This window comes from Pinus tabuliformis, chromosome 7 (genome assembly GCF_031772625.1).
Source record: "Pinus tabuliformis cultivar Carrire ecotype Pingquan chromosome 7, CPIR1, whole genome shotgun sequence".
Classification (NCBI taxonomy): domain Eukaryota; kingdom Viridiplantae; phylum Streptophyta; class Pinopsida; order Pinales; family Pinaceae; genus Pinus; species Pinus tabuliformis.
The window spans coordinates 1557195480-1557339658 of record NC_142293.1 but is presented as its reverse complement, the minus strand read 5'-3'; the positions used below and the strand labels follow the sequence as shown (position 1 = coordinate 1557339658).

At 37.8% G+C, this 144179-nt stretch overlaps 3 pseudogenes; 2 read left to right on the top strand and 1 right to left on the bottom strand.

The window, feature by feature from the left end:
• The first annotated feature begins 39321 nt into the window (after positions 1-39321).
• On the top strand, positions 39322-40480 carry LOC149253912 (13-hydroxylupanine O-tigloyltransferase pseudogene; annotated as a pseudogene).
• Positions 40481-41052: 572 nt separating this feature from the next.
• Positions 41053-41442, top strand: LOC149253911 (benzyl alcohol O-benzoyltransferase pseudogene; annotated as a pseudogene).
• Positions 41443-64724: 23282 nt separating this feature from the next.
• LOC149253910 (glucan endo-1,3-beta-glucosidase 14 pseudogene) lies at positions 64725-86320 on the bottom strand (annotated as a pseudogene).
• Positions 86321-144179: the final 57859 nt, after the last annotated feature.

Below are 144179 nucleotides of genomic sequence, written 5' to 3'. Positions count from 1 at the left end.
GGAAATTAAATACTAAGATATTGAAGAAAATAATTAAGATAATTTAAATTAGGGAAACAAAATAAATTTATGGTATTTTTATTTTTAAAAAATCAATTAATACTACTATATTATTATTAATTTTGTATTTTGTATTTTAAACTGTATATAAAATATACATAGTAACAAGGGGTTTACCATATGAAATCAATTTTTTTCTTTTAATTTAAAAATAAAATTAGATTATTATTAATAAATTATTTAGGAGATATAAAACTCAAGGTAGAAAACAATACTATAACAATTTATAGTCTATAATCCAAACACAATTCATCAATAGAAAATAACAAGATAGAAAGAAATACAACTAACAAAAAGAATAGAGACTAGTGGAAGATGATTTTTGTTCGAGCGCAATATCTAGAGTTACATCCTTTGTTGTTGATGTTTGCATGTTTGCAATGGAGATTCTCAAATTTTAAATAGGATTTGTTACAATATCATGGGCTAATAATATGGCTTATTAATACTAGATGCCCAAAAAACCCATAACTCACTTGTTTATATGTCATTTTTTAATTAATAAATTTAATTAAAAGGGAAAAAAATAACACAACTATTTTGGAGATAAATATCAAGATTTGATTTGTGTATATTATTATCAATATTCTAGAATATTCCTTGGAGGTTAAATCCTTCCACCTAACACAACCATATAAATTAAGTGGTTGGTAAATTCCCATATACATTACTCTGTAATAGGTAACAAAAAACTTATTACATGACACATCTCACATTGCTAAAATTAAAAAATCATAAAACTAATTAAATTATAACTTTATTATTATACAACTTGAGTGGCCTAATGGTTAATAGCATGTGTTTCCTAGTAAGAGATCACAACCAGAGGGGGGTAGAGTATGTATGCCTTCGAAGGCTTTAGTAGGTAAGGGAGGTGCATCCCTTATCCCACAAACAAGGGGATCTCATACACCAATTTGCTCTCTGGCCGTGACTTTAAAATCAAATATATTATTACTAACAATTGCACCAGATGTTGCAAAGGAAACATCGTAAGGCATAAATTCGAGAAGAATAACATGAGCTTGAACACCTACTAATTCTACACCTTAAATGCCCACTATGTGGCAAGAATGAAACCTTGAAGCACTTGTTCTAGTTTTGAAAATATGCTCATTTTAAGGTTTGTCCCTCCTTGCTCTCATCTAATATTCCCTCAAAGATTTCTGTATTGGGAGATTCTCTACCCCGGGCCATATATATTCACACAACACAACACTAGATTAGAATTGGTATCTTATATCTTTGGAACACAACAAACATATGTGTATCAAGTGATTTTTAGCATACTGTTGATGTAATTTACAAGAAGGGTCTCTCATTTGTGCATATTTGAGTCTGCATATCCAAGTGCAAATGTGGAGGGGGGGATGGAAATAATCCACCTACATTAGTTAATGGGCTACTAGATAATGCACAATGAACAAAGTGCCCCCTCGAGGATATTCTCTAGCACACTACACACTCTCAACCTTCAAGCAACAACATTAACATAAAGGAAGTCAAGTTGTAAGAGAGTGTCAAGAGAAGAAAAGGCATTGACCCACAACAAGAACCCTAAAGTGGTCTCTCACTTTGACAAATTTCCTACTATTCCTCTGTCCATCATGACGAACCCACACATGACAATTATGGATAGCTGATACTAAGCCCACAACTGAAGGTTTAGGGCCTCCTCCCAAGGATGAAGACTCTCCTCCTTGAATGGGTTTAATTCTTGTAACATCATGGTCTATCCACTGAGTTTGACCATCTGCATCAGTTGAGAATATATGACTCTTATTCATTGGGATTGTTATATTTCTTCTTATTAACCTTGTGAAAACCCCCTCGCGTTTCTAATCCAAGAGAAAGTAGAGTCACGTCTAGTAAAATAAGTTCCCTTAAATTAGCCCGCAAAATTCCACTTTGGATAGCAAAACCCATTGTTATAGCCTCATCTAGATTAACACATTTACTTGGCGCATTTCCAAAAGTCTCAACAACAATCTCTTGAACCCTTGGCATCCGGTACATTCCTCCCATAAGAATAACTTCATCCACTTCCAATGTGCTAATCGTTGTTTTTTATGGACAATTCTTGGAAGGGATTCTTGTTCTCTCAATTAAGTGATTTGCTAAGAATTTTGAAGCAACCACCCATTGAAGAAGTAGACTATTACATCATTGCACATTAGTTCAAAAGTTGGTGAAATAATGTTTTGTTCAGTGATTCAACAATGGCCCATAAAATTTGACATCCCTACCAGATTTCATCAACACAACATGTCACCCATGATTGAATTGGATTCATATCAATTAAGTCATATCACAAAAACCTAGTTTTGATTCAATGTCTTCATATTAGTAAAGTCATGTTAGTATGAACTAATTTTTATTGGATGGTTTAAATTGATAACAAATTTAACTAAACATTTGGAATTTACATAAAAAAGAATCTCCACAAATTTCAATCAAACATACTAAACAATCTTCTTCATGGGACCTTATTATTGTGGATAGGGTGACAATAAAAAAAATGAACTAGCTGATGAATTCAAGCACTCTTTCAGGGTATATCCACTCATTTGATAAAAAACATGGATAATACACAAGAAGTTCAAGTATAAACCATGTTTAACAAAGTGAAACTAAATAGTTAGTTTCCCATAAATATGGAAGTCCTGATCTATATTAAGGTTACAATTCTATATAGGCAGTGTACTACCCATTTGGAGAATGTGTCAAACATTAGCCAGTACAATAAATATATCTTGCAATTACAGACATCACATATATATCAATTCATTTACTGTCTAAAATAGACAAAGTTGACACCACATCAAAATTTCCTTCTCATTCCTCACTAAATATAAGCATTCTACTCCATACGTTCAAAACAATACAAAATTATCCAATCCACTGGGTTGCGATAGCCTGTGCTTAGCCTATAGTGCATGAAAAACATAAACACAAAGCTTCACTGGAGAAGCAGAATAAGTTGCCTGAATTTCATATCTAGGCAGTGGTACTATAAATAAATATATTGAATAAGCTCCCAATGGTTCTATTAATGCATGTGTCGATTAATTTAAATCACATTTTGGATAACGTGCTAAAATTCCTCAGGCTGCCAAAATAATTTGTAAGTACACCATCACAATGAGCAACTGATTCAGATAATGAGTATTACAATCAGTCCATTGTTCTAGCAAAAGGATTGGCTTTTACAATCTTTGATATCCAAGAGGAAGGGATGAGATTGAGTTACTGAAAGCACCTTGGCAATTTGATTGGATGTTCATTCTTGAGGATAGTGACAAGATCCATAGCCTGAACCAAAACAACACATGATCTAACAAGTCATACCCTCATTTTAATAGTTTATATTGAAAATTTTAGTGACCTGCAAACTAGTATCTTCATGGCAATTTTGGTTTAAAATTTTGAACTATACATTATCAGAGTAATTATAGTGCATAAATTAGAATATAGAAGAATAATTCCATGTCCAATTCCCAATCTATGAAAATTTAATGTATGGAATCATATTAAATATGAAGCATAGAAATAAATAATGCATCATACTTTTCAAGTAGCCAAAAAAAAGGAAAAATTAAAGGAAGACATTCCCTAGAAGAGAAAATGAGTGGAATAATCCTTACTTGGATCGGTAAATGTGACCATATTGGTGCCTTTGAAATCACAATTCTAGTAGTTTCTACTGTGAATCTGATAGTAACTATTTATTGTATATGAAGCACGAACATGAACACTATTTGGATTATAGTAATGTACACCTTGACGAATTGAAGCACGATTTGCACCACCCATCCCACAAGAAAAATCAAAAGAATCTTGAAGAATAGATGGATCAGAACTTGGTTTGGCAATCCAATAAAAAACATTGCCAAGGCCTCCCCTTAAACCTTTTGGTCGTCCTGAGAATAAATAAATCGTGTTAGGTGGTGGGCTTGCAGGAGGAAAATATGGTGGAGGAGGAGATGCACACCAACCACAACTCAAATCTACATCATATACTTTTGAACCATCCAGGTTTAGAAGCTCAAAGTTCCTCTCAGTGGTTGGCCCTAGTTTATGGTTCTCATTAAAAAGTGCAAAAATAAAGGTCTCTATGACTCTATAGGCCTCATTGGAGTTCCTTCATTGGAAGTAACATGTTTGATGACTCTGGAGTTATAATTTCTATAATTCTTAGGATTCAATCCTATATCATCCGGGTATCCTTTGGAAAGCCAACCAGTTACAAGGATAGTGTCATTTTGACCCAAAGTAGCCATAACAAAGTAAATGGAATGAATTTGAGCATCTAGCATATTGTTATAGGTGAACCCTTTTGGATCTGAAACCCCTAGAGACTACCCAAACATCAAATAGTCCATTGAAACTTCTTTGGGGTTGTCTCCATTTGCAAAATAAGGATATGCATTCAACATGAATAGAACACCTGTATCATCCAAGAATTAGAGGGGAGGATTCATAATTGGTAGGAAACTAGTAGAAAATGTGGAGGTCGAAGGAGGAAAGGAACTTGAAAGGATAGCCATATGGTGTGGAGTAGATACCTTAATATTGTCATCCAAGCCTAAAGAAACCAAACTAGAATGAATGTTCTATATTGCAAGCACTAGTTTAGTGTCTAATGACCCATAATTATTTGTAAGGACCTCATTCCCTATGGTTATCATAAATATTAAGGTTGAACGGTAGTAAGTAGAAATCCTGTAAGCCACCCAAGCTTGGATTGTAGTTGGACTTTCACTTATCCTCTGGACTTTCTCATTCTCAAGACCCACAACAACTGCAATGGATGTGTTGGAAAATGCTTATAATATAGAGGAGTCTGAGTTGTGGATCTTGACTCTATTGACAATGATGTTTCCAAGCATCTTGGCTACCTGCTTCGGTGATGGCAAATTATTCCTTTTTGTTCCATAGTTTACACCAATTCTAGGGTTTGGTTGTGGTGATTCCTCTGGCTCGTTTTCCCATGCAATGTGCAATACCAAAAGACATACAACCATAATCCACATTAACCCAAATTTTGGCCTTAATACGAACCCTTCAAAATTTGAAAAACCCACATTAACACAACATGCAGCCACTGATGCTTCAAAACACAGAGTCTGTATATATATTCAATGGATAATGAAGTTCTTAGATTGATTTCTTACCTGTTGAAATCAAAATAATCGAAATATAGACAACAACTATTAGAGTTTTATATGAATGCAGTCTCTGACAATCCATCTTGAACAAAGATACAATCGTGATACCTTCAATGCACCTTTAGACTACTACCCTTATTGGCTTAGAATGATCATTTCTTGAATTATTTGTGCATTACACCATACCAACTTCTTTTTCTAAAATTTGCTTCTAAATCCGAGACCAAGATATTGTCTAATCCACCCCATACACCTTCTTCTAGAACAAGCCTCTTGTTTGAATTAATCAGGTGTATACTATCTTATAACATGAACCCTAAAAAGTTTCTACAAATATGGTACAACACCATACACACCACATCACTATCTACCATGAAAGCATGTCACAATAGAACCTAGCCATTATAGATAATTAATTAAAATATATTGATATTAAGCATGGTTTATTTATCAACTCAGGAGGGAGGGAGGCAGGTAAAATAATTTTGTTTTGGGGGAATTTCAAGCCTCGCTTTGATCAGTGGTCACAGAGAGAGTGGTTATTTATGTCACTAGATTTTGTAACTAACATTAACACTATTAAAAATAATTAATTTTGTAAATTAAATCTCTATCACCCACTTAATTATTTGCACAATTATATAAATTAAATGGTTGGAAAATATGATAGGAATCAATCCATAATAAGCATCAAAACACTTACCTCACTTTACAATGGAAATTCCTAATTTCTAAATAGACTTATTACAATACGATGAGCTAATACCATGGGTTATCAATACCACATGCCCAAAAAAATATAACACACATTCATATAAGCTTTTTATTTATTTATCAATTTAATTAAAATGACAAAAAATAATAATTACTTTGAACATAAATCTCAATTTTTTTTTTTGTAAGGTTAGGCATTCTTCATTTCATATGACAAAACAAAATTACAGCAAATTAAAGTTCAGGCGGCAGGTCTGCCCGTAGGAAACCAGACCGCCACCTTTCGGCCTTGAAACCTGACCAAAATTTGAAAATGTTTTGCTCCTTTTTTCTGTCATAACCTTGCTTTTGCCTATTACTGACTAAGCTAACGACATGAGCATGACTTAACAACCAGACACAGTTTTGTTTAATCAACATTTAAAACAAAAAGAAAAGACTCAGCTCAGTTAGTCCTCGTCCGACAAGTTGACCGGGGCAGGCGTTGAGGCGCTGGTGCCAGGCTTCAGCGGCTTCTGCTCCATAGCCCATTTTAGGTCCAGCACCATTTGTTCCATGTTCTTCAGCAACAGGTGGTTTCTTGCTACCTGGACTTGAACAGCCGCGACCTCATTCAGGAGAGTGTTCTTGAGACTATCCGCTTCTTTCGCCAGCTGGCTTTTGAGTTGCTCCTCAGCCTGCTTGCATTCCTCGTCCTCCTCTTCAAGGACAGCCTGATTCACCTCCATAGCCCGGCCAAGCACATGTTTCATAATCCAGTACTACTGAAGCGTTTTATTGAAGAGGGAGTTTCTGCCTCTTGAGGTTCTTGGGTCTGGGATCAGATCCTCCCAGTCTTCGTGGGGGATTTCTTTATTAGCACTGATATCTCACAGCTCTCGCTTCCATCCATTGATTTGGGTGCGGATCTCCAGAGGGATCCTGGCCATGTACGCGTTTATCGTATGCATGGTCTTTTCACAGTCTGATTTCCTGCACCTTTTTCTCGGTTGGCTGTTGGTGCCCTCGTCCTAATTCTTTGCAGGTTTAGCCTTCCTTGGGGCCATCTTGCCACGGGCCTGGGACTTAGAGATTGTATGTGCTTGTCTACCTAACACAACAGAAAACCACAAGTCAGTGCTAGTGAGGTGAGACGTTGTCATAATCCACTTGCTGGTCAGCCCGACTTTAGCATCGCTGGTGATCTGCACCCTTAAAACAGCGCTTCTAGTGAAGCGGCTTAAGACCCTCCTCCCTTTCTCATTAGTCCAAGGAAAGCCGCAAGTCGCAGCAAACCGAGCCATCTGGTGAGGATAGCTTCCGTGATGAGAGCCATGGAGGGAATCCAGGGAATAAAGAAGGTCGGGGCTGCGGTACCAAACTTGGTGCACGACGAGACCCAACAAAGCCCCCCTCGCCTCCCCTCTCTCAGAATAAGGACCAGAACTATTGCCATGCAAGGGCTCCCCTGCTTTGGAGAGAAAGAGGAGATTCGACCGAGTGCCGGGAAGGACACTATTAGTTCTACTACTGGTAGTCTGCTCACAGGGTCAGAACATTTCAAGCCGAACAAGGATAATGTAATTGCTGGCTAGCATAACGCCTGGAGGACAGGGATGATAGAAAAAATACCACCTTTTCTTGCCAGAGTCGGGGAAGGGGCCAGGTCACAGGGTCTCGCTGTCACCTTTCTGCTTTTTTTCATAGTTATTACTTAATTGAATGAACATTCCCTCTGCCCCCTCAGGCATATGTTTATTATCAACCCGCTATCCTGCCAACCGGGCCTCCACTTGGCCATTTAATTTTCTGAATGACAGCACTGGATCCCTATCTCGGGATGGGGCGTGACTTGACTGCCCTGATTTATGCGTCATTATACCAAATGCTCCCGGCTGCTCTTGCCGTAACTGTTCAGTACTTCTTGTGCCACCTGTCGTCCTACCTCTGTCATTTATCCCAACTTCCCAAGCTAACTCCAGATCCTTCCTTGGTGTTATATCGTGGCTCGCTTCTTCTCTGTTTCCGCGACCTGTCCTGCCTTGCCCCATCATCTGCCCGATTCTATCATTTTGGTGACTGCTGTCCTTTCCCACAGATGTGCTAGTTGTGCCCATCCACTGAGATCTTTCCCCACTGCTGCTGCGTGCCTCCTGATCCTGGTCGTTCACCTCAGGCCTGGCTTTACCACCTTTTTCGACGTCTAGCAATTGTTGAAGGCGGGCTCGCTCATCCGGGATTAGTTGAGTTAGACATTCACTGTCGATTTCTTTGCCGCGATTCCAACTGCCCCAGTTCGTGAGCCAGTCCGCCGATTTGTTTCCGAAACGTCTAATGTGAGACGGAATTAGGTAGTCGATTCTAGGCAGGAGCTTTCCGATTTCTCCCACAAGCCATGTCGTTCTCCAGCTGCTACTGATTTTGTCCGCTGGTTGTTGCTGCTGTAGCTTCCGAACCATGTCTACGACCAACTTCGAGTCCCCCTCGATTTGGAGTCTCTTGAAATTAGCCTGTAGAGAAATTTCCAGGCCTCGTTTCAAGGCATGCAGTTCAACTTCTTTATTTGAGGCTTCCCTGCAGTCCATCGCGAAGGTTCATAGAGTTGTGCCCCCGGTGTCTTTGAAAACTCCCACTATACTAGCCTCTCCCGAGTTATGTTTTGCGGCGCCGTCGAAATTTAGCTTAATGAATCCCTGCGGGGGGTGGCGATACTGGTTGTTTTCTGCCATTTCTCTAGGCTGGTCAGATCTTTTGACACATCCATTTAGCATGCTCTGTTTTACCTCAAGTCTTTTTAGGATTTCCTCCTCCATTTGCGATGCCTGCTATTGTTCGTCCTTCCAGCTTTCCGTTAGGATTGTTTCACGTATGTTCCTGGTGGTTTTTTCCCATATGGCAGCTGGGGATCTGGATTCCACTTTGAATATTGCCTCATTTCGTGCTTTCCAGATGTTCTAAAGCAGTAATCCAGTAGAAAGGAGCCATGCACGATTGACCACCAGATTATGGTAATGCTTTCGCGGCCAGTTTTTTATGGTGTTTACTATGTTCCTGTAATTTCTGTGGCGGCACTCAAACAATCTGAAGTGACTTTCCCACAGGGAATTGCTGACGGTGCACCTGTTCATCAGATGTTCCATAGTCTCTTCTTGGGAATTGCAAAGAGCGCAACGGGATGGCCCTTGGCGCCCTTTCCTCTGCGTCTGGTCCCAGGTAAGCTCTCTGCCATGGAGTAAAGTCCAAACAAAGAATGAAACTTTCGGTCAGTGTTTGATGTTCCAAATATTTTTCCATTGTTTGGTTTCCGGCTGTTGATTTTGATTTACTTTTTGGTAGTAGGCTTCTGCAATTGAGAAGTTACCTTGAATGCGTTTACCCCATCTAAGAATGTCGGGTCCTGCTTTCCTTGCTACCTTACGAGATGCCATCTCTGTGTAATACTTGCTCCATCTGTCAGTTTTTGGGGCCCCTTCCCAATCCTCTTTCTGTTTCCAATTGTGCCAGTATCCTTCTTCGTCCAATTTCCAAAAATTGCCGACGGTTGTTGCCTCAGCCTGGGACGTGAAATCGTGGATGATGTGAAGGTTGTCCTTCTAGATGAGTCTTTCGCGTTGCGGCCATGATTCCTCCCAGAATCTGGCCTTGTCTCCGGTTCAGATTTCCCAGAAGCTGTGATTTTTTATCAGGTCTCTGTTGCCTCTCGCCAGGTTCCAAATTGCAGAACCTCTAATCTCCGTCTCACTTCTCAGCCTTTCTTCCGGTTCCCCTGCCGCATCGTATTTTCTTTTCCATATCTCCTTCCACAGGTCAGGGCCTCCTTGAGTCCACCTCCACCAGTGCTTAGCGCCCATGACTTGGTTGAGGACGAAGGGGTCTCGAAGCCCTAACCCGCCATCTTTGGGGAGGCGACTGAGCCACTCCCAAGAAATTAAGGCCCACTTTCTGGATTTGCTGGTGCCTTGCCATAGGAATCTATTGAACATAGCGACCAGCTTTTGGCTTGTCGTCTTTGGGATAGCTTGGCATGAGATTTGGTAAGTTGGCATAGCCTGCAGAACATCTTTCAGAAGGATTAGCTGGCTTGGGGCATTCAACGAGCGAAAGGTCCAGTTTTCCATCTTATTTCTGATTTTTTTGATTAGGGGTTCCCAGTTGGCCATCCCATATTGATGCTCATGTAGCATAATGCCCAGGTATTTTGACGGGAAGGTACCTATGTTGAAGCCCAGAGTGTGCGCTAAGAACCTTTAGGCTGCCTGCGGGGTGTTGAAGAAAAACATTTTCGATTTGTCCTTATTAATCTCCGTTCCAGAAGCTTTGTTGAAATCAGATAAGGTTTTGATGACACATTGGGCCTCTCTCAGCGTGGCTTGACCATAGAGCATCACATCGTCTATGAATTGCTGGTACGAAACCGGTGTATCATTCCCGCAGATTCGAATGCCCTTTAGCTGATCCCTGGAGACTTGAGCCTTAACCAACCGACCCAGGCCTTCCGCGGCTAGGATGAAAAGAAAAGGAGACAGGGGGTCTCCCTGCCTGAGCCCGCGGGAGGGAGTGAAGGCTGTGGAGGGTGTGCCATTTAACAGAATTGACATCACGGGAGTGCCAACCATGGATAAGATCCAGTTTATCCATCTTTGGTCAAAACCATAGGCTTTTAGAATGCCTTCCAGGTATCCCCAGCTAAGACGATCAAAAGCCTTCACTAAATCAAGTTTAATAAGCATACCTGGGGTGCGAGAGTTTTTAAAGGAGTGTATCACTTCCTGGGCCATGATGATACCATCAGTGATCTGTCGCCCTTTGACAAAGCCTGATTGCTCTGAGGCAATGAGATCCAGTAGGATCGGCTTTAGCCTATTTACCATGACCGATGCTAAAATTTTATAAACAACATTGCATAGGGATATGGGTCTAAAGCCCTGCGGTTCCTCCGAGCAGCCATTCTTCGAGATTAGAGCCAGGAATGTGGCATTAAGGCCCTGGTGCATGCGCTTGGAATGCTTGGATTCCTCCACTATGTCGAGCAGGTCATTCCCCATAAAACTCCAGGCCACCTGGTAAAACTCAATGGTGAAGCCATCAGGGCCCAGGGCCTTATTTTTCGGCATTTTGTTAACTACCTATTCAAGTTATTCCTTGGTAATTACCCTGAGCAGTGTCAGATTTTGATCTCTGGAGACTTTCTTATGGATATGATGGCAAACCTTGTCTATGTCCTCAGATCTGTTGACATTTGGTTCAGTGAGAATGCCTTTGAAGTGATCCACCAAGAGTTGTTCCATTTCTGTGTGCTACGTCACTCTGTTTCCTTGGCTGTCTTTCAAGGAGAAGATTCTGTTGTGCTGGCAATGGCTCAACATTGCTTTATGGAAGAATTTGGGGTTTTTTCCCCCTCCTTTAACCATTGGACCCTAGATTTCTGCTTCCACAGAATTTCCTCTTGCTTTCACCTTTCTTCCATTTGAATGATTACCCTGCCTTCCTCTTCGGCTAGCTCTTCATTTCGACCTTCCGAGATGATTTGCTGTTGTATTCTTTCCAATCTGGTCTAGCATTTTCCATGCTCCTGCTAAATATTTATGAATTCTTCCCTGTTCCACTTCTTGATTTTGCTCTTGATTTCTTTGAGTCTGAGCTAAAAAGAGTGTATTTTGTTGCGGCCTTTCGTTCCACTCTTGATATCTTTCCGCCAACTCCTTACTTTGTCGATGAAATCAGGGGCTCTAAGCTAGAAGGACTCGAACCGGAAGGGCCTCTTTCTATTCGGGTTGTTCAAGGCTATTTCAAGCTTTATTGGCCAGTGGTTGGACCTATTGAGGGTAGGATAGAGGCTTCATAGAAGATGTCCAACCCAATTATGTGTTCTGAGATTAAAAATTTGTCTAATCTTGAAGCAATTTGTTTGGTCCCGCCTCTTCTATTGTTCCAGGTGAATTTCCCGTTTATAGTTGGGATATCAACCACCCTTAATTCTGTTTGACCGTCTCTGAATCTTTCCATCTCCGGGTCTTCTCTGTTGATGCCACCTTTTTTCTCTTCTCTAGAAGTGATTAAGTTAAAGTCGCCAGCCAGGATCCATCTCTGCTCCTGGTGCATATTCCTGAGCTTTTCCAACTGGTTGAGAAACAGGCCTCTATCAGCACAGGTATGGGGCCCATAGATAGCCGAGATTGCCACCCATTTGCTTTGCCCTATGAGCCTGAATCACCCTGTCAGGATTCTTGGCATTCCTATCCACCAGTCAATTAGGACTTCTGCTAGATTCCAAATAATTGCTATCCCTCCTGCGCTCCCTTTGGCATCTATTGTTACGTGTTCATATCTCGGTGTTATTTTATTGAGAATTTCCTCCATCTTTTGGCCTGAGATTTTAGTTTCTTGGATGAGCATAATTTGGGGTTTGTCCTTCTTCAGTCTTGCCGCCAGATGTCTTTGTTTTCCTTTGCTATTTAAGCCTCTAATATTCCAAGATGTCAAAATCATTGGTTAACTTTGGATAGGTTTTGGAATACTGCTGAAAGCGGGACTACTCTCCCTGTGTTGACTAACATTTCTCCCATGAGTTGGATAGAGTCCTTAAGGTTTTTTCTTCCTCTTTTTTTTTTCCGCACTTTACCTTGTCCTTGCTGATCAGGTCTGCTTTCATGTTGGGTCTCTTGGAGTTCTTCAGGGGAGGCTTTTCCTTTTCCAAGTTTTGCTTTGTATTGCTAGAAGGTTTCCGCGTACAGCCTCTTTTGTTCTTCCGAGATAAACCTCTCATCCAGGTTCTTCCATTCGTTCAGTAGTTTTCTCAAGACTACTTCCTCTTGACTTAGTTCTTCTCTGCTATTCTCTTGGTCTGTTTCCATCTGTTCGGCTTGTTCTTCTTGTTCTTTACCTTTCTCTGTTGACTCGCTTGGGGCTTTCCTTTTTCAGTGGTTTCTTTTGCTGCTCTCACTACTATCCGACCCCTTATCCTCTTGATTTTCCATGGGTTGGTCTTCCTCTTCATCCTCTACCTGCAGAACTGCAAAGCTGTTTGGTTTCTCTGGGGCTGGTTGTTTTTCCTTCCTTCCTTTCGGGGGGGTTTCCTTGTTTACTCTCCTTTTGTTTTTCACCTCTTGGTATTCCTCCTGATCTGTTGGCTCTCTTTTTTTTTTGCAGGGAGCTTCTACTTTCTTCTTCCTCCCGTGTTATCGGGCATTCCTTTGCCAGATGTCCGTGGACATGGCACCTGCGGCACCTAAACGGGATGTGTTCATAGTCTATGTTCTACTGCCAGACATCTTCATGATATTCAAGTTCTATGGAATCAGGGATAGGGTTTGCTAGGTTCATATAAACACATATCCTAGCGTACGAGGTGTATCTTCCTTTCTTCGTGGTTTCTGCTATTTTCACGAAACTGCCTATTGAGTTTCCTATCCCCTCCAAGATTTCCGGGTCCCAGAAATCTATGGGGAGCCCGAATAAGCGAACCCAGACAGGCGCAGCTAGAAAGGTTTCTTTATCAGGGTTGTAACATTCTTCCCAGAAACGCATGAACAAACTAGCATTGTAATAAAAATATGGGCCATTTTCAAAGACCTTTTCCTTATCTTGTAGGTTAAAGAAGATTACCGTGAAGAAGCCTTTTTCTCCCAGCTTGAGCTCAATGTGGCCTTGGGGCTACCATTTTTGTTGGATCCACTTGGTAAGATCTCTTTCCGACGGCCAAACTCCTATGAACTTGCAGATAAGGGCATGGTCCCTCATATAGCTTCTATACTTTTCGAGTTTATTTGTTGGAATCACGAATCTGGGTCTCTCCGCTGCACATGGCAGGCACTTTCCTCTGCGCCCTGTTTGCCAGGAGGTTCCTAGCACTGGTTTTGTGTTCTTCCGTTCCTCTATTTCCTGGCTACTCTGTCTCTCTCCTGCCACCATATCTTGATAGGAGGGGATCTCTCCCCTCCTGACATCTTCTGTCATACCGTTTTTGCCCGGTTCGCTGCCGATTTCAGCTGGTCTGGGTTGCTGATGACCTTCTGGCCCTTCCTTAGCGCCGCCCCTAGGGTTTCACCTCCTTGCCTCCATTAGGTTTTTTGTTGCAGAGCTCTCTCCCATTCTCCAGCCTTCATAAATCTCAAATTTTGACTTATATATCACTTTGAATATTCTAGAAAATTTGACTTGTTTATATTATTACAAATATTCTAAAACCATTAATAAAAATTATATCCCTACTTAATAAATATTATTTAAATTAAAATTTTAAAATCTCTATTATAAAACAAAAAACAACCCTATTAATAAACTTATTAATAATTAAATTACAATTTTAAAAACCCCGTTCCAAAATAATAAACATATGAGCCCACGTTGTACGGGTCACATCACCTGAGAAAAGGCTTCAATTTATATATATATCTCACCAAATGCTTGCTTCGTCGTCTTCCCCATCTCGAAACAAGTCTGCAACGCACTACATCCTTCTCTGCTGATCTTTGATTGCGTGCTTGTGTCATGGTTTTTCAGTGATTCTCAATACCTTTGTTTTCATGGCTGCTCTGAATATGAAGGTCACCAGAAAGTCGGTTTTCCTCATCGCTCCTTCCCTGCCTACTCCCAAAGGGTTGCTATACCTTTCCAATCTAGATGATCAACTATCTTTCAGATTTAATATTCCCGTCGTCCAATTCGATCGCTTCAATCTGTTGAAAAAAAGTGAGGATACCGCCAAAGCTATCAGAGAAGTGATGGTGAAGGTTTTGGTATTCTACTATCATTTTGCCAGAAGATTGAGAGAAGTGCCCTTCGGTAATCTCCTCGTGGACTGCACAAGCGAAGGTGTGTTGTTTTTAGAAGCTGATGTCGATCTTTCCATGGAGGAATTTGGAGACATGCACCCACCATTCCCCTACTTGGAACAAAAATTGAACAGCAATCGGTCCCACGTTGACTTCCCACGTTGACTTTCCCTTTTTGCACAGGCACTTCACTCTACGCCATTGATCAAAGCGTGTTGGATCCAATGGTTCACAACGATATCGGCCAGGGAACTTGTGCAACACTTAACCGCCCTTACGGAGCCGATATGGTTTATAAACTCTTGGTCTATAAGAGTTTGGGTCTGGATTTGAGATTATCGTCCGATCATCTTAAAACCCGATATCCATTAGATAACGGAGTCCATCAAATCCTACGGCTAGCGGTTCTTCAACTAACACACGGGTTAAAAACAGGCCTAACCCCGTCGTTGACTATGACGTAAGCAGTTGAAATTTAGATCGATGGTTAGGATGGAGTACGCGCCTTCAACCACGATCAAGCCTTTATGTGTTCTTCTACCCACGCCATTAATACTAATGACCATGATTAACACATAAACGCTGAGATTTACAATTAAAGTGTGAAAATAGGGAAAATACCCGATTTAGTTTCAGAATGAAAATACACAGAGGTAAATGAGAGTTTTTACCAGGATTAACACACAGATGCACACTAAATCAAATTCTTTCAATATAATAATAATTACAGAGTCATGGCCCTCTCAACTCAATTACAACAATTTAACAAACCTCTGTTTCAATCTCAAAACCCTCTCTATCACTCAACTCTTGCCTCTCACTCAAATCTCAATCATCTCAGCTAATCCCTCTTCATTACATTTTCTTCTCTTTATGAGTCGAATCCTATTCTAACTGTACTAACAACTCGATCTATATTTTAATCATTCTAACAATCAAATATCTATTTTCAAGCTCCATTACACACCTATGCTAACAACTTATCCCTTAATCTAAAATAAGACAATTTCCTAACTATTACAATAATGAAGTACAGATCATTTTCGAGAGATCCAACCCTCTCGACTAAAACTGACTTTTGACCACTCAAGTCAACGAAATTCAACTCATTTAGCCACAACATGTTAACAAACCATCACATTGTTGGCTATGCTCAGATGCTCCTGCATCAGACTCTCGGGAAAGAAAAGAATCACCCCTCAGACTTTCAGGGTTTACTCCATACTTTTGCAACTTTGTTGTTGTCAACCAACTAGCATCCTCCACTGGCTGTCCTTTCCATTTGACTAGATATTGAAAATAAATCTGTCATGTGGTTCTTTTGGATATTTTTTTCTCCATAACATCTTCCACCTCTTTCTTAACTGTCTTTGGCATTTGTTCTTCCCAGTTCAAAGTTTGAACTTCATCTTTTGTAGTTTCCTTCTGTAGCTCTATCTCTGTCTCTTTGTATGGATACAAATCTGCAACATTGAAGATAGGTGATATTCCAATCCCTTCTGGAAATTCAATTTCATAAGCATTAGTTGAAAACTTTCTTACAATTCTACATGGTCCTATCTTTTTCATTTTTAGTTTATTGTAAGTCTTAGGAGGAAATCTTTCTTTTCTCAAATATACCATCAGTAAATCTCTCACTTGGAATTCCTTCTCTCTTCTTTTCATATCTACTCTCTGTTTGTATTTTCTACTACTTTCCTGCAATCTGCCTTTGACATCTTCTTGTAGTCTCTGCATCTGCTCTGCAAACTCTTCAGCTTTTGCACCTCTTATCTCCTGTTTATCCAATTTTCTGAGCACATACACCCCTCTTGGGTTCATCCCAAAAACAATTTGAAATGGACTCATTCCAGTCTTCAGTTTGGAGTGTCATTATAAGAAAACTTAGCCTGAGCTAGTGCTAAATCCCACTGCTTAGGATTTTGATACACTAAACTTCTCAATATGTTTCCCAAGTTTCTATTTACTACTTCGGTCTGTCCATCTGTTTGAGGATGGTATGCTGAACTGAAACTAAGGTTAGCTCCTAATTTCTTCCAAAGAGTTCTCCAGAAATTCCCTACAAACTTTGTATCTCTATCAGACATAATACTTACAGGCAATCCATGTAATCTTACAATTTCTGAAAAAAAAAATAGATTAGCAATATGTGTTGCATCACTAGTCTTTTTACATGCAATGAAATGTGCCATCTTGGAAAATCTATCTACAACAACATAAACGAAATCATTCCCCCTTTGAGTTTTAGGTAACCCCAAAACAAAATCCATGCTAACTACATCCCATGGTTGGTTTGGTATTGGCAATGGTTGGTACAATCCTGCATTTTGGCTTCTCCCTTTAGCATGTTGACATATCCTACACTTCTCAACAAATCTCTTAACATCAGTCTACATCTTTGGCCAATAATAAAAATTATTTACCTGAGCAAAGGTTTTGTCTTGTCCAAAGTGACCAGATAATCCTCCACTATGTTTCTCCTTTATTATGTTTTCCCTCATAGAACATTTGGGAATGCACAACTTGTTGCCTTTAAACAATAAACCTCCTTGGATAAGATAATCTAACCACTGACTTCGGTTACGAACTATTGGATTTTGTACTGCTGTATAAATATCTTTGAAATCTGCATCGTCTTTATACATTTCAACCATTTCTTCAAATCCTACAACACCAACTTTTAATTCTTGAAATATGAAATTTACCCTGCTTAAAGCATCAACGACTTTGTTCACTTACCACTTGTGTGCTTTATCACAAAAGTAAAGCTTTGCAAAAACTCTACCCACTTGGCATGTTTTTGGTTCAATTTTGGTTGGTTGTTTATGAACTACAATGCATGATTGTCATAATACAATATGAACTCCTTTGGTAGCAAATAATGTCTCCATTTTTATAAGGCTTGTACAATAGCATAAAATTCTTTATGATAAGAAGAATACTTCTTCTTCGCTTCATTTAATGTCTCACTGTATTATCCTATTGGTCTCTGTTCCTGACTCATAACTGCTCCAATCGCAACTCCACTAGCATCAGTTTCAACTTGGAATACTTTTCCAAAATCAGGTAAAGCTAAAATTGGTTTCTCTGTGATTTTCCTCTTCAGCAACTTAAAATTCTTGTCCGCTACTTCTGTCCACTTGAACGGCTGATTAGTCTCCTTGATTGTTTCAAGAATTGGTGCACAAATCTGACTAAACCCTCTGATAAATTTCCTATAAAAACTTGCAAGACCATGAAAACTTCTTACCTAAAATATATTCCTTGGAATAGGCCAGTTCCAAATTGCTTGGACTTTCTTTGGATCCATTTTCAACCCTTCTTTAGAAACTAAAAATCCCAAGTAAATTAATTCTTCTTTCATGAAACTACATTTCTTCAAATTTATCAGTAGTTTCTCTTCCTGCAGAGTTCTTAAAACCAATTTAAGATGCTCTAGATGTTCTTCTTTACTTCTACTAAAAACTAGAATATCATCAAGATAAACAATAACAAAATTGCCTACATATTCCTTCAATACTTCATTCATCAATCTCATGAACGTGATAGGTGCATTAGTGAGTCCAAAAGGCATCACTAACCACTCATACAGCCCAATGTCTGTTGTAAATGCAGTATTCCATTCATCTCCTTCTCTAATTCTTATTTGATGATATCCACTCTTCAAATCTATTTTAGTAAAATACTTTGACCCACTCAAACAATCCATCAAATCATCCATGCATGGTAAAGGAAATCTATACCTGATTGTGATCTTATTTATGGCTTTGGAATCTGTGCACATATGCCATTCACCTCCTTTCTTTGGATTGAGTACTGTTGGTACAACACATGGACTAAGACTCTCTCTGATTAGTCCCTTATCCATCAGTTCTTGCACTTGTCTTCCAACTTCTGCATTCTCTTGAGGAGTTAATCTGTACGCTACTTTGTTTGGAAAACTTGCTCCTGGTATTAGATCAATATGATGACTAATACTCCTGATTGGTGGCAATGCATTTGGCAACTCATCCACAATAATGTCAGCAAAATCATTTAACAGAGTTTTGATTTCTTCAGGTAAATCATCTAAGTTTGTGGAAGTTAAAATTACCTTAGGTCTCCCTACGACAGCAAAATGCATTTCTTCACCTTTTCCTACCTCTTGCAATAGCTCCTTTCCACTCATCAACATAACATTGTTTCCAGGTGCTCCTTTGTTAGTGTCATCCTTCAATGGCAGCAGTGTATGTTTATTTCCATCCTTCTCCAGAGTATAAGTATTTTTCCTCCCATCATGAATAGCTTTCCGATCAAACTACCACGGTCTTCCTAGCAATACATGGCATACATCCATTGGCATTACATCACACAATATCACATCCTTATATGTACCAATATGTATCTCTACCTTGCATTGTTCTGTCACAATAATTTGATGTCCTTTCTGCAACCATGACACTTTGTAAGGAGTAGGGTGTACTGTCTTCACTAATCCTAGCTTGTCCACCATCTCTGTAGAAACAAGGTTATCAATGCTTCCACTGTCAATTATCACTTTACAACATTTACCTTTGGATTTGCATGTAGTTTTGAATAAACTCTTCCTCTGGGCTAGTTCTTTAGTCTCTTTCTCTACCTTAAGCAATGCCCTTTTCAACAACAAGGATTCTCCTACTTCAGGGGATTCTTCCTTTTCTATAATTTGAGGTGTTTCTTGCTTTGCCTCAGCCACATTCACATTCCTTTGACTTGTTGTTCTATTATGAGGACAGTCCCATGATCCATGTCCCCATTCTCCACATGTGTAACACCGAATATCTCTTCCTCGACCTCTTCCTTTGGGTGCAAATATTCCTCTATTAAAATCTCCCCTCTATGGTGGTCTACTACTTGAACTTCCTGCTTCGTTCTGATGTTGTTGAAACCTTGGTCTGGTAGTTCCTCTACCTCTTACTGAACTTTTCCCTCTATTCCTCTGATTTTGTTTTCTCAACATCTTCTCTTCTACCTTCAAACCTGCTTGATAGGCATCTTCAATGGTCTTTAGACTCAACAAGCTGATCTCATCCTGTATGTCATATCTTAAGACATTGATATGTCTGGCTACCTTCTTCATATCATCCTCTGCATGTCCTACTCTAATACTCAATCTATAAAACTTTTTTGTATATTCTTTAATATACATTCCTTTTTGCCTTAAATTCTGTCACTGTTTGAAAAGATTTAACTGATAATCTTTTGGCATAAATTTAGCTTTCATTTTACTCACCATTTTGTCCCATTGCTTGATCTTGGACTTTCCTTTTCTTATTCTGGATGTTTGTAGTTCATCCCACCAAATAGTTGCATGACCCTTCAATTTGGTAACTGCAAATTTCACCTTCTTTCTGTCATCAACCTCTTCATAGTCAAAATATTTGTCCAGTGAACTGATCCAATCCATTAGCTCTTTTGCATTGAGACTCCCTTCATACACAGGAATTTCCACCTTTGGTTTTCCACCTACTTTAGCCAACATCTTGATAACTTTGGTAGTTTCATTTTCCTCCTCTTCTTCTTCCTCAGAAGATTCTTCTGTAGCACTGGCAACTCCTTCATCAGGTGTTCTTCTCTGAGCAGTCTCCATTGTGTCCATCCTTGTACACAAAATTTGGATCTCCTCCAGCAGAATTGAATTTGCTTCAAGTCTTCCTCGACCTATGCCAGCTCCTCTCCTTGGCGGCATATTTACTGCAGTCAAACTCAATTTTTGTGCCCTGATACCAAAAATGACGTAGGAGGTCAATTGAATAGCAATTGAACAACAATCGGTCCCACGTTGACTTTCCCTTTTTTCACAGGTGCTTCACTCTACGCCGTTGATCAAAGCGTGCTAGATCCAATGGTTCACAATGATATCGGCTAGGGAACTTGCGCGACACTTAACCGCCCTTATGGAGCTGATATGGTTTATAAACTCTTGGTCTATAAGAGTTCGGGTCTGGATTTGAGATTATTGTCCGATCATCTTAAAACCCGATATCCATTGGATAACGGACTCCATCAAATCCTACGACTAGTGGTTCTTCAACTAACACACGGGTTAAAAACAGGCCTAACCCCGTCGTTGACTATGACGTAAGCAGTTGGAATTTAGATCGATGGTTAGGATGGAGTACGGGCCTTCAACCACGATCAAGCCTTTTTGTGCTCTTCTACCCCCTCCATTACTACTAATGATCGCGATTAACATATAAACACTGAGATTTACAATTAAAGTGTGAAAACAGGGAAAATACCCGATTTAGTTTCAGAGTGCAAATACACAGAGGTAAACGAGAGTTTTTACTATGATTAACACACAGATGCACACTAAATCAAATTCCTTCAATATAATAATAGTTACAGAGTCGTGGCCCTCTTGGCTCAATTACAACAATTTAACAGACCTCTGTTTCAATCTCAAAACCCTCTCTATCACTCAACTCTCACCTCTCACTCAAATCTCAATCATCTCAGCTAATCCCTCTTCATTACATTTTCTTCTCTTTATGACTCGAATCCTATTCTAACTATACTAACAACTCGATCTCTATTTTAATCATTCTAACAATCACACACCTATGCTAACAACTTATCTCTTAATCTAAAATAAGACAATTTCCTAACTGTTACAATAATGAAGTACAAATCATTTTCGAGAGATCTAACCCTCTCGACTAAAACTGACTTTTGACCACTCAGGTTAACGAAATTCAACTCATTTAGCCACAACATGTGAACAAACCATCACATTGATGGCTAAGTCCAGATGCTCCTGCATCACTTATCAATACCACATACCTAAAAGAAACCATAAATAACTTTATATGATACTCTTTCACATGAGAATTTTTTAATTAATAAATTTAATTAAAAAGACAAAAAATAAATAATTTCCTTGAAGATAAATTTCAATTTTTGACTTATGTATATCACTGTAAATATTTTAGAAATTTTGAGATACATACAATATTATTGGAAAATTTTATAGCTTACCAATACGACATACCTAAAAAAACTATAATTGACCTTATATAATATTCTTTCACATATTTTTTTTAATTAATAAATTTAATTAAAAAAAAAATTGTTCACAAATTTCAACTTTTAACTCATGTATATCACTATAAATATTTTATACCAATATTCTATAGAAAATTTGACATATATACTAATATTCTATAGAAAATTTAACATATATACTAATATTTTAGAAAATTTGGTAAGAAATTTGACATATATACTAATATTCTAGAAAAATTGATAGGGATTAAATCCATACCACTTACTTTAAATTTTAAAAAGCTATTATAAAAGTAAACCAACTTATTCAACATACTTATTAATAATTAAATTTAAAAATCCAATATGAAGTAGCTTTTGTTGTAGATCTTTCATGGTTAATCTTTCATTGCTGATGGTATTCGTTATACTAGTCACATCACTTGAGAAATGTGGGCTTCAATATATATATATATATATATATATATATATATATATATATATATATATATAGATATATATATCACCAAACGCAGGCTTCAACGACTCCATCCCAAAATATCTTTGCGTCTACAACGCACGACATCCTCCTTTGCTGATCTTTGATTGTGTTCTCGCTTCATAGTAGGGAAAATTTTAAGAACCCCCCCCAAATTTATAAGTATAACAAATGGGCGAATCTCCATGGTATATAGGAAAAATGAAAGGCGATTTTATCAATAATATAATATGTATATATAATTTTTTGGCGAATCTCTCACCAGGCATGGCGAATATTTTACTCAATTATAAAATCTTGTAAGATCTTGGCGAGTCTTTCACTAAATAATAAAACTTTGTAAAGTCCTAGTGAATCTTAGCATAGGCTACATGCTGGTTTAATTCCCCCATTTAAATAGGCTACATTCCAGGTGAATACCATGGGTCAATACCATGTGCCATTTTGGTGAATACCATGGGTCAATACCATGTGCCACTTTTATTTTTATTAATTCTAATATTAGGGTTAATAATGGTTTTTTGCATGGTATTAATAACAATCTATTCCATGGTATTTGTCCCATTGTATTTTGGCCATAGGTTTCACCTAAATATAACCCATTTTTTGAGTGTTCGTAAATATAAGGTGACTTGTGGAGTAAATATAAAAAAATGTTCTAATTGTTTACCATACCTCTCGTTTATTTATAATTTTATTAATTTACCATACCTCTTTTACAAATATGGTATTTGGCCCATAGGATTCACTTAAATAAAACCTCTTTCTTGAGCCTTCATAAATAGAACGAGGGTTATGGACTAAATATAAAAATAGGTTTTATTTATTTATGGAGTAAATATAAAAAAAATGTTTTATTTGTTTACCATACCTCTCGTTTATTTATATTTTTATTAATTTACCATATCTCTTTTACAAATATGGTATTTGGTCCATAGGATTCACTTAAATAAAACCTCTTTCTTCTTGAGCCTTGATAAATAGAACAAGGGTTATGGACTAAATATAAAAAGAGGTTTTATTTATTTACAATACGTCTAGTTTATTTATATTTTTATTTATTTACGATACCTTTTGAGTAAGTATAAAAAGACGTTTTATTTATTTTCCATACCTCCATTTTACTTATATTTTTATTTGTTTACACCCTTACATGTATATAAGGTGACTTATGGAGTAAATATAAAAAATGTTTTATTTATTTACCATACCTCTCATTTATTTATATTTTTATTAATTTACCATACCTCTTTTATAAATATGGTATTTGGCCCATAGGATTCACTTAAATAAAACCTATACTTGAAAATGGGCGAATGGATTCACTTAAATAAAACCTATTCTTGAAAATGGGCGAATGGAAGGTTGTAAGTCCTGATTTCAAGGGCTAAATTTACCTTTTTTACCCTCTCCCTTAAAATAAGGTGGGCTATTTGAGGTGATTTGTAAAAATGTACTATGATACAAAATATTCGCCCACTAAAAATTTAAAACCCCTTAATTTCGCCAAAGGGCGAACATTCGCCCCTAAAATTATCCCTGCTTCATAGCCTTTCATTGATTCTCCACACCTTTGTTTTCATGGCACCTTTGCAAATGAAAATCACTAGAAAGCCGGCTATCCTTGTCGCTCCTCTCTTGCCTACTCCCAAAGGGTTGCTATACCTTTCCAATCTAGATGATCAATTGTCTCTCAGATTTCATATTCCCGTCCTTCAATTCTGTTGGTTCGATCCGTCGAAAAAAGTGAGGATCCCACCAAAGTTATTAGAGAAGCGTTGGTGAAGGTTTTGGCGAGAAGACAAAACAAAATTCACACTTAAAACATGAGTTGCTGCTCTTCTATTGATCACACAAAACATGATGATTACAATGAATCCATTGAAGGGTATTTAAACCTTTTCCAACTAGCTAACTGCCTAAAATATCTTGACATGCAACTACATGCAATAACACACTCAAAGTCGTCTATCACCTAACTCGACTTGACTCAACACTCAAACACTCAATCATGCAATCACTTAGTTAACTGACTCTCTATGTTTAGCTAACTCCTCATGCAGGAGTAATTATCTTATTTTAACACTCCCCCTTAATTACGACTGCTAAACTAAAACATGACTAATGACAACTCAAACATGCCTGTTGGTCTATGTCTCATCTAGGCTTATAACACCCAAGTTTCTTCTATGAAACTCAAACACATCTTATGCTAATTACTTAGTAAATATATCAGCCAATTGATCACTAGATTTACAAGGCTTCAAGTGAACTTCTCCGTTGCTCACAAGTTCTCTAATAAAGTGATATCTAGTATCAATATGCTTGCTATTCTGATGAAACACACTATTCTTGGATAGTGCAATCGTTGAGGTCTTGTCACAATATATTGTTGTTGATCCTTGATGTTTCTGCTTGAGTCCATCAAGTACTCTTATTAACCACACTGCTTGACATGTTGTTGATGTTGCTGCTACATATTCTGCTTTTGCTGACTAAAGTATCAGAATGGGCTTCTTCTTGTATGCCCATGAAATCACACCTGAACCAAGGTGGAACACAAAACCAGAAGTGCTATTCCTATCATCCAAACTACCTAAAAATCACTATTTGTGTATCCAATCAAATCTTTCTTTTATGTGCTTGCATACATTATGCCACAATCTCTATTTCCCATTACGTATCTCAGAATTTATTTTCCACCACTCCAATGTGTGTCTTTTGGAGTCTCCATAAATATGGAAATCAAACTCACTCCTTGCATGATATCCGGTCTTGTAGCTGTGAGATACATGAGGCTACCAACCAATCTTTTGAATAAAGTTGGATTGACATCTGATCCTTCATCATCCTTGCTTAACTTTGTACCTGTTGCAACTGGTGTAGGGACAGGTTTTCAATTTTCCATCCTGAATCTTTTCAACAAATCTTTGGAATATTTATTTTGACAAATAAAAATTCCTTTTTCAGATTGCTCAACTTCTATGCCAAGAAAATATTTCATGAGACCAAGATCTGTCATCTCAAATTCTTTCATCATGGCTGCTTTAAATTCATCTATGTCAAAATCACCTGTAAAAATCATGTCATCAACATATAAGCAAATAATCAAAATTTGTCCATGCTCATTTACCTTTGTGTATAAGGTAGGCTCAATGTTGCTTCTGCAAAATCCATTCTTGATCATGTAGCTGTCGATTCTGCTATACCAAGCTCTAGGTGCTTGCTTCAGTCCATAGAGCTTTTTATTCAATCTATAAACTTTGTCTTTGTTACTTTCAACTTCATATCCTGGAGGCTGCTGCACATAAATTTCTTCTTCTAAAATTCCATTCAAGAAGGTTGATTTCACATCCATCTGATATACTTTCCATTTGTTCTGAGTTGTTGTGGCTAGAACTGCTCTTACAGTATCCAATCTGGCTACTGGAGCAAAAGTTTTTCCAAAGTCTATTCCCGGTTGCTACAAGAATCCTTTTGCTACAAGTCTTGTTTTAAATCTGTCAATTTCACCTTTCTCATTCAACTTTGTCTTGTACACCCACTTCACACCAATGATATTTTTTGTCCTTTGGTAAATCAACCAAATCCCATGTATCATTCTTTTCAATAGCTTCAATTTCTTCATCCATGGCTTGCACCCAATTTTCATCTTTGATTGTTTCTTCAAATGAAGAAGGTTGGAATGACAACAATGCAAAATTTGAACTAACATCCAAATCATCATAAATATATTCCAAACTTCTCATCTTTCTCTTACCATTGCTTGATTCATCACCTGATTGATTGCTGGGAGAATCTTGATCTGTTGATCTGCTTGAGGATCCATGCTGCTCTGAAAATCTTGGAGTCCTTGTTGGTGTGTCTCTATTTGGTGTCTTTACCTGTGATTCTTGCTGCTCCTTTTCTGCTACATCATCTTCTTCCATCAGTGGAACTTGTGCATCAACTGTTTTGTCTACAGTTCCATTCCATGACTCTTGCTCCTTGAACAAAACATTTATGCTAATTATGGTCTTCTTTTTGACACGGTTATACAATTTGTAAACTTTTGATTGCTCACTATAACCAATGAATATGTATTTTTCACTTTTATCATCCAATTTGCCTCTTCGCTCCTTAGGCACATGTGCATAAGCTACACATCCAAATACTCTGAGATGAGATACGCTGCAATACATACCTGACCATGCTTGTTCTGGTACTTTGTTCATCACACTCTTTGTAGGAGATCTGTTGATCACATAAATAGCACATGCAACTGCTTCTGCCCAATACTCATTAGACAAGTTTCTGTCTTTCAACATGCTTCTTACCATGTTCATAATTTTCCTGTTCTTTCTCTCTGCTACACCATTCTGCTGCGGTGTGTACCTGGTTGTAAACTGTCTTCTAATCCCATGTTGTTTGCAGTAATCATGGAATGCCTTTGAGTCATATTCTCCACCACAATCTGACCTCAATACCTTGATCTGTCGATCACTTTGGTTCTCTACTAAGGCTTTGAATTCTTTGAACTTTGCAAAAGTTTCATACTTCTACTTCAAGAAGTAAACCCAAGTCTTTCTGCTGTAGTCATCAATGAAAGTGAGGAAGTAGCAACTTCCACCAATCGACTATGTCCTCATAGGTCCACATAAGTCTGTATGCACTAGCTCAAGAGGTTGCTTTGCTCTATAGGCAACTCCTTTTGGAAAACTTTCACGGTGTTGTTTTCCCAAGATGAAACACTCACAAGTACTAGCAGGTTCTTTGATGGGAGGTAATCCTCTGACCATCTGTTTCTGCTGCAACAATCTTAAACCAGAAAAATGCAAGTGTTCAAATCGAAAGTTCCATAACCAATAATCATCAGAACATGCAACTGTAAAAGAACTCACCTAACCACTGTAATTCAAAATTAGAGGAAAGAGTTTGTTCCTCGTCATCTGCACCTTTGCTATCAGCTGCTTGCTTGGGGGCTTGTCATATATAACAACTTCTTGACATTGAAAGATAACTCTGTATCATTTCTGTGTCAATTGACCAACACTTAACAAATTATGTTTGAGACTAGGAACATAATATACCTCTGAGATTGTCTTCGGCTCCCCATGCTTGGTCAGAATGTTGACCACTCCTTTGCCATCTAGTTCCACTGTCTTGTCAATCCCAAACTTTACCTTTGTTTTCATATATTGATCGAAATTTGCAAACAAATCCTTGTTGCCTGTCATGTAGTTACTGCAACCACTGTCTAACAGCCACACACTAGCAGAAGGTTCATGCATGGTATGGAAAGCTAGGAACATGGAGCTAGTACTCTTTGTAGTGACATTAGCTCTCTAGTTCCCTTGATCAGCTATTTTCTTCCTACAATCACGAGCATAATGAACAAATTTATTGCAGTAATAACATCTCACCTTTGATTTGTCAACTCTGATTATTGTTGAAGCTTTTGTGGTTGCTTCCACTTGCATGTTCATGCTCTTCCCGATCATCTCTCTGACCACCATATCTTCCACTTCGTCCTGTTAGCCTCTCTCATAAAACAATAATAAATCCAAAAATAAATAAATTAATTAAATATTCCAAGTTAGGAATTTGTGCCTAACGCTTGGGTTGTTCCTCTAAGATAGTAGTTTAGGTAACTCCTATATTGGTGTGTGTCTGGTGAGAAATTATCTCAACCAAAGGAGAAATTATCTCAACCAAAAGTGTCTAAGATAGCACGCACTATCTTGAGAACACTATCTCTCATCTATTTATTTCTAACACTATATTCAATTTTTTAATGAATGAGAATGAGAGAGAATACGTGAGGAAGCATGAGGCTTCAGCCTTTTTCCGTCAATATTTTGTGTTAAGTTTATTATGTGTGCTTTATATATTTTTCTGAGTTAATTTCATTTTCAATATGTGGTATCAGAGCTGGGATTGGAAAGTACCCGCTGAGGTCGAAAATTGAAATCGCTGGGGTTTTCATTTTTTTCAGTGATATGATTTATAATCGACATGAATAAGAGCAAGAAAGTTGTGGCGGCTTTGGGAATAAGTGCCGCAGGAAGATTTGTGATTGAGATTGCATCATCGTAAGCTCCAGGATTCCACATGCTTAAGATGGAGTATTGATATCTCTTTCCTTGTCGAGACTGAAAGTCACTTTTTATTGAGGTTAAGTTTATAAGTTCTTCCATCCGTGTCAACGTGTGGGGTTGTTGTAGAAATCAGTTTTTTCTTAGAGCCACGCCTGAAGGATACATAAGACCAGAAGTAAACAGTTTTAGACTTCGATCGACCACCATACGAGGCTGGACTGTGACATCTGCTGCTCCAGATTACCGGGAAAAAGTTTGGATTTCGATCTTTGATGATTACCTGCACCAGCATTATGTGTATGAGCACAAGCTCTGCGCATAAATGCAATACTAGCTGGAGCAAGAGGAGGCTTTGATAACTTCCCACAGGAAGGAAATTAAAGACACGCGAAGAAATGAAGCTGGCATTGGCAGTCTGGAGATCTGCGCGTGGAGAACTGCGTTGAAGATCTAGTTGATGGTGTTGCATTGAGGAAGCAGTTTGCAGTGGATGCATGGTGCATACGTTGTTGTATCTCTGGAGAGAGCTAAAATAAATTCCAAATTCCGAGTTGTAGCATCCGTTATGTGAGGACCTGCATTGGAGCATCAGCTGTGTGAGGAACTGTATTTTATCTGTAGTCGATATTAGAAGAACTGTGTGTAGAGCGCAACGGTGGCCATGGTGAAGAGATTTTCGTGCATAAGGACGTTGAATTTGGAGACTGAATCATGGATCAAACATAAATGTATTTTTGTTGGAACCTGTGACACTTGTTGTTGGGTGAAAATAAATCGGAGCTAACGTGAAACTGATAAAGTGGACACACTCCCTTTTGATGTAAATGTAAGTGCCTTTCGATGCTGCAACGTATGAAAGATATTCCTTTCCAGTTCAAAAAAAATATTTGAATTCGGTTTGTGTTTGTTGCACATTCCATCCATGCAATTCTATGAGGACTGGATTATTCTTAAAAGGGAAAATTTCATCATCTACAAACCTGGATTATTCTCGCAAGTTTAAAGACAGAAATTGTTAATTCTGGACCAACAATTGATTATTTTGGTGGCTGAATATTACACCTGTTGGTTAACGGTTGAGATCTTCATCTTTGGAGGACCGAATTCCTTTTCTGAAGAAGGCAAGTTTATCATTTATACGCCTGATTCTTCTCTTTATAACTGAAGGTTGAGCTTGACATATTTATGGGTAAGTTTCTTGGCCGAGTTCTGCTCTTGGTGTGGCTACTGTAGTGTCCTGAGCGTTTGTTTGTGCACTGAGCCAGCGTGGAATATGGTTAAGTGATATTTCAACATGTGATAAATTATTTTTTATGTTTGGGAGTAATAAGGTGATAAAGTGTGATTTTTAGGAGAGATAAGGAGTGAATAAAATCATTTATTTGTAATGGAGAGATAAGGTAAATTTTATTTTGTAATTTTGGAGCAATAAGTGTGCATTTTTTTTTAAGTGTGGAGTGACAAGTGAGATTCTTTTATAAAGTAAGGGATTATTTCCCTGTAATGGAGTGATAAGGATTGAGTTTTCTTTCTCTGTAAGTTTGAAGTGATCGGTTTTTCAAAAGAAAGCTCATTGTTGTAGGAGGTTGAGTCAGTTTTTTGAACGCATTTGCTTCCAAAATTTTTGAGCGTCAGATTCTCACTATTTGAGAAAGCTTCAGTGGAAATGTTGTAAAAGATGAAAGATTGATGACCTTATTACTTAATAAAGACATATTTTTTTGTGTTGATTGTGTCCAAGATCCGCCCGAAATTGAATAAGGGGATCTTAGGTACACCATGTGTATTTGTGATGGCGAGTGTTTTTATGGCTTCATGTTGTTGCTTATGATTTGTGTCTAGTTTGGACACATAAATGATCTCATTTAACACACATAAAGTTCAATGCAAGCAAGCACAACAATTGTAACAGAATAGCACCAAGGAAGGATAATTAAGCTCAACACATGCATTTGCGTCACTACAACAAATAATCAAAGTTTTCAACATCGGCATTCTACCTCAACAAACAAATTCACTCAATACAATCAAGTTCATGAATCTGCAAACTCCAGCATTTCAAAGCAAAGTCTACATCACTACAGTCAAGTTAATGAATCTGTAAACTTCAACGTTTCAGAGCACAGTCTACGTCAACATTATTGAACTTGTAATCAAACTCAAATTACATTGAATTGTAAGGGTGCATTCTCAGTTGAAACCGACACCCAAGTCTTGAATTGAGTCAAATTGAATTCATTGTAGTGAGTCATTAAATCATTAAGCGTTTTTTGGGTGCATTTTCGACAGTGTTCGACACCCTTCCTTTAAGCAGAATCAAGTGAATGCACGAATTTTAACTCTAACGCAAACAAGCAACAAGTTCACATCTCCTGCAAGTGAGCGTGAGTATTCATTCAAGAAATTTGAGTCAAAATAGTACAAAGTTCAAACCTTCAAGTGAACCAGAGTGAAGTTCATTACAGCATTGACGATCAAAGCAACCAAGCAAGCTCCACTCTAACATCAATCAAGCAAGTTGAGATCAACATCAAGCGAGCATGGCTATTCATTCAAGTGAGCGTGAAGTCATCAAATAAGGCAACTGAGCATTTACGCAAACACGATCACCATCAAACGAGCATGAATTCCAGAGTTTAAGCAAGACAGTTCTACAACTCTAGCAAGTGTTCCCAGCAAGTACAATAAGCAACAAATCAAGCGAGCATGCCATTCAAGTCCCATAGCAAGCGAGCCTGTCATCCAAGTAACAAAATCAAGTGCAACAGTTCACAGCACGACATCTACGACAAGAGAGCCTGAGTTTAAGTGAGCAAGTTCAGATGGCGCAACATATTCAGTTGTTAAACATTCTTCACAGTTTGATCATCTCCAGTGATGAAGACATGGTGCACATAAGCAAAGAAACTCTTGCTGATCTTTCACGGCATCTACACCAAACACATGAAACCATTGAGTTTCTTCAACTAGAGTCGCAACTACAAAGAGATGAGCTGCAACAAAAGAGTGCTTCTTCCAAGTCATTCAACCATACAGATGAAGATAAAAATGTTGATTCCAAATCACTCATCCAAACAACTTCAAGTGTCGAAGTTGTTCATGATCAAATTCAAATTTCTTCCAAATCCATCATCAAGCCCTGGGAAGAAATTCAAAATAACAAGAATCGACGAAGCTTAGGATATGTCACTGATGACACCAACTTACATATCCCAGATTATTCCAAGCCAATTAAGTTCGTGAGTGCAGGATTTCTTGAACAACTCACCTCAACAGGTTCTGAGAAAGTAGCAGTCAAACAGAATTGCATGCAACCTGAAGTTGAAGTCCAACCGAAATGTTCTCATTGTCAAAGAACCGGTCATATGGAAGATCAGTGTTTTGATCTCCATCCTTGTCGCCATTGTGGCAAGCCCAATCATTCCTCAGAAAAATGTCGCAACCAACAAAAATCATCCAGATTGAAGATACATTATGAATGGATCGATCCTTGGGAATGGTCATCCACAGTCAAAAGATTGTCTCAGTTCTACAACCGACTACAATCACACATAGTGCAGCCAGCAGTGAACCGATGATGGTACTCTCATGCAATTGAACGAGGGAGTACAATAGTGAAACTCTCCTACACCTGAAGGGGGGGAGTTCAAATATATTTTGGAGAAGATTGTCTCTCCTTTCAGCTGACAAAGGGGGGAAATGTCAATGAAATTGACAAGTGGTTGTCAGACTGAAAGTCTCGACAACATCAACGAAGTAGCCAGTGGGCATCTTCATCAGCCAGTGGGCATTTGTCATCAGCAGTGAGCATCAGCAAATTCGCCAGTGGGCGATCGACAGCCAAAGCAGCAGTGAGCAACTTTCATCATAGCAAAAGCAACATTGAGTTGTTTTTCGACATCTTTAGCCAGTGGGTGATCATCATCAGCAAATACGCCAGTGGGTGTTCATCAAGTTGTGTTAGTGGACACTGGATGCTGTTTTCAAGCAAAGGATAGTTGGATCCTTTTGCGGCTTGGCACATGGTGGAGTTGTCAAGCGTCCCTCTGAGATGAATCAGTCATGCAGCTGACTCAGTCTCTTCATATTGCAGTTTCTTTAGCATCCAGATTTGGCGGTTTTTTCAGGAAATGTTTTTGAGGATCAACATGAGAACTTGGAAGATGGTTCCTCATTCTTATTTTGGATTTATCATTGAAGGGGGGAATGTTAGCCTCTCTCATAAAACAATAATAAATCCAAAAATTAATTAATTAATTAAATATTCCAAGTTAGGAATTTGTGCCTAACTCTTAGGTTGTTCCTCTAAGATAGGAGTTAGTTTAGGTAACTCCTATATTGGTGTGTGTCTGGTGAGAAATGATCTCAACCAAAGGAGAAATTATCTGAACCAAAAGTGTCTAAGATAGCACGCACTATCTTGAGAACACTATCTCTCATCTATTTATTTGTAACACTATATTCAATTTTTGAATGAATGAGAATGAGAGAGAATACGTGAGGAAGCATGAGGCTTCAGCCTTTTTCCATCAATATTTTGTGTTAAGTTTATTATGTGTGCTTTATATATTTTTTTGAGTTAATTTCATTTTCAATACGTCCTCTGCCTCTCGTTTTACTTTTGCCTTGAACTCTGTCTCTTGAAATAAAAACCCGACTTTTGAAAGCAAACTCTAAAGTGGAATCCTTATTTCTGTCTATCCTTGCTTCATGCGATAGAAGTGATCCCATCAGCTCATCAACTGTCAATGATGCCAAATCCTTGGCTTCTTCTATGGCTGCTACCACAACATCAAATTTGGTAGACAAGGATCAGAGGACCTTCTCAACCACTCTTTGATCGTTTATATCTTCACCATAAATCTTTAACTGATTTATGACAGTTATGACCCGATTCATGAAAGAATCGATGTCCTCTGTCTCCTTCATCTGCATACTTTCAAAATCTCTCCTAGTATTCTGCAACTTAACAATATTTAATTCGACCATACCTTTATAGTTTGTCGCCAAAGAATCTCATGCTACGTTTTCTTAAGACGTGGTCATAATCTTCTGGAACACTGCTAGGTCCACTCCCTGCTGAATAAGCTGCAACACATGTGCATTCTTCTTCTTGTCTTTCTTCCATTGTTCCCTCTCTGTATTACTGAGAGCTTGTTCTTCTTCTTCGTTCTTAGGTTCTGAAAACCCAAACTTGACATAATCCCAAACATCATGTGCCTGCAATGTGGTCACCATCTTAATGGCCCACACATCATAATCTTTCCTTGTAAACGGTGGGAACTGGGGCTGGAAATTTGAAAAAGCCATCTTTTTCTAAAAATAAAAATAAAAATTCTTCTTTAATTAACTTTTTCAAAAACACCCCTTTCAATAAAACCTTAAATTTTTATTTTATATATAAAAAAATCTTAAAAAAAAACCTTTTTTCAAAACCCTTTTTGAAAAACATTAATACAAAAAAACTTTTATTGTGAAGCCCTTTTATAAAATCAATCTAAAATTAACCTTTTATGCTTCGCCATAAAATAAAAAATCCCACTTAACAATTCTACGTAACATTAAAAAAAAAATACTTTTGAATCTTATAAAACCTCTCCGTATATGAACCACGTGATCTTGAATTTAAAACCTCAAGTATATAAACCACGTGATCTTCACTTCACAATTTTAAAACTTTCACCTCTCGATTTCATGCCATTAACACTCTATATGAATAGGAGATCACTCTATATGAACAGGAGATCCACGCTTCACGGAAACTGCGTGCATGCAGATCGGTGTAATTCCACCATGATTAATGCAGCTGTCTCATGAGCTTGAATGCCCCAATACACAGTAGGATGCGTTAATGATCAAACACGATGGGAATAAATATATTTTTCTTTTCACATGGATTGCTGCTAATCCATTTTTCCTCACACTTTGTAACCTCGCTCGGATACCAATTTGTTGGAAAGGCAGAGGAGACAAAACACAATTCACACATAAAACATGAGCTGCTGCTCTTCTATTGATCACACAAAACATGATGATTATAATGAATGTTTAAACCTTTTCAAACTAGCTAACTGCCTAAAATATCTTGACATGCAACTACATGCAATCACACACTCAAAGTCGTCTACCACTTAACTTGACTTGACTCAACACTCAAACACTCAATCATGCAATCACTAAGTTAACTGACTCTCTATGTTTAGCTAACTCCTCATGCATGAGTAACTATCTTATTTTAACAACTTATTCAACATACTTCTCAATAATTAAATTTAAAAATCCAATATGGAGTAGCCTTTGTTGTAGATCTTTCATGGTTAATCTTTCATTGTTGATGGTATTCGTTATACTGGTCACATCACTTGAGAAATGCGGGTTTCAATTTATATATACATCACCAAACGCTGGCTTCGGCGTCTCCTCCATCCCAAAATATCTTTGCGTCTGCAACGCACTGCATCTTGCTCTGTTGATCTTCGATTGCGTGCTCGCTTCATAGCCTTTCATTGATTCTCCACACCTTTGTTTTCATGGCACCTTTGCAGATGAAAATCACCAGAAAACCGACTATCCTTGTCGCTCCTCTCCTGCCTACTCCCAAAGGGTTGCTATACCTTTCCAATCTAGATGATCAACTCTCTCTCAGATTTCATATTCCCTGTTAGTTTGACAACGAACTTCAAACGTAGTTTAGTTTTTTAGTTATGTACAGTTTTCTTTGTAACGAATAGTTTTTAGTTATGTAACGGTAAATACATGAATATATCGAATGTCATGTAGAGGATATTGATCATCGAATAAAAATAGATTCACATTTCAGTTTCCATTTCTTGGTCTTCTCTCTCATTTTGTTCTTGATGGTCTTTCTTTCTCTGCTCTTATTTCAAGAAGTGGTATCAGAGCCTGGACAAAAATCCTGTGATCAAACCCGTGATTTATTCCTGAGGACGGCGATTGCCCAAACGCTGGAGCTAGAACCTGTGGACATCGTGGATGGCCCTGTGGAGCGTTGTGAGGCTTGAAGAATACGCTGAAGGCGGATCCCTGAGGGCAGCGTGTAAACCTGTGGACGGTAGCAGAATCGTGGATGGCATGACGGCTTGAAGAATCTGCGGCATAATTTTGGCTGTGCGTTGAATCCCTGCTCCTGTGGACGGTGCAGAATCCAGAATCATTGGAGTGGCTGTGCGTTGAATCCCTGCTCCTGTGGACAGTGCAGAATCCAGAATCGTTGGAGTAGCTGTGTGTTGAATCCCTGCTCCTGTGGACAGTGCAGAATCCAGAATCGTTGGAGTGGCTGTGCGTTGAATCCCTGCTACTGTGGACGGTGCAGAATCCCTGAAGATTCATTCTCCTGCGAAGCGTTGAGGCTGCTGGATCCCTGAATCCGGCCTTGTGGACAGCGTTATCCAGGTATCGTTTTTTTTAAGCAGAAATTTTTAAAGGAAAAAAGGGTTTTGCAGATTCTTTAAAAGATAGCAGTTTGCAGTTTTTAAAAAGATAGCAGATTGCAGATTTTTAAAAGATAGCAGTTTGCAGAATTTTTTTTTTTTTAAAGATAGCAGCAGAGATTGAAAAGGGAAAGGGTGTTGTTTAAAATATTGTAGAAGAACAAGTTTGCAAGGGGGAAGTTATTTTTTTTTAAAGCCTGAAATTCTAGGAAGGAGGGAAAATGGCCAAGATGTCGAATGCAAGATTCGAGGTGGAGAAGTTCACCGGAAAGAGCAATTTTGCTCTTTGGAAACTGAAGGTTAAGGATCTGCTTGTGCAACAAGGGTTGCACAAGGCATTGGATGGGGTTACTAAGAAACCCACAACCATGACTACTTCAGACTGGGAGGACTTGGATGCCTGAGCTCTCAGTACCATCCGACTATGTCTAGCGGATGAAGTTCTCTTCAACATCGTTGAAGAGACTACGGCGTCAGGTTTGTGGGAAAAACTTGAAAACCTTTATATGACAAAATCATTAACCAACAGAATTTATCTGAAACGACAATTATACAGTCTTCGAATGAAAGAAGGTTCTAGCATTGCAGAACACCTGAATGTTTTTAATACACTAATTTGTCAATTAACAGATATGGAAGTAAAAATACAGGAAGAAGATAAAGCCATAACCTTGCTGTGTTCTCTGCCTGAATCATGGGATCACTTCGTAACCTCAATCAGCTTCAGCTCTGCTGATTCTTTGAAGTTTGAATCAGTCGTGGGAGCTCTTCTGTCTGAAGAAGTACGAAGGAAATCCAGCACTGATACAACTGCATCAGAAGCCATGGTTGCTAGAGGACGCTCAAAGGAAAGAGGAGACAAACCAAGGGGGACTTCCAGGTCGAAATCGAAGAGCAAAAAGTGTAAGGCAAAATGTTGGAACTGCGGTAAAGTTGGACACTTGAGGAAGGACTGTTGGAAACGGAAGGAATCCGAAAACCTGAAGAACGAAGCAAATCAGGCTGATTCAGGTATTGTAGACGAAGTTTTATCTGCTGAAGATTTGTGTATGATAGATGAAACTTCACCTGAATGTAATGTCTCTCAGAGTTTTGATAGCTGGCTGTTAGACTCTGGTGCTTCGCATCATATGTGCCCACATAGAAACTGGTTTACTTCGTATGAAAATGTAAACGGTAGTTCTGTGTTTATGGGTAACAATATGTCATGTCAGACTGTTGGGATGGGAGATATCAGGATTAAAATGTATGATAACACAGTTAGGACATTAACTAGTGTTAGACATGTACCTGATTTGAAGAAAAATTTAATCTCTTTGGGAGTGTTGGATTCAGATGGTTATAAGTTTACAGGTCAGGATGGCGTCTTGAAAGTCTTCAAAGGTGCCCTTGTGGTTATGAAGGCAGAGAAGGTCGAGAATCTTTACAGGTTAAAAGGAAGTACTCAGGTCGGTGAAGCAGCGGTTGCGTCAGAAAAGGAAGAAGCAGGTACTCGTCTGTGGCATCAGCGTTTGGGTCATATGAGCGAGAAAGGTCTTCACATACTGATGAAACGTAAATCTCTTCCCGGTCTGAAATCCTTGAATTTAGATTTCTGTAAACATTGTGTGTATGGGAAACAGTGTAAACAGAGATTTAAAGTTGGCAATCATAATAGTAAAGATGTTTTAGACTACATTCATTCTGATCTATGGGGGCCTTCCCCTGTTATGTCATGTGGAGGTGCATTGTATTTTTTAACGTTCATTGATGATTACTCTCGTAGAGTTTGGGTCTATATGCTAAAACGAAAAGCTGATGTAGTCAATGTCTTTAAACAATTTAAAGTAATGGTAGAGAAAAGAACAGGCAAATCTATTAAATGTCTAAGAACTGACAATGGTGGTGAGTTCACTTCTGTTGAGTTTGAACAATACTGTAAGGATGAGGGCATTGTTAGGCACAAAACTGCTGTTTATACTCCTCAGCAAAATGGTGTTGCTGAGCGTATGAATCGGACTCTTATGGAAAGAGCCAGAAGCATGATCAGCAATGCTAACTTGCAAAAGGAGTTGTGGGCAGAAGCAGTATCTACTGCTTGTTATTTAGTTAACAGATCACCTTCAGTAGCAATTGATTGTAAAATTCCTGAAGAAGTCTGGACAGGTCAGTCTTGTGACTATTCTCATTTGAGGATATTTGGCTGTGATGCTTATTCTCTGATTCCGAAAAATCAGCGTTCAAAGTTAGATCCAAAGTCGAAATGTTATGTCTTTTTTGGGTATGACTATGCAGTGAAAGGATATAGGTTGTGGGATCCTACATTGCGGAAGATAGTCATTAGTAGAGATGTAACATTTGATGAATCCTCTTTGTTAAAATCAAATGTTGAAAGAATTGAACAGGAATAGGTATCACCGTGTCAACGAGTTCAGTTGGAGGCTAGATCTTTCGGTGACAGTCGAAAGGAAGGAGAGACTTCTGGAGACAAAGGTGTTGAAGACACAAAGGAAGCCGTTGAAGCTTCTGAGCCAGTGCAAGTTTCTGAACCAGTTCAGCAACCAGTTACTCTGAGAAGATCAACAAGGGAAAGGAAAACTCCCAAAAGGTATGAAGATTCTGCTTCATCTTTTGCTTTGGTTACTGAAGATGGGGAACCGTCTTGTTATCAGGAAGCGATAGATGATACAGATAGCGAAAAATGGAAAAAGGCTATGGAAGAAGAAATGGACTCCTTGGCCAAGAACAATACCTGGGATCTTGTAGAGCTTCCTGAAGGGAGAAGTGTTGTTGGATGTAAATGGGTCTTCAAGCTGAAACGGAAAGTTGATGGTAGTATCAAGAGATATAAGGCGAGACTGGTAGCAAAAGGGTATTCTCAGGTTGAAGGTATAGACTTTCATGAGATTTTTTCTCCAGTTGTAAAACTTGTTTCTATACGTACTGTGTTGGCACTAATTGCGTTGCTTAATCTTGAGTTAGAACAGTTAGATGTTAAAATAGCTTTTCTACATGGTGATTTGAACGAAGAGATATATATGGAACAACTAGAAGGTTTTGTACGAGGTCGCAGTAGAAGATTAGTTTGCAAGCTCAGGAAATCATTGTATGGTCTGAGGCAGTCTCCGAGACAATGGTACAAGAAGTTTGATTCCTTCATGGTGAGCCAGAACTTTATAAGAAGTGAGTATGATCATTGTGTGTACTTTAAAAGTTTCAATGGCATATTCATTATCTTAGCTTTGTATGTTGACGATATGCTTATTGCAAGCAAAAGCATGGAAGAGATCAACAGGTTAAAGGCTCAACTCTCTAGGGCGTTTGATATGAAGGATCTTGGAGCAGCAAAACATATCTTGGGCATGGAGATACACAGAGACAGGAAAAATGGTAAGCTTTGGTTATCACAGCAGAAGTATGTGGAGAAGGTACTTGAAAAGTTCTCTATGAATAATGTGAAACCTGTTAATGTTCCCCTAGCTTCCCATTTTAAGCTTTCTTCGGTTTTGAGTCCTAGAGCTGGTGAAGAAAAGCAGTATATGTCTCATGTACCATATGCAAATGCGGTAGGAAACTTAATGTATGCGATGGTATCTACAAGACCTGACATTTCACATGCCGTTGGAGTTATCAGCAGGTTCATGGCAAATCCAGGTAAAGAACATTGGCAAGCAGTGAAATGGGTGCTTCGATATCTAAGAGGCACAAGAGATCATTGCATCGTCTTTGATGGTAGTGAAGGATCAGTCTGCGGATATGTAGATGCTGACTATGCAGGTGATTTGGACAAAAGAAGATCTACTACAGGTTACGTCTTTACTCTTGCAGGTGGAGCAATTAGTTGGATGTCAAAGCTTCAAGACACGGTTGCATTGTCCACTACCGAAGCTGAATATATAGCTGCTTCAGATGCCAGTAAAGAAGCAATCTGGTTAAAGGGTTTGTTCGATGAAATCGGAAGGACGCAGGAGAAAGTGAGTGTACTTTGTGACAGTCAAAGTGCTATTCACTTGGCCACAAACCCTGCCTATCACAGCAGAACCAAGCACATTGATGTGAGATATCATTTTCTGAGACATGTGATTGATGGTGGAAAAGTAGCTCTTAAAAAGGTCCACACATGAGAAAATTGTGCAGACATATTCACAAAGCCAGTTACAGTAGAGAAGTTGCGGTGGTGTTTAGCTTCTCTTGGCTTGCAGGAAAGATGATGAATGGGAAAGTTGTTGTCAAGGTGGAGTTTGTTAGTTTGACAACGAACTTCAAACGTAGTTTAGTTTTTTAGTTATGTACAGTTTTCTTTGTAACGAATAGTTTTTAGTTATGTAACGGTAAATACATGAATATATCGAATGTCATGTAGAGGATATTGATCATCGAATAAAAAGAGATTCACATTTCAGTTTCCATTTCTTGGTCTTCTCTCTCATTTTGTTCTTGATGGTCTTTCTTTCTCTGCTCTTATTTCAAGATTCCCGTCCTTCAATTCTATCGGTTCGATCCGTCGAAAAAAGGTGACGATCCCGCCAAAGTTATCAAAGAAGCGCTGGCGAAGGTTTTGGTGTTTTACTATCCTTTTCCCAAAATATTGAGCGAAGCGCCCTTTGGTAAGCTCCTCGTGGACTGCACGAGAGAAAGCGTGCTTGTGGAAGCTGATGCCGACGTTTCCATAGAGGAATTCAAGGACCTGCACCCACCCTTCCCTTGCTTGGCTGATCTGCTGCATGATGTGTCAGGGTCGGAAACTATTACCAATTCTCCCCTCCTTCTTTGATGAACACAATTCATATTCCAGTCGAAATTCTTTTTTCTTAACGTGTTTCTTATTTTCAAGTAACGTGGTTGAGATGCGGAGGTTTCATTTTCGCCCTTCGTTTGAATCACACCATGAGCGACGAGCTTGGCCTCATTCAATTCTTGAAAGCTCTTAGTGAAATGGCGAGGGGGGCTGCGAGGCCTTCGGTTCGTCCAATCTGGGAAAGAGAAATATTCCGACCCCGGACGAATCCCACAGTTAAATTCCCCCACTACGAATATGATCAAATCGAAGACAAAGACGGGAAAATGGCGAACGTGAAGAAGATGACCTAGAGTTCATTCTTTTTCGGGCCGAAGGAGATCGAGTCATTGAAGATACAAGCAGTAGGGCAAGGCAAGTGCCCGACCTTTGAAGTTATATCAGCGTGTTTGTGGTGTTCGAGAACGAGGGCTCTCCAACTGCCCTCTAAGCAAGAAGTTCAGTTCATATTCACCCTAGATGGCCGAGCGAGATTCGACCCGCCAATTCCCGAAAACTTCTACGGTAATGTGATCATTTTGTCGTGCATGAAAACGACCACAGGAGAGATGGCAACCAAACTGTTGTCCTTCACTGTGAAGTTGATCCGCCAAGCGAAAATGAGTGTGAATGGAAAGTACATGCGATCGGTGATAGATTTGATGCAGTTGAGAGGGCACCCTCTCTTCACAATGGTGGGCACCTATGCAGTCTCGGACTGTACTAAGATCAGGTTTGGAGATGTGGATATGGGGCTGGGAAGAGAAACCTACGGTGGGCCAGCACAAGGTGGTGTGGGACCAACTTCAGTGGCAGGGTTGACAAGCTTCCTCGTACCATATCATAACAGAAGTGGGGTGGAAGGCATAGCGGTTCTCGTATGTTTGTCGCCCGCCGCTATGCAAATATTTGAAGCAGAAATCAATGAAGCTATCGAGAACGCAGCCCCATATCTATGATCCTTGATATAAAATAGCAATCTCTAAGCTTAAGTATATTAAGTTGTTGTTACTTGAATAAAATCTAGTATTAAGTTGCTCTTACATGAATAAAATGAGGTGGGTACCTCGCGCAAGAGTGTCCTTGTATTTCGGTGAAGTAAATTGGGTGCACTGCAACTTCTTGAGTTGCGTAGGAGTTTCCTTAGAGTAACATCCAAAAAATTATGTACAAAAACTCTTTTAAAAATAAACAACCCGACGTATGTATCCTTGATTCCGTACCGTATGTTGCCGAAGCACTCCACATTCATTCATCTAACTCGGTGACATCAATTGAACAAATTACAATATCATTTAACTAAGAGAGGTATCATTTAACTATTTTCTTTTAAAACAAAAATTCTGGAAACCTATTTTGAAATAAACCACATTTATTAACATAATAATTGAAATTTTATTATTTATATGGGTTGAAGGATGCTTATTTATATTATGTACCAATGTATATATTCAATGAGTCATAATTACATCTAGCTTTCATATTTCATATATTCTAATAACAGATTGAGAAAAATGATCTATATATATCTTTCCATATTAAAAAAAAGTACTATCTATGTTGTCAAACTGTCACAATTGAAATAGTGACATTCTATATAAATAGTCAATAACTAGCATGAATCAAATATGAAAAGTCAATAACCACAAACTATGGGAAGAGAAAAGAGCCCTCAATCCATATTGTCTCTCCCTCCAAAGATGTATAATGTATGATACCATAATAATCAGCAATCCCAAGCTTTGACAGTGAGTTTGCAACATGATTATTCTCGCGGAATATGTGCTGGAAGGTGCTCGTTGTGAAGGTACCTCGGAGAAATTTCATCTCGGCGATCCAAGAAGAAAGATGGGGGGGGGAGAAATCTAGGTTTGACGATAGACCATTGATGAGGACTTGTGAGTACCCATATACAAATAAAGTATCAATACACAACTGCCTGGAGATGCACAAGAGGCCCTAGAGAGCCAATGTTTCCGCCCTAATGTTCGTACTTAGTCCACCATTCCAATGAAACCTATAATGTCATACTTGGTCCACCTGAAGCCAAACACCACAGCCACATTTGGAATTCTGGGTGACACCATCAAAGAAACCCGCTGGAAAATGTATTGCATTTGGAGCAAATCTATGAGATCGATCCTTTATTGTGCGAATGGGAACTTTGACATCAAGCAAACTAAGAATGACTTTGTGGATAATGAAACGTGTGTTAGCTCGAATCCCTTAAAAAATAAGTCGATTTATAGCACGCCATATTTCCCAGGTGGTGAGAAAAAGAACAACCTCTACCTTTGTGTCGCGCTACAACCACAATAGATAACAATCGACAATGTTTCCAAAGTCCCTGTAAGGAAGGTTTAGAGCAGTACATATGCCATTCCAGACACAGTATGCAATCAAACATTCTAAGAACAAATGAAAGTTATTTTCAATAGATGTCCTACACAAGGGGCATCTCCCTAGTCCCATCAATCCTTTTTTACATGGGAGAACACAGGGGGCATCTTCCCGGTCCCATCAATCCCCGCTTACATAAATTCTCCCATGTAAGGTTCTTATTTCTCCATGTCATCCAGTTAAAAAGTATGATTTTAATAGGGATGTCGATTTTCCAGACCAAAGAAAACCAACAAGGTTGGTGTAGATTATTGTGAGAGTGAATGAGATACCTGTAATTTTCCGCCACGTCGACCAAATTTGAACGCAGTTTTCCCTCCTAGGTGAGAGAGTCCCCAACATCAGATTTGCAAAGTCCCGCGAGCCTTAGATTTAGGATATATTCCCCCCACTCAGCAACATAAATGCCAGTTAGTCCCAACATTTCCACACGTTTCCAGATTGGATATGTTCCATCTAGCTATGACTAGTTCCAACATGAAGATGCCTCTTAGGTGAAGGCGTTGAATCAAATCCCCTGTGATATTCTGAGTAGCCTCCACTTCCTTGATGTTATCCATCGTGATCAAAATATGGTTCCCTATTTAGAAAGTCCAACAAACTCTCCGCAAAAACATATCTCTCACCTTTTGGAAACATCTCCATATATAGGAACCCGTGTTGCTTCCAATTAGTCCCAATCTGATCCAATCTTCTATCCTCCTATTCTGTAAGTACTTTGTTGCAACAATATCTCTCCATATACCTTCCTTGAAGAACCCACGCCACATTGATTTAATGATGAGAGCCTGCCCGAATAACTTGTCTAAGATGCCCCAACCACAATGATCCTTAGGAATAGTTATATTATCCCATTTGTTTAGGTGGTATTTGTGGATGTCCTCCCTTCAAGACCAGATAAATTGTGCCATAATTTGTTTGATCTTGTTGATGACAGTTGTGGGAAGAATGTACAAGTGTGCACAATATACAGCTAGTTGTTGTAGTACAACTTGAACCAAGATGTATCTGCCCCCAAAGACAAACTCGTATGCGCCCAACCACTAATCTGCCTCTTGTATTTGTCTATTAGCCACAACCAATATGATACTATATACATGTTTAGATTTGATCTGATACCCCAAGTATGTGAAGCCTTCACATAATGGATGTTTTTGGAAGTTGAACATGCTCCGAATCTCATTAATCTCTCCGGGGTTTCCTGCTGAATATAATATAAACAATTTTCCTTCATTTTCCTTTATACTAGAGGCATCCCTAAATCACTGCAGAATTTTACAAAAAAACCTCCATTGTGGGAAGGAAATCATTCCAAAAGTTAGTATGTCTTCCACAAAGAAATTATGATAGACCTTGATACCTGCCGCCAATCTTATGCCATTAAAAACACCCCCCGAAATTTCCATCTTTATCTTAAGGCTAAGGCGATCCATCATCAATATGAATAATAAAGGTGAAAGCGAACAACCCTTCCGAAGTCCCCTGCAAGCAATGAAGAAATTAGAGGGGTAGCCATGTATCGGTACCGCGAAATGTGCCAATGAGACACAAGCCATGATTCATTCTACTATAGCAGAAGATATGCCAATCTTAGTAAGAATAAGGCGAAGGAAGGTCCAATCAACAAAGTCATACACTTTCCAAAGATCCACTTATATCAAAATTTGCTTCATCTTTCTAATATGATCAAATGGATTACCTGCTGTGAGTGGTGGCAACATCATGTATCAGTCTGTTATGGAGGAAACCTGATTGTTCCCTTGAAATGTGGATTGAGAGGGTTCCGTTGATGAATTCCACAATTATTTTGGAGATGAGTTTGTAAGTATTGTTGCATAGAGAAATGGGCTTGTAGTCAAGAAATGTAGAGGTGGCATATGCTTTAGGAATTGGTGCAAGGAAAGTGGAGTTTATAGCTCCAGTACACACCCGAGAGACCATGATTCTTCTACCATGTTTAACAAGTCCTCCCCGACCAAATCAAAGAAATGAAGGAAGAATTCGACTATCCACCCATCTAGACTTGGACTCTTATCCTTCACAAAAGTTTTCAGTACCTGTCGAATTTCGTCTGATGTGGCTGGTCTATATATTTCCTCGTTCAGCTCCTCATTGAATATATGTGGGTAATCATTTGAACCCCAAATCTAATCCTCAATATAATTTCTAGGCTACTTCTAAAAGAAAGTCTCGAAGTGGTGTACTACTTCACATTGAATCTCCTCGGTAGTATATGCTACAAACTTGTCCACTCTCTGAATTTTCCAAATGGTATTCTGATTTTTTCTCAGATTTGCATATCTATGAAAATACTTAGTGTTTTTATCGCCTTCCCACAACCAAAGGGCTCTACTCTTTAGCCGTCAAGTCGCTTCTTGAATGTGAAGGATCTGTCGCTTCCTGCACTCCAGTGTTTTGAGTGTGTCCCAAATGTTTCCAAATGAATTACCCCTCTCCACCAAATTGTAAAGTTTCTCAATTTCCACCGTTATATCCTTCAACTCGTGAGACATTGTTTTTTTCTTCTCTCTTTCCCACATCCTAACGCGACTTTTTAATGTGTGTAGTAAACAAGACAGGTACAACATTAGGGATTTCCCAACCTCTTGGGTGTGTGCCCTCCAAAAATTGTAGACCAGTGAAATGAAGTCCATGTCCTCCAGCCAGATTCTATTGAATTTGAATGGAATGCCCAAATGAGGGTGCTCCAGTGTCCACTGTAATACAATAGGCATGTGGTCAAAGATCAGAGATTTTTCTACCCATGATCACATACATCCCAAACTCTCCACCATGTTTTCATGTACTAAGAACCGATCACAATCCAGTGTTTTACCAATATGATCGACACCTGCACGACCATTGTGCCAAGTAAGAGTTAGAGTGAGAAGTCTGATATCTAGTAAATGATTGGACTCAAAGCATTGGCAAAGATGGTAAATGAGGGGATCCGCCCTACATCTAACACCCTGACATTCATCTCCAAATAAAACTGCATTGAAATCACCTACCATAATGAAAGACCCAATTTTAAATATATCACAAGTCAGAGTGATCCATACGCTTCCGGAATGTAAATTTTTCATTGAGGAAATGTAGACTTGATGGATGACCACGAATATAACAAGTCAAAGAATGACACTCGTTGAAGGACTTTAATCAAAAGAAATAATACAATTGAAAGAAATAACACACTTATCTAGCGGTCATAATGAAATATTAGTATTTCTTTAAATGTTTTGAAATTCGCGACTTGATTCCAATGGCAGTGTATGTAGAGAGTTTATGTTGTGAATGAAAACATACAAGCCATCATCATAAATCCGACAGCTTTGATTTTATGTTTATCAAAACGTACAAGCGAACATCATAAATCCCACCGCTTTCATTTTTAAAAGAATTAACAAATATATTATATTTAAATGAATACATATATTTATATTATATTATATTATATTTATATTTATATTTATATTTATATTATATTATATTTATATATTATATTTATTAAAGTGAGTACTGAACCACATCTTTTCATGGCATTACTCTTTTGAAAGACATTGTTAAGCAACATGCGAAGAAACTAAACGATGCATCATGTCTAAGAGTTTAGGGCTGACCTAACTCTGTTCGTATAATTTTTATATTTTATCTGTTTTCATGCCCTATAATAGTGTCCACAATCATTTTTAATTTTTATGCTTCAACCGACATATATGTAAAGAAGTCGGAGTTTTGATAGCACATGATTGTTGTTCAAAGGGTGTGTATTTTGCATGAAGTACAGATTAGCGTTGTTGAAATTTAATGTAAATTTGATTTCAATTCTATTTATCTTGTGAGCAAAATAGCTTGTTTGCTGGTCTATTTTGTTGTTTTATAAGCTTAAGGACGGAGCCTGAAGTCAAGCCAGCTAGCCTTCGAACTGCATTTGCTATGCAAGTGCAAAGTAGATCAAAGCTGCTTCAGTCAATCTTCGGGTTAAGTTTATAAATTGAACAATCAATTTGTAGTCATTTTCGGTAATGCTGACTACTTTTGATTTTGCTGGAGAATTATTACAGTTTTATGGAGTTTATTAAAATGTCATTTTGACTTACTCCTTTCAGTAAACATTATTTTTCTCTCTGGTTAAGTTTTGTTTATGCAACAAAACTAATGTCTAAAGTGATCCATATGATTTTAATTAATTAGAGAAATACCAACTGTTAGAAAACTAATAAACTTAAACAGCGATTCTGCATGCGGAAAGAACTGAAAAGAATCACTGAAACTTAATACCCAGGGATACGAGTTACCTCCAGCCATTGGTGAAACTATTGATGCAATTTCCTTCTGAAACACCACGCTCCAGCTGCACATGCAAAAAGGAAAGAAGAAAGCTGATCTGAAGGCACTTCCAAGCTCTGCTATCTCAGCTAGATGGTGTAAAACTGAAGGGGATTGAGATATGAGCTTGGGGACCAAACAGATGAACATATAGCTAAGCTTCCATCAAGCTTCTAAAAGCTATGTGTTAGAAAAACCACAAATCAAGGTAGAGATCAGATCAAAGTGATGGACCACTTTAGTAGCTCCTAATTATAAATTTAGTAATTGCAGTTGATTTTCTTAACTTAAGGAAACTACTGCAGTTGGTTTCCATAAGTTAAGAAAAGCTGCAATTCCATAAATCAAGGTAGCTTTTGTGTAAAATCAATGGAGCTTAACAGTAACTGGCATTCATTCATCTAAGTTGGTGACATCAATTGAACAAATTACAGTATCATTTAACTAGGAGCGCTATGATTTCACTGTTTTTTTTTTAAACAGAAATTCTAGAAACCTATTTTGAAAAAAACCACATTTATTAACATAATAATTGAAATTTTATTATTTAAATGGGTTGAAGGACGCTTATTTATATTATGTACCAATGCATATATTCAGTGAGTCATAATTACATCTAGCTTTCATATTTCATATATTCTACGAACAGATTGAGAAAAATGATTTATACATATCTTTCCATATTCAAAAAAAGTACTATCTACGTTGTCAAACTATCACAATTGAAATAGTGACATTCTATCTAAATAGTCAATAACTAGCATGAATCAAATATGAAAAGTCAATAACCACAAATTATGGGAGGAGAAAAGAACCCTCAACCGATATTGTCTCTCCCTCCAAAGATGTATAATGTATGATACCATAATAATCAGCAATCCCAAGCTTTGACAGTGAGTCCGCAACCTAATTCTTCTCATGGAATATGTGCCAGAACATGATTGTTGTGAAGGTACCTCGAAGAAATTTGATCTGGGCGATCCAAGAAGAAAGATGTGGGGGGGAGAAATCCAAGTTTGATGATAGACCATTGATGAGGACTTGTGAGTCCCCATATACAAATAAAGTATCGATACACAACTGCTTGGAGATCCACAAGAGGCCCCAGAGAGCCAATGTTTCCACCCTAGTGTTGATACTCGGTCCACCATTCCAGTGAAACCTGTAATGTCATACTTGATCCACCTGAAGCCAAACACTGCAGCCACATTTGGAATTTTGGGCGACACCATCAAACAAACCCACTAGAAAATGTATTGCATTTGGAGCAAATCTATGAGATCGATCCTTTATTGTGCAAATGGGAACTCTGACATCATGCAAACTAAGAATGACTTTATGGATAATGAAACGTGTGTTAGCTCGAATCCCTTAAAAAATGAGTCGATTTCTAGCATGCCATATTTCCCAGGTGGTGAGAAAAATAACAACCTTTACCTTTGTGTCGCGCTACAACCACAATAGATAACAATCTACAATGTTTCCAAAGTTCCTGTAAGGAAGGTTTACAGCAATACATATGCCATTCCAAACACAGTATGCAATCAAACATCTAAGAATAAATGAAAGTTATTTTCAATAGATGTCCTACACAAGGGGCATCTCCCCAGTCCTGTCAATCTCTGTTTACATGGGAGAACACAGGGGGCATCTCCCCGATCCCATCGATCCCCGCTTACATAAATTATCCCATGTAAGGTTCTTATTTCTCCATGTCACCCAGTTAAAAAGTAAGATTTTAATAGGGATGTCAATTTTTTCCAGACCAGAGAAAACCAGCAAGGTTGGTGTAGATTATTGTGAGAGTGAATGAGATACCTGTAATTTTCTGCCACATCGATCAAATTTGAATGTAGCTTTCCTGCCCAAGTGAGAGAGTCCCCAACATCGGATCTACAAAGTCCCGCGAGTCTTAGATTTAGGATATATTCCTCCCACTTAGCAACATAAATGCCAGTTAGTCCCAACATTTGTGCACGTTTCCAGATTAGATCTATTCCATCTGGCTATGACCAGTTCAAACATGAAGATGCCTCTTAGGCGAAGGCGTTGAATCAAATCCCCTATCATACTCTGAGTAGCCTCCACTTCCTTGATATTATTCATCCCAATCAGAATATGGTTCCCTCTTCCGAAAGTCCAGCAAACTCTCTGCAAAAACATATCTCTCACCTTTTGGAAACATCTCCATATATAGGAACCCGTGTTGCTTCCAATTAGTCCCAATCTGAACCAATCTTCTATCCTCCTATTTTGTAAGTACTTTGTTGCAACAATATCTCTCCATATACCTTCCTTGAAGAACCCACGCCACATTGATTTGATGATGAGAGCTCACCCGAATAACTTGTCTAAGACGCCCCAACCACAATGATCCTTAGGAATAGTTATATTATCCCATTTGGTTAGGTGGTATTTGTGGATGTCCTCCCTTCCAGACCAGATAAATTGTGCCATAATTTGTTTGATATTGTTGATGACAGTTGCGGGAAGAATGTACAAGTGTGCGCAATATATAGCTAGTTGTTGTAGTACAACTTGAACCGAGATGTATCTGCCCCCGAAGACAAACTCGTATGCGCCCAACCACTAATCTGCCTCTTGTATTTGTCTATTAGCAACAACCAATCGGATACTTTATACCTGTTTGGCTTGATCCAAAACCCCAAGTATGTGAAGCCTTGATTTGCCTTTATACTAGAGGCATCCCTAAATCACTGCAGAATGTTACAAAAAAACCTCCATTGTGGGCAGGAAATCATTCCAAAAGCTAGTATGTCTTCCACAAAGAAATTATGAGAGACCTTGATACTTGACGCCAATCTTATGCCATTAAAGCACCCCTCGAAATTTCCATATTTATCTTAAGGCTAAGGCAATCCATCATCAATATGAATAATAAAGGTGAAAGCAAACAACCCTTCCGAAGTCCCCTGCCAGCAGTGAAGAAATTAGAGGGGTAGCCATGGATCAGTTCCGTGAAATGTGCTGATGAGACACAAGCCATGATTCATTCTACTATAGTAGAAGATATACCAATCTTAGTAAGAATAAGGCGAAGGAAGGTCCAATCAACAAAGTCTACACTTTCCAAAGATCCACTTATATCAAAATTAGCTTCATCTTTCTAGTATGAATCAAATGGATTACCTACTGTGAGTGGTGGCAACATCATGTATCAGTTTGTTATGGAGGAAACCCGATTGTTCCCTTGAAATGCGGATTGAGAGGGTTCCGTTGATGCGTTCCACAATTATTTTGGAGATGAGTTTGTAAGTAAAGTTGCATAGAGAAATGGGCTTGTAGTAAAGAAATGTAGAGGTGGAATATGCTTTAGGAATCGGTGCAAGGAAAGTGGAGTTTATTGCTCCAGTACACACCCGAGAGACCATGATTCTTCTACCATGTTTAACAAGTCCTCCTCGACCAAATCAAAGAAATGAAGGAAGAATTCGACTGTCCCCCCATCCGACTTGGACTCTTATCCTTCACAAAAGTTTTCAGTACCTATAGAATTTCGTCTGATGTGTCCGGTCTGTATATTTCCTCGTTCAGCTCCTCATTGAATATATGCGTGTAATCATTCGAACCCCAAATCTGATCCTCAGTGTAATTTCTAGGCCGCTTCTGAAAGAAAGTCTGGAAGTGGTGTACAACTTCACAATGAATATCCTCAGTAGTATATGCTATAGAACCGTCCACTCTCTGAATTTTCCAAATGGTATTCTGATTTTTTCTTAGATTTGCATATCTATGAAAATACTTAGTGTTTTTATCGCCTTCCCGCAACCAAAGGGTTCTACTCTTTAGACGTCATGTCGCTTCTTGTATGTGAAGGACCTGTCGCTTCCGGCACTCTAGTGTTTTGAGTGTGTCCCAAATGTTTCCAAATGAATTGCCCCTCTCCACCAAATTGTAAAGTTTCTCAATTTCCACCGTTATATCCTTCAGCTCTCGAGACATTGTTTTTTTCTTCTCTCTTTCCCACATCCTAACACGACTTTTCAATGCGTGTAGTAAACCAGACATGTACAACATCATGGATTTCCCAACTTCTCGAGTGTGTGCCATCCAAAAATTGTAGACCAATGAAATGAAGTCCATGTCCTCCAGCCAGATTCTATTGAATTTGAATGGAATGCCTAAACGAGGGTGCTTAAGTCTCCACTGTAATACGATAGGCATGTGGTAAAAGATCAGATATTTTTCTACCCATGATCACATACATCCCAGACTCTCCACTAGGTTTTCATGTACTAAGAACCGATCTTGTCTTTTACCAATGTGATCGACACCTGCACGACCATTGTGCCAGATAAGAATTAGAGTGAAAAGTCTAATATCGAGTAAATAATTAGACTCAAAGCATCAACAAATATGGTCAAGTGAGAGGATTTTACCTACATATGAAACCCTGACATTCATCTCTTGATAAAACTGCATTGAAACCACCTACCATAATTAAAGACCCAATTTTAAATATATCACAATCAGAGTCATCCATGCGCTTCAAGAATGTATATTTTTCATTGAGGAAATGTAGTCCTGATGGATAACCCCGAATATAACAAGTCAAATAATGACACTCGTTGAATGACTTTAATCGAAAGAAATAATACAATTGAAAGGAATAACACACTTATCTAGCTGTCATCACGACTTGATTTGAGTAGCAGTGTAAGTAGAAATTCGCGACTTGATTTGAGTGGTAGTGTATGTAGAGAGTTTGTGTTGTGAATGAAAACGTACAACCCATCATAAATCTGACAGATTTCAATTTTCATCATAAATCTTACCGCTTTCATTTTTAAAAGAATTAACAAACATATTATATTTAAATGAATACATCGATTTCAATTATAATTCATTGTTTTGGGAAAAATAAATTATTTTTTATAAAATCAAAATATTTAAATATGGATTTTGAGTAACTTGTGATATAATTTGTTATTTATTTTAAAACATTTTGACGTTAAATATGGTTCTTAAATTTGATTTTGATGTTTTGGGGTCCAAATTTTTTTTAACCTTATTTAAAGTTTCAAATAATTATGGTTTAGTAAAATTTTAGTTAACAAAGTTCATAATACATTCAGAGAGTTTTTTAACTAAAAAATTATTTTAATAGAAGTTTGTATGAAAAAGTTAATTTATATTATTGACCAAAGTGATACTAAATAAATATTAGGTCAATTCTCATTACTTACAATGTGGAGCTAATCACACTTTGACCACTATGATACTAAGTAGATGCTATGCTAACTAATATCACAGAGAATGTGGAGTTACTCACATGTAGAATTTCAAAAAGATATTAAAGAGTCCAAAACCTTAACATTAATTAGGGATTCAGACATGATAAAACTCTAAGCTTAACCTTAAATTATTATCATATCATGATAATAATTCAGTTAAATTGGGTTAAACACTAGGTTTATAGGAAACAACTTTGAAGGATAAGAAAGAAGTAGAAGATCATCTTAATGTAACAACCATTTAAAACATACATTGTCCATGGAAACTCCATAGTGAGTGCATTTTATTTATATTTGCACTTATACACATGTGGAAAAGGTAGAGCATATGCCTCTCCTCGAACCTGGATTTTTTATATTGGATTTTTTTCAAAGTACATCTTATGTTCATGTTCTCTGTATGTATGATAATTATGCAACATTAAATATGTGAATGCAATAAACACATCCTCTTATATATATATATATATATATATATATATATATATATATATATATATATAGATAGATAGATAGATAGATAGATATATTCAAACTAGGTTGAGCCTAGGCCAGGGTTAGCCCAATGTTTGATGGAAGAACAATCTCACTCGTGGGATGTTATGATGCTATGAGTAGATTGTTCTTCCATTCAACATTGGAATTGGATGTATTTTGGATAATTGGAGTAAATGTTATTATTATCTTCCTAGTTTTTATCTTTGTTATCATACTCCATTCAACATTAGAATTAGATGTTTTGGGTAGTTGGGATAAATATTATTATTCTCTTCTTAACTTTTATTTTTTTGTCATACTCAATATTCTCTTGGAAGTCTTCAATTCCTCATAATAATGATAATAATATATATATATATATATATATATATATATATATATATATATATAAATAACTAAAAAAAGCTAAATATTATTTTTTAATTTTAAGGGAATGAAAAATAGGAAATTAAAATATTAAAAATTGTTTTTCCTTAATATTAATGGTAGGTGAGGAATTTAAATATAACTCATGGAAATGAAATATAAAAAAATAAGAAAATGATTAAGATAATTTAAATTATCAAAACAAAATAAATTTATAATATTTTTATTTAAAAAAATCAATTAATACTACTACATTATTATTAATTTTATATTTTGTATTTTGAACCGTATAATCTATATATATATATATATATATATATATATATATATATATATATATATATATATAGTAACAATATATATATATATATATATAGTAACAAGGGGTTTACCATATGAGAAATCAAATTTTTTTCTTTTAATTCAAAATTAAAATTAGGTTATTATTAATAAATTATTTAGGAGATGCAAAATTCACAAGTAGAAAATAATATTATAATAATTTATAGTCTATAATCCAAACACACTTCCTCAACAGAACATAATAAGATAAAAAAAAGAAAAGAATAAAGATCAGTGGAAGAGGATTTTTGCTCGAGAGCAATATCTAGAGTTACTTCCTTTGTTGTTGATGTTTGCAATGGAGATTCTTAATCTGTATATAGGATTTGTTACAATATTATGGGCTAATACCATGGCTTATTAATACCACTTGCCCAAAAAAACCATAACTCACTTGTTTATATGTCATTTTTTAATTAATCAATTTAATTAAAAGGGAAAAAAATAACAAAAAACTATTTTGGAGATAAATCTCAAGCTATGATTTGGGTATATTGTTATAAATATTCTAGAATGTTCCTTGGAGATTAAATCCTTCCACCTAACACAACCATATAAATTAAGTGGTTGGTAAATTCCCATAGGCATTAATCCATAATAGGTAACAAAAAACTTATTACATGATACATCTCACGTTGCTAAAATAAAAAAAAATCATAAAACGAATTAAATTATAACTTTATTATTATACAGCTTGAGTGGCCTAATGGTTAAGAGCATGTGTTACTTAGTAAGGGGTCACAGTCTGAGGGGGGTAGATTATGTATGCCTTCGCCAGACTTTAGTAGTTAAGGGAGATGGGTCCCTTGTCCCACAAACAAGGGACTCTCATACACCAATTTGGTCTCTGGTCGTGACCTTAAAATCAAATATATTATTTATAGCAATTGCACCAAATGTTGGAAAGGAAACACTGCAAGGCATAAATTCGAGAAGAATAACATGAGCTTGAACACCTATTGATTCTATACCTTAAATTCCCACTATGTGGAAAGAATGAAACCTTGAAGCACTTGTTCTAGTTTTGAAAATATGCTCATTTTAAGGTTAGACCCTCCTTACTCTCATCTAATATTCCCTCAAAGATTTTTGTATTGGGAGACTCTCTCCCCCGGGACAGATTTTCACACAACACAGTACTATATTAGAATTGGTCTTTCTAACATAACAAAGATATGTGTATCAACTGGTTTTCAACGTACTTTCAATGTAATTAACAAGAGGGGTCTCTCATTTGTGTAGATTTGAGTCTACATATCCAAGTGAAAATGTAGAGGGGGAGATGGAAATAATCCACCTACATGAGTTAATGGGCTACTAGATAATGCACAATGAACAAAGTACCACCTCAAGGATATTCCCTTGCACGCTACACATTCTCAAATGTCAAGCAACAAAATTAACATACAACAAGTCAAGTTGTAAGAGAGTGTCAAGAGAAGCAAAGGCATTGACCCGCAACAAGAACCCCAAAGTGGTCTCTCACTTCGACAAATTTCATACTATTCCTCTGGCCATCAAGATGAACCCACGCATGAAAATTATGGATAGTTGGTACTAAGTCCACAACTGAAGGTTTGGGGCCTCCTCCAATGGATGAAGACTCTCCTCCTTGAATGATTTAATTCTTGCAACATCATGGTCTATCAACCGAGTTTGACCATCTGCATCAGTTGAGAATATATGACTTTTATTCATTGGGATTGTTGTATTTCTTCTTGTTAACCTAATGAAAACCTTTCCAAGTGTTTCTAATCCAAGAGAAAGAGGAGTCACATCCAGTAATATCAGTTCCTTTACATTAGCCCACAAAATTCCACTTTGGATAACAGCACCCATTCTTATAGCCTTGTCTGGATTAACATGTTTACGTGGTGTCTTTCCAAAAATCTCTTGAACCATTGGAACCCAATACATTCTTCCCATAATAATAACTTCATCCACTTCCAATGTCGTAATCCCTACTTTTTTTGGACAATTCTTGCAAGGGATTCTTGTTCTCTCGATTAAGTGATTTGCTAACATTTCAAACTTCAAACAAGTTAATGTCACATTCAAATGCTCTGTACCATATACATCTTCCATGATAACTTGTAGGTTAATCTGTCTTAGGAGAAGATGACAACTCCACCTTCGGTTTCTCTACAGCCTCTTGAAGCCTTTGTAAGGCTATCTTATCCTAGGATAGGTCATTTTTTGTCTTTTTGAACTCAGCAACTAAATACTGGAGCAGAGAATTATCAAAATCCTCACCCCCAAAAAAGTATCACCATTTTTGGCCTTTACCTATAATAAAAAGCTAACAAGGTTACAATAATTTGCGTGGTAAAGAAGAGAATGAGAAGAAATAAATAATGAATGTAAAATAACCTAACATCTCAAGGGAAGGAACATGCCCCGAATACACCATTGGATATTTCAAGCATTGGTACATCGAAATTACCCCCACCAAGATTAAACACAATAACTAGGCCCTCCTTCTCATTCATGCCATAAGAAAGGGATGTTGCAGTAGGCGTATTGATGATTCTTTTGACATCCAATCCTGTAATTTTACTAAGATCTTGTGTTGCTTAGCGCTAAGCATCATTAAAATAAGAAGGGATAGTAATGACTACATTCAAGACAATCTTTACAAGGTAACCTCGATAGTTTCTTTCCTAGGTCAAGAAAACCTAGGTGTAGAGATGCATGTAGACCAATGTACAATGTAAAAGTGAAGAGCTATGGTGAAAATGAATGGAAAAAATAGAGCACACATGTCTTCTATGTGATGAACAATCCTTTTCATAAAATAGTTATTTAGTTATTTGACTATTGTGCACTTATTTCCTTTGTGTCGAAACTGTATGTTGCACTATATGATGTCCGTGTTGATCCATACCATTGTACTTATGCTTTTCCATCTGAACGTTCCTCTATCTCAGTTTCTTGTCACAGGCCACCTACGACCATACTTAGACTTTTCAATGTTCATGGTTGCTCCCTACATCAAAATGCCTATTTAAAAGACTATTCAGTGAATAAATACCAACATTTTTATATATCTAACGCTACAGAATAAGCTATCAATATTAGCATGTATCCTACTGAATAGTACAAATGCCTTTGCCCAACAGGGAAAAATAATAGTTTAATCATGATTAGTACTCTATATTAATACTAATCATCTATCACAATCCTTCACATGATATGTACAAATGCCCATCAGATACAAAATAAAATCCTAATGCCTTAGACCATTACCAAAACAAATAGTAGCTTAACATTCACATGCTACATGCAAATACTTGATTCCATACTCCATCTTAGTATCAATCATTGTTTACGATCAAATACAGTTTGAACATTTTGTAAAGTAAAAAAAAATACATTGTTCCCCTACCAATAGCTTACAAGTAGTCATAAAAATTTTGGGATGTACTTGTTGCATCCATGAGGTGTAAAGATGAACCAAAAAGGGGAAGTTAGCAAGTAGATAATTAATGCTTTACTATGACCCAATTCATATATGTACAAAATATTTTTCGTGTCCCATTCTTGTCATGTGTCCCTAAAAGTTTGTTGAATGTTACAGTGATCTTTGTCAGTTAATGAAATGAACCAGTTTCATTACAATATCATGTGTTGAAAATAGCAACAAGAAATGCTAAATATAGAAGTGCTAAATTTAGCACTGCTATAAATAGCATTTCGGGATACCTTCCTATTTTAGTTAGTCCTTGAACTAAAATAGAGAAGTAAAAATTCGAATTTGATCTTAGCAGCTATTTGTAAAATAATTAATTAATTCATCTTGAGTTAATCAGTTGTAGAAAATCAAACATGAAGTTTATGTGGGGACATGCAACAATTTCTCCATTGATTGAGGAATTTATCCATCAGTTAAAGAGATAAGGATGAGTTGTAATATTGAGTTGTAATTAGTTGGCTCAATTAACTGAGTCAAGTCCAGTTAGATTAATTCAAAAAGTTTGTTGAATTAATTGTGAGTTCATTTGGTTAATGCATGCATGCATGTAACTATTGCACTTCATATAACTGAATATTCTCTCATAAATAACTCATGCATGTCAGTTCATATAGAGACCCAGTTGAGATCAGATGGAGGGATAGTGTACTATCAGTTGCAGGAGTATTCCATTGTGAATATCTCTTGCATGCAGAAGGAATTCATTCCTTGGAGATTGTGCGCTTACTTCTTCAGTTTAGTGAGTGTGATGAGGCCAATTCACACATGTGACATCATTGGACCCCAAGAAAAACTGTGCAAGGAAATAGGAGGCTTGGAGGGCTGAGGGAAGGCATATATTGTGTCTACTCAGTCTGTGAGTTGTATTGTTTGATTACACAGAGAGCAGGATAGCTTGAGAGCTGATTCTTTTTGTAACTTGAACATATTTCCACTTGTATGATAATACAAAGATTGGGGTTTTAGGTTGAGGTTTTCCCCAGGTTATTTCTTCTGTGTTATGTGTGATTGATTTCTCATTCTCAGTTATATGTGTTCTCAATTGATTGTTCTAAAAAATATTAAGCTTCCGCAAAGTTTGTTGTAGAAGTAGATCTTGTATTTTTCTTTAGTATATTGCATAATCTGTTGATCTACATTGGGAATTTCTACATGGTATCATAGCGAAGGTGATCAAAGCGAAGAACAGTATACAAGAAGGGAGAAGTTCGAAGTTTTTAGTTCCTGAATATAGAAATCGAGTTCTTATCACATCTCAATTTCACCAATGGCGTTCAACGGTTTAAGACTCGAGTATGCCCTTGAAGGAAACTCGAATTATATAGCCTAGAAGGATCACATGGAAGCAGTATTAGAGGATAACGGTCTAAAGGACTTCATTGATCAAGAAGTCCCCAAGCCATCTGATGCTACAGAATTGGCGGAATGGAAGAAATGTGTGGCTAGAGCAAGGAGAATCCTTCTGGAGGGAGTTCGAGACCACATAGTCTCGAGTCTCCATGGGAAGGAGACACCGTTTTCGATGTGGAAAACATTGAAAGATCTATATCATAATAGCAGCGATAAGAGGAAGTTGGTGCTGAAAGACAAGCTTCGAAAAATCAAGTGTGAAAAGGGCGACATGATCTCTACATATCTGAACAAGCTCACCACCTGCAAGGATGAGCTTGGAAGTGTAGGGATCATGACTGTTGATGATGACATGATGAGTCTTGCACTCCTCAGTCTTCCTAAGAGCTGGCATAACTACCAAGACTTGGTTAATGGAAGAGAAAAACTGCCAAATTGGAACGACTTTGGTCGGATTTGATGCAGGAGGAAATAAGAAGAAGCACCAGAGATGGATCCTCATCGAAGCAAGATGATGAGGAAAATCTAGCCTTAGCGAGTAAGGTGAGGAAATGGAAAGGGAAGGCGTCCCATCCCAAATCCGGTTCTTCCCATGGTGGGAAGAAGTTTGACAAATCGAAAGTGTGATGCTTTCATTGTCATGAAGTGGGCCATTATGCTACAAATTGTCCACAAAAGAAATCCAAGAAGGGATCCTCGAAGGGATCTAATGGTGAGGCACTGACCTCACAGTTTGAGTTGGATTTCTCTCTTATCGCATGCATGGTTTCATCCATGGTGGGATGTGTGTGGTACCTGGATAGTGGAGCTTCATTCCACATGTCAGGTGACAAGAATCTTTTCAGTACCTTGGAGGAGAAGGATCTCTTGATGCGGATCAAGATGGGCGATGATGGAAAGTACTGTGTTTTAGGTGAAGGTATCGTTGTGTTTTAGAGGGAGCATGGAGCTCCTCCCCTCTGACTAATGTAAAGTATGTACCAGGTCTGAAGAAGAATCTTGTGTCTATTGCTATGCTAGAAGATAAAGGCTATGATGTAGTCTTTAGTAAAGGAAAGGTATTCCTGAGGCATATTAGCACTGGACAGACCAAGCGAATCAGGATTCGAGTAAAGCATCTCTACAAGCTTGAGGTAGACGACTATGCTGCATTGAGTTCCAAAGAAGAGATGGTGCAGAGCCAAGATGTTGGTGAGCTATGGCATAGAAGACTGGGCCACTTGCACCATCATGCAGCAGATTTCTACCGGACTACCCAAGGGAAAACTGGAGCAGACGAATACATGAAAAGGTTGTACCTTGGGTAAGTATGCAAAATCTTCCTTTCCAAATCGAGACAGTAGAGCTGGAACAATCCTGGAGCGAGTTCACTCCGATGTTTGTGGACCTTTCTGTACAGCCTCCATTGCTAAACAAAGGTACTATGTTATTTTTATTGAAGATTTTTCTCGTAGATGCTGGATCTACTTTAGGCAAAAGAAGGATCAGACCTTCTTGAGGTTTTGTGAGTTTAAAGTCTTGGCAGAGAAAGAATATGGAAAGAAAATAAAAGCCTTGCGTAGTGACAATGGTGGAGAGTATGTCTCCCAATAGTTTAAAGACTTCTGCGCTGCAGAAGGAATTAAACGAGAATTTATGACACCCCATAACCCACAGCAAAATGGGGTGGCCGAAAGGAAGAACAGATCGATTGTGGGAGCAGCTCGAGCGATGTTGCATGACCAAAGCCTACCACTACATTTGTGGGCTGAGGCATGCAATACAACAGTATACTTGCAGAACAGAAGCCCGCACCGTATATTAGGAATGAAGACACCTATGGAGGCCTTTTTCGGGAAGCGACCAGATGTGAGTCACTTCCAAATCTTTGGATCATCAGTTTACTGTCATGTGACCAAAGATGCCTAAAAGAAGCTGGATCCAACAGCTGAGTTGGGAATACTTGTGGGGTACACGAATACACCCCACAACTATCGGGTGTACCTACCTACCAGTCAGAGGACAGTGGTATGCAGGGATCTGAAGTTTGACGAGAAGAAATCCATGCGATTATCACTTGAGAGGGAGCTCAAGTTGCATGCAGAGGAGGAACTTTCAGTTCCTAAGGAGGAGGAGCCTCAGATTGATGCGAAGTAGCTGCATGTAGAGGATCCGGAAGTGGAGACATCCACTCATGCTGAGACTTCCAGAGATGGGCGGAAATGCTCAAGGGAAGTTGAGAGGTTGATACTGGATGCGCGGGATAATGTGGGACAACCATCTTCTCAGTGCAGACAGAGGAGGTCGCCCGAGCGGTACACTGGGTGCATGGCCCTGGTTGGGGAGTGTGTATATATTGAACCTTCTTTATTCGAGGAGGCAATGCAGAAACCAGTATGGGTCGATGCAATGGTAGAGGAGTACAACTGTATCATTCAGAACAGTGTGTGGGATGTTGTCCCAAGACCTTAGGGAAAGTCAGTGGTGAGTTCCAGATGGCTTTACAAAGTAAAGCAGGCAGTTGATGGCAGTGTTGAGAAACATAAGGCAAGGTTTTTTTCCCGAGGTTTCTCACAAGTCGAGGGGATCGACTACGATGAGACCTTTGCTCCTGTAGCAAGGTAATCATCTATCAGATCAATGTTGGCACTATCAGCTCAAATGGGTTGGAAGATCCATCAGATGGACGTGAAGACAACATTCCTCAATGGGGAGATTGAGGAGGATGTGTACATTGAGCAGCCAGAGGATTTCAAGACCTTCGATCGTGAGTCGCATGTATTGCTTTGTATGGGCTGAAGCAAGCACCCCATGCTTGGTACACCAGGATTGACAGCTATTTCACCGGGTTGGGCTTCACCAAGAGTGAAGCAGATGCGAACCTTTACCACATCATGGTAGAAGGTAAACCATTGATCATTGTTCTTTATGTCGATGATCTGATTTTGACAGGTGATGATCAGTTGATCCGATCTTACAAGGAGGACCTTGCAAGAGAGTTCCAAATGAAAGAAATGGGTCTTATGCACTAATTTCTAGTCATGGAGGTGTGGCAGAAAGATGGTGAAGTATTTGTGTCTCAAGGCAAGTATGCCAATGAGATACTCAGGCGCTTTCACATGGAGAAGTGCAAGCCCATGCAGACTCCTCTAGCTGGGAACTGGAGGAAGGAGGATGCTACTTCAGGTGAGGTAGTAGCCGCTATTGTTTATTAGTAGCTAGTGGGTTCACTTATGTATCTAGTGAACACACAACCTGACTTATGCTTTGCGTGAACCAGCTGAGTCAAGCTATGGTTCAACCTACCAAGCTGTTTTGGAAGGCAGCAAAGCATGTGCTGAGATACCTCAGAGGCACATCTCAGTTTGGATTGTGGTACAGACAGACAGAGGGAGTGAAGCTTCAGGGCTTCACAGATGCAGATTGGGTAGGGATTCCATCAGACCAGAAGAGCACTTCTGGAGGAATCTTCAACCTTGGTTCAAATATAGTTTCCTGGTACAGCAAGAAACAGAGGTCAGTTGCACTTAGCTCAGCAGAGGCTGAATACATGGCTGCTATTTAGGCTGCATGTGAGGCCATTTAGATGCGGAAGATTCTGATGGTATTGTTTGGTAAGAGGATGGATCCAACTGTGATCTACTGCGATAATCAGAGTTGTATCAAACTCTTTGAGAATCCAGTTTTTCATGACAAGTCCAAGCACATTGATATCCGGTATCACCATCTTCGAGACTATGTGGTCAAGAGGATCATGTTGTTGTTGTATGTTTTGACCGAGGAACAGGATGTAGATATTTTGACTAAGGCATTGTCAAAATGCAAGTTCGAGTTCCACAAAGACATGACTAGGGTTACTGATAATCCCTTTCTTGTTGAGAGGGAGTGTTGAAAATAGCAACAAGAAATGTTAAATATAGAAGTGCTAAATTTAGCACTGCTATAAATAGCATTTCAGGATACCTTCCTATTTTAGTTAGTCCCTGAACTAAAATAGAGAAGTAAAAATTCGAATTTGATCTTAGCAGCTGTTTGTAAAATAAATAATTAATTCATCTTGAGTTAATTAGTTGTATAAAATCAAACATGAAGTCTATGTGGGGACATGCAACAATTTCTCCATTGATTGAGGAATTTATCCATCAGTTAAAGAGATAAGGATGAGTTGTAATATTGAGTTGTAATTAGTTGGCTCAGTTAACTGAGTCAAGTCCAGTTAGATTAATTCAAACAATTTGTTGAATTAATTGTGAGTTCAATTAGTTAATGCATGCATGCATGTAACTGCTTCACTTCAGATAACTGAATATTCTCTCATAAATAACTCATGCATGTCAGTTCAGATAGAGACCCAGTTGAGATCAGATGGAGGGACAGTGTACTATCAGTTGCAGGAATATTCCATTGTGAATATATCTTGCATGCAGAAGGAATTCATTCCTGGAGATTGCGTGGTTACTTCTTCAGTTTAGTGAGTGTGATGAGGCCAATTCACACATGTGACATCATTGGACCCCAAGAAAAATTGCGCAAGGAAATAGGAGGCTTGGAGGGCTGAGTGAAGGCATTTCTTATGTCTACTCAGTCTGTGAGTTGTATTGTTTGATTATAGAGAGAGCAGGATAGCTTGAGAGCTGATTCTTTTTGTAACTTGAACATATTTCCACTTGTATGATAATACAGAGATTGGGGTTTTAGGTCGAGGCTTTCCCTGGGTTATTTCTTCTGTGTTATGTGTGATTGATTTCTCATTCTTAGTTATATGTGTTCTCAATTGATCGTGCTCAAATTGATTAAGCTTCCGCAAAGTTTGTTGTAGAAGTAGATCTTGTATTTTGCTTTAGTATATTGCATAATCTGTTGATCTACAGTGGGAATTTCTACATCATGGGTAGCATACCTCAGAACCAAGATCGCATGTAGAACACATAAAGCATCACTAAAACATATTTTCTTGTGGTTGTAAGGGAAGGGCATAAAACCCACAAGTTCCCTAAAAATTTCCACTATAGTCTTAAATTCAAGAGAAAAACCCCAACAAAGGAACCAAATTGAGAACTCAAAGCAAGAGTTTTGAAGAAACCACCCATTGAAGAAGCATGTTGTTAGATCATTGAGAATTAGTTTGAAAGCCAATGAAAGAATTTTTTGTTTAGTGATTCAACAATGGCCTATTAAATTTGAGATCCCTGCCAGATTTCATCAACCCAACAAGTCACCCATCATTGAATTGGATTCATATCAGTTAAGTCATATCACAAAAACCTAGTTTTGATTCAATTTCTTCATATTAGTCAAGTCATGCTAGTATGAACTAATTTTAATTGGATGGTTTAATTTGATAACAAATTTAACTAACCGTTTGGAATTTACATACAAAATAATCTCCACAAATTTCAATAAAACATACTAAACAATCTTCTTCATGGGACTTGATTACTGCAGATAGGGTGACATTAAAAATAAATGAAGCAGCTGATCAACATGCCTAAAACAAATACAATGAAAAATTCAAACACTCTTTTAGGGTAGATCCACTCATTTGATAAAAAACATGGATAATACACAAGAAGTTCAAGTATAATCTATGTTTAACAAAGTGAAACTAAATAGTTAGTTTCCCAGAAAAATGGAAGTCCTAATCTGTATTAAGGTTACAATTGTATATAGGCAGTACTACCTTGAATAATGTGTCAAACATAAGCCAATATAGTAAAGATATCTTGCAATTACAGACATTGTGCATATACCAATTCATGTATTCTCTAAAATATATAGAGTTGACACCACATCAAAATTTCCTTCTCATTCCTCACTGAATATAAGAATTCTACTCCATACGTTCAAAACAATACAAATTATCTAATCCAGTAGGTTGTGATAACATGTGCTTAGCCTATAGTGTATGAAAAACATAAACACAAAGCTTGACTGGAGAAGCAGAATAGGTTTCCTGAATTTCATATCTAGGCAGTGGTACTATAAATACATATGCCAAATAAGCTCCCAGTGGTTCTCTTAATACATGTGTCGATTAATTTTAAATCACATTTTGGACAACTTGCTAAAATTCCTCAGGCTAACAAAATTGTTTGTAAGCACACCATCACAAATACCAAATGGTTCAGATAATGAGTATTTCAATCAGTCCAATGTTTTGGCAAAAGGATTGGCTTTTACAATCTATGATATCCAAGAGGAAGGGATAAGATTGAGTTACTGAAAGCGTCGTTCCAATTTTATTTGATGCTTATTCTTGAGGATAGTGACAAGATCCATAGCCTAAACCAAAATAACACATGATCTAACTAGTCAGACCCTCATTTTAATAGTTTATATTGAGAATTTTAGTGACGTGCAAGCTGGTATCTTCATGGGAATTTTGGTATAAAAAAATGAACAATACATTATCAAAGTGATTATAGTGCTTATATTGGAATATATAAGAAGACAAAAAAAAGGAAAAAGTAAAGGAAGACATTCCCTAGAAGAGAAAATGAGTGGAATAATCCTCACTTGGATCAGTAAATGTGACCAACCCAGTGCCTTTGAAATCACAATTCTAGTACTTTCTACGGTGAATCTGATAGTAACTATTCATTGCATATGAAGCATGGGCATGAACATTATTTGGATTATATCAAGGTCCGCCTTGACGATTTGAAGCACAATCTGCACCACCCATCCCACAAGAAAAATCCAAAGACCCTTGAAGAACAGATGGACCAGAACTTAGTTTGGCAATGTAATAAACAACACTGCCAAGGCCTCCCCTTGAACCTTTTGGTTGTCTTGATAATAAATAAATCTAGCTAGGTGGTGGGCTTGCAGGAGACAATATGGAGGAGGAGGAGATATACACCAACCAAAACTCAAATCTACATCATATAATTTTGAATCATCTAGGTTTAGCAGCCCAAAGTTCCTCTCAATGATTGGCCCTAGTTTATGGTTCTCATTAAAAAGTGAAAAAATAAAGGTCTCTATGACTCTATTAAGCCTCATTGGAGTTCTTGCATTGGAAGTAACATGTTTGATGAATCCAGTGTTATAATTTCTAACATTCTTAGGATTCACTCCTATATCATCTGGGTCTCCTTTGGAAGGCGAACCGGCCTCGGAGATAGTTACAAGGTGTTGACGGTGCTTGACCCACCAACATTCAGAGGATCTCCCCAGTATGAAGTCCCAACTAGACCTCACACCGTTTGGTGTAGGAGTCCCATCCAATATGATGGCCCAATTTCCATTATCTTAAATATATGCCTTAGCTCTTGCTTGTCATCACGTGGGAGTGGTCTTCTTTTTCTTTGAACAACGAGGTTCCTGTGCTTGGTGAGTGCTAGTGTTACTTGTGTCAAGGTTCTTTCACTTTGGAGGGAGAGGGTGGAAGTGAGTCTCTAGTTGAAAGGGAAGAGTCCCAACTCTTTCAGAGACACACAACACAACAGGACATGTTGATCTTCTGGTGGAGTAGTCCACATGGATGCGGAAGTCAGAAACACATAGTGAAGGAATAGCACGTACAACACCCAACGGAGCAGTCTGCATGAGTGCAACGGTCGTTATAACAAGTTTATAGGAAAGGTTTTGTCTAGTGTCTGGTGAGGCATCCCACAAGGGCAAGACAACATTAACTACTTATACAACACATTTTCATAAACATATGTATTAGAGCAACCGAAATAGTTCAACTGTTTTAACACAAGTTAAAGGAACATGCATTACAAGTGTTCCAAGATTTGTCTTACAAACAGTTACAATACATGTGTGAAAATGTGTTGGCCTGTTAACAGGCTTCTGAAATAAGGGAAAGTTCCAAGACACATCGGTACACCATACATCACTAACTCCGTAAGAGGGGCGTTGCAGCCATTGCTCACTCCTCAAAGAATAGATTACAAACTCTCAAGGCTATGTGGGAGGAGCCAAGGTGAAAAATTCCTTTGCATGTACAAATGAGGGGTATTTATAGCCAAGGGTAAAATTGACCCTTGTGACTGTTCGACTTGCCTCATGACTATTTGACTTATTTGACTCTTCAAATTTACATGACTCTTCGGATTACATGTGGGTCCCTTGGATTTCCACGTTACATTACATTGATTACAACAGTGTGGCTCACTGTAGTGATGTGGCCGAGATGACTCATGACATGACTCAACATGACAACTAAAATTATAATAATTATTATAATAATTAAACTAAAATTATTATAATAAATTAAAAATTAAAATAAAAGAATTCATATATGTAAGGGTCGGCTTCTATAAAATTTATCAATTTCTAGGTTTATATATACTCTGGTCAGAAGATTCTTCTCTCAAGGAACTATGATTCATATTCTATCAATTTTTGTCCTAATGATGGACCCCCTTTGGGATTCGAAACATCGACAGAATGAACATAATACTGTGGATAATCTGGATCATGCTACTCCAAAAAACTACCACAGAAGCTTAAAGTCTAACATGACAACATTGATATGTTCATGTTGTTAGTGGTGTCCATGTCGAGCTGAAGTGTTGCTGAGTGATGGATGTCTTCTTGGTGTATCATAGCTTCACCTCCGCATGGAAAGGTGTGCGTAGTCTTCAATGGTGTTGGTGTTCGCTTGATGTTGCATGTGCACGTTGCTCCTTCGCTTTTACTTTGGCATGCTTGACATGTTCGTCCTTTCGCGAAAAAATCTCCTCGCATACATTATCCGTTCGCAAAAATATCTCCTCGCATACATTGTCCGTTCGCAAAAAAATATCCTTGCATGCATTGTCCGTTCGCAAAAAAATCTCCTCGCATGCATTGTCGTTCATCTGTTCGCGAACAAATCCCCTTGCATGTGCTCTACTTGTTCATCCCATTCGTCTTCGCGTCGTGTCTCATCCATGTACATGTATCTTCCATCACTCATGACGAGACGACATCAAATCCATAAATCTCCTACTCTACCATGATGCATTGTCATTCGCTTTCGGATGTAGGTGACCGGGAGAGAGGACAAGGTTATGAAACTACGCAAGGCAGATTTCAAGCTAGGATGCGGGCTCTGGGCACTGCCGGTAAAAATTGCACAGAATTCACTAGGAGACAGATGGAAAATCCAGATCAGCAATGACTATCCGCGGGATCTGGCTCGGCTGGCAGGAAGATCTGTGTAATTTTTTGAGGGAAGCAGTGTAGGAAGTACAGGGGCTTGGCAGAAAAAAACTACGCAATTCCTTCAAGGAGCTAGTAGTGGGCTGCATGAGGCTTGCAGGGAAAAAATGTGCATTTTTTCAGGGAGCTGGCAGTGGGTTGCAGGAGTGTTGCTGGAAAAAACTGCGCAATTGCTGGGAGGTTGGCCTGTTGAACATCCTTGAGCAGTTTCTGAGCTGAGCGAGATGCTGGGTAGCTGGGGACTGCTCATGAAATCTGCGTAGTTTTCTGGGTAAGTAGCAGGCCGGCTGACTGGGTGACTGCCTGGAAAAACTGTGCAATTTTTGAGGGTGAAATTGACAGACAATAGGTGTATGTCTGGCATGTCTGCACAATTTCTTCATTCAGCAGAGCGAGCATGCTTTGCAGATTTTGCACAAATTTTTGGGGGAGTGAGTCCCGGGGTCACTTCCTCGTCAAACTCTCTGGTTGACAAGCTGGAGGGTTGGTTGATTCGCTTGTGGGAAACACAGATTGAGATGAGTTACTGAGAAACTTTTGTGCTATTCTAGATCATAGTCGGTCCAGTCGATTCCAGGATTGTGAAGTGCAGGCTACCTGGGAGACAACCTCAAGCTCTGCACAATTCTGGGCAGCAGTACATGTCCACTGAGGGTTGAAATTGCACAATGTGTGAGCGAGTGAACTTGTGCATATGCGAACTTGCGAACACACACTCAACATGACTTGATGACAAGATGCCTTGGACCATCAAGACAACATATACTCAGTGTGACTGACCGATGGTGCAAGCAACAAGCGCGACACTTGTGATAGATCGTTGAGCGACTGCGACGACACTTGCACGACACTGCATACCACTTTGTGTGTGAGTGTGACGGATGTTTACATACAAATACAACTTGTACACATGAAGAGGGACCTTGTGCATGGCCAAAACATGGCTGCAAGCGTGACATTGTGACCAACATGCAAAAAGTTGTCCGTTGAATGGTCAAGTGAGGAGGGTGCAAAGACTCAACACGAGCTCATGGGATGAGCCCGAGTGCTTGTAAAAATCAAGGGAAAAACCAAAGGAAGGCTCCGAAATTGAATGCAAACCAAAATTTTGGAGGGTGTTGCAGTTGCTACAACACTTAGCAACACACTATTTGAATTCCAGCTTCTCTGTTTTGGTTCATTGACAAGACAGGGCCTTGGTCTTTCAGGGAGTATTGAATCATTGTGTGGGTTACTTCGGCTTCCCCACTTACCCCATTGACAGACATGGTTCACCTTTCTCCAACTTAGTTAAACACAACACAAGTTTTAGCTTGATCACAGTGTTTCGAAGTTGGGAAAGGTAGTTTGGCTCGCAAGTTAAAAAATTTCAGAGTATAAGTTTTCATCTCTGGTGTTGCTCTGCTGCTAGCAGGCCTCAACAGTACCCTGGCGGAGTCACGCAGGAACACACACATTGCTCCACTTCCAGCGAGACTGGTCAGTACCCCGGTGGAGTTTCATGCTTCACCTCTTTGCGCAGGAAGCCTTTCTCTTCTTTCGCCTTTGTATATATATATATATATATATTTTAAGAGGACTATGCATAGGCACTTAGTTATTTTTGGGGCGAAAGAGGTATCTTGACTTATGAGAGGAGAAGAGGTTGTTCCTTTAGAGAAGCATGTAGGACCTCTCACATAGGTTTGCTCTTTTAGATTTTCCCCTTCTTTGTTTCCACTAGTTGGATGAGCTTGAACACACAGAGCAGAACGCTGAGTATGGGCATGGGATTTCCCAGTGTGGACACAAGTTCATGGTTGGACCCAATCTCCCCTTGCAGATGGCTCATATTTTCCGTTAAGACTCCATCGGCTGAAGGTTATAACCAAGAACAGAGAAGACAGACACAGGAATGGCCAAGTGCTGCAGTGTCGCAAGACTCTTTGAATCTCAGCCACATACTCATTCAAAATCCAGAACTTAGTAGAGAGAAACACTTATTGACAAAACCGAAAATAGCATGGTATTAAGCAAACATAGTAGAGCGAAGCAAAAATAACAAAGCAAAGTGAAAAGACAACAAGCAAGCAAAGTGAGTAAGCAAACAAACCAAACCAAGTTAGCAAGCAAACAAAAAAGCAAACCAGAAAGCAAAGATAAGCGAGAAATCAAACACTACTCCTACTCCTACTGTAAACGGCCAGGGTTACGTAAATGAAATTTCCAGTGAAGCCACCATAGGCATACCTGACCTGCAACGACAAATATACAAGCGATTAAAATAGATAAAAGATAGTGTGCAACAAGAAATACAAAAACTTGACAAACTTGCACACGAGAGAGAAGGTCTCGCCTCTGGATGGAAAGATGTGTCACAACCACCCAAGACAGATGTTTACCTCTTTGGTGACTACCATTGTTCAACAAAACTCGGAGGCCTCTTACGAGTGTGTGTTCTTTTGCACCAAGTTTCTTAGCGAGTGTGAGGAAGGACTGAAGCTTGTTACCTGCAACATGACTCGCCAAGTAAGATTGTTCCAGCCATTCAGCGATTGGATCATAAAATTCATGATGGCTATTTTGAAAGACTCGTGATATTTGAGAAGATGGGTTCCTGATTTGAGAGAACGGATCACGATGGGAACCTGTTAAGGATAGATAAATCTGGTCATTCTCGTCGTTCATGTCAAGACAATGAGGGTCTTCCATAGCCATTAGTGCAGGATGAAGTACCTCACCTACTTGACAAAACTCTGAGGAGAAAGATGTTACACGGTGAAGATCATAGTGCGTGAAGCAGCTATCATTGGATGTACTCTTGGGAAAATGATAAAGTGCATGACAACCACCCAAGATAGAAGAAAAATCAGACCAGTTGGTCGAGATGCGAGATTCCTAGTTCGACATGAACAAAGAAAAATTTTGAACAATCTTGCAAACACTCTGAATGAGGGAACCAAGTTCACTGTGTGCTAGATATGACAGAACACCCACCTACAACTGGTGAAAAATTGCGCATGCATCATTGTCATCACAGAAATGTAGAAAGGATGCCAGCACTATGAATGTGTGAAACTAGTTGGGGTGTTGTGAAATGAGAGTAACTTGATTCGCGTGAAAGGTTGTGTGCTCGTCATCACACAGGGAGATCGCTGGTGTGATGAGCAGGCATATTTGATGTGAAAAATTTGCAAGAAGACCAAGGAGATGATTACGAGAGAGAACACCCAATAAGTATGATTATGGACAAATATAGTCTTTGAGATGATCCACTTCGTTGTTGCATGATTGCATGAGGGACAGACACTCCCAATCCGAATTAGATGTAAGAGAGGTACATGAAGATGGACATGTTGTAATAGACTCATGGATTCATTCATTAGTCAAAATTTGAAATTTTGAAATATCAGACCCGGAATAGTAAATATTTTTTACACGGGGATCCACGTCAAGTGAAACCATGCATATAAACATATTGTGCGTGAGAAACGAGATCCGATTTTGTTCGAGGGGCTTACTAGAGTCGCAAAGTCCTAACATAACCATCAACAGACATTGAAGTGCCTCGATTCCCTGGCACGTCCCAAAACTTTCCAGAATTGAAAAATTGCATTTTGAGATGTGAACTCGATCATGGATGGATTGAGGATGGTTGTTGTTGTTGATTTCAAAACTTCTCTTAGGATATCAACCATCTCTATCACAAGCTTCATCAAATTTTTCAGCGTCAACGAGCTGACTTGACGAGCTATCTTCATGCAACTCACAAGATGATGACGAGTGGGAAGAGTCCTGTGCGTTGAGACTATTTTCGTCATGGATAACCTCACTTGCTTGTATCGATCAAGGAGATAAATCACTAGATGAAGAAGCAAGATAACAAGGGGTATCTCCATCGCGATGTGAATGGTAGAACACACGGGCAAGTGAGGTGCAAAGGAAGTTTCGATATGGACATCTGCTTTGACCAGGGCACATTCCAGATCTGAGTTAGAGTGTACATGAGAGAATAATAGATCACATGATGTGCTTGGCTATTCATCACAACGTACAGAAGCATGGGAGTGATGACTTCCCAAGAATGGAGGTTGATCGAAAGAATTAATTGTGCATGATGTTTCACCAAGATTCGTGGATTGAGAATCTATCAAGAATGGAATCTCAATGTGTTGATGTGAACCATTTTGAAACATAGAAGAGGAATTGACTGTGTCTTCACCTTCGTGCTCCTCCGCTTGTATAATGAGATTGCCTTTCACATGACCGTAATTTGAGCCAGCAACTTGAGAATCAAGAGGGTGCGCACAACTAGCTTGTGAAGTGGATGGTTCAAGCGAGTCATGGTACAAAGAGTCATGGATTGTAAATGATGGAGGATGGAAGAGTTGCATATTAGAATCGAGACTTGGGTTACGAACTGTGATGTCCTCTTACAGAATGGAGGAATGAGTCTTCGCCATAGGCTTTCTGAGCCATTATGGAATTTCCTCCGTTGGAGTGGGAGACAGCTGAGAAGATGGGTTGGGAACATGCTACATAGATTTCTCAACTTTGCGACCGTTGCGAGGGGGTATCTGCTACACAGATTTCTTAGCTTTCCGACTGCTGCAAAGGGGCACCTGCTTTGAGACCGGAAAGGGAGGAGGAAAAGGAACAAATGGGGTGTTGGGCTCCTCCTCTGAAAACTGAGGGGCCTCATGGTCTGCAAGAGTCGAGGGAGAAGGGAAATCGAGAGGTTCACTGTCTCAGGAAACATGAACCAGGCGTTTCAACTCCTGGTTCATGAAGTCAAGGTCCACAAACCATTCAGGAATTTCATGACAGAGGTGAAGGAAGTGGATAGCAAAGTCCTCAATTGATTCGCCAGGCTTCATTCTTAAATGACAGATTCTTTCAGAGACATCTTGGTGGTTACACTTATCAAAGGCTTGATGGAGCTCCATGAGGAGAGTGAGAAGGGAATGGAAAGAAGCAGGTGGCAGGGTTTGACATCACCAATTAGAACGACCTTCAATGGTGAGGAAGAAAAGTACATAAACAAGCTCATCACTATCAATTTCATGAGATTCGTAGAAATGAAGAAAATCATAAATGTGCTTGGTTACGGACGTCCTGTCCTCACCGTCAAACTTTAACAAGGACAAGTGATCGAGAAGCTCATCGGGGTTTATAGTTGATTAAGGGAGAAATGAGAGAAACACCCTGGGAGCACAAATCGTGTATAATCCATTTGGTAAGAGATTCAAGCCAGATGTAACAGGCTCTGCTTGTTATCTACCCCTCCTTCTAGAGCCAAAATGTTTGACGGCGCTGGACCCGCCAACATTTAGGGGATCTCCCCGGTATGAAGTCCCAACTAGACCTCACACTGTTTGGTGTAGGAGTCCCATCTGGTATGATGGCCAGGTTGCCATTATCTTAAAGATATGCCTTAGCTCTTACTTTTCAAAACGTGAGAGTGGTCTACTTTTTCTTTGAATAGCGAGGTTCGCGTGCTTGGTGAGTGCTGGTGTTACTTGTGTCAAGGTTCTTTCACCGCAAAGGGAGAGGGTGGAAGTGAGTCTCTAGTCGAAAGGGAGGAGTCCCAACTCTATCAGATACACACAACACAATAGGACATTGTTGGGCCTCTGTTTTGCCTTGCTTTATATCAGCTTTTACTCGAAATCACTCATGCTTTTGTTTAGCTTGACTAGTCATTGTCATAGTTTTGTGCACTCTCGGAGATAATAAGTATTTGCTATTCCTTTGTTTTAATGAGATTTAAACATTAAAGGCATATTTAATAATAGTTTGTGTGTTTGCAGGTTTACAAAGTTGGTTATATGCCTATTCTGATAGAGGCGAAGTTCCTGCACCACACATTCTTGCACTAGTACTGGTAGGATTCCTGCACCACACATTCCTGCACCAGTTCAGATTTTACAACTTCCACCTGAATTCGCAGCAGTTTCCCAACAACCAATTTACTCCTCGATTTCCACGCCGATCGTTGCGAATCTCAAAATTCTGAAACATGGGTTTTTTTCCCAGTATAGGAAATTGAGTAAGACGCGGGTCGTTTTCCAAAATGCGTAATGGTTGAGGAGATACGAAGAGGTCTTTGGAGGCAGTTTGTTAAAAATACCAATTTTTCCAGAAATCTAGAAAATGCCCAGATTTGGAAAATTCGTATTAAATCTCTATTTTTTTAATAGGGGAACAGTTGTACTGATATTCTATTTAATTAGAATTAGTTGGGATGAAATCCCCATGATTGTTTACAAAGGATATGATTAATTATCATGTAAACATATTGTAAAAGGAGGAGCAATTATGCATGTAGGGGGGGGAGGCGGTAACAGGACTGTGTTTTTAAACGGGAGATTGTACCTTTTGTTATTGCCCAAATCTGGGTTGGACTCTGTATTTCATGATGTACTTTTCCTTTGTGAATTAATAGGAATAAAGAGCTCCACCTCATGCTTTTCGAATCTTATTTGTTCCTTTAAAAAAATGAGTCTGATTTGAGTTACTGAGCAGCGTTTTTATTTAAAAAGGGAAACGTGCTGGTTAGCTAGGGCCCAGCCAACCCAACACGTTTACCCTATTTCCTGTTTCTTGTAATTTATGTTTATATTGTCAAGTGTGATTCAATTTCAAGTACATGTATTCCTGTCTGAGTGAAAGCAGATCCGCTGTGTGAAGTAGTTAAATTTCCTTTCCCTGCCCCTGATTTCGGATTGGTTTTCCTGCCTGGTCCAAGCAGGAGAAATAAACCTGCACCAGTGCACGTTGGTGTGCTATTCCTTTTCCTGCACCTGATTTCGGATTGGTTTTCCCTCTTGGTCCAAGCAGGAGAAATGAACCTACACCAGTGCACGTTGGTGTGATATTTCCTTTCCTGCAATTCCGTTTGATTGGTTTTCCCTGCCTGGTCCAAGCAGGAGAAATGAACCTGCACCAGTGCACGTTGGTGTGATATTCCTTTCCTGCAATTCCATTTGATTGGTTTTCCCCGCTTGGTCCAAGCAAGAGAAATGAACCTGCACCAGTGCACGTTGGTGTGATATTCCTTTCCTGCAATTCCGTTTGATTGGTTTTCCCCGCCTGGTCCAAGCAGGAGAAATGAACCTGCACCAGTGCACGTTGGTGTGTTGCAGCAAGAATTTTTAGCTTACTTCCCGCAATCTTCTTTTCTTTCATTAAATGCTTATGACAGGATAAATGTATATTGATTGTTTCTTCATTATTGCATTCTGTTAAGATTAGGAACATTCACTTTTTATGTGTGCAATTTAATTTGACACTTGCAATAATTAAGCACTCATTTTAAGAATTAATAGCTAAGTGTAGGAAGCTCTGATCAGGTGCAAGAACTAGTTTCTTGTCATAGGATCTGAGTGCTCTGAACCCTGGAAGTTCGAGCCCTTGCATGAAGTAAAAAGCCTTTGGTAAAGACACCATTTATACCTCCTACATAAACCTCTGTTCTTGCACTAGTGCAAGCAGACTGCGATAGTGCAGGACAGATTAGTGCAAGAAGGAAATCTCTAAAGAAGCAGGTTTAAGGGCCCATTCTACGAGACTGCCAAGTGTCTCTGCTAAAGAAAAACATAACACATACTGATCTTGATCTTGGGGGGAGGCGCCCAAGATCTGAAAAATTGAAATGCCAGAAGAAAAAGAGGAGAATTCCCAATAAACCAAACCACAAAGAAACTTTTTATTAAAACAGATAATAACTGTAAGGACTACATTGTGGTCGACAAACTGTCCTTTTACAATATGCGACTTGTTACTTATAGCCTTTTTCGGTTACAATACCACAGGTCAATTCCATGGGTGAATGAATACCATGGGTGGATGTCACAATACCATGGGTCAATTCCATGGGTGAATGAATACCATGGGTGGATGTCACAATACCATGGGCAAATACCATGGGTGAATGAATACCATGGTTGGATGCCACTTACGATACCATGGGTGGATGCCACTTACAATACCATGGGTAAATTCCATGGGTGGATGAATAACATGTGTGGATGAATACCATGGGTTGATGCCATTTTCCACTCGGATCATTCCTCCCTCCTTAAGAAGCAATGGTCCCCATTGCGTGAAGTTCCCTCCTGCGAAGCCCTTGTTGAATATGAAGAGCCACTGAAGAGAAGGGTTTTATGTGGTTAACCCATAACCATCATGAACGAAGATCCGAGGATAGAGATACCCTGTAATGCTTTTGACCAACTGTGATATGAACAATGTATGGCCTAGCAAATGGACTTCGATGAAGTGTGGGTTTGTGGATGACCCATAACCATGATGAACGAATATTCGAGGATAGAGATACCCTGTAATTCTTGTGACCAACTGTGACTGTGACAACGTGTTGCCTAGAAAATGGACTTAGATGAAGTGTGGGTTTGTGGATGACCCATAACCATGAAAAATGAAGAACTGAGGATAGAGATACCCTGTAATGCTTGTGACCAACTGTGATGCTAACAGTGTGTAGCCTAGCAAATGGACTTTGATGACCAGGATTTTGTGCGGTTGACCCATAACCGTGATGTTGGTTGTTCATGAAGTAGTAGGTGCCTACATAGCCTAGGGTGGGAGGACACGTCTCCAAAGAACCCAAGCTGAATACTGCTATGTTGAAACTGATGAATGTGAAGTAGATGCCTACTAAAGCGGGGTGGGAGGGCACGTCTCCAAAGGGAACCTCCTCCGAATGCTGCTCTAGAACTAAAATGGACATAACTCAGTCAATATAACTCAGAATATTTATTAGAACCTATTTTTGGAATCAGAAGGACCATTTTGCATCTTCCCAGGAGCTGGAAATCCTTATCTGGACACTCTAGAATCTCAGATTCGTGCTGCAACTTTTCCGTTGTCACAAAAGTTCTAAAAAAAATAGTTGATTTTAAATCAACGATATCTCCCACATCTGAACTCTGATTCGACCCATTTTTTTTTAAATTGAGCGATTTTTCGGGAGGCACTCAGATCTAAAATCACTTTTCTGAAATTCTACAAAAAAAATTGAAAAAACATATAGCAGATCCTCCATCCACAAATTTTCGTGCAACAGAGCTGATTTTGAATCAGCGATATCTCCCTCATCTGGACTCCGATTCGGTCGATTTTTTTTTTTGAATTTTGGTATTTTTTCATAAGGAATCCAGATCTGGTATTTTTTTTTGTAAATATTGTACCAAATTTTTCAGATCTGATCTGCAAACTCGCCGTGCAAAAAAAAAATCCTGCAAAAAAATGAAAAAAGAAAAAGAAAAATTCTTCCTGCTTGGCCAAAGAAAGTGCTCTGTGGAAGTCGCAGCATGTGCCTAAAGTTTGTTTAATATTGCTGCAAAATTTTGAAACTGAAATATGCATGAAACCCTCATTCCCATGGAATCATAACCTTCTCCGATACCACTGATCCGGATCTTGGGGGGAGGCGCCCAAGATCTGAAAAATTGAAATGCCAAAAGAAAAAGAGGAGAATTCCCAATAAACCAAACCACAAAGAAACTTTTTATTAAAACAGATAATAACTGTAAGGACTACATTGTGGTCGACAAACTATCCTTTTACAAAATGTGACTTGTTACTTATAGCCTTTTTCGGTTACAATACCACAGGTCAATTCCATGGGTGAATGAATACCATGGGTGGATGTCACAATACCATGGATGGATGTCACAATACCATGGGAAAATACCATGGGTGAATGAATACCATGGCTAGATGCCACTTACAATACCATGGGTGGATAAATACCATGGGTGGATGGCACTTACAATACCATGGGTGAATTCCATGGGTGGATGAATAACATGTGTGGATGAATACCATTGGTTGATGCCATTTTCCACTTGGATCACATACTCAGTAATTAAAAATTGATCAGTTGGAGTGATTGCCTTTTTTATTTTGATTCCTTTGCAGATGCATTCTTTCTTGTTCCAACACTAGATTACTTTGATGATTCAATTATCTTTTACTCTTTTGATTCAGCAAGCTTTTCTTTCAGAAAGTAGGAATTTCTATCAGGAAAATTCATACCATCTCTGGAATTGCCTGTGCTTCGTCTCTAAGTTTACGAATCCCTCGGGTTGACAATTAAGTGTTGAGGAGTTTGCTTAAGTGTAATTCCTGCACCCAACATTTTGGCGCCATTTCCGGGAGGCGATTTGATTTGGTAAGAATTTTCTGTTGATGCAATAGGGATAAGTCTGCCTTTATCTTTTTGTATTTTTTATGCAAGTGTGGTGAGCTTTATTTCAGCCAATAACTTTTAAAATCAATTATCTTCAGATCCTAATCTTTAACGTTATATCATTTTTGGGGTGTTGTAAGAACCCCCGTTACTAATATGTGTGTGGAGACAGGGACTATCAATCAACCAGATGGACTTAAAGATGATAACAAGTATGAAGGTTCTCTCTCAAGCCCTAGCAGCTGTTGGGATCTTGATCTCTACCTCTCAGGAAGAAAACTTCTTGACAATAGTCAAGGACTTGTCCATTTCTCCACCATCACAAGAGGATTTAGAAGTCTCTTTTGAGGAGACGAATGAATCATGCACTATAATCAACGAAGGATATCCATTGGAACCTGAGAACGAAAAGTTCTTGACATGTCTATCAGCAGATCCAGAATGTGATCAAGAGACTAATTGCCCTAAGGAGGACAATCGACATGACAAGGAAGAAGAAGATGTGCAGCATGGGCCAAATCAAGAAATGGACCAAGGCTACCATGATTACATCGAACATTGGTTCCAAACAACTACTCAAGCAAGGCAACATTATCCTCTTCTAAAACTCTTGTTGTCATATCATTTACATTCGTTGGTTTTTCATGCTCATGCACACTTTCAAGTTTGTATGATAAATTTGAGCATGAATATATATTTTCACCTGATCCGCACATGGCTTCATTGGAAGTACTCCTATACATAAAAGGAAGTCTTCCGCCTCTTAGGTAAAGTAGGGTAGGTGAATAAAATGCTATTAGGGTTTTTTATTTTTAAAGTGTAGTCACTAAAACTACTTTTGATCCGCATTGGTTGTTAACACACACATCTGTGACACATCTTGTTGAGTATGATTCACTCTAATACCTCATGATTTTTCAAAGTAACCATGACTAATCACTCTAAGAAGTTGTCATCTGATATATATGATTTCAGTTTCCCTTAGAAGGTACTATTGGAAACCCCCTATGGAGGACCACTCTTGTTAAGATCATAATAAGCTATTCATGAGAACACTAGCATTCTTAATTCAAGGAGTCTTTTAGTCATTATCTGGGATATCTTTAATAAGTCTTTGGGGTAGAGGAACTAGTCAGTAATGATTAGTCATTAAAAACTTTTCACGCCATCCCGTACTCTTAAGGAGTAGATCTGTCTCCCCACTTATTAAGTAACCTTTTAGGTTAATCATAATCAGAGTATACAAAAGATTTAGGGGAGGATAGGAGGTCTCGTGATGAGCCGACCTACCACGATCATGAGACCTAGCATGCATGACATTACTGCTTCTGGTCACCAAGCCAAAGTAATGGCTTTCAACCGAAAAGTTGGAAGACAGGAGGTCTCATCATGAGCCGACCTGTTCATCCATGTTACTTCTTGTGAGTGGCACTGCCATTAGTTGGTTACCAAGCTAGAACAGTGGCCTTCATCTAAAATTAAAATAAGATAACTCTGAATCCATGCCTAGTAAGTGGGACACAAACATTTCGATGGGTCAAAAGACACCCCTGCCGAGGTTATGGACACCTGCGGGCAGCAGGGCTATGTCTGTGGTATTAAAGTTAATTGCATACTATGATTTGCTTGGCTATCTTTCTCTTCCCCTAAACTTATCCTTTTTTTTTGGACAATGGTTTTAAAGACGATTTGAACATGATGCTTTGAGTTATATCTTTAAAAAATCAAGAATCTTTAAGGATGTGGTACCCTTAGTAAAGGTTATTCTTTGTTCTATATTAAGAGGAAATTTAGTTTGAATCTAGATGACAATGGAATTTAGAGTGTTCAATAAAGAGGTTTCTAATTGGTATCATAACTCATTTTGACTTTCATGGTATTTAGAGTGATGAATTACTTAATGATGACTGCTCACAAGATGCTGGTTGGCAACAATGTGTATTGATGGTGGTTGCCTCTAAATATGCTCTGCATAATCTAGGTAAAAGATTGCTACAGTAGGTGCATGAACTTGTGGTAGTTATTTTGAGATTGCACCTTTTCAACAAAATTTTATTTTCATTATAAGACTTTGGGTAGAAACAAAACAAGGAATTCATTTGGGACATGGTAACAGGTATGTACCATACTATTTTGTCTATAATTTCTACTTTTTGTATCTAATCTTGTTGCATTCTTACAATTGATATTTTCATTAGAACTGTAACATGGTTAGCAGGCAGACCTTCCAGAAAATTTTTTGCCTTTCTTCATATCCCATTTTCGTAATTCCCCATCAGTTTTCTTCTTCAATCCCATAATGATTACCTTCCCATCTGTTTCGTAAATCCCACTTTACCCCTTAATTTTTTTTTCCTATCCCACTTCTGTTTACGCCCTCTTGATGGTACTGTTCCTAGAATCCCTGTAATAAACTTCCTTCCCATTCTGAATTTTTCCCTTTTCCCACTTCTTTGTTCCCCCATGAACTTATTGCAGGATCTACTGGAGAAAGAGCAAAAGGATATGCTCAGAAGCATCAAAGAAATGGCAAAGCAAACCTTCTGTATGATTGAGGAAGTCATGTTAAAGTCCAGCCCACATTTTACCAAAATTCCCTGTTTTTTTTAGCAGATTTTATGCTTGCACCAGTGAAATCACGTTGTAATATACAGTAGTGCAAGCAGAAAAGTGCCAGCAAAGCAGCGCAATTTAGGCAGTGTAAGCAGATCAGTGCAAGCACGCACCATCCTTGCAATTTGGTATTTTTATTGTAGTCCTTGTGATAGATTTTCTTGAAATTAGTATAAATAATCAAAGAGTCCAACAAACACTTTGTTCTTGAAACAAGCTTTATCTAGCGTAGGAAATGTGATCACATAGAATTGTAGGAAACATCATTACGAATGCCCATAAATGTTTTTAATCTTGCTTTTTGCAAGGGAGCAACAACGCGACAATTGATTTCCTTGCATGAGGACATGCAAGAAGGTCAGCATGGGGGGATGTTGGGCCTCTGTTTTGCCTTGCTTTATATCACCTTTTACTCGAAATCACTCATGCTTTTGTTTAGCTTGACTAGTCATTGTCATAGTTTTGTGCATTCTCGGAGATAATAAGTAAGTATTTGCTATTCCTTTGTTTTAATGAGATTTAAACATTAAAGGCATATTTAATAATAGTTTGTGTGTTTGCAGGTTTACAAAGTTGGTTATATGCCTATTCTAATAGAGGCGAAGTTCCTACACCACACATTCTTGCACTAGTACTGGTAGGATTCCTGCACCACACATTCCTGCACCAGTTTAGATTTTACAACTTCCACCTGAATTCGCAGCAGTTTCCTGACAGCCAATTTATTCCTCGATTTCCACACCGATCGTTGCAAATCTCAAAATCTGAAACAAGGGTTTTTTTCCCAGTATAGGAAATTGAGTAAGACGGAGGCCATTTTCCAATATGTGTAATGGTTGAGGAGATACAAAGAGGTCTTTGGAGGCAGTTTGTTAAAAATACCAATTTTTCCAGAAATCTAAAAACGCCCAGATTTGGAAAATTTGTATTAAATCTCTATTTTTTAATAGGGGAAAAGTTGTACTGATATTCTATTTAATTAGAATTAGTTGGGATGAAATCCCCATGATTGTTTACAAAGGATAGGATTAATTATCATGTAAACATATTGTAAAAGGAGGAGCAATTATGCACGTAGGGGGGGGAGGCGGTAATAGGACTGTGTTTCTAAACAGGAGATTGTACCTTTTTTTATCACCCAAATCTGGGCTAGACTCTGTATTTCATGATGTACTTTGCCTTTGTGAATTAATAGGAATAAAGAGCTCCACCTCATGCTTTTCGAATCTTATTTGTTCCTTTAAACAAATGAGTCTGATCTGAGTTACTGAGCAACGTTTTTATTTAAAAAGGGAAACACGCTGGTTGGCTAGGGCCCAGCCAACCCAGCACGTTTACCCTATTTCATGTTTCTTGTAATTTATGTTTATATTGTCAAGTGTGATTTAATTTCAAGCACATGTATTCATGTCTGAGTGAAAGTAGATCTGTTGTGTGAAGTAGTTAAATTTCCTTTTCCTACACCTGATTTCAGATTGGTTTTCCCGCCTGGTCCAAGCAGGAGAAATAAACCTACACTAGTGCACGTTGGTGTGCTATTCCTTTTCTTCCACCTAATTTCGGATTGGTTTTCCCCGCCTGGTCCAAGTAGGAGAAATGAACCTGCACCAGTGCACGTTGGTGTGATATTTCCTTTCCTGCAATTCCGTTTGATTGGTTTTCCCCGCCTGGTCCAAGCAGGAGAAATGAACCTGCACTAGTGCACGTTGGTGTGATATTCCTTTCTTGCAATTCTGTTTGATTGGTTTTCCCCACCTGGTCCAAGCAGGAGAAATGAACCTGCACTAGTGCACGTTGGTGTGTTGCAGCAAGAATTTTTAGCTTACTTCCCACAATCTTCTTTTCTTTCATTAAATGCTTATGATAGGATAAATGTATATTGATTGTTTCTTCATTATTGCATTTTGTTAAGATCAGGAACATTCACTTTTTATGTGTGCAATTTAATTTGACACTTGCAATAATTAAGCACTCATTTTAAGAATTAATAGCTAAGTGCAGGAAGCTCTAATTAGGTGCAAGAACTAGTTTCTTGTCATAGGATCTGAGTGCTCTGAACCCTGGAAGTTCGAGCCCTTGCATGAAGTAAAAAGCCTTTGGTAAAGACACCATTTATACCTCCTGCATAAACCTCTGTTCCTGCACTAGTGCAAGCAGACTGCGATAGTGCAGGACAGATTAGTGCAAGAAGGAAATCTCTAAAGAAGCAAGTTTAAGGGCCCATTCTACGAGACTACCAAGTGTCTCTGCTAAAGAAAAACATAACACATACTCAGTAATTAAAAATTGATCAGTTGGAGTGATTGCCTTTTTATTTTGATTCCTTTGCAAATGCATTCTTTCTTGTTCCAGCACTAGATTACTTTGATGATTCAGTTATCTTTTACTCTTTCGATTCTGCAAGATTTTCTTTAAGAAAGTAGGAATTTCTATCAAGAAAATTCATACCATCTCTGGCATTGCCTGTGCTTCATCTCTAAGTTTACGAATCCCCCGGGTTGACAATTAAGTGTTGAGGAGTTTGCTTAAGTGCAATTCCTGCACCCAACAGACATGCGTAGCTTCTGGCAGAGTAGTCCACACAAATGCAGCAGTCACAAACACACAATGAAGGAATAGCACATACAACACCCAACGGAGTAGTTCACATGAGTGCGGCGGTCATTATAACAAGTTTATGGGAAAGGTTTTATCTAGTGTCTGGCGAGGCAACCCACATGGTCAAGACATCATTAACAACTTATACAACACATTTTCATAAACATATGTATTAGAGAAACTGAAATAGTTCAACTGTTTTAACACAGGTTAAAACAACATGCATTACAAGTGTTCCAATATTAGTCTTACAAACAATTACAATACATGTGTGAAAACGTGTTGGCCTGTTAACAGCCTTCTGAATTAAGCGAAAGTTCCAAGACACATCGGTACACCACACATCACTAACCATGTAAGAGGGACGTTGGAGCCACTGCTCGCTCCTCAAAGAAAATATTACAAACTCTCAAGGCTATGTGGGAGGAGCCAAGGTGAAAAAATCCTTTGCATGTACAAATGAGGGGTATTTATATCCAAGGGTAAAACTGGCCCTTGTGACTATTCGACTTCCTCATGACTGTTTGACTTGTTTGATTCTTCAACTTTACATTACTCTTCAAATTACATGTGGGTCTCTTGGACTTCCATGTTACATTACATTGATTACAACAGTGTGGCTCATAGTAGTAATGTGGACGAGATGACTCATGACTCGATTCAACACAACAGTGCTGATATGTTCATGTTGTTGGTGGTGTCCATGTTGAGCTGAAGTGTTGCTGAGTGATGGAGGTCCTCTTGGTGTATCATAGCTTCACCTCCGCATGGCAAGAAGTGCAGAGTCTTCGATGGTCTTGGTGTTCACTTGATGTTGCATGTGAACGTCGCTCCTTCGCTTTTACTTTCACATGCTTCACGTGTTCGTCTGTTCGTGAAAAAATCTCCTCGCATACATTAACCCTTTCACGAAAAAATATCCTCGCATACATTTTCCATTCGCGAAAAAATCTCCTCGCATGCATAGTCTATTCTCGAAAAAATATCCTCGCATGCATTGTCGTTCGTCCGTTCGTGAACAAATCCCCTTGCATGTGCTCTCCTTGTTCATCCCATTCGTCATCGTGTCATGTCTCATCCATGTACCTATATCTGCAATCACTCATTATGAGATGACATCAAATCCATAAATCTCCTAGTCTACCATGATGCATTGTCGTTCGCTTTCAGATGTAGGTGACTGGGAGAGATGACAAGGTTATGAAACTTCGCAAGGCAGATCTCAAGCTGGGATGCGGGCTCCTGACACTACCGATGAAAATTACCCAGAAGTCATTGGGAGATTGAGATGGACAATCTCGATCAGTAGTGACTGTCTGTGGGATCTGCTTCGGCTGGCAGGAAGTTCTTCCCAATTTTTTGAGGGAAGCAGTGTAGGCAGCAGAGGGGCTTGGTAGAAAAAACTACGCAATTCCTCCGAGGAGCTGGCAGCGGGTTGCAGGAGTGTTGCTGGAAAAAACTGTGCAATTGCTGGGAGGCTGGCCTGCTGAACATCCTTGCGCAGTTTTTGAGCTGAGCGGGATGCTCGGCAGCTGAGGACAACTCATGAAATCTGCGCAGTTTCCTGGGTGAGCAACAAGCCGACTAACTGGGTAACTGGCTGGAAAAATTGCGCAATTTTTTGAGGGAGACAATGATAGACACTTGGTGTTTGTCTAGCATGTCTGTGCAATTTCTTCAGTTAGCAGAGCGGGCATGCTTTGTAGATTTTTCACAATTTTTTGGGGGAGTGAGTCCCGGGGTCACTTCCCGGTCAAACTCTCTGGTTGACCAGCTGGAGGGTTTGTTGATTCGCTTGCGGGCAACGCAGATTGAGATGGTTTAGGGAGAAACTTCTGCGATGTTATGGATGACAGTCGGTCTGGTCGATTCTAGGATTGCGCAGTGCAGGCTGCTTGAGAGACAACCTCAAGCTCTGTGCAATTCTAGGCAGCAGTACATGTTCAGTGAGGGCTGAAACTAAGCAGTGCAACTCAGCGAGGGTTCAGCTGTTAGAGGGTGATCCGGTCGTCATAACTTCAGCAAAATGACTAAGTGTGTGAGCAAGTGAACTTATGCATATGCGACCTTGCAAACACACACTCAACATGACTCGAGGATAAGATGTGTCAGACCATCAAGACAACATATACTCAGTGTGACTAACCGATGGTGCAAGTGACAAGTGTGACACTTGTGATAGATCGTTGATCAACTGCGACGACACCTACGTGACAGTGCATACAACTTTGTGTGTGTGTGTGACAGATGTTTAAATATTGAATACAACTTATACACACGAAGCGAGAACTTGTGTATGGCCAGAACATGGATGCAAGCGTGACATTTTGACCAACATGAAAAAAGTTGTCCGTTGAACTGTCAAGCGAGGAGGGTGCAAAGGAAACACGAGCTCACAAAATGAGCTCGATTGCTTGCAAACATTAAGGGAAAAACCCAAGGAAGGCTACTAAATTGAATGCATGCCAAAATTTTGGAGGGAGTTGTAGCCACTACAACACAGGGATAATTTCATTACGACCCAAAGAAACCATAGAAGAGTAAACATAATGATTTTTAGCATCTAGCATATTGTTATAGGTCAACCCTTTTGGATCTGAAATCCCTAGAGATTGCCCAAACATCACATAGTCCAATGAAACTTCTTTGGGATTGTCTCTGTATGAAAAATAAGGATATGCATTCAACATAAATGGAGCACCTGTATCATCCAAGAGTTTGAGGAGAGGCTTCATAATTGGTAGCAAACTAGTAGAAAATGTGGAGGTCGAAGGAGGAAAGGAACTTGAAAGGATAGCCATATTGTGTGGAGTAGATACCTTAATCTTATCATCGAAGCCTAAAGCAACCAAACTAGAATGAATGTTAAGTATTGCAAGCACTAGAGAAGAGTCTAATGACCCAACACTATTTTTAAGGACCTCATTCCCTACGATGATTATAACTATTAAGGTTGAAGGGTAGTAAGGAGGAATCCTCTGAGCCACTGAAGCTTGGCCTACCGTTGGGCTTTCACTTATCCTCTAGACTTCCTCATTCTCAAGACCCACAACAATTGTAATGCCTGTGTTGGAAAATGCTTACAGTATAGAGGAATTTGAGTTATAGATCTTGACTCTATTGATAATGGTGTTTCCAAGCATCTTGGCTACCTACTTCGGTGATGGGAAATTGTTAGTTTATGTTCCAAAGTTTACACCAATTTCAAGGTTTGGCTGCAGTGATGCCTCCGGCTCATTTTCCCCAGCAATGTGCAATACCAAACAACATACAACCATAACCCACATTAACCCAATTTTGTGGCCTTAATGGATGTAGGAACCCTTCAAATTAAAAAAAACCACATTAACACAACATGCAACGATTGATGCTTCAAAGCAAAGAGTCTTTATGTATATGCAATGGATAATGAAGTTCTTAGATCGAGTTCTTACCTGTTGAAATCAAAAGAACCGAAATATAGACAACAAACAATAGAGTTTTACATGAATGCAATCTCTGATAATCCATCTTGAACAAAGATACAATCCTGAGACCTTCAATGTACCTCTAGATTACTGCCCTTATTGGCTTAGAAAGATAAATTCTTGCATTCTCTGTGCATTACACCCATACCAACTTCTTTGTCTGAAATTTTCTTCTAAATCCGAGACCAAGATATTGTCTAATACACTCACAGGGATGAGTAAAGTCCCATACACCTTCCTTTAGGACAAGCCTCTAGACTGAATCAACCAAGTGTATACTATCTAATAACATGAACCCTACTAAGCCTCTAGAAAGATGCTACAACACCATACACACCACATGGCTATCTACCATGAAATCACGTAAAGGTAGAATCTAGCCATTAGAGATAATTAATTAAAAAATATATTAATATTAATCATGGTTTATTTATCAACTCAGGAGGGAGGGAGACATGAAAGATAATTCTGTTTTGGGGGAATTTCAAGCCTCGCTCTGATCAATGGCCGGGGAGAGAGTAGTTATTTATGTCACTAGATTCTATAACTAACATTAACACTATTAAAAACAAATAATACCAAATTGTAGGCCGTTATACACATGTCTAACCTTACCAGGTCAAGATGCTTTTCATAGAATTGGGGTGTAATTATTTGGGTATAATAAAAGAAGAGAATACATCTAAGTCTATCCATACCCATGCTAAATAGGCTCAAAACAAAAAAAACAAAATAAACCCCATTTCCAAAGTTAACATGATACTAAAAGTAGTACAATTATGCACTATGACACTTACAAGCTTTAGGTAGTTCACTGTCACTAAGCTTTCACACTCAACCCCAGTGAATCCATACACTTCAGATTGGCCGCATAAATTTTCACATTGCTCATCCCCATACAATGTTGAACTATCAAATTTTCAAGAAGAGGGCATTTTTATACAAGATGCTAAAGTATATCATCATTTTTATAGATGAATGACATAGAACATGTTACAAGGCATCTAAAACCGTTGAAGTAGAGAGACATTCATGTGAAGAAAAACCACTGGAGCTTCAATGATGTTAGAGATTCACAAGAAAAAAGAGAAGTTGGAACATCCACGAAACTGTGAGTCAAAATATTGCTGAGAGAGATTTGTTTCACTCTTTTTGAAGATGCAGATTGAATCCATTTCTGAATTTTTTTTGCAATTTTCCTTCTATCAATATCACCCATGGAAACTAAAAGTTCAAAACTTCCAAGTTGAGCTGAGTGAAAGAAAAGAACATTATTAATTACCCATTTTATTGTTTCCTTATGCTTTTCGATCTACACTTTCCTTTACCTAGCTTTCTTGTCACAACTTTCAAGCTCAACGGAGTGAAAGAACATAATAGTATTAATTGCCCATTTTTTTGTTTCCTTATGCTTTTCCATCTACACTTTCCTCTACCTTGCTTTCGTGTCACATTGAATAGTAGTTCTTCCCCTCCATAAATGCTTCGTCAGGCAGATTCACCATGGTGACCATCCTTTCGATTCAATAACAAATAATTGAAAATTGCAAATTGCAAACCAAGGATATGGATGGATAGTCATGTGCATATGCCCAAAACAAGAACGAAGCGTCTCGTTCCTCGATGTCTGTATGTCTAGTAGAAAGGCTCTGCAGGCCCAAAATGGGAGCCGAGGGTTTGGTTACTTGATGTGTGTATGTCGAGTAGAAGGGTTGTGTAGGGGAGAATTTCATAACTGACTAATACCAGTCGAATCAATCTGATGGCCCAAACTATTTCTATCGTCATGGCATGAGAGGGATTTCTTCTCAGAGGGAACGCCTTAAGACATATTTTTTTTTTTAAAGAATTAATATATAAGTTAAACATACATACATTTCAAAAACATGAAACAACATTCTTAACTATGGAGATTTACCCCACTTTACCATGTAGATTCTTAATTTGTAAATAGGCTTTATTATAATACCATGGGCCAATACCATGGCTTATCAAAACCACATGCCCAAAAAACTATACCTCACTTCATATGATGGATATTTACCCCACTTTACCATGTAGATTTTTAATTTGTAAATAGCTTTGTTACAATACCATGGGTCAATACCATGGCTTATCAAAACCACATGCCCAAAAAACTATACCTCACTTCATATGACACTTGTTCATATAACATTTTTTTAGAGACGAATCTCAACCTTTGATTTGTTTATACTAATATGAATATTCTATATATTCTAAAATTTTATATGAAGATTGAATCTCTACCATCCACCTAATAGTTATTGATAATTAAATTAAAATTATGGAAGCATAATTCCAAAATAAACATGTATATAAAATTTTGGAAGCCCTGTTTCAAAATAGATACCCTATCAACCTTAAAAACATCCTAAGAAAACATGTAACAACATTCTTCCCCACTTTATCATGGGGATTCATAATTTGTAAATAGGCTTTGTTATGATACCATGGGGTTCATATCACACTTATTTACATGGCATTTTTTTCATTAATCAATTTAATTAAAAGGATGAAAATAACATAACTACTTGAATATTCTAGAATATTAGAATATTATGTGGAGGTTAAATTCCTACCATCCACCTAATAATTATTGATAATTAAATTAAATTTTTGAAATCTCTATCTCAAAAAAGACATCCTTATAAATGTAATTTATGGGGAGGACATGTATAGGGGGATGTGTAAGCATAAATGTTTATAAAATTTGACATTTAACATAAACATTTATATTTATGCTCAGTCAAAAAATTAAAACATAATTTAAAGGAGAGGGGGAGATGTGTAGGCGTGAATGTTTGTAAACATTTAACATTTAATAATTACATATAAGCTCAGTTAATAGTAAAAAAGTTAAAAATAATCAAAATAATAAGATTCAATTTGTTATATTATAATTTTGTTTTTATAAAAAAAAAAAAAAAAAAAAATAAAAAAAAAAAAAAAAAAAAAAAAAAAAATAACATAATATAAAGTGGAGGGGGAGATGTGTAGGCCTGAATGTTTGTAAACATTTAACATTTAATAATTACATATAAGCTCAATTAATAGTAAAAAAGTTAAAAATAATCAAAATAATAAAATTCAATTTGTTATATTATAATTTTGTTTTTATAAACAAAATTAAAAATAATTTTTAAAATAAAAGAAAATCATAATATACATATCACATTAATATATACTCTATGAAAAGCAACATAAAAAAATCATAACCAAAATTGGTAAATGCTAAATTAATAGTGGTCAACATGAAAATAGAATCCTATAGTCTTGCTTTGGAAGGAGCTAATAAATTGAGATGTGAAGTGGATAAATAAATTAATTATTCAGGCACAAGGACTTGCTTAAATTTTGGTGCTAAATTAATAGTGGTCAACATGCAAATAGAATCCTATAGTCTTTCTTTGGAAGGAGCTAATAAATTGAGATGTGAAGTGGATAAATCAACTAATTATTGAGGCATAAGGACTTGCTTAAATTTTGGTGGGTAGTAACGACTAGTTAGTCTACACATTTATAGTTTTACTCCCACAAAAGCACTGAGGAAAACATAAATAATGGTGGGAAGTGACTCCTGATAAGTATATTTATTTACATCTTATTTCTATCCATTTTTTAATGCAAATACACACTTAAATTATTATGGGAAGTAACTATTGGTAAATATGTTATTTACATGAGTATGAAATAAAATTAGAGCTAAGATTAAGATGTAAGATTAGAGTTAAGATGTAAATTTTAATTACTTTGGAATTATTATTTTTAAGAAGGGTTTGGTTTTAAGTGGGTCTTAATTCTTTGTTTAAAATTGGTTGTGTTAAGAGGATTTTTACAATTTAGTATAGGGATATGTTCATGCTAAATTTTTAGATTTAAAATTAAAATAACATAGTTATATAAATTAAATGCCCTAATAAACAAAAAAACACCTATCTAATACTACATCTCATGTTGCCAAGCCTAGATCCATCATAAGTCTGTATTTACCAAGCGTTGAGAGAGGAGAGGAGAGACAGAGGGAGACACAAAGATGGGGGGTGAGAGGAGAGAGGGAGGAATATAGTGAAAGAGTTGGAGGGAAGAGAGAGAGAGAGAGAGAGAGAAAGAGGGAGAGAGAGAGAAAGAGAGAGAAGTAGAGAGGGAGGGAAGAAGAAATACATAGAGAGAGAAAAGTGGAAAGAGAGAGAGAGGGAGTGACAAGGGAAAGATGGAGAGAGAGTGAGGGAGAGAGGAGAGTGGGAGGGAAGGGAGAGAGGAGAGAGAAATGGAGAGAAGGGGAAGAGAGAGAAGGGGGAGAGAGAGAGGGAGAGGGAGAGGGATGGAGAGATAGAGAGTGTATGTTTGGGGGGTGAGATAGAAAGATAAGAAGGAGAGACATGGGGAGGTAGATATATAGATAGAGTGGGGAGAGAGAGAGAACAAGAGAGAGACATAGTGGGAGTGAGGGAGAGATATATAGATATGAATAGAGAGAACATATGTGTTTGGGGGGGTGAGATAGAGAAACAAAGGAGAGATGGAAGGAGGAGAAGGTATAGATGGTAGGGAGAGAGAGGGAATAAGAGAGAGACATAGAGAGGGAGGGAGAGGCAGATAGAGAGAGAGGGAAGAAGAGAGAGACATAGAGAGAGAGAGAGAGAGAGAAATGGTCGAAACAAAGAGGGTGACATACAATGTTATTCACTGAAATAGATGCATTGATTTCAATGTAGATATTTATTCCTAATATTATTTGAATGATTACAAGTCTCGATGCATTGATTTTATTGTAGTTGTTGATTTTATATGATTGCTTGCACATGCATTGATTTCAGTGTATATGTTGATTTCTAGTCCTATTTTATTGCTTGCACTAGATGCATTGACTTCAGTGTGGATATTAATTTCTAATCCTATTTAATTACTTGCGCTCGATGCATTGGTTTCAATGTAAGCACAAATTTTTTTATTGATGACGTGCATTGATTTATGTGTTACAATAATTTTACGATAAATAAAATACTTGAATTTTCATCTTAAATAAAATGTTCACTTACATGAAATGTTTGCTTCTTAAAATTGTAAATTATTTAAAATTGACTACATTCTCATTATTCTTATTTTCAATCATTCAACATTGTTAGTCACTTTGCATTCGAACAAAGTAATAGAAAACAACTATCATTGAAACTTACTTGGGGTTTAATACTTCTTAAGTCATAAGGATTAAATTGGATAAAGATAATATTAATGTTGGAGAGAAAGAAAGAAGGAATGGCATTTACTACAATAGCTCGAGTTAAAGATTTGGATGGCCTATGATTTCAACCGCCATTTTCTTATGCCCCATATGAAGATATGGAAAAATTGAGAGGTGTGACAATAAGAACAATAGAAGAAAATAGTTTGAGTTTGATCACAATGAAGACTATTTGTAATTGATTACATTATTATTATTTATGTTTTCTATGATTCAACATTGTGACATTTTCACTTTGCATTCAAAATTTTTATTTCATCATTCAACTTATCAATAGTCTCTATAATCTTAACGAGAGAAAATTTAAAATTTAAATGACCAAATTAATATTAGACATAATTATCATGTTTAAAATGACAGAATAATTAGATGTTCAACGCACACAACTGAAACCAACCTAGAACCATCTTAACCCCATCTCTATCAAGCGCCGAGAGAGATCAAATCTCTCGAGGTGCAAACCTTTCCTCAATTTTTTCACTCAAAAAAGAGGTTTACACCTCAAGCGTCGAGAGGGATCAAATCTCTCGAGGTGCAAACCTTTCCTCAAGTTTTTCACTCAAAAAAGAGGTTTACACCTCGAGAGATTTGATCCCTCTTGACGCTTAATAGATCTGGGGTTAAGAAGGATTTAGGTTGGTTTTAAACATAAACCCTTAGGGTTAGCTCAGTTGGTTGAGTCACCATCATTTAAGTGTATTTGTTATTGAGAGGTATTGACACTCTCGAAGTTAGGCTTTGTGGTTGAACTGACAAGAAGTGATTCTTTCAGATAGATCTGCTTGTGAAAATATCCCATGGAAAGGAATATATATATATATATATATATATATATATATATAATTTTAAATATAAATCTATAATTAAGTAGAAAAATTTGTGTTAAACCAATGATGCATTTGGGTGAGAATTAACAATGTGGATCCGTATAATAGGACGAGAACAATGAAATTTCCTTCAAAAATAGGGAAATATTGAAGATGAAGCTGTTGAGAAATTTCTTAATTCAGTAGCATTCATTATGCACTTTCACATATCATGTGGTACATAAGTATCTATTTTTGACCAATTTTATTTACACATTTTGAAAGGTTTGGAATCTCGATTCATAACATTATTAATTTTGGACATTGTATAACACATCAAAAACTTACCTTCCTGATTTATATCGCTCATAATAAAGTTGCAGATTATTTTGGCATGTTTTAAATTTGAATTATTTAATATTAAGACTTCAAAAATTTAACTTTCATGTCACAGTTGACATAAAAAAGAAATCGTTGACCTTTATGGGCCCATATTTGTATGGTAATATTTGAATCCATGAGCTTCTTATTAAATGATAGATTTATTACTTAATAATGTTCTTTTGATGTCATATAGATAGTTTTTATTTACTTCATAATTTTTTTAATGATTTTATTTGAAATTTTGTAGGGATTTTTTGGAATAGTAAGTTTTAGGCTTGAATTTTATTATTTACACAATGTGAGTACTCTATATTTCTGAGGATTAAAAAATACATTTAAAAAAAAAAAAAAAAAAAAAAAAAGATAGAAAGTTACAGTAGAAAGATTTCTTACATAGTGGATAAACCCATCATAACTCAGTTGTTAAACAAGTAGTGGGGACAACCATCACTCGCTGCTATCAGTTGATGCAGACTTAATCATCACCATTATTCTTGGAAAACCACACAACCTGGAACTACCCATCAATGGTCTTTAAGGGGGAAAACTTTGACTCAAATGTCTCTGGGTCTTAAGCCATTAACGTGTTTCCTTAAGTCCAAGGAAGACGAGCTCTTAGCCATGCAAAAAAAAAATTAGGGCATACTCCATGTCCAAGTTACAGTAGAAATATTCATAGCGTCTACCCATTCAATATTTATTTATTAGTTTAGTTTATACAATATTTTAAGAATATAAAATTTATAAAATAATTTTATAATAAATAATTAAAGTTTAATTTTTTTTTGAAAATTTCAAAATTGATATAGGCGCATTTAATAACACTGGTGCTTCTGGCTATGCCTTGCTAGATGCTCCTGTTTCTCCTACTTATGAATGTCTATAAACACTGCCTAATAACATACTAACAGTTCTTATGGCAATGCCACTACTAGATGCTCCCTCTTCTGCATGTCTATAAACACCGCCTAATAACATACTAACACTAACACTGGTGCTTCTAGAGGTGCCTTGCTAGATGCTTCCACTGCTCCTGCTTTTGTATGTCTATAGGAATTGCCTACTAAAAATCATTCATTTATTCCTTGGTTCCTTGTCAAGTGTCAATTTTAGAGTCAGAGAAAAACTCAAAATCTATGTGATTCTATCTACTAGTCTCTTGCAAAGGGCCTAAATAAGATACAACAGGGAGATTAACACTGTCAATTGTATGCCACATTGAATCAGTATGTGTATAATATAAGCCTAAGTGGAGCAACGATTGATTTAAGGGGATGGTTGTAAGGAAGGCTATTGATATTGTTGTATAGATTTGACATTAGATGGATATTAATAGTTCAAATGTTGGGCCATCTACGTAGTTGAAATAAAGAGCCCCAGTAACCAAATTACATCTTCATGACTACCAAGGTGAAACTCAAACCATTCACTTATCATTGAGGAAATTTTTTATTTGATCTTTTGTTTTTTTGAAAATGTAAAGATTTATGATTAGCATAGATCTATGTTAAATTTGGATATATCAAGTTTATAGAATAACTAAAATTTGAAGTGCACCTTGAAAGATTTGATTCCTCTTGACAATTGATAAATCAAGGGTTAATATGAATTTAGGCTAGCTATCTATATATATATATATATATATATATATATATATATATATATATATATCTATATATATATATATATATATATATATATATATATATATATATATATATATATATATATGGAATCTCATTTGTTTGAGAAACACTAATAAAATGTTTAAATATACATAATTGACATTTAAATATTTTTATATATGATTGGCATTCTTCAAATTAAATTTTTTTTTATTAGTATATTTTTAAATATATATATTTTATATTGAGTTGTAAAAAACATAGGCATAGTCTAACGAGTCGACAATTTTAACTTTGTTTTTTGATCCCTCCCCTTGTTGATGACCATCCTCCGGCTGCCCTTGGTTGACTCGCCATGGGCCCTATACATCTCCATCTATGTCTCTATCTATAGCTCCATTTTCCTCATGTTGAGTACGAGACAATGTTTTCCTGCCACCTGCCACATGAATTAAAGCTTACAATTACAAACAGAGGGAATTTGAGCAGAGCTTCCCATGTTTGGAGCCATTTCTCATCCCCCTTTTCAACGTCCAACTTGCTCAACACCCCTACACCTCTGTCGAAGTCTAATTTTGAAGCAGCTACAGCGCAATGGGCATGTAGCCTGATGAGCAGAGGTTGACACATGAGAGAGTAACAATAAGTTTTGTTTGAGGAATTGTTTGTGAATTGTTTCTTGCTTGTTAGTCTGGGGAATTTTTGTTATCCCTCTTTCTTTTTTTCATTTCATGCTCCAGTTTAGTCATATCACTACAAAGAGGAACCTCCATTTTAAACCATTCCAATGACCTAGTCACGTTTTAAACTCCTAATCAAGGTTAACTTCTCCCTAACATTTCACACATAAGTTTGATTAAGTTTTTGAATACTAGACTGAGGGAATAAAAACATAACTATTCCCCCTCACCCAAAAAATATTTGCACGGGACCTTTTAGATTATTTTCAAGAGTTGTGCTAAATTTATTCCATATAAAAATATAGATTACAAGTCCTGTAAAAACCCTTATAGTACATGAATTCATTGGGTTCTTGGAAATATGTAGAGATCTTAAAATCTAGCACCATAACTTGCAACATATAGTAGTTCATTCTATGAAAATAAATAAGACCTCCTGAGTTTCGTTGGACTTAGAACGATATTAATTCTTTGTTGTTGCTCAAAAATTACAACATAATAAAATAAATGGAAATATTCTAGTCTTAAGAGACAAAAAATTATAAACCTATAAGAACCCAATGTTCTTATTGTTGAGAAATCAATGCTAGTAGGATTAGAGTTAGATTTCTCTTTCTTGATAATTAATTATGAATTATGTTGGCTTCTTTTACTTATTTGTTATATTATCTTTCATCAAGAAATTACCAAATTATGTGTGCATGAAGATCATAAAAACACAAGACACAAGATGTAGGCACTTTTCCAGGGAAAAACCCCTATATGGGGGAAAACCCAGTCAAAAACCTCTTCCTTCAATAGTTTTCCTTGAGGCTCTTCAACCTAGACAAAGACCTCCTCCACACCAAGCCAACCTCTCCTTCTTCGATCTAAACTTCGACCTAGCAACAACAACACTTCGACCCTAGCAACTTCAACTTGGAAGGTTCCGACATCAGCAACAACTTTGACCTTGACTAGGAGACTTCTATCTCCTAAACCAGCCCACACGAGAGAGAGATACACACACCAAAACTTCGATTTTCTTCTTTGCTTCCTCCTTGAACAAACTCGCACTCCTTTTATACTATTCCTTCAACTTCACACTTTTTCGAGCTTCCATCTTCAACTTTCAAATATCGAACTATGTGTGAGAGAGAGATGCTCCAAATGAAGTTGAACTACCTTGTATATATAACCTTCCAATGAGGTCTAATTGCCTTCCTTGAGGCTGACTTGATCTTGTTGAGGCCGACTTGGTGTGGAGGTTACATAATTCATTTTTGACTAAAAAATAATTATTTTTACATCGTTTGAAAGCCCAAGAAGGGTCTCATAAAATATACATTGACTCTAATGACTCTTTATTAATCCTAGGAGTCCACAATGGAGACTTTGACTAATAAAATGATGACCCAAGCATGAAACCCATGCTTTAATAAGTCATTGTAAAAATAATATAAATTCTTTGACAAATACATTTTATGAAGATCGAACATAGTTACATTTTTCAACACTCTCTCTTAACTAGGGAGGTATTCATATGGAAGATCTCAAACTATATGAAATATGAATATTTTACACACCGCAATGCCATGGAGTAGATTCTTGACCAGGGCAATCTATCCAATGTCTCTCAACAGTTTAGGCACTAAAATGCCACAGACTAGATTCCTGACCAGAGAAATCTATCCAGGTGGGACTAAGATGGACTAAAGCTTTCAACCTCTCTAGGTAACATCAAGATTACATGCGAACCATCAACCCAAGGATCTAGGTGTGTATTCGAGGTCAGAGCTCCATGAACAATGCCATTGTCCCTACTTCGGTAACTAGACATCAACGAATAGTGTCGGCCAGATGTCCTACCAGGAAATGTGTCTCACACACAAGGCCTCAACAAATCTCTTCCAAACTTTTATCATCACCAACGAAATCAACAATATCAACTAAACCAAGCATGCTTATAATATGTTCAAACTTCTTATTAGGAAAAGAATTTGTCGGGACATACTGTAGCTTCACGATCCCATCCTGCACCAAGTTCCTAATATAATGGAACTTCTTGTTGATATGCTTCGTCCTGGAATGAAAAACAGGATATCCCAACATCTTGATACAACTTTTATTATCACAATTAATCACAATAGGATCCAGAGGCTTCTTGAACAAATCTGTCAGAAGCTTCCTCAACCATACATCCTCCTTTCCCACTTCACATGCAGCCAAGTACTCTGCTTCAACACTACTCAAAGAAACATGATTTTCTTACTATCATCCATGAGATCATGGCAGATCCGAAACTAAAGCATTCTTCGATAGTGCTTCTTCCATTTGTCTCACTACCACCTATTGTAGTGGCTAGAACCACCCTCCAAAAGTTTGGCTTGCATGAAAATTTCGGAGCCTACCGTGGATCTTGTGATTGATCGTTCCTTGGCCACTTATTGGTAAGCTAATGATCTCAAGCACCCTCCTTGATCTTAAGAGTTGTTCATGTTCTCATCTTTACACAACATGTGTCATCCTTGGGCATGGGGATTACTGTTTGTCATCCAAAGGGAAGCTTGTTATGCTTCAAGGGGAAATCTTTGTTCGTATGAGTTGTTCTCATTACATAAACACATTTCACACTCACTTCACACACTCTTGTCACGAAGGTTTTTGAATCAAGCAGAGTATGTTTTATATGTTCTGGATGGTCTATGTTGTATCACTAAGTGTTCAAGTGTGTGATCATAGTCAAGTTCTATCACTGTTCACATCAGTTTCACTGATCTCATACTTAGCCAATTTCCCGAGTAACCTAGTCTCATCCAGCTTTCCGAAATTGCACACTTCGCTTCTGCAACCCTCAAGATTTTTCCCTTGCCTACTGGAACTGCGCAATACGTAGAGATCCCAGCCTCCCTTGGCATCCAAAACTATGTAGTGGTTTCCTCCAGTGTCCTTCCCCCCTTTGGAACCCATTGTCTTCAGAATATGTGCAGTGTTGTCCTCCAACTGCCCAGTCTATCTTGCAACCTGAAACTGTGTAGATGTGTCTTCCTGAGACCCATCCCACAATAGTGTCTTGCCTCTCAAAACTGCGCAGTGTTGTCCTAGATGCCTAGTCTTCCTTGCATTCAAAAATTATGCAGAGGTGTCCTCCTTGGACCTCATCCTGACAACAGTCACTTCTTGATGAAACTACACAGATGTATCTCTCAGTGATCATAAGGAAATATGGCATGCTAGATGACTCTCAAGGAGTTGATGAGAAAGAACAAGGAACCAAGTTATGATAAGAGATCAAGACTGCATGCAAACTCCGACGGATGCATAACCATCTAGAGGGTAAGTATGGTAAGTAAAGTAAATATTTTTGAAGTGCATCTCTTAGTGTATCTTGAAGTATTGTTGATCAACACCATATCATTTTTTCTCCAATAACATGCATGTTTGCAAGCACTACAAGTCATTCGATGTGTTTCCTCTACATGTCTTGCTTATTTTTCGTTTGTTGGACCAGTTGTCGTCTTTTGACATGTTGATTGTTGAGTCATGCTTGCAATCTAGTTCTGGTGATTTTGAAGGTTTGTCTTTGTGTGTTTGGGTTGTCTTAGCTCTTTGAACATCAATCCTAATCACACACAAAGTTGTAATCACTGTCGCACAAGTGTCCTCACGTTCATCCAAAGGTTTATCTTAATTGTTGAACTTGTCGCTCTTAGCTTTAAGACAATCTCACTTAGCACATGTTTTGTCTTATTGCTCTGTGTTGTCTTATCGTCAAAATATGCTAAGTGTATGCTCACATTGTCAGTCTGCATAAATTCACTTGCTTTTGACACAACCATTTTCCTGAAAATATGTTTGACTAGACAACCTCCTTCAATCGGACCCTGATTGAGCTACACTGCGCAGTTTCAGCCCCCAGTGATCCTACTCTGCTACCTAGAACTGTGCAATGCTTGAAGACGTACTTCAGGTCAATTGCACTGCACAATCCCTGAAGTGAGAAACATTTCTACCTCCCAAGAATTGCGCAGAACTAAACAACAATCCCTTTGCAGGCTTGTTCGGTCTTCCCTTCAGAAATTGCGTAGAAATGCTCATCAACCTTGCTTTGTCTTCCCCCTGGAAACTGTACAAAACTACCCAACAGTGCCTCTGCAACCCCACTTTTTCCTCGTTGTTGAAAATGCGCAGAACCTGTCCCTTTCAAGTTCTTGTCTTGCAGCTGACACTGGTGACTGTAACTGCTTGATTTTGCCTCCCAATGATCACTGCGCAATTTTTCACAACAGTGTAGACCAAGCTCCAGAATTCCTCATCCCGACCTGAGCTATGATCTGTGCAGTTTCAGTTTCCTGTTCTACCTCCTGGTCACCTGGACTTGAACACAGAAAGAAATGCATGATGCTGGACTAGGAGGCTTTGGATTTGATGTCATCCCATCATGAGTGAATTCCAGGAACAGGTACATTAATGAATCACGGCGAGACGATGAACAGGATGAAGAAGGAGCGCACATGCTAGAAGACGTACTTGCAGCTGGATGAATGAATGAAGCACATCAAGAAGCAAGCGAAAGAAACACATGCATAGAACCATCTTACAAAGACCAAGACCATTGAAGACCCAATAGCACCAAGCTATGCGGAGGTGAAGACAAAGTACATCTAAGGACACATCCATCACTTATCAGCACAACAACTTGACATGGACACCATAGTCAACCAATAAATGTCAATAGTGTCATGTCAAGTTGTGTTATGAGTTGTCTTGACCACCTCACTAGTATGAGCCGTATCGGTTGTAATCAAATGTAATGTAATGTGAAATTCCAAGTGTCATTAGTGGAATGAAAACAATCATATGTAATGTAAAGAGTTATATGTAATAAAGTTTAAGAGTCATGAGGTTAATCCAAGAGTCACAAAGGGGAATGTCAAGGGTCACCCCACCCTTTGTTATATATAGAGCCTCATAACTCATAGAACGAGATTTTGGCTAGGAATTTCTGAGAGAAGGCTTAGAGAGTATTGTGACGAGCCTTGGCTTCTGCACAGCGTAGAGTGAGTGCATCTCTTTGGAGGAGTAGGTGGTGTTGACTGTAATGTTCCACTATTGGGGCTAGTGGCTATCAATCGTGTATGTATGGATCGAACTTTCACTTTATATATATAACAGATCCAATACGTCTTCATGCATATGTTGTTATTGTAGTTCGACTATTCTGGCTACTTTAGCAATATATGTTGTTTAACTTATGCATTTGTGTATGAACTATTTTGTATATGATTTTATGAATCTTGTTGAAGTCGTGTTGTTGGTTTAACCCGTCACTTTGGATTGTGGACTATTATGGTTTACAGCATGTGATGTCATTCATCTTGTGTTTTCCTTTGAGGTTGCATACTATTATAGGCTTCTAAGGGACACACTTCATTTTCCCCCTCCATGTCGTAGAAACCCCATGCATCTCACTTGACTCGCTACAAGGTCACACACTTGATTCTGATAAAGATATCACACTTACATCTGCATGTTATCGCAGTCAAGGCATAACTTTACTACCCACTGCTAGGAATCCTACTCTAAACGGTCTGAGGTCTAGTTGGGACTTCTGATCAGGCAGATCCCCTAACGTGTTGGTGGGTCCATCATCGTCAACATTTCTGGTGTTAAAAGGAGGCTAGATGACAAGTTGAGTCCTCAAAGTCTATTTTAAATCTCTGCACATCTTTCATGACTTACATTACAATCCAACCTCCGACATGTTGTCTCACGGACATGATTTTGAAGTGTCGGAGGATGTCTTCAATGACTTTTCACGTAACTTGTATCATGGTGAAGGCAGAGTAGCCTTGCTTAGACACAGTGTTTCCTTCATGGGTTTCTGTGAAAGAAATGAAATCCATGAGGATCATATTGACTGCTCGTTGTTCGCATTAACGTTTCGAGAACACGCACTGCAATGGTGTGTGCCCACAACATCTATTCACTCTTTTGATCAAATGATCAGAGAATTGGCCCATGATTTCTATCGTTATAATCGAAAATCACTCAATAAAACAATTCTAGACACTATGTCTGCATTGAAGAATAAGAAACTCAGGGAAGAGATTGAGATTGAAAGGCATTCCAGAAACCTTAATAGGGATGATGGTTGGAAATTGAGTAAGCGGTGGATTCTGTCTCTCTCTTCATGGCTCTTCCTCCCTCTCCTCTTCTCTCTCCTCTTTATTCTTTCTGATTCTCTTTTATCTTCTTCTAGTTTTATCCCCTTGTATCCTTATTAATTTTCTTTAACTTCATATGTTTAGCTTGGTAAGTATATTTCTAAGCAAAATGGCTAACAAACTAAAATTTGCCACTTAATAATTCAACTTGACTTTTAATATTTTTTTGATAAACCTTTATAATTATTCCTTGTTATCCTCTTATTCAGGGGAGAAATGCTATCCTCTAACAAATAATGGTCATATTAAAGTGATAGTATTAATAGATATTCTTATTATATAAATTGATAATATTAATTATTATTAATATATAATGAAATAAAATATTTTTATTACCCCTAACAGTTAGGTTTCAACCAAATATATTTTATTTAATATGAATAAGTCAACAAATAATATTATATAAATTAATTATTTTTAGATAATATTATTATATTAATTGATATCATTAAAATTAATTTATAATATCGAAATAAAATATTTAATTATTACATAACAGTTAGTTTCTAACTAAATATTAAATAATTTAAGAGACATCTCCTTATCTCTTATTCTTAAATAATATTTTACTCTCCTCAGTAACGAAATTACCAACAACTATTTTTCAACGGCTAACTCTGGGCAATGATGCATCCATGCTATTTATTCCTTCGGATTGATTGATTTCTCACCTTGTCTTGAGGATGAACCACATTAGTTGGTTCGAAATGCCGACCAAATCCGAACGATGTGATTAATCCGAAAGACTTGTATCTAAATTCTAGAATTACAGAAAGCACCTGATGAACCCTGTATGCAATTTTGGACTAGTTTTGTAATCTCGCTTTTCGAATTCCAGAAGATGAAATTGATAGGAATTTACTCAACGAAAGATTTGTTAGGTCCCTATACTACTAGTGTAACCCCTTATTGTTATTAGTGCAACCCCCTTATTATATTGTTATGCCCATGTACTCCCCATATTGTTATTATTGTGCCCCATAGAAGCCCACTATTAATATTGTTGTGTGCTTACATTATTATTGTTATGTCGCCTCTGATTATATTATGACCCTTTAGACTCCTATATATAGAAAGGAGGCCTTGTAATTTGTATCATCCAAGAATTGTTTATTTTTGTAATGTAAAGAAGGTTTCCTCCTCGAAGAGGCTTATTTTCTAAGGCGTTGATCTATCTTTTCTATCTTTTTGTGAGTTGGTTTCATAACATTTGGTATCAGAGCTTTAGATTCTAGGGTTTCACTGCTCCAAATAGGTCTTCGTGGAATTTTCGCTGTAACTTTTTTTCTGCGACGTTTCAGAAGATTAAAAAGAAACCCATTTGATACGAAGTCATTTTGAACCTCGGCTCCGAATTTCAGATCTTTTCTCGCTATATTTTCGGAGATATGACTTGAGGAAGTTAGGGTTTTTGCAAGCTCCATAATTCCATCTCAAACAGGTCATCGTGGCATTTTCACTATAATTTGTTTTCTACAAAGTTTTAGATTCTTAAATTAAAACCCATTTGAGCTGAAATTATAAATATACTTGCCATAAAATAGTGGCATTTTCATCTTAGTAACAACAACAATTTTATATGGTTGTTCTTTGAGCTGCAGAGTTAGAGAAACAAATTGGTTAAAGAAACACACATAATGAAAGTTAAATAAGTTAAATAAAGGTTATGTGCCTCACATAGAATGTTAGAAAAAAATCAAATATTATAAAAATCACAAAGTAGCAAGGCTGCAAATCCATTAAATAAGAAAACAATCAATATTATAAAAATCATTGAACATACATGTGAGTTCAACAAACCAAGCATATAAATAAGTGAGAATATGAATTGAATTCATACCATCCTTCAATGAATCATTTCCCTTCTCTCGTCTACATTTTGATAGCGACTTCGACATATTGAGGTTGAGGAACTTGAGTAGGGTTTCCTGATAACCACTCCAAAAGTGAGCCACTGTAAATGAAAACTATCTATAATTATCAAGTAATGAAACAATTGAAGAAATTAAGAGAAGATGACAAGAACTTAGAGTTTCTTCTTTTCTAGCATTGAAAACAAAGACAAAAGCAAACCCACTTACTTTGAAGTCATTATTTGGATCAACAGTACCCGTGAGCGTATTCACATGAGTGGTTAATCAGTTTGAATTTCTAATTTGAAAAAGGATAAGCAGAGGATATCTTGGCGTTCTGATTCTTGCATTTCTATTTACTCACATATAACTATTTTTTCTTGCATCTTTATTTACTCACAAAGAATTGAAAAATTGTTACATTAATTAAGCTCTGGTCAGTTATTTCAAGTTGTTTTCAGTTAAACTAGTTCTCAAAGTTGATAGAACTAGTGGAAGGTTAGTTGTGTAGTCGAACAACAGTCTCACTTACTGATAATCCAGTTAACTGTTCAATTAGCCAAAAATAGCTAGTGCATGCAGAGAATTCAAGTTCCCCAGCTGTGGTGGAGATTCCAAGGCAGTGTAACATCAATTGTAGACTAGTCTTGAGTGTACAAGTGTTGCATGTAACCAAATGATAAACCTTGGGAATTGTGCAGACAATTGGAGGAAATTTCCTAAATAATAGGGGCCTAATTCCTCATGAATTGCGCAAAGAAATAGGGGTTGAAGCTGAGGCAGAATTTGACTAAGTCTGGGTTAGAGCTTCTCATTTAGAAGAGAGAGGGGTTATTCACTTGTAATACATCTCTATTCATCTAATTAATGCAAGCATACCTAAGTGGTTTTTAGAAGTTGTTTTCCCTAGGAAAAATAATGTGCATGTGTGTTATTTCATATTGCATATGTTTGATTGTTGTTCTAAATTGTGAATCGAATTCCAAAAACCAGTAGAGTAGTATTATGTCTCTTGATTTTAGATCAAATGTTTTGAGCATTTGCAGTTCTACATCATATTTTTACAAGGCCTTCTCCACTATACAAGTAAAGAGGAAATCAAAATTCAATGAATCTATAAGCATTCCTCTGCCAGAGAAAACCCAAGCATTGCCTTTACCCTTACTCCTAGGTGTATAACTACCCTACATTTCTCCCTTACACTTCAAGACATATACATATTAGCAAAATCATTTCACATGCACATTGCGAATTTCAAACTAGGATAGATCAAACCCTATTGCATCCACACCTTCTCAATCCATAAAGAATTATATCCAAGCATCTAGGTGAACCTTCATATGGACTCCATTCTTGACGTAGATGCCTTGTGAAGAAACATAGTAATCATTACTCGATATGTAACAACCTTTATCCTTGAGAGAAACCTTCTATCCTAGAAAACCTTACGCCTAACATGCATGTGAAAACCTAATACTTTAGATTACCCATGCATGTGGTGGCTACTACCTATATAGCCACAATACAACTTCCTTCGCATAAGACATTTCTTTTGTCTTTAAATACCTTCCTCATCAATATTTAAAGAACCAACATACCTTTGGGTGTTGAGACTCCTGATGACATAGTGTAAGATATGTATCCACCACCATGACATTCTCTCTCTTCATTTTACCGGTCTAGGTGATATTGTCTCTATCCGCATCGCAACTAATTCCATCAAGTTGCAAGTGTGTTTGAAGCCTATCCCATTCTTGTGTTGTCTGTCCATTCAATCCCAAATACCTGGCCCGCTTCCAGATGAGGCATATGTCATGCCATGCCGATATAACATGCTGCCAGAAGAATATGCTGCGACAATTTAATCCATATATGAGACTATCAGGTAGCCTGTCAGCAGCTTCAATACCTAGAATTTTGTCTTGACCAATGATAATGCGATGACCAGTGCCCAATTTCTAGGTGAGTAGCATAAGAAAGTAGTGACAAACTTATGTAAAACTGAGCCATATAGCTGAGCCTGATTTGTTATTGATACTTCCCCTACGTAGCCAAACAGGAAAATCAAGGTCCTTCAAGTATTTGTGTCTAATGATCATACCCCATGTGCCTACCCCAAATATCCCTCTCCATAATGATTTAAGTAGTAATGCACAACCAAATCTCCTCAGATTCAATATGCCCCAGCCACCCAGACGCTTCGGCATGGTAATATGATCCAGTTTGGTAAGATGGAATTTGTTCTTGTTTTTCATATCAGACCAGATGAATTTGGCTATGATCCCATTGAGTTTTTTGATGATGGTGAGTGGCAGATGGAATAAGTGTTCCCAGTACACTCCCATCTGCATGGTCACTTCTTGTGTCAATGTGATGTGACCCCCCATGGATAGGCATCTGTATTCCCAGCCAGATATTTTTTTGTAGAATCTGTCCACAAGCCACATCCAGTCATTGACCTTGTAACTGCATGGTTTAATATGGAATCGAGGTATTTAATACCCCCTGACAATATGATGCAGGGGTCCCCCAGCATATAACCATACTTAGCAAACTGATGCCAGGGTTACGCAGCATATACCCACAGTATGCATTTTCAACAATGCATCCACAATTGTCCTAGGTATTTAACTCTACTATGGAATTAAATCTTCAGACCATACATGGTCAAGGCCCCTCATATATATAACCTCCCCTTTGAAACTCTTGGGTACGTGTGGATTAACACACGAAAAAACTATCGGCGCTTTTCTCCTTATAATCCTTTTATAAAGGAAAACATATGTTTACAAAGGAAAAACTCTACAAACATACCTTTTTGCCTTACTACGGCCTTTGCACAGATTTCAATGCTGCACTTTATCGCAATCAACCATCACATGTCCAACGGGTCATACACATATGTACCATCACCCCTCCTCCGACTCCGATATAACTATCGGATCTTTTAAGCCTTAAAAGGCTCGCAACACTTTATCGTAATTACAAAGAATACACAGGAAATACATAGAGGACTCCGCTCCGAACTGCATACATCAGACTTCATATTCTTTAGGACCGCATATATAAAACATCGGGTCTGTCTCTTTAAGCGCTATTCTTCAGACCTATGAACCACCCGAGCTCTGATCGCCAATTTATCGCTATCGATGATATCTCATTATTGCAATCGCTCTATTCAGAGACCCATTTCGACCCAATGGTTTCTGCCGATGCGATTAAACCATAGCCATTGATCTATGAGATCTAACGGCTGATGAGCATCACTTTACACTTCTCCATTTATTCTTTTTACTTGGAATTTCTTTGCGTTTTCTTCAATTTCTCTCTATGCTTGAGTTTTTTCAAAAGCTTATGTCCTTGTTGTTTCCATTGCACGACTCTTCACTTCTCCACTCTTATCTTTGCTTATGTTTTCGCTATCTTCTCAGCGTTTGTCTATGGGTTTGAGTAGTCTCCTTAGGGTTTCATTCTTCCACATCTGTTGCTCAACTTCTTTGAGCTTGACCCCTCAGCGAACCTTCACTTCGCTACTTCTTCAGAGCTTCTCTCTGTTCCTTTAGCTGGATTCAAAGATCCCTTATGATTCTTTTGAATCATTTTCCTCTTTGCGTTCCACTTGGGTCTTGTCTCGCCCAATTTCACTTCGTTGTTCTGCTCGAACAGTCCTCAATGTCTCCTTTGCGTGTTCCGCAAAACTCTGTCTATAACCCCCTGTCACAGAGCCTACGAGTTCACATAAAAATCAACACTTAAAACACAGATTCAACTCTTTTGAGACATTCAGAAATAACTCTGTATATATATTAATGTAAAAACACAGATTACATTTGAGAGTCCTCGTTTCGCACAAGCGTGATTCTCAACATTAGTTGCCTCTTCCTTCTGCCCGTAGGCTTACATATATTTATATGGAAACTTTGGATTGGATTACTATGAAGGACCTGATCCCATCCTTTAACAAAAGCCCTAAAGCTACATGCATACATATGTGGCAGACTTTATCTACTCCATCTTTTTCTCTGTTTTAAAACAGAAAAGTCCCCTTATCAGCTCAATGGTCCACTTCTACTCTAATTAATTCATAAAAGCTCTCTCTTTCTCCTAGGATCATGGAACTACTCATGTTCTCATTTATTTATTTTGAGAGCATTTACATATTCTCCCATTATCTACTTAAATCACTTAAAAGCCTAAATATTTCATTGACTTGAGAATTAGGAAACTAATTTCCCTAAAACACATGACCCCCTATGTATACTATTTACAATGATTTTCCTTGGGCTAAATGCTCCTGCATGAGACTCCCAAAGTAGAAAATATTCATGATCTCCTGATCATGTGCCTTCTGATCTTGGTCTTCCTGGATCCCACACTTTGTTCTATAATTGTCCAGATGCCTTGTACCTTTGCTATTGTTGTATTTCTGTTGTCTTCTTCTTCTAGTCAATCAGGTTCAACTTCTAATTGATCTTGCTTGCTTCTGCTACCATTTTCCTCCGTTTGGACTGCTTCATCATCAACTCCCACATTTCTTCAATTTCTATGTCCAGCATATCTTTGGGCTAGTCCATATTCTGCTCCTTACTTCTTCCTCTTCCTTTTTGTTTCAGGTTACTGTTGTTGTCTTCTATGCTGACTCCTATGCTGACTCTTGCTTTGCATGCTTAAACTTTTGGTTTGCTTGCTCTTGCTTCAACACTTGTTGTGACTCCTATGCTGACTTCTCTTTTACTTGCTTCATCCTTTGGTTTACTTGTTGCGTCCCTATCATCCTTACCCTCTTTCATGATTGAATCATGACTGTTCAACACTCTTTCCAGTAAATTAACTTCTCTATTCCATGGATTGGGTTCTTCGATAGAATTCTCTTCTTTCACTTTTATTTGGTTGTTCACTTGTTCTAAATCTCCTTCAGCATCTGCAACGAAACCTGCATTCATAAAACACTTGTTAAAATTAAAAACATAAGGCTATTGTGCCTCATTTTCCTTTGGCAACAATTCAGTTTGCTACACTGTTTCTTCTTCCTCGGTCAGCACATCAGTATGCTGATTCGAATTCTTAGCAGAATTCATGAGACTGTCAGTTAATCTCTCTTCTACATCATCTGTTCTAATGATGTCTTCCTGCTTGGGTTCACAGTAGTGAATTTCTCCTTCCTTCTTTACCATCTTTAAATAATCTCTGCTCAATCTCTTTGATCACATAATCATACTCATTCAGGCTTGTCAATGAACCTGCAAACAAATTATTACATCTTTCTGTCTCCATGGCTACTTGAGACACATCTTCATCTTCAGAAACTGTAACTGCGGCTTCTATTCTACCGTCAGGTTCTCTCATCAGTTTATCCAGCAATTTCATTTCCTCTTCACACTTAGCAAGCACTTCATCCCAATGCTCTCTTCCAGCTTCATTCTTCACATGTTGTGTTACAGTATTAAAACAGTGTCTTCCTTTGGCCCTTTTAATCTCAAGGTATTTTTGTTGTAGCAAATCACTACTTCCCTCATTCAAGAGGTCTTCTCCATCATACTCTGTTCTCCTAGAGTACTCCTCCAAACTTTCAACATCTTCAAAAGACCGTCCATCCTCTTCAAAACACTCCTTTGTTAGTGTTCCTTTTCCCAAGGTTAAATCCTTTGCATAGGGTTCCTCCTTCTTAACATCTTTTCAGTAGATGTCCTTCTTCCCTACTGTCTGTCTCAACAGTTTCCATGGATATCTCCACTGTGCCTATCATCATAGTGAATTGATGATCTTTTACTATGTTTTCAGCTAACATAGTCTCTTCCTCAAGTTTTCCTTCAGTCCCTTGTTGTTTATCCCCTATAAAGATATCTTCAAATGGCTGCTTTTCTCCTACAATATCTGCCATCATACACAAACTATCAGTTTTAAAAATATAATACCCTATGGTCTCACTTGATGGTTCAACCATCATATCTTCTTGTTGTTCTAAATCATTCATATGATTCAGAAATTCTTTGATAGTCTCTTCTTCAATCTCTTCAAGCCCTTCACTTGGTTGCTTGATATCTTCCTCCAGCTGTATATGAGATCTATCTATCTCATCTCCTTCCAGAACAAAATTTAAATTCTATTGGTCTTCTTCCTTCTTCATGACAATATCATCCAATTGTCCTTCACCTGTTTCACCTACAATCATACACAAATTGTCAAATTTGAAACCATGTGACCCTTTGGCCTCACTTGAAGTTTCAGTCTTCAAGTCTTCATCTTCACTTTCTCCCAGAAATTCTCCTTGTTTTGGTTTACAAATGTACTCTTCCATTTCCATTTCCAACTTAGCTTCCTTGAGTTTTTACTTAGCTTCCTTGAGTTTTTCCATCAGCCACTTCACTTGCATTTGCTGTAGCCTTTTTTGCATCTCATGCCATTCCACTGGCTTCTTCCTCAAGACCCAACCTAGTCTCTGGCTTTCCTCAATCATTCTCCTTAATTCATTGAGTTTTTCTTTTAATTCAGCAACCTCTTTGTCAATTTCTTCTTGACTCCTCCTCTTGCCATTTGCTTTGGCATCCTCTTTCTTATATCCTCTGCTTTGGCTTCTCTCTGAACCTCTGCTATGACTATCAGTAGTCATCTTCTTCTCTCCTTTCTTCATGAGCTCCAAGCCTCTGCAATAGCTAGTCCTCCTCGCTATAATCTTACCTCACTAAGCTCTCCTCACTCAGTCTTTTGGTAAGCATAGGTCCTCTATCTAGAACCTCTTCTTGAGCAACACCTTTGCTCCTTCTAGGCTTCTGCAATCTCTCATTCTCTCTTGAGAACACTTCAGCTGTCCTCTCTGTCCAATATTTTATTGGATTCTTCAAGTTCACTGCCACTTCTCTTTTAGAGTATTCCCCTTACTCTATCTTCAAGAACACATCTGGTTCTTCTCTCACAACTTCTCTTGCTGTCACCTGTGCATTAGTATAAAAACACACATTCTCAATTTAAAACAGAACATAGCATATTACCTCTCCTTCAAGACCTCAGCATGATCTTCTTTCACCCATTCTTCTGCACTTTGAATGGATTTTCCTCTGGTTGGTTTCCAAGTCCTCTTTCCTTCAGAACTTTCATTAAGCAAACTTGCTTTCTCTTTCCTTCAAGGAATCCTCTGTTCATATTTACTCCAAGCCTCTACTAGAACTGCTACAGTCTTCCAAGAACTTCAAAGTTCCCTCTTACAGATTACAAATCTGCTCTGATACCACTAATGATGCAGGGGTCCCCCAGCATATAACCATACTTAGCAAATTGATGCCAGGGTTACCCAACATATACCCACAGTATGCATTTTCAACAATGCATCCACAACTATCCCAGGTATTTAACTCTACAATGGAGTTAAATCTTCAGACCATACATGGTCAAGACCCCTCATATATATAACCTTCCCTTTGAAACCCTTGGTTACGTGTGGATTAACAAACAAAAACACTATCGGTGCTTTTCTCCTTATAATCCTTTTATAAAGGAAAACATACGTTTACAAAGGAAAAACTCTGCAAACCTACCTTTTTCCCTTACTACGGCCTTTGCACATATTTCAATGTTGCACCTTATTGCAATTGGCCATCGCAAGTCCAACGGGTCATACACATATGTACCGTCACCCCTCCTCCGACTTCGATATGACTATCGTATAGTTTAAGCCTTAAAAGGCTCGTAACACTTTATTGCAATTACAAAGAATACACAGGAAATACACGGAGGACTCCTTTCCGAACCGCATACACCGGACTTCAAATTCTTTAGGACCGCATCTATAAAACGGCGGGTCTGTCTCTTTAAGCGCTATTCTTCAAACCTCCAATCCAGCCGAGCTTCAATTGCCGATTTATTGCTATCGGCGATATCGCATTGTCGCAATCGCTCTATTCAAAGACCCATTTCGACCCGATGGTTTCTGCCGATGTGATTAAATCACAGTCATTGATCTATGAGATCTAACGGCTACCGAGCATCACTTTGCACTTCTCCGTTTATTCCTTTTACTTGTAATTTCTTCGCGTTTTCTTCAATTTCTCTCTATGCTTGAGTTTTTTCAAAAGCTCCCGTTCTTGTTGTTTCTGCTGCACGACTCCTCTTCACTTCTCCACTCTTCTCTTTGCTTATGTTTTCGCCATCTTCTCAGCGTTTCTCTATGGGTTTGAGTAGTTTCCTCAGGGTTTCATTCTTCCACGTCTACTGCTCAACTTCTCTGAGCTTGACTCCTCAGCGAACCTTCACTTCGCTACTTCTTCAGAGCTTCCCTCTGTTCCTTCAGTTGGATTCAAAGATCCTTTATGATTCTTCTGAATCATTCTCCTCTCTGCATTCCACTTGGGTTCTGTCTCGCCCAATTTCACTTCGTTGTTCTGCTCGAACAGTCCTCAATGTCTCCTCTGCATGTTCCGCAAAACACTCTCTGTAACCCCCTGTCACAGAGCCTATGAGTTCACATACAAATCAACACTTAAAACACGCATTCAACTCTTTTGAGACATTCAAAAATAACTCTGTATATATATTAATGTAAAAACACAAATTACATTTGAGACTCCTCGTCTTGCACAAGCCTGATTCTCAACATTAGTGGCCTCTTCCTTCTGCCCGTAGGCTTACATATATTTATATGGAAACTTTGGATTAGATTACTATGAAGGACCTGATCCCATCCTTTAACAAAAGCCCTAAAGCTCGCTACATGCATACATATGTGGCAGACTTTATCCACTCCATCTTTTTCTCTGTTTTAAAACAGAAAAGTCCCCTTATCAGCTCAATGGTCCACTTCTACTCTAATTAATTCCTAAAAGCTCTCTCTTGCTTCTAGGATCATGGAAATACTAATGTTCTCATTTATTTATTTTGAGAGCATTTACATATTCTCCCATTATCTAATTAAATCACTTAAAATCCTAAATATTTCATTGACTTGAGACCTAGGAAACTAATTTCCCTAAAACACATGACCCCCTATGTCTACTATTTACAATGATTTTCCTTGGGCTGAATGTTCCTGCATCACAATATCTCAAAGCCACTCTGAACAACCTTCGAATGTAAGAAATAAACTCCATATCACTTTGGTCATGTACAATAGTAGATTTCAAATGATTCATTATTAAACCAGATGCCTTCCCAAACTTAGTGAAAATATGAAAAAGATGAAGCCAAGCAAACCTGTTGAGCATCCCTGTGATGAGCACGTCATCCACGAAGAAGCTGTGTGAGATATGGATGTTCCTGCCAAGGTGAAGGGCAAGGAAATGTCCCTCAGCCATAGCATTTTTAATGTGGAGACTCAACCCGTCCATAGCCAGAATGAATAAAAGTGGGGATAGAGTGCAGCCCTACCGAAGACCCCTCCTAGCCTTGAAGAATGTCGTAGGGTATCCATTAATAACCACAACATATTGTACATTTGAAACGCAGGCCATAATCCACTCTACAACATTGGCTTGTATACCAATTTTGTGGAGAACCAGCCTCAGATAGCCCCAATCCAAACAGTCAAATGATTTTTCTAAATCCACTTTCATGACAGCCGCATTTAATTTTTTTGTGTGAATTGAGTGCATACATTCCTGGGAAATTGCTGCAGCATCATGAATCTATCTATTTTGTAGAAACCCAAACTATTGTGGGAAAATATACATGGAGAGGGTGTGCCTCATCCGATTTGCAATAGATTTAGACATAATCTTCTAAACCATATTACAAATAGATAGAGGACGGAAATTTGAAAATGTGAGAGAATGTGTCTTCTTCGGGATTAGTACGATGTAAGTGGAGTTTATGTGAGGATGTCTAAAGCCCTGAACCCTTGATTCCTCGACCATATCAACAAGGTCCTGTTTAAAGAGATCAAAAAAAGGTGTGAAGAGCTCCATTGTCCATCCGTCGGGGCCAAGACTCTTATCCCCCTTGAACGATTTCATTACCCCCAGATCCTTAGCCGAAACAGGATGATAGAGCGCCAGATTAGCATCCTCATCAAACATGGTAGGAAAATGTTCGACCCCCCAGATTTGGTCCTCCGGGCAAACCAAATCCCTTTGGTTGTAAGCTTGCTGAAAGTGGAAAATGACAGCGTGACTAATGTCTTGTTGCAACTGAAGCTTGTTACCATTTGAATCAGAAATCTCCCAAATGGAATTTATCTTGTGCCTATAGTTTGCATATCTATGAAAAATTTGGTATTTCGATCCCCTTCCCGAATCCAAATTCCTCTACTTTTTAAATGCCAAGTAGTCTCTTTTATATGGAGAAGTTTTTTCCTTTGGAGTTCTAGAACTTGTATGCGGCTTCGAATGACATCAGGTAGATAATGTCCAATTAAATGTGGGTGGATATCCAGAAGTTCTTTAGCAATAGCAACAAGCTCTTTATTCATATGCCATATTTTCCTTTTCTCCCATGCCTCAACCTCCCGCTGTAGGATCTACAACTTGTCCTGAATGTGCCGCATGGGAGAGGAGCACCGAACCCGCCTATGTTCCAGACATCACACACAAGAGAGTTAAAATATCTATCCTCAAGCCATACCCTATTGAATTTAAAGGGCATGCCACCTCTGTAGTCATCCCTTCTGCAGTGAAGTGCAATGGGTCCGTGATCATATATATAGAAAATAACCACTTCAGAATATACCATCCCAAGCCTCTCAATGGTCTGATCGTGTAGGAGACAACGATCTAATCACTTTGCAATATATCCCGCACCCGACCTCCGATTGCCCCAGGTGGGGATAAGCATGGAGGTGCAAATGTCCACCAGATTGTACTCTAGGATGAAATTCTTAATATGATCAACCATGACATCTACCTTTCTGGAACATCCCCAAATCTCATTCAAGCAAATAGTGTAATTTAGCTCCCCAGCAATGATGAGTGAAGTAAGTTCCAGTAACTCTGACTCGATCAGATTATCCCAAAAAATGGCTCGATCACGGTATGGTGCATAGACATTAAGAATGTGGATTCTACCCTTGAGCCTGAGAATGTGACCAGCAAGGAGGATGCCAACAAAACATGAAAAATCCTTGACATTGACCCACCAAGGATCTCAGATAGCAACCAGCCCACTCGAGAGGCCATGTGCATCAGTGGCTGCCATATACCAGTCCGGAATCATCTTTCTAAAGTACTCAACCACCTGAGGAACTACATGCATCATTTCCTAAAGAAGAAGAATATAGGGATGGAAAGAAGAGAAAAGTTCTCTGAGGGCCAAGAATTTTGGGGAAACCCCCAGCCCCCGCATATTAAGTGAGAGGATGAATGTCAAGTTTGACCATGTGCGTGCATTCGTGCTCCAAGGGCTCGAGGGGAGGAAGTACTGGTAATGGGGACATCAATGAGAGAATGTGCATCAGTGGGACTAAAAGGGAGAGGTCGGGGACGGCCTCGAAAGTGCCTGTTGCCACGGTTTTGTTTTCGGTGAACAATAATATTCCCAGCAGATGAGGGGATGATGCGAGGGGATGAGTGGCCAACAGGCTTGTGAATAGTGAGTGTGCGGAGATCTATTGTCTTTTTCTATAGGAGAAAATCAAGGTCACTGTCCATGGAATTTGTGGGGGAGTTTAGAGGAGAGTGTGGCCATGCAGGGCCGGATCCTGACATCGAGGAATGTGGAGTGACGGGAGAGGATGATGGCACATGGACATACATGATGTGGGTGGAAGATAATAGGTCTCGTGACGTTGGTTGGCATGGAATATCAAACCCATCAGAATTATGAGGAGATGATAGAATATGAATAGGGGCAGAATTAAAAGGATTAGCAGATAATTGAGAATAGTGATGTCTAGATGCGGCAAGATTCGAATCACTTGCATGCTGAGGAGAACCATGTCCGAGAGATGGAGTTTCAAGCCAACTACGTGGAGAAGCATCAGTTGGTGCCTCTTTGTTTTTATACCAATCGTGATGCCAATGTCGACGGGATGCCATGGATCTGCCACCCAACCTCCGTGGACAATGAGCCAACAAATGTCTAGTGTGGTGACAATTTAGACATCAAAATGGAACCCCCTAGAAATCCAATCTTTGGACCAAATGTGTGTCACCCCAGTTCAATTCAATATGATCCAGAAACCCTCCCCTGTACTCCTTCTCAATAAGAATCTAGGCCACCCGCTTATTAGGTGCACCCAAACTCTGAGGATCTACGTACACAGATTTTCCAATGGCATTGCCAATATCGACAAAAACTTGCCACGTCCAGAATTCGATGGGTAAGCCAGGGAGCTTAACTCATATCAGCTTGTTTTGGGGAGTCTCCTTCAGAGGGTTGAAGCTAATGTACCATGAGTGCAATGCCTTAAAACTTTGCCCGTTAATCCAAGGAATGGATTTGATTTTCATGAGGTCTTCCTGGCAGAGGAAGTGGAAACTATACCACTCGTTTAGGAGGCAAACCACTGTAGACATATAGCCTAACAATGTTTTCCATTTGGTGTCTACCCAAACCTACATATCAACTTCACTCAATTATGCAAAATTCCACTTACCCACGAGAGCGCGCTTCTGAAGACTGGTCAATCGATCGATCAACACGTCATGGTTGAAAACCAAAGCAGGAGCCAAAGTAGTGATTTTAATATATCTATTGGGGTGGCGGGATCGAAGTTCATGAACCGCATGCGAAAGTCCATGCAAAATCGGGTCCGCATGTTGGCCATCTGGAGGATGCATCGATGCTTGAGATGAGTGCCAAGTGTCGTCGATAGATGGGACCCTCCTCCTGAATTTAGACTCTGCATCCATCGTGGCATGGATGAACGCCTCTTGTATTGAGGTGTACGATTCTAGAATGTCCATATCCACATATGCAGGAAAAAAGACCCAAATACAACCGGGAGAAAGTGTGGGAAAGGAATGTGATTTTAATGGTCGATCAGATGGTAGGTCGAAAAATAAAGTGAAGCAGCAGAGGATCATTGACGATAATTTCTTGAAATCAGCAGAGTCCTAATCACGATGAACTGAGGCCACGGGGGATGTCGCCCACATAATTCCAAATGTGGAGGGATGATGCCGAAAATAAATCCAAAATAGGTAAGTAATGAGGGTTAGGAAAAGAGAGAATAAGGATATGATAAAGGATGGTGGGCTGGGGATCCCAATCCAGATTGTCAGATGGAAAATGACAGAGTGGTATGTGTGATGTAGACCCCAGTCACCTCGCAACAGAAGTAACCAAACAACCCCAACCGGAAATTCAAATTGTGCCAGAAAATGATGTAGACGTCGGTGTCAGAAAATCAAACCAGTCCAGAACTAAACCAGAGCCGAGCAGAATTCATGGAGAGAGATTCCAAACAAGAACAACTAAGAAAGAAAAAGAGTTATAAGCCTTCACAACAGCAACAACAACAACATCCTAGGCATGTCCACCATCGATTACAAATCCGGATACCGAAAGCATTACAGGGACGTGAAATGATAAAAGAGCTATACCACCGAGTACAAAGAATTTTATAATTTGTAATGCGAAAACAAGATCCGTCCCCCAGTGAAAACTGTGGACAAAAGAGATTAAGGAGCTTAGTCCAGTGGGGCATATGGATGTCTGGGGGGAGTAAGTATGTGAGAATGAAATATGCAGATAAGAAGGTATGAAGCAATACAGAGGAACACCACAATGTGGAGGATTTCTGAGTGGAGGAATGAAGAATGTGAATGGAGAAGCGAAAATGTCATGATATGAGAAGCAATGGAGCTAGTAGTATAAGGGAAAAACTCACCCTTCTAGGGATTATAGTAGGAAATATCTAGAATATGCAAACATCCAGAATATGCAAATAGGAGAGAAAGTGAAGTGGACCGAGGTTCACAAAAAGAGATAAAGAGGAGGAGATACAAACCATAAGGAAAAGGTAGGATCATACCAGAATCAATTTAGCACAGTTTGATGGTGGATAGAGTAGGTATAACCCATCAAAGTGTAGCAACAATGCTCCCCACTCCTTCTTGTGCACCCATGAGCAAACCACCTCAATCGAACTTACTTCAATTTAAGAGGTGAGAATAACGTCGAAACAATTCCTTGACATTGCAGAGGATATTGCGAAGCCTGGGAGCAAGCTCGGTGAACACACGACACTCATACATACATTCTTGCTCTGGAACACCTCAAAAAAGAAAGTTAAATTACAGAGTCTTTTTTTGTACTTTTTACATTTAATTTTACTAATTATTAAGTTGAGATTTTTAAGAATCACAAGATTAAGTTGTTTAATCTACAAAATTTGAGTGTCACAGGGTTTTTTGAATCTATTTATATATTCAAAAGAATATTTTGAAAAACAAAAATTCACAATCTCACCTAAACTTGTATCACCGGATTCCACTGCAAAGGTCATTTTGTCTATTAGCTTCTTAGCATAATCTTTTAAATACCACTTGTCCACTCTATATTAAATAATGAGGAAATTGTGCATTAATTACATTATCTCTGGGTGAAATTAAACTGGAAATTGAGGTATTTTATTTGTGAAAGATATACAATTTTTGTATGGCTATTTGTTATTGTTAATGTAAGTATTATTTTATTATTTTTCAATGTAAAACACCTACATTAAGTATTTTTAATAATGTGGTTGTACTAGTTTTTATTTTAAATTATTTATTTTCCATATTTTCAAATTAATGATGAAATATATATATTGCATTGAGATTCTCATTATTCTACAACCTAGTATGATATGTCTGTGTTTAACTTGGAGTTGACATGTGTCATTTTAAAATATATATATTGAAAAAAATAGATATGATAAAAATGAATTAAAATGTTTGATTTGTTTAATTAAAAGTATTATAAAACATCAAGTAGTAAAAATATTTCTCTCATTCTCAACCATAAATAAAATATATAATTAAAAAAAATGAATATATGTGTTTGGTTTGTTTAATTAAGAGTATAATAAACATCAATAATCTCACTCTATGTCCGTACTATGAAGGAGTGGTAAAAACATTTCACTCTCACTCTCAAACTGAAGCAGTTAAAAATTAAAAATCAAAATAAAAAAATAAAAAACCTATATATACATTATATAAAGCAACTGGAAAAAAAATATTTCTTTATTGAGTCGATAGGGTCATTCTACAGCCCAATATGATGATGTGTAAGTATGCCAGTGCTCAACTTGGAGTTGACACATGTCCCTCTTAAAATAAGAATAAAATATTCTCTAAATAGAAAAACAATGTCCGTTATAATAAAAAAGAAAAAAAATATGCTATGCATGTTTAATTAGTTGTCCATATGACCTAATATAATTTCATGCAAAGTAATTAAAAGGAAAAAAAAAATATGTGAATAAGATTTTTAAACCTTATATCAACTTTCTATATATCTATATATATAGAAAAAAATGTTAAAAGAAAATATTTAAAATTGTATAGAATAAAATATGCAATGCCGGTTATGAATAAAATATTTTAATATAAATTAATATTGACATATACTTAAAAATATAATAATAATAAAAAGCCATTTCAATGTACATATTTTGTAATCTTTATAGCATTAAAAAATACAATTTAAACAATGAAAAACTACACATTATTTTTTGCACTCTACTCATTTTAAATCTGTGCTTAAAATGGAAATGGATATATACTGGTCAGTGAAACATTTTAAGCAATATCACTACTATGCTCATGTAAATTTTGATCTATTTTATAGATTCATGGATATATACTAGTAGGTGAAACATTTTAACCAATCTCACTACTATGCCCATGTAAATTTTGTTTTATTTTATAGATTAAAAAATGCAACATAAATAATGAAAAATTACAAGTGCTCTCTCTCTCTCTCTCTCTCTCTCTCTATATATATATATATATATATATAATCAGAAGATCATAATGAAAATATTTCATTCAAATTTTGTGAATATTTGATCCCCCTTAGCTCTTACTAGATTATCATTAAAAGTGGTTAACATAATTTGTTATTAACAAGATCTATCTTAATCACGGATCTAGCAAGAACCCGGAAGGATCAAATCTCTTAAGATGAAAACTTCTTTTAGAGTGTAAAATTTGAATAAAATGTCTACACTTTGATCCATCATCATCATCAACATAAAAAGATAAACTAAAAAAAAATAGTTTATATAATGTATATATAGTTCTTTTGAAACTTTTAACTACTTTACTTCTCTATAAAGTTGATATAAGATTATGTTGTTTAATATGGACTTCAAAATTTTTTATTTATGGTTGAGCATGAGAGTGAAATATTTTGACCACTTCTTAGTATGGTCATAAAGTGAAATTATTGATGTTTTGTTATAATTTTAATTAAACAAACCAAACACGTATATTCATTTTTGTTTTTTTATTATATATTTTATTTATGGTGGAGAGTGAGTGAAATATTTTCACAACTTCTTCTTAGTATGGACATAGAGTGAGATTATTGATGTTTTATAATACTTTTAATTAAACAAACTAAACACTTATATTAATTTTTGTTTTTTATTATATCTAACATTTTATATATATATATATATATATATATATATATATTAAAGGGACACATGTTAATTCCAAGTTGAACATGGGCATACTTACACATCTCTTTGAGTTGTAGAATGAGCCTCTCGCTAAATTAGTATTTATATTTCAAATATATGATTTTATATTCTTGATAAACTAAGAAAACCATATAAATTGAATTGTTGATAAATGTCCATAAGCATGAAAATTATAAATTTATTTTAAATGATTTGTGTTATTAATTTGAAAAAGAAGATATATATATATATAATCATAAAAATTCTCATGGTAAATAGACTTTGTCGCAATATGAAAGGCCAATCTCATGACTTGGTAATACCACATGCCAAAAAAAACACAACTCATATTTATATGAATATGACATTTTTTAATTAATCAATTTAATTAAAAATGTTGAAGGAGTATACCTACTTTCTAAATCAATCTCAAGTTTTCATCTATTTTAAAATATTATGTAAATTAAATCTCTACCATCCACCTAATCCAATCTCCTGCTTAGTAATACCACATGCCAAAAAAACACAACTCTTATTTATATGAATATGACATTTTTTAATTAATCAATTTAATTAAAAATGTTGAAGGAGTACATCTACTTTCTAAATCAATTTCAAGTTTTCATATATTTTAAAATATTATGTAAATTAAATCTCTACCATCCACCTAATCACTTGCACAACCATATAAAACACTTACCCTCACTTTATCATGAAGATTCTTAATTTCTAAATAGTCTTTGCTACAATACCATGGGCTAATACTATGACTTATCAATACCACATACTTGAAAAAAACATAATTGACTTTATATGATACTATTTCACATGAGGATTTTTTAATTAATAAATTTAATTTTAAAAAAAGAAATAATTACTTTGAAGGTAAATTTCAACTTTTGACTTATATATATCACTCTAAATATTCTAGAAATTTTGACATATATACAATATTATTGGTTAATACAATGGCTTATCAATAGTACATACTTGAAAAAACTATAATTGACTTTATATAATATTCTTTCACATGAAATGCTTTTAGTTAACAAATTTAATTAAAAAAAGATAAAAGAAATAATTACTTTGTTCATAAATTTCAACTTTCTAAATAGTCTTTGTTACAATACCATGGGCTAATACTATAGCTTATAAATACCACATACCTAAAAAAAACCATAATTAACTTTATATGATACTCTTTCACATAAGAATTTTTTAATTAATAAATTTAATTAAAAATACAAAATATAAATAACTACTTTGAAGATAAATTTCAATTTTTGACTTAAGTATATCATTGTAAATATTTTAAAAAAAAAATGAAATACATACACTATTATTAGCAAATGTTATAACTTATCAATACCACCTACCTAAAAAAAAAATAATTGACTTTATATAATATTCTTTCACATAATTTTTTTTAATTAATGAATTTAATTAAAAATCCAAAAAATAATTATTTTGTTCATAAATTTTAACTTTTAACTCAGGTATATCACTATAAATATATTAGAAAATTTAACATATATACTAATATTTTAGACAATTTGGTAAGAAATTTGACATATATACTAATATTCTATAGAAAATTTGACATATATACTAATATATATATTTGACATATATACTAATATTCTATAGAAAATTTGACATATATACTAATATTTTAGACAATTTGGTAAGAAATTTGACATATATATTAATATTCTAGAAAAGATAGGGATTAAATCCATACCACTTACTTTAAATTTTAAAAAGCTATTGTAAAAGTAAACCAACTTATTCAACATACTTATTAATAATTAAATTTAAAATTTAAAAATCCAATATGAAGTGGCCTTTGTTGTAGATCTTTCATCGTTAATCTTTCATTGCTGATGGTATTCGTTATACTGGTCACATCACTTGAGAAAGGCCGGCTTCAATTTATATATATCTCACCAAACGCAGGCTTCAGCGTCTCCTCCATCTCGAAAGATCTTTTCCTCTGCAATGCACGACAAGAGCTAACGGGCCTACCATTGGGCATTAAATGCCCGGCTACATGCGCCCCCGATAGCTTTTTATAACACACGCCATTATTTTTTATTTATCTATCACCGGGCGCGCGTGTTATAAAAAGCTATCGGGGGCGCATGTAGCCGGGCATTTAATGCCCAATGGCAGGCCCATTAGCTCTTGCCAACACAAACTGTCTAGATACACTACCATTGAAATCAAGTCGCGAATTTCAAAACATTTAAAGAAATATTAATACTAAAGTGTGTTATTTCTTTCAATTGTATTATTTCTTTCGATTAAAGTCCTTCAACGAGTGTCATTCTTTGACTTGTTATATTCGGGGTCATCCATCAAGTCTACATTTCCTTAATGAAAAATATACATTCTAGAAGCGTATGGATCACTCTTACTGTGATATATTTAAAATTGGGTCTTTAATTTTGGTAGGTGATTTCAATGCAGTTTTATCTTGAGATGAATGTCGGGGTGTAGGGCGGATCCCTTCATTGACCATCTTTGCAAATGCTTTGAGTCCAATCATTTATTGGATATTAGACCTCTTACTTTAACTCTTACCTTGCACAGCGGATGTTAATCACATTGGTAAAACACTAGATCGGTTCTTAGTACATGAAAATCTGCTTGAGATTTTGGGATTTATGTGATCATGGGTAGAAAAATATCTGACGTTTGACCACATGCATTACAGTGGACACTGGAGCACCTTGGTTTGGGCATTCCATTCAAACCAATAGAATCTGGGTGGAGGACGTGGACTTCATTTCACTGGTGTACAATTTTTGGAGGGCACAAACCCAAGAGGTTGGGAAATCCCTGATGTTGTACACACGTTTCATTATCTACAAAGTCATTCTTAGTTTGCATGATGTCAGAGTTCCCATTCGCATAATAAAGGATCGATCTCATAGATTTGCTCCAAATGCAATACATTTTTCCAGCGGGTTTCTTTGATGGTGTCGCCCGGAATTCCAAATGTGGCTGCGGTGTTTGGCTTCAGGTGGACCAAGTATGACATTACAGGTTTCATTGGAATGGTGGACCGAGTACCAACATTAGGGTAGAAACATTGGCTCTCTGGGGCCTCTTGTGGATCTCCACGCAGTTGTGTATCGATACTTTATTTGTATATGGAGACTCACAAGTCCTCATCAATGGTCTATTGTCAAACCTAGATTTCTCCCCCCACATCCCCACATCTTTCTTCTTGGATCGCCTAGATCAAATTTCTCCGAGGTACCTTCACAACGATCACCTTCCGGCACATATTTGACGAGAATAATCATGTTGCAGACTCACTGTCAAAGATTGGGATTGTTGATTATTATGGTATCATACATTATACATCTTTAGAGGGAGAGACAATATGGGTTGAGGGCTCTTTTCCCTTCCCATAGTTTGTGGTTATTGACTTTTTCATATTTGATTCATGCTAGTTATTGACTATTTAGATAGAATGTCACTATTTCAATAGTGACAGTTTGACAACGTAAATAGTATTTTTTTGAATATGGAAAGATATGTATAGATCATTTTTCTCAATCTGCTAGTAGAATATATGAAATATAAAAGCTAGATGTAGTTATTACTCATTGAATATATGCATTGGTACATAATATATATAAGCCTCCTTCAACCAATATAAATAATAAAATTTCAATTATTACGTTAATAAATGTGGTTTATTTCAAAATAGGTTTCTAGAATTTCTGTTTAAAAAAAACAGTTAAATGATAGCTCTCCTAGTTAAATGATACTGTAATTTGTTCAATTGATGTCACCGAGTTAGATGAATGAATGCGAGTAACATGAATGAATGTGGAGTGGTTTGGCAACCTACAGTAAGGAATCAAGGATACATACTTTTCCGGATGTTACTCTAAGGCAACTCCTAAGTAAGGAATCAAGGATACATACTTTTCTGGGTGTTACTCTAAGCAACTCAAGAAGTTGCAGTGTATCCAATTTACTTCACTGAAATACAAGGAAACTCTTGGGCGAGGTACCCACCTCATTTTATTCACGTAAGAGCAACTTAATACAGATTTTATTCAAGTAACAACAACTTAATATAACTAGCATTTGCACCTTATGTTGCAAAGGAAACGTCGTAAGGCATAGAGTGGGGAAGAATAGCATAGAGTGGGGAAAAATAGGTAATCAAATCCGTCAAAATTAATATTAAATTAATCTATTAATTTTTCATTTACATACATTGAAATCGTATGCAGCATGGGATAAAAATCTCAAGAATCTCAAGTTATCATTGAGATAAATAAATCTCTATAGTACATACTTGTTTTATATATATATATATATATGAATGAAGATCTCTACTATGATTTATATTACTTTCTATAGTCCATGCTCTATTGGTATATATATTATATTACTTTCTATATATATATAGCGAATTGGTATAGCCTTATATAGAACCCACAAGAAGTCTCAGGGTCAAACCCACGGGCCTCCCAGGATTTTCTTGGCAACAACATGTATTAACATAACAATACATTGGAGTTAGCGTAACTATATAACATATATAGTGTTAAAACTATATCATATAATTTTATAATGGTATAGAACCTCGTGTCGTCTGAGATATGGTATAACATAGCAATGTGGTTTTAACATATGGTTAACAATATAATGACGATGATGTCACCATGGCATATATATCATATGCTTAATAACCATATGTTAACTTTGGAATATATGTTATATCATATTATTTGACTATGCGCTGAGTCATTAACATATGGTTGCCCCACGCCAAGTTTGGAGGCTCTGTGTTAGCTCGTTTGGAGAGTCGTTAAACAAATTGAGGGTTTTGGTGAGTCTTTTGGATATGGCGAGCTCTGAAACCCTTTCAACCATAGCCAAACAATGAAAGTTCAAATACAGATGCGTGCCCTTGATATAATAAACTCAACCCGTGGCCCATTGGTAAGGTTTTGGGTTATCACCCCGGTGGTCGCGGGTTTGACACACGACTTTTACGCTTGGTAATTGGAACCATGGGTTCGACCTTCTATCACGTGCCTCCTCACCTGTTGCCACTTGTCTTGCTCTGGTGCTTCCACTTGGCCTGCTCTTGCCTCCCTTTTTTTCCTGTTTGGACAAAAATTCAGAGTGTGATTTCTCCCTCATACGGAGGCCATTTTGAAAACCAAATATACCACCAGAATCAATGCGACGAGCTCTTCAACTTAGAGCTAGTTTCATGAGAATATGAGACTGATAAATTTTGAGAATTTTGAGGATCCTCCTGGACCATTCCTCTCCACTCAAAGCTTTTGGACCACCAAAAGTTTTGTAAGCAAATATGAGGTGAGGGTATTGTTCCCTCACCCTTCCAATCTCCATCCACCTTGATTTTCTTGGATTCATGCCTTTGAGTCCCACTTGAAGATACTATACAGCTCCTCGCCTAGAAGTACAGACCTTCCTATCCAAGGTGGTCTCTTCCTATAACTCAGTCATACATTCAGGTGCAAAATCATCTATTATTCGAATTTTATCATTTTCCTCTTGATCCATGATCATTGGAGGTTCATACAACTTCAATTTATCAACATTTACAACTGAATATATGTGCATGTATGGAGGCAAATTTAACCAAAATGCATTGTGCCCAATCTTTTCAACAATTTTAAAAGGACCATACCTTATAGGTTTCAAATTTTTACCTTCACCTTTCATCCTTTCTTTGTTGATGTATAGCCATACTTGATCACCAACCTAGATGTGATGATCCATCCACTACTTGTCATGACGCATTTTGTATTTGTCTTGACTTTTCTCCAATTGATCCTGCACTGCTTCATGAATCTTTTGGATTCTTTGAATGAACTTGATTTCTTTGTCAGCATCTCCATGTCCATCCTCCTCAGTTTCTTCACCAAACATAAAGTCCATTTGTGATTTTGGCAGGTACCCATAACATGTTTCAAAAGGAGATCTGCTAGTAGAAGAGTGCAAGGCTCGGTTGTAAGCATGTTGGACATAATGTAAGGATTCACCCCACAACTTAAGGTGTTTTCCACAATAACCTCTGAGAAGATGTATCATTGTTATGTTCACCACCTCTATTTCCCATTGGTTTGTGGATGAAAATATGTGTTCTTTTTCAACTTACTATCCATGAGTCACCACAAAGTGGACCAAAACTCTCCCAGAAAGTGAGAGTCCTGATCTGAGATTATAGAAGTGGGCAACCCAAAATGAAACCACACATTTTGAAAGAACATTTGTGCAGTGTGTTCAATAGTAATTTGTTTTTTACGTAGAACAATAATACACATTTTGCTAAATTTATCAACCACAACATACAAATAATCATGCCCTTTTCTAGACATTGGAAGCCCTCCTACAAAATCCATAGATATACTTTCCCATGACTGAGAAGGAACTGGAAGTGGCATATACAAACCTAACTTTCTGTTGTTTGGTTTTCTTGTTGAATACATACCACAACCTTTGATGTACTTAGCAATTGTTTCATTCATTCGAGGCCAATAACAACACCTTTGTAATTGTGCCAATGTCATACCTACACCAAAATTCCCTGAAACAAGAGAAAAATGTGCTTCCCTGATCACATGCACTATTTCTCCCTATGGTATGCACAACTTGGCAATATGGTACAATAACATGTCATGAACATGATAATTCACCTCTTCCATTAGAGCACCATGAGTTAGTGATTCATAAACATCCTTAAAATCATTATCTTCAGCATATTGTTCTATCTAACTTTCATGTGCTAAAGAATTATTTTGCAGAATAACTGAACCATTCAAAGAAGGTCTTGATAACATATCAGCTACTTTATTGGTGGCACCTTTCTTATATTTGATTACTAAATTGGATTTCTACAAAAACCCCATCCATCTATAATGTCAAGACTGTTGCAACTTAGTTTGTGATTGAAGGTACTGAAGTGGATGATGATCTATATGAATCACTATTTCTTTTCCCATTAAATAATGTTTCCATTTTTTAATAGTTTCCACTAATGCATATAATTCTTTATCATAATTTGGATAGTTAGCAATTGCTTTAGAAATTTTTTCTGAATGAAAACAAATAGGCTTTCCTTTTTGTAATAATGTTGCACCCATTGCATACCCACTAGCATCGGTATCTATTTCAAATGGTTGTTGAAGGTCTGGTAAAGCCAAGATTGGAGTTGTAACAATTTTATGCTTTATAGTATCAAATGTTTGTTGTTGTTTTCCTCCCCATTTAAAGGAGACTTTAGAACTTGTTAAAGCATGAGTGGTAATGCAATAGAAGAGAAATGATAAATAAACTTTGCCAACACTGAACTGAAACCAATAAACTTCTAACTTCTGTCACATTTTGAAGTCTTGGCCCTTAATAATTACATAAATTTTAGTTGGATCTATTTTTAGTTTACCTCCTCCAACTTTGTAACCAAGATATACTAAGGAAGTTTTTCCAAATTCACATTTAGAGTTTGAGATATAGTTTCTATTTTTGCAACACATCAAAAACTTGTTTAGCATGCTTTACATGTTCTTCCCAACTTGAACTAAAAATAAGGATATCATCCAGATAGATTATGACAAAATTATCAATAAAAGGATGAAAAACATCATTCATCACTCTCATAAAAGTTGTTGGAGCATTGCATAACCCAAATGGTATAACCAACCATTCAAGAAGCCCCCATCTAGTCTTAAATGCAGTTTTCTATATATCGTTCTTTGTGATATGAATTTGATGATAACCACTTCTTAAATCCGGTTTTGTAAAGAAAAAAACATTCTTTAATTGATCAAGAAAACCATCAATTCTAGGAAGAGGATACATGTTCTTAATGGTGATTTTATTGAAGGCTCTAAAATAAACACACATTCTCCAAGTTTCATCTTTATTTGGGACTAATATGATCAGTGATCCACATGGAGAAGAACTAGGTCGAATAAATCCTTTATCAACCAATTCCTAAATTTGTTTCTTAATCTCTTAATTCTGAATGACTGGCATACGACACATGCCAATGTTCGAAAGAGGGGCATCAAATTGAAGTTGAATCTCATGTTGTATTTCTTGTTTTGGAGGTAAATCTTTTGGTTCTTTAAACAATTCTTTATAAGAATCTACTATTTCAACCAATTTGTCCTTAAACTGAGAATCACATCCTTGAAAAGCATCATACTTATCTTTAGGTTTTTCTTTAACAATCATGAGAATTAGATATCATTTTTGGGATTCAACTGCGTTAAGTAAGTCATTCAAACGTATGACCATTTCCATGAGAGGTAGTCGTAACTGACTAATTTCTCATGATTTTCGAATAGTTCACTTAGCACTCATTGCATCGGGTGATGCTCACAGGGGTGAAGAAGTGGGATTGAAACTAGTGAAATGTGGAGAACGAATCACATAGCATCAATCATCACTTCCGGGGCTTGCACCCGGTAACCAGGACTTCCCAGGAGGTCACCCATCCCAGAACTCCTCTGGCTCAAGCGCGCTTAATCATGAGAATGTACCTTTTACTTGAATTTATTAGCCTTTTCATTTGACTAACATTGATTAAATCCAAGTTTGTCTTAATTTTGTGTGCCCTGACAATGTATTCAATTCCATCTTTAAAGAGATGATACTTATTCTCCTTTCTTTGAAATATAGCATCTCTATCATAAAGATACATACCAACACAACTCCACTTATATCCAAAGGAATCACATCTAGTTCAACTTCATCAACAAAATTAGCTGTAATTGCAAACCTTAATCGACATTGTTTTGTGACTTGCATCTGAGTATTTTATTTCAACCATCCTAAAGGGTATAGGTTTGGATGATTTTTAGTTTCCAAGCCCAATTTCCTTACTAGTTCCTCAGAAAATGCATTTTCTTGTGATCCACTATCGAATAATGTGTCTATATTAGTGTGCTTGGATATGATCCTTATGTGAAATAATTCAACTCACTTCTTTTCTTCAACCATATTATTATCTTTTGAAGAGGATGCAAAACAAGTAGAACTAGAACTAGATTCAGAAGGAATAGTTGTTAGACCCATAGCGGTAATCTTCTTTTCATAACCAGAGTTAGATCCCAAATCTTGTTGGACTACAACATTAGCTTTCATTTCACCCTTCTTCTTAAGGAAGTTCTTTAGATTACGTTCAGGATGAAGCTTCCAACATTTGGAGTCTTCATGTCCAACCCTCTGGCAATGAGTACAGGTAGGCCTTTCTCCTTCCTTCTTTGTTGTTTCTAATTTCTTCCCTTTCAACTTACTCTTTCCCTTTCCTTCTTTGGAATCTTTATTTTCTGAATGCTTGAATGATTTCTTTGAAAAGTTTGACTGAAAAGGTCTGCCACCTGATTCAATATGAATGGCTTGTACACACACTTCATCAAAGTTAGTTGGATTAAACATAAGCAAAGTATGTCACAAATAAAAATGCAAACTTCCAATATACTTTAACAAAGTTTCCCGTGTGTTTAATGGAACATTAAGTGCTAATGCCTTTTTCCTAAATTCTTGAGTAAAATCTTGCGCACTCTGTCCTTTACCTTTCCTTAAATGTTGCCAATCCATTACAATATATTGCATATAACCTAAAGGATAGAATTTATTTCTAAGAGCTTTAACAAACTTAAACCATGAAGAGATAATTTTACCTTTTTGCTTCAAATCTGATTGAGTTTTACTTTCCCACCAAATCAAAGTTGTTCCTCCCATTCTAAGTGTAGCTAACTAAATTTTTTCAGATTCATCAACAACATTTTGAATTCTATAATACAACTCAAGTTGCTTTATCCAATTATCTAACTTTTCAGGATTCATTTCACCATCATATATTGGCAACTCAAACTTAACATCAAGCTTCAAAAAAGGAGATTTATTTGGTTTCTTTTGTGAGTTTGAATATAAACTTGAATGATAAGAGAAAAAAGAAGAATAAGACGAAGAGTCAGGAGAAGGAGGTCCATTACCATCAGCGTTTTCCGTGCCCTTTTCCTCTTTCGTACCTTTAGAAGATGAAGTTGCTTCTCTAGTTTTCTTGTCTTCATATAGCTCTGCAATCATCCTTTGCATATTAAGGAACATTTGCTGAAATTTATCCTCTCCAATGACCTTTGTTTCAGGAGCTTCTCCTTCATTTGGCTCTCCCATTTTCAATTATTGATATACTTTCCTCTTTCCAATCTCTAGATTTATCTTCTCAAGTTTTCCTTCTTGACGTCACAACTTGGATCTAGTCAACATTCACATTGGCAAATATCCTTCTTATACATGATCAACCTTTCTATGATACCAAAATGTGATCCAAAAATAACGAAATTGACTATTTCCTCACTTTCTTCAAATATTAACTAAGGTTGCTTTTTAAGTGAATTAATAAGGAAAATGGATTTTTATGTGCCTTAAACTTAAAAACCTGAAATCTAAAATCAACCATGAACAACACAAATAAGAAGCAAACACAACAAATTTGATGACGAATTTCAACCCTCATGGAGTAAATCTCCGGGTCCACTTCCAATGCACGTCCAATGTATTGAAAATGCTCATAAAGTCTCTTTACATCAAAATTCACCATTTTGGAATCTGCTCACAGGCTTCAATGGCTACTCTCAGCTAAAAGGTTTCTGGCTAAGCTTTCCAATGCAACTTTCAGATTACAAAAAGGCCCACTATTAGCCGAGATATGCCTCAAACGGAATTTACAGGCATTGTTAAAACAATTACAGAAGTAAACACTTATATCTCCCTTGGCCATGGCGCATTGGTATATCCTTTTATAGAACCCACAGGGGTTCTCGAGGTCAAACTCATTAGCCTCAATGGATTTTCTTGGCAACAATATGTATTAACATAACAATACATTGGAGTTGGCATAACTATATAACATATATAGTGTTAAAACTATAGCATATAGTTTTATAATGGTATAAAACCCCGCGCCATCCGAGATACGGTATAACATAGAAATATGGTTGTAACGTATGGTTAACAATAGAATGACAGTGATCTCCCCATGGCATATATATCATATGGTTGATAACCATATGTTAACTTTGGAATACATGTTATATCATATGGCTTGACTATGCACTGAGTCATTAACATATGGTTTCCCCACGCCAAGTTTGGAGGCTCCGTTGTTAGCTCGTTTGGAGAGTAATTAAACAAATGAGGGTTTTAGTGGGCCTACTAGATATGGCGAGCTCTTCGAACCCTTTCAACCATAGCTAAACAACGAAAGTTCAAATACAGATTTGTGCCTTTGATATAACAAAGTCAAACCATGGCCTGTTATTAAGGTTTTGGGTTGTCACCCTAGTGGTTGTGGGTTCGACCCATGACTTCTCCGCTTGGTAATTGGAACCATGGGTTTGACCTGTTGCCACATGCCCTACTCACCTGCTGCCACTTTTCCTGCTCTGGCAGTTCCACTTGGCCTACTCTGGCCTCCCTTTTTGTCCTGTTTGTACAAAACTTCAGAGTGCATTTTCTCCCTCTACGGAGGCCATTTTGAAAACCGAATATACCACCGAAATTAGTGCAATGAGCTCTTCTACTTAGTGTTGGTTTCATGAGCGTCTGAGACTGATATATTTTGAGCATTTTAAGGATCCTCCTAGATCTGGAGGGTAATTTAATTTCTTTCTAGGTGCAGTGGAAGTTTTGGGGTCACATGCATGGTCAGCCTCTCTTACGAACTATTTTTTGAATTTTTTTCATAGCCCACAAACTCATCGATGTGGAGTTGGACAACGTGAAAACAACCAGGAGAACAACAAAGTAGGTAATGCTAGGATCTCAAACAATTGGATTTTTTCTTACTTTCTAGAGGGTTGGAAGAAGGAATGCCACTAATTCGTCAATGGGTGGGATGTGGAGGAGAGTCAGACCATTACCCTATCTTTCTAGAGATCAAAGGATTTGGAAAGAAGCTAACAAGTCCCTTCAATTTCAATGTATCTCAATTGCAAGAAAATGAATTCCTTACTTTGGTTCAATCAAATTGGGATCCATATAATCCTCGCTCTAGGGGCTACACAACTAATCAATTTGCAAGAAACCTCTCCAAGGTTTAAAAAACCTCCATGTAATGGGAAAATCTTAAATATCATAATGATGAATAGGAACTAAGAGATGTTGTAGAGTAGATGAATGTTATTTGTGATATAAAGGAGGGTGGGTTTTCCTTTGAAGCCGCAAGAGAAAATATTTTGCGTCTTTAAGTTACTCAGCTAAAATGAGGAATTATGGAGGCTAAAAGGAAAATTTGTCTGGATAGAATGTGGGGATGAGAATGTGAAATTTTTCCAAATTTTTTTCAAGGGAAGCAAAAAGAGTAACACTATTTGGATTCTAGAGGATCAGGATGGTACTCAAGCTTCTACCTTTGACGAATTAGCTCTTCTTGGGAAGAATTATTTTTTATCTCTTCACAAAGCTCAAGAGAAGACCTTCATTGCAGAGGTGGTAAGGGTGGCCTAACTTTTCCGAAGATTTTTAGGTGAGGAATATAACATACATATAATAGAATAGGTCACATGAAATGAATTATGGGATGTTCTTTAGAGTTTTCAAAAGGAAAAAATTCATAGGTCAGATGGCTAGTCAGTGGAATTATTCTTAGGTTTTTCTGAAATGATAGGGGAAGATCTCTTAAGGGTAATTGAGTAATCCATAGTCTTGGGGCGTGTCGAGACATCATTTGATAGAACATTTATAGCCCTAATACCTAAGGTTGACAATCCTCTTTCCTTAATGACTTCATAACTATCTCTCTATGGAACTCAATTTATAAGGTGATAGCTAAAGTGATCACTAGATAGATCAAGCCCATTTTATCCAAAACCATCTAGAGGGAACGAATTGGGTTTTTAGAGGGAAAAAAATACATGTGGCCATTTGAGTTACATAGGAGGATCTACACAACATCAAAACATAGAAGATGAAAGGAGAAGTGCTAAATATTGATCTGTAAAAAGAACATGACCATGTGACTTGGATCTATCTAAGTCTCTTCATTACTCACCTAGGGTTTGATGTTCCATTCATCACATAGGTTATGAGTTGCTTCACCTCAGTATCCTTCATGGTCCTTATTAATGGCTCGACATATCCATTATTCCATGTGTAAAGGGGTCATAAATAAGGATAACCACTTTCCCCATTACTCTTCTTACTAGTGGAAAAGGGGCTATGCTGGATGTTAAGGGAAGCAAAGCGAAGGGGAAATTTCAGAATAATAGTGTCTAAAAATATGTCAATTACACCCTGATGTTTGTCGATGATATCCTCATCTTTTGTAATGGCTCACATCAATACGGAGGCTTCCTACAATCCTCCCTAGATTTGTTTAGGAAGGCCATGGGTATGAAAATAAATTTATTTAAATTGACACTTACATTTCAATATTTAGAAGATGATGTTTCCCACTAATTTCATTTTTTTTTTCCTTTTGCACTAACACCTTGTGATGAAAGTTAGAAATACCTAAGTTTCCACCTAAAAACAAAATCCTATAAAACAGAAGACTACCAGTGGTTGATTCCAAAATTGGAAAAAAGGGTCAAAAGTGTGGTGCTTGAGGTAACTTTCTAGAGCAGGCCATCTTGTACTTATTAAATATTTCCTTGAAGCCATTCTTGTGTAATATATTCCCTATCCTGGATTCCCAAAGGAACATTGGAGAAGATGCACAAAGTATTCATATGAATCTTATATGTAGGCTCCTGTGAACATTTTTTTATTCCAAGGGTAAAATGGGATAAGATAATAGTTCCAAAATATTGGGATGTGGGGATTAAAGAATATCTCGCTCTTTACCAAATGTCTTGTAGTGAAGGTTGGCTAGAGGATTCTCACCACTAACAATTTATGGAATTATGTGTTACAATGAAATACATTTTCCCTGCATCAATTGAATATTGACTTAGGACCCCCAATAAATCATTCTCAAATGTCTCAGTCATTTAAAGGTAGTGTTAAAATCCTTTCATCTCATTGAGGAACATATTGCATGGAGAATTGGAAATTCAGGCTTGGTTAGAATTGGCATAGACCCATGGATAGCCTATGGGGAAGCCTACCGACTCCCACAAGACCTTATGGCTTTTCTAAATGACAATGGTATTATTTTTCTAAACGAGGTAGCAAACCATGAACTCACCAACATATGGGCAAAAGGATGACTTTCAACAGGGTAGTTGGATGTCCCTATTTCTCATATAGAATCATGGAAAGGTATCTCATGATGTTAAGCTCAACCCACACATGACTGATAGAAAGGGAGGATGAAATGCGATGGGTTGTTTCATGCTTTCGTGATTACACTTTGAAATTCTTCTATCTACATCTAATTTATGAGCAACACCAAGGAGTACATGTTTGGTGGTGGATATGTCTTTGGGAGTTAAGGTGTCTAGCCAAATCATTTATTTTCATGTGGTGCCTTTTAAAAAATAAGGTCCCAACATGGGATAATATTCGAAAAATACATTTGGAGGGCCCTATCTAGTGTGCCCTCTGCAATTCATAGGAGGAGTGTTGGGCATGGAATCCCCCCTGGCATGTTTTGGGGCTCAAAGCCCAAGTTTTGAATAATATTATTGTAAAAACTCCGCGAACTGCGGGCACGGAGCGCGAATTGTATGTTAGAGTCATAGGGTTGTCCGCCCTAAGTTTTGAATGTAGTGTCAGCCTATCCATGGTCCGCGGACCATGGGATTGTATAAATAGAGTGAGGCTCTAAGTTGTAAAGAAGTGAAGTGAAGTCAAGTAGAATTAACAAACAGATGGAGTAAAACAGATAGCGAGCATACAACAAGATTCTAGTGTCTTGGGTCGTAGTAGTAGGAAGAGGCTTTGCAGTTGAGTGCGCAAAGACCTAGTAGAGTCCGCAGCTGAGTGCACAGACCCCTGCAACTGAGTGCACAGGGTGGAGTCGAGTCTATAACTAAGGAAGAAGAATAATAAAGAGAAGTTTATCTGAATTCTGTGTATTTTTTCTTATGTTATTACATGTTTGATATCTATTGCACTTATACTATTTATTTACTGTGCATTGTTGTATGAAGGGTGAATATTGGTAAATATAAACGAAAGCATACAGATAAGCTAAGTTAATCAACTAATATCGGGTTACTAGTAAGGATTTGGGTAATAACACTATTTGGCCCCCGAGTAGGGTTGCGCGAAGGCAACATCACCGGCTGCGAAGTACTGATAAGTGCGCGTAGCGACGTGTGCGCAGGGTCAAACCGCAGACCACTAGAAAACATCAGACATCTCCAGGGTGCGGAAACCTGGTTCTAGCACCCTCCCATACTACTTTGGGTGAGACCTCAGTCCGCGCTCCGTGGACTATTGCCGAAAGGGCCAGTAGTACCGGGATTTGTTTGGCTAAATCATCTCTGAACCTGGGTCAAGCCCCAACAAGCCAACAAATGGTTCTGTTGCCAGGACTGGGCTCTGCATAAGGGAGGTATGATGTCGTGTCGCTGGAATCCGACAAAGAAAAAAATTGAAGGGTGGTTGGACAGAAAGACTCACGAGTTCATGGTGCAGGAAAATAGGAATCCATGAGTATCAAAGGAACAGTGGTTAGAGTGCTACCTATATACGAAAATCCATGAAATTTTCTTTGCATCCTTTCCTCTCAGTTGTATGAGTGGATTGCGAAGCTAGCAGATAGTCAAGGAAGGTGTAGGCTCGACAAACCGATTGTGTGGACTCCAGAGTTAGTGCGCAGACTAGAAGCATCAGAAGATAAGATCGCGCGTGTTGTGGACCATTGGCTCGATCGAATTATAGGGGGGTTTATCACTAAGTTCACGGTAGATACGACCGTCAGCTATAGTGATGCGGAACGATGCTTCCTCAAGGGACCACGAGGGAAGTACATTAATCATTGAACACGTGTATTAAAATGTTGTTGTGTGAAAAGAGGGTTATGCGAATAAATTAATGTTTGGGACTATGCGAAGTGGGAGGATCTATAGAAATGAAGGTAGCGCAGAAATAGAAAATAGTCCCTTGATTTCACCGCGGCGGGAAAGTGAAGAAGAGCTAGCGAAAGTTTCTCTGAGAAGCACGATCAGTCTAATAAGGTAGCGAATTCCGCGCATACCACCCCCACCTACACCACCACCAGTCTCACCACCATCACCTCCATCTCCGCCCACACCACCTCCACCACCACCATAGTTCAATATGGTGAGCGCGATAAAATTGTCGGTATTCAGAGGAGTAGGGAATGAAGATCCGGACCAATTTTGGTTCGTGGTAAGGGTCGTATGGGAAGCACAAGGAGTTGTGGATGATAATATAAAGAAGGCAACGTTGGTAAGCGTGTTGCAGGATCACGCACTAACATGGTACATTAAGCACTCTAATGACCACCCAAACGCAAGGATCGCATATATCCAGGCTGCGCTGAATGGAGAATTTAGCAGGCCAAAGTTAGAGACACAATCGATTATCAGGTTTAAGGAAATCATGATGCTTCGAGGGGAGACCCCATCGGATTTGGATCAGAGACTGAAGAGTATGATCCGCAGATCCAACATGACCTTGACGGATGGACAACACCGCGCATGGTTTGTCGCATCACTAATGCCACATTTGAGGACAATGTTGTCCCATCAGAAGTTATCCACCCAGGCCAAAGCTTTGGAGATTGCAATGAGACTGCATGAGACTCCAATACAAGATCCTAGCCTGGAAGTTCAACAAATCCACGTGCAACTGCAAAATTTGTGTTTGGAAATGCAAAGTTTGAAACAAGATAGGACAACTCTCCCGGAAGCGCGCAAGGAGGTATGGTGCATAAAATGCAAAGGCCAGGGGCATGACAAGGACCATTGTCCAATTTTCACGAATTACTTGGTGGGAGGTGTTATCACTCAGGTTGTTCCCAAAAGTTGTAAGAAAGGGAATACGGCCAAGGTAACCACAGACCAATATTTTAGATACAGATTCTAGCCAATCTGCATCTAGAGAGGGCTCTCTCTTTATAGTTTAGCTTTGTTTTGAGATATATTAGGCTAGCTATGAAGTACAAGGGTTTTGTTTTGAGTTTTGGTTGGAGGGATGGAGATTCAATAGAACAGTGAGGTAAAACTAAAGAGTTTCAGTCCATTGGGCATGATGGAGTCAAAGAAGGATAGCTTCTTAGATTAGGTTTCTTAAGAGAGGAGGTATCACAGAGCAAGGTACTCAAATATGGAACAATTTATAGGCTGGAATAAGATGGAATGGAGTCAATTGGGTTAATGGCAGTTAAGAATCCTTCATCATATTTGACAGAGGGAAAATGGATGATTACTACTAAGGAGCAATTAAGAATTCCTTAGCAAATATTCAAGATGAAAGAATCATGGGAAACATGAGAAATTAAGAATTCACTGTTTATTCTAATTCTGAAGAAAACATAGAAAACAACAAAGATTGAAGACAGAGTGCAGTTAAGCAAATTCTGAATTATTCTTTTTCTTTATTATTGAGATCATGAAACATAGATGATATAATAAACATAGAAACTGTAAAACACAACTCAGAAGGGACTTATTGATCCATAAGATGATTCAAGAATTCTATAACATGGTCCTCAACGTCAATTCCTCATTCAGTAAGCCAGACAAAAATGGTTCCAACAACCTTTTATTCCAGAAAACTTCAGTATTACAGTCAGAAACTATGAACACCCACCAACCCCAAATACTTCGTCTGGGGGGGTATTTATACAAAATTACCAAATATCTTACAAAATATCTGATAGAAATAATATCTGGTGATGATTAATGCGTTTTACAAAGATAGAGACAGACAGTCTCGAAAACAGGGGAACAATAAATTGATGCAATAAATTGATGTTGTGTTGGTTGTTCCATCTTTATGAGATGTACCGGAGGTAGGTGCTGTGAGTCGGTTTACGGCCGTCTTCCACTGATACTCTGTGTTGGTTGCTCTGTCCTGTGTCGGATGTTCTTTAACTCTGATGTGATGCGCTTTGACCCGCATGACTCTGATTCATTTCTGTTCTCCGCATTATAGTAGATGGTCCAAAATTTTCAATTGACCAAAGATACCAAAGATACCGAAGATAAGTTTATAGAATCTCTAACATACTTTGCCACCACTGCGGTCCTGGTAATTTATGTCTCTGAAGCTTCCTCAAAGTTTCGTCAGTCTCTGTGTATCTGAAGAAATTAGGTGGGATGGTGAACAGATGCTCTACCTCATGCTCAATGTAGAATAAATTTTCCAGGCTGTCGTATAGGGCTTGGCCAGATGGAAGTGCCTTCTCTCCTGAAGTACTTGATGATGTATTAACTTGATCAGCAACATATTTATTCAACTTGTGCGTGTAATCTACATGTCTCATTAGACGATCATTACTCCCCAAAGGACTTGGCAAACCTTTTTTATGCAAGACTGTAAACTTTTCTGTGAAAGAATCAATCTCCACCTGCATGTCCTGGCATCTCCTTTCCAAATTTTGCATTAGAGTTCTCATGGTTAAAACTCTCTTGATTTCTAGGATGGTGCTTGTTCTGTCTCTAATTTCTAGTGCTTCCTGTTCTTCACTGGTCTTGGTGTTCAAAAAATGTATTAGCCGGTTAGATTGTTCAAGCATCTATCCCAATAATGCCCTTGCCTTTTGAATCTCTACTTGAGCCGCTCTTACTAGGTCAATCTGCTCATAGATGACTTGGATAGATCTCCACACATTACTAAGGGATTGATTGATGTTGGTCCACAAAATTCCTTTGATTTCTGCTAGAGGTTTATCCAGAGAGAGATCCTTTTCTAATGCTCTCACCTTGTTCTCCAATGTTTTGATCTCCCTTGTTTTCTCTGCCACATTCATGTTGGATTTATCATAATTCTTTTCCACCTTTACCAATTACTCTTTGACCAATTTCAGTTCTGATACTTGCAACTTTAATTCTTCCATGGCTTTTATCAGCTATTCTATACTCATAGTAGTACTGCTGCTTGGTGCTGTTGCTGTTGCTGAGGTACCTGTGATGATCTCTGCTGTTGATGCTGGGACAGTGGGAGGCAATGCTGTTATAAGTGTGGAGGGGGCAGTAGTGACTGTTGGGACTACTTCAGGTGGCTGGGAGGTTGACACTCCCTACTTTTCATGTAGAGCTTTCTCCAATGCCTACTCTGTCTCACTCAATCTCTCACTCAATCTCATGAGCAGGTCTATCATGTCCTCTTCAGATTTCTATTGTACAACTTCTGCAGTCTGTGGATGCATAGAAGGAGGCAGTTTCAGCTGTTTTCTGAGGGCAGCAATGTCCTCTTCTTTCTTCTTCATCAGTGCCTTTATGCCTTTAGCATCTTTGGGATCATGTCCCAGTTCAATGATGATCTCCTCCAAAGACTTTATCCTGTTGTCCTTAGCAAGAGAAGAGGCTTTCTCCAAATCTAGTTGAGCAGAGGTATTATTCAAGGAGTTTTGCAATTTATGAGCTAACATAGCTTTATCAGTCAGTGTGGAGTATACCATCTCTCCAGTCTGTTTATGAAGCTCAATCTGGTCCATTGGATGAATATCCTTGGCCAAGACCTCCAGATTTTTCCTGATGTAATCAGCTGTTGATTGTGGTTGCTGCACCTTGGGCTTAAAGTAACTCATGATCATCTTTCCTTCTTTTATGTCATATGCTGACATTAATCTTTGTTTCTTTGTGGGGGCCATCTTAAGATACTGGTTATAAATCTGTAGCCTTAGTGGGTCGTTTCTAGCCTTTATCTCTGTGAACATCCTTTTGATGTCAGAGGCCTGCTTACTTGGTGGCCTAGTGGATGAAACTTCCACACTATGTTGCCTTTCTAGCTCCTGCCTATGTGAGCTAGTTGATGTTTCCACCATCGGGGACGTCTGCTGGCTAGCTATCTTTTCCCCTTTTAAACTTTCAGTTGTTTCTTCAAATATTTCCTCTTCTAACAGAGGATTGAGATTTTGCCTTTTTTCCCCGAGTTGTTTTACAGGCCCACTGATAGGTGTGGCTTCTTCCCTGTCTCTTTTCTTGCCTCTTTCCTCATTTAGAGGAGTCTGTAATGCAAGAATCTCTGTTGCTTTGGTTTGGACCGGAGGAATTTTCCCCTGCTGATCAGTCATTACTTGTTGCTTCGTGTCTGCCACTTCCTTGCCCTTAGAAGACCCTATAACTGGTGTGCTGGTTTCTTCTACAGGTTGCTATGAAGTTCCAGCAGAGGTTGTACCTACTCCGGTTTGCCGAGGCAGCTTGAAAGATACCTCTCCAGAAGAGTCCAGGTCAAGGGTCTTTTCAAGATCTTTTATAGCATTTTCCATCTTTTCGTGTTCAATAATTTATTCTATTAATGTACCCTCTACCCACTCGTCTTGATTAGCAAACTGTTCAATTTCAGCGATCCTATGATGTATATAAGCCGATAACCTATTTCTTACTTTTCTGTCACTTATAAAGCTATTTGGGTCATATGGCACCCACCAGAAACTTTTCTTCAATTTAAGTCTTCCCCTAATATCTTATCAGCATCTTCCCATGCCTCTCTCTTATGGATGATAAAAGGGCCTAACTGGTTTTTTATTCTCAGCTGAGCCTTTTTCTTTGCATTGAAAAAGTGGGTTAAATCTGCATGGATAAGCTGCCTGAAATACTCCAGTGCAAATATTCTCATGGGAACATATTTGGGCAGCTTGAAAGGGCACAGTTCACAGCCATATATTCTGATTTCAGTATGATTTTAGTAGAGGTACCAGTCACCTATCTTGTATTGTCTGGGAAGCTGTAAAATATTCTTTTTATCACCAAAGATCCTAGGAGGAGGAGCTCCTATCAATAGAGTGGAGGTTGGATGTACAAAAAAGTCAATGAATTCACAGTAGGTATAAGGGGATTCACAAACATTGTGGAAGACCGAGGTCCAAAAGATCACAGACCAACACTCTCCTTTGGAATCCAATTTCCTGATGGGAAATGAAAGGATGTTTGGCTGATAATATAGCAGAAGATGGTATATGAATAAGGTGTACTTGAAGACTCCTTCTCTGTCCAGATTTATGAATTGCTCATTGATTTTATTGGCAATGAAAGAGGCATAATCATATTTGACAATAGGGGGCTGTCCTGGAGTTAACATTGACAACATAACTAAGATGGTCTCATCAACAAATTCACTGGTTTTGAATCCCAAGATAAAGGATATCATGTCAAGAATAAACATGCCTATTTCAGTGAACCAGGAATGCACATAGGGAAGTGGGCCTTGGGGTTGGCAATCTAGTTTCATGAATAATTGAGCAATCCGGGTTATTTCTCAATTAGGCAATTGAGAGCCTTGCTCAAGCAAAAATCCCATGGAAAGACGAGAAAGGGGCAGAGTGGGATGGAAGTGTAACATTTCATTGATAGATTCAGCAGTTATGTAAAAGAGAACAGTTTGGGATGGGTTCATAACTGCTTTACTGACAGCGTCATAGTTGGCACAACATTGGTGAATAATATTTGGGAACACATTGACGGAGGGAAGGTAATACCTAGGAGGATTAGATTCCCATATTCCATAGATATCAGAGTTGCTCAGATGACTATTCCTAATTCGACAAAATGCCTGGAGATGGTTCATATCACAAGATAACTTTTTTATTTGAAAATCTTTGTCAGCCAAGGGTAATCAATCCAGGTCTTTATGAGGCGCTTTGAGGGGCGTGATGTTCAGGGCTACGGGAGCTTCCATGTTTGGTTCTTGTGTTTTCAAATTAGAGGTCGGGCTTCTGTAGGAAAATGGGAAAAACAACAGTTTTGGGTGTCTTTGTATGGCAACTGTGGACTGTTTTCAGCTTGAATTTGGCTCTTTTAGGTAGAATTCCCAGAGGAAAATCAAAATTATAGGGTAACTAGTCGAATGGATAAATACCTGGCTTAAGGAGACGAATTATGCAATTGCAGGTTGAAATGACTGATGGCAAAGCGTGTCGTTGTGGTTTCTCTGGCAGGGTGGCGAACTGTATGCTCACGCAATCAACCAAACGTAATTTTCATGGAAGACTGCTCGTAGAGAAAAATGACGAAAATGACCTTTTCTTGTGTTTTTAGTGAAATTTTTGTTTGGCGGGGTTTTTTGGCATTTATTACATGGCTGACGTCATAGTGATGGGACGTCCTGTCACGAAGCGGAGGGTGGTAAGCAGTTTCCCCCCGCACCACTTATGGGCTAAGGTGGTTTTGGGCAGGGAGGCAGCGAGCAAGGCGGGAGGTCGACACGCATCCTGGGTACGGGTGCAATACCACCCTTTCCCCAGGCGGTAAACTTTGGCGGTGGATGGGGTCACGATATAGATCTCAGCCGTCGGATGCGAGGGCCGAGATCTGGCGATGGACGGGTTATGAATAAGGCGGAGGTTTAATGCGCGGGGGCCCATCCACTAACCATGTTTTTTAATCGCATCGGGCGTAATATTATTGGTTGTCGGGGTTGGTTTAAGTTGTTAATTAACCAAATGTTAATTAACTCTTGGGTTTTGCGCGGCGGGTTAGGTTATTTAAAGGTTTCAAATAAACCCTTAAATCCCGAATTACATAATGATATGGTTTATAACTAAACCGGGGCGGGATATTAGAATATAGGGGTTTTAAGTATATTAATAATATACGGGAAAGGGCAATTTATACAAGGGATTTTTATAATAAAGTTATTGGTTAATATGAATATGATTGAAAGCAAGCTCTAAGTCTAATGTTAAGAAACTTAGGCTAAGGGAATGAAAAGGGTTTTACACAAGAAATGTGGCTTTGTGCCTAAGTAAAATGTGGTTTTATTTAGGCCTTTTATGCAATGAGATGAAGTGATTTAAGAGGGATATTAAGCAGATCTTAATATCTTTGGGGGGATATTAGTAATTGGTTTGAAAAAAAAGTGAAGGGGGAGTTAATCATGCTTCTGCCATGGTACCTGTGATAGAAGTAATATTTAATCATTCTGAGAGACAAAACTTATCACAAGTTTCTTTCTGCAACACCAAAACTGCCTACCCAGCCTAGTTTGCCTAACATTTTTTCCTTCTCTTTCTTTGGGTGCACTTAGACTAGCAAACCCTTACAAATTTTCTTTTCTTTTCATGGGAATCCTATCTAAGTCTGCCCTTATTTCTTCCAAGGGCTCAGATTAAACTGTTGAGCTCCTTTGCTTCTCTACCTAACTATTTATCTGCCATGATTAAACATTTTGGACAGATTTTATTCTCTATCACTAAAATAAGAAAATTGAAACATGAACTGGCCAAGATTGAGCTGTTTGGCCATTCATCAACTACAACATAAAGTTCAACAAACTGCACATGATACTTTATTTACAAAAAATGAAATATTAGTGGCACTTGGACTCGCACACTTTCCTAGTCCTTATATTTGGGGTTCATTTCTTTTCTTTTTTCTGACCATCTTATTCTTTTTACCCTATGATTCTTCTTTTTAGGGTATACCCTCTTTACATTTTTTTTTTCAATTTTCTGATTCTTTGACAATATGGAAAACCTTTGCATCAGGAGAAGGTATGAACATATTGGAGAGCTCATTAATGTCAATCATGAAATATGACACCTATTGGTATAGGAGCATAACAGGAGGAGGGTTGATGCCCTTAAGACTAGAGGCACAAGAAAGATCGAGTGCAGCGCTCAAATTATGCTGCGCAATTTGTCAGATAGGAGGAAAACACACTGCAGATAACTGTCACCTATTACAGAAGTATACACAGACATCCCAACAATTGTTCTGTAATTTCTCCAGATCGGTAGGCCATGATGAGCGCACCTACAGAGGTTACGAGCTGATGATGGATCAGACTCTTTCCTACAGAGTGCAGACCGAAACATGAGCCCTCTATCCAAATGCAGGGATGGCGCGTGCTGGATTTTAGGGGCACGGACGAGGTTGAGGAGGAATGGGACCAGGAAGGGGTCACGGACAGCTGATTTGTTACAATTGCAAAGGGCCAGGGCATTATGCTCGCGATTGTACAAATCCGACAAGAGCATCATGTTTATATTGTACTCAGTTTGATCATGAGACAGAGGACTGCCCTACACTAATATCGAGGCTACGTGATAAAGGGACACTCCAGCCTCCCTCGACTCAAAATTTGCAAATGATGAGGTCTAAGCCACAGGAAGAGGACCTGAATGTAAACATAGTGCTCTGAAGTGGTATCACGACAGGAGATGACAAAGGTAAGCAACCTAAAGAAAGTGCATGGGTTCGCAAGGCTCCTACAAAGGAACCTGAATTTG